A 119,873-nucleotide genomic window follows, 5' to 3' on the forward strand; every position below is an offset into this window, starting at 1 on the left:
GTGACAGTGGTCCTGAGCACACATGAAGTGAAGGCCAGGGAAAGCATTAAGATGGGAAAGTCTGTGGTCTTTTGCAAGAACCCCTGTAGCATCGCAGCTTCCTAGGAATATGGATGAAGGTCGTGAAGCACGGGGTAGAGATCACTGGAAAATAGGCTTCCTGCCGCCTGGGCAGACTTTCGGACCTTCCTCTCGTGATGCTCAGCCTAACCTTGTGCAAAACCCTCTCCCAACAAGGTGTGCAGATTGAGTTGACCACTGAAAGCCTGCATCCACTTATGCCCAGAGACTAGCCCTTCACTGGAACTTCAGCCTAAGCTGAACAACCAATTGCTCAGAAGTTATAGGAAAGGGCAAAGCTGAAAATCCATGAGTTGTACGTAAGTCCTTGGCGACAGCTGGGAATCCAAATTCCATTCTTAGTGGAGAAAAGGGGCCTGAATTGCCTTGAGCAAGAAGGGAGAGTAAGGAAGGAGGGGAAAAAGAAACAGGGGAGAGGTCAGGACTGACACTGGGGTGAGTTTTCTCTCCCTGCCCTGAGTTCACATGGTGGTCGTAAGTTCACGGTGTCAGGCAATTTCCCAAACATTTGGGGAAGTTACTCATGAAGAAGAAGCCACGTCCAGACAGTTCATTGGGAAATGTGGATAGTCAGTGCCTGGGTGGTTCTCACACTAATCTGAGATTTATTAAGGCTTGGAACGCAAGCAGCAGAGAGAGTTTTTACAATGAGAGTCATCAGCAGGCATTTCGATAGAGAAGAAAGTTTCTCTTTGGTCTGAAGGAAGTGGCAGGCCCCCGGGGGACTAGGAAGGCGGGAGCGGGGGCTCCTTTTGTGAGTGGAGTGGCAGAATCATTCCCTTCTGAGTACCCTCCCTTGCAGGGTACAAGATTCTCAATTGCAGTTGGGAGGAATTGGACTCAATGATCTGAAAGAGCTAACTTTTCCCCCCAAATATTGTGTGATGTGGCATCAGCACCTCAGCCACATTCTGATGCTGCTCGGGGGGAAGTTAAACAGGTGGATTTCACTTTATAACACTGACTTTTTCTTCCAAAGTTATACGGAAATTAAGTTGTTTTAAATCTACAAAGGTAGGGCTTCCCTGGTGGCACAGTGGTTAAGAATCTGCCTGCCAATGCAGGGGACATGGGTACAAGCCCTGGTCCGGGAAGATCCCACATGCCGTGGAGCAGCTAAGCCCATGTGCCACAACTACTGAGCCTGTGCTCTAGGGCCCGCAAGCCACAACTACTGAGCCCGCGTGCCACAACTACTGAAGCCCGCTCATCTAGAGCCTGTGCTCCGCAACAAGAGAAGCCACCACAATGAGAAGCCTGTGCACTTCAAGAAGAGTAGCCCCCCGCTCACCGCAACTAGAGAAAAGCCCGTGCGCACCAACAAAGACCCAGCAGAGCCAAAAATTAATTAATTTTAAATAATTAATTAATTTAAAAAAAATAAATCTACAAAGGTAGTGAAAGAAACCCTACTGGAAATCTTTCATAAATCTAAATATGTTTCTGAAAGGTGATTAAACACTTCTGAAATATTTTGCACGTTGCTCTGAATTTTGATTCGTCTCCTTTGCCGCTGCAACATTCAAGGTGTTGTAAATGTTGTAGTTTGATCATCTGTCACTACCTATCTTGATTTCCCAGAATGTTACATCAACCAGATTGGTGTCCCTTAGTCAACGATCCAGTAAGTCTATAGCTTCCTTGGGACTTTACAGTATATCAATACTTTACCAAATTTTTCTTTTACCAAAAAAAAAAACCAACCTAAAAAAAAAATTTTCCAAACACACTGGAAGACCAGCCGGCCCTAGATCCCAGCTCAGGCTGAAGTTCCAATAATGGGCTAGTCTCTGAGCATAAGTGGATGCTGGTTTCAGTGGTCAACTCAATCCACACACCTCATTGGGAGAGTGTTTGGTACAAGGCCAGGCTGAGCACCATGAGAGGAAGGTCTGAAAGTCTGCCCAGGTGGCAGCAGCAAGACCTGAGGAGGGATGTGGTTAACGAATTCCACAAGGACCCACAGCATAGAGAGGCCTAGAATGTGGAGGGACAGCGCCATGGAGGGGGCCCCCTTCCAGCTAGCTCTTGAGGGGAGGTAGAGGTCTGGATACTCAGAGTCAGGCAGGAAAAACCTTTCCTACAGAGGTATGAGGATAGAGGTACACTTGGGGACAGAAAATGGACTGATGTGGCAGGGTTTCTGGAAAGGTTAGATCCTGGAAACGTTTCAGAAGAAATTAAGAATTAAAGGTTTGTAAACACTTATGAGAGAACAGTAATTGTTAGGAATCACTAAGCATGGATTCACTAAGAACTAGTCATTTCCTGTTTCTTATAAGATTACTAGACTGGTAAACTAGAGGGTGTTGTCAAAGGGATCCTTGCCATTGGCTGGAAGTTTCTATGGTCCTGTGCAGGAAAGGAACAGAAGGCCCTGAGTTCTAATGTGTATCTCATTTCAACAGGCACCTGACATAGTTGGGCTCAATGAGATGCTAGTCAAGAGCATGGTTTGTATGAGAAAACATTCATTCCCAAAGGCAGCTGGTGATGGATTGATGGTAGGATGGAGGACAGACTCTGGTACTGACAGGGGCTCCATGTTTGGCCCTTTTTTCCATCTCCATCAATGTTTGCCAACAGCATAAGGAAACACACAGGCTGCATCTATCAGAATTTCAGATAATATAATACCGGAAGGGGAAAATAAATGTATTCGTTGATATATCAGAAAAAGGTCTTTGGGGACTAGAATGATGTCAAAAACAAGCAGCAGAAATACAATAGATATTAAGGGTAAAATGCTGCCTCCATCGTCAAAAAATCAACTTCTTAAGAAGCAGATGGAGAAATATGTCTCAGCAACAGTTGATGCAAGAAGAGACACAGGGCTTTTGGTTCACCGCTAGTGACCTAACGGTGCAACGCACTTGGAAGAAAAGACTGTATTTAAGAAGCATCTAGTCTCTATGTATTCTCTGATTCAACAAACCCTTATTTAGCCCCCCAATATGTGTCACTACTGTGATGGGCAGTGAACACAGGAGGACAAGACGGGTGGAGTCCCTGCCCTCATGCAGGCTGTAGTTTACTAGGGGAAAGAAGTAAACACCAAAAAAAAAAAAAAAAAAGTCGCTGAAACTTGTGACAGGGGCCCAGCAGCACACAAATGAAGGTCAGAAAGAATGTGGTGAGGGATGTGCTTACTTTTCCTGGGTGGTCAGGGCAGGCCTCTCTGGGGAAGTAGCATTGAAGCCAAGGCCATATGAAGAGGAGACAGGGAGATGGAACATTCCAGGCAGGACAGGGAATGCACTGGCCCTGACCACAGAAGGAGCTTGGTGTGTTCCCAGAATTGAAAGACCAGTGAGCCCTGTCTATATTCATGGCCACCAAGATCCATTCTCGCTTTCCTCCGTGGTGATGCATGCTGACACGCTGTATCATGTTTCCCAGCCTCCTTCGCAGTTGAGTATGGCCACGGGGCCGAGTTCTCACCAGTGAGATGCTAACAAGTGGTCTGTGTCGGGAGCTGGGCCCTTAAGAGATGGACATACCCCCTCCTCACTCTCTGTTCTTTCTTCCTCCTGGTTGCATCTGGGACTTGGTAGCCACCCAGCTTGGACCAGAACACCCCATGGAATAGTGGAGCCCCAGCTCAAGGGGCCTGGGTCCCTGAATGACTGCAGAGAGCAGGGCCACTTGCTAACCTGCATCAATCACCTCAGGCAGGTACTTGAGAGAGAAAAAACATTCTATATTCTTTAAGCCACTGAACTACTGTTGTATCTCTCACCTAACCTGACTATTACAGAAACAAAGGAGACACTAGCTCCACCAACCAGATTGCATTTAGAACATTGTGTTTCCTTCAGAGGGTCACTTTTTTTTTTTTTTAAGAGACACTGACCATTTGAAGCATGCCCAGGGGAAGGTAAGGACAACAACATTTAGGAATCCAAAAACCAAGTCAATGAAAATCTGTTAAGGACACCACAGTTGTTACGTCTGGAAAAGAGATTTCTCAGGGGTGGCATGACAGCTGTCTTCAAACATTGAGGAAGAGGAATGAAGCTGAATTGGAGTAGCTCCTATAGGAGCGATGGGTGGTTGGGATTTACCACGAGGCAAATTCTGATTCAACATAGGAGAGAAGTTTCTAATGATTAGAAATGATTTGAAAAAGGCCAGATTGTTTTCAGGATCAGAGGCTTCTCCCCGCCACTGTGTCCAAGCAGAGACTGGCTGCCCACTTGTGAGGAGACATTTACAGGGGTGATCTTGGCATCATTGCAGAGATTCTAGTGAATTCTAGGATTTTAGGTAGAAGAGGTGGCAGATAATGCAAGCTGAAGCCAGGTCATAATGGGAACTGAATGTCGGTTTGGACTGAATCCTGGAAGCAAAGGGAACCTCGAAGGTTTCTGAGCAGAGTAGAAACAGGTTTCTGAGCGGATTAGCAACATGATAAAAGCAAGGAACATGGCTTTGGCCAACACAGGAGGAAGAAATCCTGATTTTCACAGCCCTTATTGGTCATCTGATGCATGCACTCCCTGAACCAGTAGCCATTTAAGGAAAGCCAAGAGTAAAGAATACAGATTTTCATTGCTTTATTCTTGAGATAATCCAAAAAATATTTGGGGACTAGCATTTTTTTTTTTAACTTATCTTCTGAGATGAATGATCCATTTAGTCCAAGGAACTCAAACTACACCCTTGTCTCATTCAGTCTTGTCTCATATCTGAACTGCTCTGTCAGGGGCAAGACCATCAAACCTCCTCTCTCAGATAAGGAGAAGGACTCACAAAGAGGGCCAGTGAGTTGTTCAAGGTCACGGTGAGTCACGTGCACAGTGGCAGGGCAGGCTCCTTGACTGAGGTCTCCCACGCTGCCCCGAGCCCATGCTAAGGGTGCCCTCAACTAGGAATGTCTCCCACATACAGGAAAAACCAACCTAAACCAACAGTCTTTCCAGAGTTGGAAATTACCTGAGACATTTCAAGTTCAACCAATTTCATTTTGCTGGTGAGGAAACTGAGGTTTAGTGAGGTCACCTGGACAAAGGCAGAGCTATGACTTGAACCCAGTTCCCGGGATCACCTGTACTACATCTTACCATCCTGCCTACCGGTAAATTGCCCAGGAACACCCCACACACTATTACCTGGAATCAACTGGGTCATCACCATTAGCTCCACTGTCTGGAAATATAAAGGCTCATATTGGCTTTGGCCACCAAAGAGAGGAAACATTCTGCAATGCTTGAAAACTCACAGCTGAGGGGGTGCTGGGGAGCACTGTTTGAGCCTTGTACTACAAAGTCAAAAGGGAAAACATGTGTTTCACATTTGTCTTGGGATGGGAAAGGAAAACTTTTCCTTTCACTTAATCTCCATTTAAACAAACAGAGAGACTGCCCTTTTTGTAAACTCACCCAACGTCAAATATCGTTCACTAGCCTGGCATCGGCTTACTAAGCCACTACAGAGCCACTTTCCTCACGTAATCCCCTCAATTAGAAGGCACTTCAGCTTGAAGAGGGGCAAGTAAAATAATACACATTTCCTCTGATGAACTGAACAAGAGTCAGCTGAGGGAGTCAGGTTTCCAAATCTGTAACCTCTGGTTTCAGCCAGAGACCCAAGGCAATCCGGCTTTAGTCATGACTCAGGATTTGGGGAGTGAAAGCAAGCGCAGTCAAGTGATGTAAGAAAATTCCCCCCATTCCCCCATCCCCCTGGCATCCTGCTCCCTGGGGAATTCACTCTGAGTGCGTCGGGGGGAGGAGTTGCCAGGTCACTGGGTGCTGAGCTGCCTTCTCTCCCATCCCCACTGCAGTGGCCAGGTCTGCAATTGACAAAGGAAGTACTCAATTACAATTACTTTCCTGTTGGCCTGCGAGCTCAGATAATTGCTTTGCAATGTGTGTGTGTGAGAACCTCATAAAGTAAACCAAGAAACAGAAGGGCCAGGTCTGGACTAAAGGGAAGTGTCAAGCCGGGGGGGAAGGCAGGTGATGCAAGCCTGCCTTTGAAGTCATTTTGTTTGTGAAAAGTCTGCTGTGCTCTCTCTTAAGGAAACTCCTCTGGAATGAGCTTTCTGTGCATGTGGGGTTTAGGGCTATTGTTTTTGGCTCTGAGGTTCACCTCAAGCCCGGCTAGGACATGTATAAATCCCATAACAACAGTCTGACATGAAATTGCTCACCCTCTCATTGCATCAGGGGACTTTTACTCAGGCAGATTTTTGAATGCCTCATTGTTTAACAGGACAGGAAGTTTACTCTTGATGCAAATGAGGAATCTTTCTGTTTTTTTCTCCATAGCTCCTTGGAAGATTTTCACAGAGGCCTGCCTTGTCATCCCTAGTCTAGCTCCTTCCATGCAAGCAGCTGCACCCAAGTTCCTTCTCAGAGTAGGGTTTTCCCTGGAGGTGACTGGGTGATGGGCTAAGGGCCACCCAGGGTCAGGGAAGGGTTGGATCTTCTGAAAGGGGTTGGATTTTTCTCTTTTCAGTTTCTTTTGTTTGTTTCTTATACACACAGAGAGGGAAGCCCCATCACCAAACCTTATCATGCTTTTTCTCTCAAGTGACCAGCTCACATTGGGAACATGGGGCTAGGACTCTGGCATCGAAAAGAAGATGCCTCATTGAGAACCATGACCTACCCTCCACTGGAGCAAATCCCTGAGAAAGAAACTTCTAGAAAAAGCCTTTCAGGGTCCTCCATTTCATGACATAATCTGTAGGCAGACTCTTGAAAAGGCATAAGAAGAACCCTCTCAACCTTTTGCTGATGTCCCCAGCCAAGAGACTGGCCAAGAGAGGCCCTCAAAGAAAGGGTTCACAGATAACTACTTTTAGTCAAAGGAAACCAGATCACGATGATGACGTGGTAAATGACAGGGACGCCGACCCAAAGCCCTAGTTTATTTGGTTCTGTATCTCCAGAATCTTTTTTTCCTATACATCCAAAAAAAAATCAGTAATGGGAGGGAGGGAGGGAGAAAGGAAGGAAGGAAGGAAGGAAGGAAGAAAAAGAAAAAAGTCAAGCACTGTGCATAAGCCCTAGAGATTAGCCTAAGGTTACAATACCATTGCAATTGTCTTCTGCACACGGCTGAATCAGCGTGTCCCCAAGAGTCACAATGATACCTGACAACATATATGCTAGATTTTGTTTGTTTAAAATTACAGTGTTGACCAGGATTTTTACGTGTGTGTATGTGTCTATATATATGTACCACTGTGTGCGTGTGTGTTTTCATTGTACCAAGTCAAGTGCAATTAAGCAAGAAGGAGCAACCTCACTGATGGCCAAGTTCTGTCCCATGCCTGCTTTACACTGGCATCACTTGCAGATCTTTAGCCACAACACACAGGTGCCTAAATGTCTCCCCACAGAGATCCTGATTTAATCAGGTGGGGCTGGGATCTGGGGGCAGATTTTTTTTTAAGCTCCCCAGGTCATTATAATGTGCTTCCAGGGTCACCATCCACTGACCTAGGCCAGCCCCCACGCAGCCTCCCTGCACTGGCCCACAGTCAGCCACACTCCTTGCACAACTTCCCTCTTACTCAGGCACTGGCACTTCTCTCTGTGGTCCTCACTCTGGCTTTACCACAAGCTTCCGCATCTGGAATCTGGCACCCCCTGTGACCATGATGATGGCAAAAAAAGTTCTCCCCAAAATGCCCTCAAGCATAATTTAACATCCTAAATTACTCCTTCACACTCAATAAAAATGACTGTGTTTGTAGCACATCTGGTCATTCTTACATGATGAGGTGGGAAACACCAAGCTGTGTTCAGTGGCACTTGACTGCCTGGCTGCACCCTTCCTTGGCTAGTCTGCATCCCAGATCCCTCAGGAGCCAGTGCAAAGCCATCCTGTGCAAGGCACATATAACCACCCGTAGTGAACCGCCCAGGGCCTGGCACAGGGCCGATAGAGGCTCAGCAAACTTCTGATGAAACTGAGACTATTAAAGTCTACAAATTCTGGGTGCTTCCCCAACCTAATTTGGGCCTGGAAATTCAAATGACTGGATTAAGAAAAAGATGTCCTGGTAATTACAAAGCCCCCACTCTGAGAACACAGTGAATGACAGAACTAGCCAAGGAAATGCAGCAGCGATCAGCAGATATGCATATATTTTACTCTCCCTGCCCCTCCCCCTTCCAAGCTCTGCCCAGGAAAGGAACAGCCTCTTATGTCTTCACAAGGCCTTCCTCCCCATGAGTGTGTCTGTGTATCTCCAAATGTCTCTCTTCGTAAGGATGTCAGTCACTGGATTTCGGGCCCAGCCTACTCCAATACATCCTCATCTTGACTTGATTACATCTGTAAAGACACTATTTCCAAACAAGGTCACATTCACAGGTGCCAGGGGTTAGGACTTTAACATATCTTTGGCGGGAGGGGAGACACACTCCTACAACATCCAGTGTGCTGGTCTCTGACCAGGCTACATCTAGAATTTGGGGTCCAGCTCATGAGCCATATTTCAAGATGTCCACTGAAAAAATTGCTCATATCTGTGTGATATAAGTATCGGCTACGGGAACTACATTCAGCTTAGATCCAGGAGGCATTGAGAGGAGTATATATTCAGGAAACCATAATTTGAAAAGATACATGCACCCCAATGTTCATTGCAGCATTATGTACAATAGCCAGGACATGGAAGACACCTAAACAGAGGAATCTGTTTCCATCAACAGAGGAATGGATAAAGAAGATGTGGTACATATATACACAATGGAATATTACTCAGCCATAAAAAAGAATGATATGCCATTTGCAGCAACATGGATGGACCTAGAGATTGTCATACTGAGTGAGGTAAGACAGAGAAAGACAAATATCATATGATATCACTTGTATGTGGAATTTTAAAACAGGGTACAAGTGAACTTAACTACAAAACAGAAGTAGAGTTACAGATGTAGAAAACAAACTTATGGTTACCAAGGGGTAAGGGGGGGGATAAATTGGAAGACTGGCATTGACATATACACACTACTATATATAAAATAGGTAACTAATAAGAACCTGCAGTATAGCACATGGAACTCTACTCAATACTCTCTCATGGCCTATATGGGGAAAGAATCTAAAAAAGAGTGGATATACGCATATGTATAACTGATTCACCTTGCTGTACACCCGAAACTAACACAACACTGTAAATCAACTCTACCCCAATTTTTAAAAAAAAAAGTGTATTATTTGCCTTCAAAGGGAAGCATTTTTCTTTTTAAGATTTTTTTTGATGTGGACCATTTTTAAAGTCTTTATTGAATTTGTTACAATATTGCTTCTGTTTTATATTTTTTGGCCGCAAGGCATGTGGGATCTTAGCTCCCCAATCAGGAATTGAACCTGCACCCCCTGCACTGGAATGCAAAGTCTTAACCACTGGACCACTAGGGAAGTCACAAAGGGAAACACATTTTGGCTCAATATAATTTGACTCAAAGATCCAAATGATCTTTGGACGAAGGCCATCTACCGAGGGCTGTCTACCTGCAGCAGCAATGAGTTACCTCATTCCTCACGCATCTGATAAATACGTACCAAGGCCCAGTATGTGCCAGGCAGCAGGCACCTGGCCAGACGATGGAGCAGTGACAGGCTCCAGAGAGAGATACAGGCCTTGCCCTCAGGAAGCTTCCCGTCTAGTGGCCCGGAAAGGGTGCAGGCAGGCTGGGTGGGCGCACGCTTAGGATGTATGGAGGAGGTTCTCTGTTGAGAGGGTGTGGACCACTGTGTCTCCTCAGAGCCAAGGCACTCTAGTCTTTATGATTCCCAAGAGGCTAAATGTAGAGGAAATTGGAGGTGTGGGGCGGGAGCGTGAGGGCGGAATGATTTAAGAAAAAAATTTTAAAGGGTTTTAAATGAACACAGAGGGGCTTTCCCGGCGGGACACACGCAGAGACGCAAGCTCCCTCACACCGTCACACGCTCTATGCAGAAGGGGACTTTTATCTCACAAGCCCGAGGCTCCGCTCTCCCGCTTCCCATCTCAGCCTGAGCCCACCCACCCTAAGGAGCAGACACTCATAGGCCAGACCCACCGGGGCTGCTCGGGCTGGAGTCACCTCAGTGGGGAAACGGAATCCCTCTCCCCAATCTCAGCGGACAAAGCAGCCCAGGCCCTAGGTGCTTCCCCTCCTGCCGCGACACCCAGCCAGGGAAAGCAAAGGGAGAAGCTCTAAATCAAGTGTTTTTAGCAGAACCAGGCCCCGGGGGTGGAAGGGAGAGGCCGGCGCTCTCAGCGGCTGCTCCTCCTTAACGAGCCTAAACATGCTGGGCCCGCAGAGTCCGCAGGCGGCCAAGGTAAACCTTCGTCTGTGATGCCCAGGGCGGACAAGCCCAGCCCTCTAGGAAGAGAAACCCCAGCTTTGCTTGCTGCCGTTTTACCACTTGAGAAGATAAATACATTTTAAAAAAAAAGATCTGTCCTCGGTGCTGGGAAACTCCTGGTACTCAACACCAAAGAGGTCTCGCAAAACAAAAAAAACATCTGGTCGCCATCACATCGTTCCCGCCCCCAACTCCATCCTGGCCCAGCTTTCTGACGCATGCGTACACGTCCTCACGTGTGTGCGCAGACGCACTCAGGAGCACACGTCCTCATACGTGTATGCGTTCACTGTTCCACCCTTCCACACACATCCCCACACATATCTTCACACATACAGACACATGCCCTCCCACGTTTGTGCACACACCCACCCTCACATGAGGACACAATTGTGCACCCTCGTATAGAAACTTGTGTGCACGCACATCTTCACACAAGGCACACGTCCTCACACATGCACGCAATATATTTTCACACATGCATGCATCCACAAACATCCTCTGTGCACACACATTCATGCACAAACACAGACCCTCAATCCTCACGCATGTACGCCCACTTGTATGCGCACACACCCTCACACATAAGTGCATCTTCACACACAAACACACATGTGGGTACACATTTTCATACCGCAACATGTCCTCACATGCAGCACACAAAGGTTCACACGCACATGCACATCCCTGGACATAAACACACATGCATCCTTACATAAACACATGCCCTCACACCTGGCGGCACACTCACACTCACACACCCCTTTTTTTGCTGCTGCTTCCCTGCGAGTTGACTTCTCCTTGACTTGCTTACTGGGCCAGGTTTCGCTTTGAAGCTCATGGCCTGGGACCCAATTGGTAGACAGACGGCTGGTAGCAAAGGCCCAGGGCGTGGGCCATGCACAGACCATGAAGACATTTGTCTGTCATGGAAAGAGCTAGGGCTTTGGAGTTGGGCCAGTAGGGTCCTCTCAGTAGCTGAGTGGCCTTGGGCAAGTTACACAGCCTCTCTGAGTCTTAGCTTCTCATCCAGAAAAGGGGGCTAATATCACCTACTTCATGGGGTTGGGTGAAGAGGCCATGCGGAGTACGTGTTCAGGAGAGAGCTCATTCCATTTGGCTGACCTGAGTCACCAGAACTCCCCAGGCCACAGGTACATGCAGGATGGGACTAATTAAACCGTAGTACTAAAAGCGGTTCATGTTGTTGCTGGTAAAATTAGGGGCATTTTATGAGGTATCTATCTGGCTGTCCCGGCCCTCCCTTTGTGAAGTCTGCCCAGTTGGAGAAAAGCAGAGGAACGAGAAGCTGCAGAAAAGGAGATCCAAAGGATCAGAACCTGAAAGAACTCCACGGCTGCTGCCTGAAACATCTGGAAATACGCTAACGGGCATGAGGAGCAGAGCGCGGCGCCAAGCCATCTCTTGGCACGCGTACTGAGAGCTGCCCAGGGAGCCGGAGCAGACACTGTGGGACTTTTCCTCTGAGTTACTGCAGCTTCTTTCTGAAGCCGGCCTGGTGTGGTGGCTGAAACACAGAAACATGGTCTGAATTCTCTTCCCACCAACCACCACCACCACCTGGCTGTGGTTTCTTACTGTCTAAGGTGAGCAGTTCAGTGACAATGACCAAGCCCACATTTCTAGGGAAAAATTATAATATTGTGGGTGCCAGGCACCATGCCGAGTTCTACACACACATCATCTCAATCCTTAAGGAGGCTCTGGAGGTGGCTATTAACATGCCCATTTTACAGACAGGACAGCTGCTCAGAGAGGGTGACAGCCTTGCCTGAGATCACAGAGCTGGCAAGGGGACAGGGTGAGGATTTGAACCCAGAGCCATCTGTCACCTAAGCCCTGTGCTCTCCTGCCAAAGAGGAACAAGTGTTCATCTAGCTGGCTCTCCCCCGCCCTTGGGAGCCAGAACCCCCTGGAACTGAACTGCCGGAAATGGATGACCTCAGCCAGCCTCCTCGTTTCACAGACGATGGGGAAAGTGGAAAAGGCCAGGGACTGGCTCAAGGTCTCGTCCTGTGTCCCATCCTCCTTCCCGGACTTCATTCTCCCCGGCAGCCCCCGGACTGAGCTGGAGAAAAACTTTCAGAGACTTCCCTGGGGAAGACAGCTGGAAGGCAGGGCGAGCCAGGGCTGTAATAATGCGGTGATGAGGTGGTGACGATATGCCTGTGTTTCCCCCTTTTGAGAAATGCTCTGGCGTCAGATAAGTCCTGGGGGGAGGTAAGAGGAATTTGGCAGGGATCTGGTTATAAGCCATCTGGAGGCCGACGTGAGTACCAGAAAAGCCTCTGCCCAGTCAGTGTGGGCTCATCCGTGAGTGCACTCACAGCTCCCCAGAGGCTCCGTCGGGTCAGGCGAGAGTCAGAGAGAGGTGGCCCTACCCACAATCCCACGGCGGGGCAGGAACATTCCCCCCCACCTGTTTTGCAGCCTTTGTCCTGGAGGACCAAGCAAGGACCCATTAGACACTTGCCTGGTGGCCTGGAAGCATGTCTCATGTCATTGCCTCAAAAGGCGGACGGACGTCCTAGCACAAGTCACCACTGTTAATTCCTCTGTGCTGGGACTGTGCTCAGCATCTTACCCACATGCTTGCTTCATCCTCACTACCGCGCTGTGGAGTCGGAACCAATACTGCCCCCGTTTCCACTCCAGGACACTGAGACCCAGAGAGGTTTGATAAGGTTCCAAAGGTGATAAGGATGGAGCCAGAACTCAAATCCAGTAGCGGAGGTCCCGGCCCAGGCTCCCATCCACGACACCGAGCTGCACCTGTCACCACCTCCTGGCACCTCGAGGGACACCTAAGCATCACTCAAGCAGAAACGGCCTAAATCCCGGCCATCGCCCGTCCCCCCCCGCCCCACTTTCCCATCTGAACTGGGGGCCTCGTCAGAGGCAGACCCCAGGAGATTCCACCCGTCCCCTCGTGTTGGCCTTGCTCACCCACGGATGAGTCAGCTGGAACTTTTGGACACCCCGGGCTCACAGCCGTGGTACCAGGAGCAGTCAGGAGGCAGGAATGCGCGGAATGCGGCTCCTTGGGCTCCGGCCTGTCCCCACCCTGACCTGCCCCCACCCCCCAGGCTGAATCCACAGAGAGGCTTGTAAGGTGAATGACAAAGTGTTTGTCGAGGCTTTGGGACGACAGGTGCACGCGAAGATGAGGACAAAACCCGATTCTTTTCGCGGGGCTGCCGCCACAGTTTCGCGCCCCTCCCACGCAGTCCGCGTTCCAACCCGGATGCTCAGCGCCCCGGGCTCCGGCGAAGGGCAAGAAACCACTGATGAGGAAGCGAAAAGTAAAAAATGTCCCGGGTTCTCAGGAAGACGGAATGTTCAACCCCTTTGCCCAACTCTGACTCGGCTCTGCAACTCCGCCACCCTGAAACACGACTTGGATTTTGTCGCTTACCTGTTCACAGGCATTTATGCAGGCGAAACGGGCTTTCCAGCACCTTCTCTGCGCGGGGCTCTGTCGGGCACTGCGTCTAGATGGTGGATAAGGCAGCAACAGACTTTCCTTCTCGAGCTTTCCTTCTAGAGGAGAGTTCGGATAATAAACGAGTGAGCGTGTAATTACAGAATGGGATCAGGTGAGGAAGGAAGCAAACCAGGTGCAGGATGGAAATGGGCGGGGGTTACTTTAAAATGAAATCCAACCCTCAGAGCTGCATGCTGCCTAAATTTGTCACCTGCCTCTGAGGCCTTAGCTCATGTCAGCCACCCAGAGCCCTTCTCACCCTCCTGCCACTTTGCCCAGTGGATACTGGGTCACCTCCTCTCTCTGCCTGGCTGGTGAGCCCTTCGGGGGCAGGAAGCATGGTTATCTCACACACCAGAGACTCCTGGGGATCCCCTCTAACACACGTGCCCTGGAACCTTTGATTTTGATGCCCGGCACTGGGGAGACACATAAAAAATACTTCTTTAGGGAATGGGCATCCCCAGACTCCAGCTGACTGTGGAAGGCCAGGAGGACCAGGGGCTCTGAGCAAAGAAACCATATTTAGGAAACACTCCACGCCGGGAGCCAGCCTGGAGCCTCATTGGACTCAGAAAGTCCACATCACACACACGCCGGTTAGGAAAGAGGAAGGGTTGAGGGTAAAAACTGTTTGATCAGCCTCTCATCCGGAAGTTCGGGCCCACAGATGCTGCCTTGATTACCTATCGAGATGAACAAATGCCAGAAGTCACCCCAGGCCTTGCTGACGCAGGGCACTGGAGAGAGAGAAACCGCTCCGCTGATTATCTTGGCTTTATCCGCCACATCTGTTTTAGCTCAGCCTCTCTGCTTCTCATCTTTAAAGAGATGGCTGCAAAGTTAGAGACTCTCAGAGCTTGGAAAGGGCCTGAAAGACCTCACATCTCACCTCCTTATTTCGAAGATAAGAGCCATGTCACTTGAGAGACTGTGACTCACGCATGGCCACTCGTCTTGGAGGTGGGGCGGGCAGCTGGGACCATAGTTCTCACCTCCCAGGCGAGAGCTTTTCCCAGTTCTCCAAGCTGCCTCTCGGATCCCGCCAAGTCATTCCCACGCTTGCCTCAGTTAGGCCTCATTAGTAAGAGAAGCCGGCCATGGCCCTTTCTCATTCCCCTCCCACCTCCTGCCGAAAAAGGAAGGAGATTCCCTTCCACAACTGAGCGAGGATAGTTTTGCTTGTCATCTGATGCCCGGGACTACCCATGCCAGGCTCCCCTCCAGGGGTGCAGCTCCCTGCCCTCACATGGTATCATGGTATCATAAAAGAATTCACCCTCCCGCCAACCTTGAGAACAAGAGGCCATTTCTCAGCTGGGAATCAATCCACCTTGAGGGCCAAGGCATCAGAGGGACTCCGCTCGGCCCTTACCGGCTGCGTGCTCCTTGGCCGAGGCCTCCCCTGGGATGGCAGGTGCTCCCCAAAGCATCCCAACCCCATTTCCTGAGTCCTCTATCCGGCCAGTCACCTCCACCCAAGCCAAGTCCAGAATCCCTCTGGAAGGGGCTTTACATCCATTCTGGAGGGGACGAATTGTTATTCCCATGCCCAGTCTTTTTTTTTTTTTTTTTAGCCGCGCCGTGTGGCTTGTGGAATCTTAGTTCTCCAACCAGGGGTCGAAACTGGGCCCTCGGCAGTGAAAGCACAGAGTCCTAACCACTGGACCGGCAGGGAATTCCCCTTTCTTTTTAACAGATGTAGAAATCCAGGCTCAGAGAGGTTAAGTTACCTGCCCATGGTCACCCAGCTAGTGAGGGGCAGAGTCAGGATTTGAACTCGAGTCTGACTCCAAAGGCCATCTCTTTCCACAACGCCTCTCCGTGGGCCCTGAAGGAGCTGGAGGCATCTCAAGACACCGTTGCACTCGTGCTCAGAAATAGTCCCCACTGGTCTGCCTGAGTGCCTAGAATCCCCCCATTGGAGTCATCTCCTGGTGACCCCAACCGTTCTAACAGGAGAGGCCAGAGGCGGGCAGGAGGAGGGTATACAAAGGTTTGATCATGGCAGGACCAACCTGAGGCCCAGGGGCGAGGGCTTGGGAGGGCTGGGGGTTGACAGGAGGAAAGGGAAATGGCCTGGGAGAGAAAGGGCTGATTAGTGGGGCCCAGAAGCTGGCAGGACAGGGCATGAGGGCAGCACCAGTGGGGATGGGGGAGCCTCCCTCCAAACTCCACAGAGCCAGCTCCAGGACACGGACTGGTTCTGGGGTGGAAGGGCCCAGCGTGACTGGGAGGCATTAGTCAGCAGTGGAGGTTTATGAAAGGAGGGATTGTCCAGAGTCTCCTTACTCACCAGGCCAGTTGCGTTGTCCCCAGAGACCGGGAGCAGGGCCGGTATCAGAAGGGGACCGGGAACTCTGAGCTGCTCACTGCCCAGGTTGAATGGCCCTGGGCGTCGGAGGCCTGCCTGGCCTCACAGCCTGTGAGTCACAGCCGTTGACTGGCAGGCTGAGTGTCTTCATTGTCCTCTTAGCCATGGGACAGTGGGGCCAGAGCCCTGGCAGGAGGCCCGACTCCCTCCTCTTAGGATAGAGGACACCCAGGGCTGATTCACGGGGCTCCTGTGCCACGTTACCAGCCTGCTGCCCCATCCGAGGCCCCAGCAGTCATCTACCATTCCTTCGTCGGTCATTCACACGGTCATTCTTTCTGTTGCTGTCTTGGGTCAATCTTTATTTTTTCCAATTGCAAAAGTAATCTATTGAATATTATTCACCCATAAAAAGGAATAAAATTCTGACCAAGGCTACAACATGGGTGAACCTTGAGGGCACTATGCTGAGTGAATAAGCCAGCCACGAAAGGACAAATCCTGTCTGAGTCCACTTATGTGAGGTTCCCAGATAGTCAAAATCATCAGGACAGAAAGTAGAGTAGAGAGGTTGCCAGGGGCTCGGGGAGGAGGCGCGGGGAATTTGTACTTAAAGGTGCAGAGTTTAAGTTAGGGGAGGTAGAAACTTCTGGAGAGGGATGGTGGTGATGGTTGCAAAACAATACAGATGTACTAATACTGCTGAACTGTACTCTTAAAAATGATTAAAACAGGGACTTCCCTGGCGGTCCAGTGGTTAAGATTCCGTGCTTCCACGGCAGGGGGCGCAGGTTCGATCCCTGGTCGGAGAACTAAGATCCCGCATGCCGTGCAGCATGGCAAAAAAAAAAAAAAAAATTAAAACAGTAAAGTTTATATTTTGTATATTTTATCACAAAAAACAAACAAAAAATCTGTTATTCGAACAATATATAAAAGGTAATTGGTAAATGTCCTCACCCCACTCTCTGGAATATTCCAAACCTACTTATGTTCCTGTACAATCATGTATGTGTGTGTAACAAAAGTCAGCCTGTGATGGGAAAGGAACACAGTCCCCGGGTGCCAGCCACGCTCCTGGTCTCTCTCTCTCTTTGAAGGACATGCGCATCTCACTCACTAACCCCAGGTGCCAGCTCAGGGCCAGGTGGCAAGGTCATGGCAGAGGTCATGGCATTGACAATCACGACCGTCCAGCGAGAGCTTAGCCATGTCCAGCGTGGTGCTGAAGCCCTAACACGCACGAGCTCACTTCATCCTTCCACCAGTGTGGTGAGGCGGGGGATAGTTCATGCGTACCTCCAAGCCCATTTCATAAAGGAAGACTCAGAGGCTTTGAGAGTTGAGGGACGTGCCCAGATCACATCGCTAGAAAGAGGCAGAGCGGGAGGTCCTTTCCTGTTGAACCGTTAGATTGTACTGCAGATAGAGATCGGCCACGAGCAGAACGATAGGCTACTTGCTCACTTCCTAGTAATCCCTTCATTTCTGGCTTCCCAGGGGGAGGGCTCCTGTGGTCTCATTGACTGTTTGGTCCTCCTCAGGCCCTGGAACACAGTAGGTGTCCAACAAATATTTGCAGAGAGAATAGTTCTCATTCATGTCTCTGTTTGATTGTCTCCCACACCCTTGTGAGGTAGCAAATTAGGAAATATGATTGCTGCCGGTGTTAGTCATCTGGCCAGTGGGCGAGATGGTCACATGGCCGGGCTGGGCCACTGAGGTAGAGCCCCTGGGGCTTCTGGCTCCCTTCCCAGGCCTTTCCAAATTTTTTGTTGAGACCTGGGCCCCTGCTGCTACAGAACAAAGATATTAATTGGGAGCAAGACTCCTCTGAGTCATTACCAGCAGTAATAATAATAATAATTGCAGTCATACTCATTGTAATCTTTAACTCGTGTAACCCATATCGATAGCACCAATGAGGCACTAATATTATCTCAGTGCTACAATTAGGCCTAGAGAGGTTGAGCAACTTCCTCAACATCACACAGCTCAGAAGCGGCAGAGCTGGGATTCAGACTCCGTCTGGCTCCAGCCCATATGCCACACACTGCTGACATCTGAGGACCGATGAGCATCCTCAGTTGGACCCACGGCACAGCCAGGCTGAGCTTTGGTGCGAGATGGGGCTGAATTCCGCCTTCATTCATTCTGTCAGTGAGCCTTTGCCAAGCCACACTCGTGTGCTCATCTGAATGTCTGTCCCGAGGACCTGACCCAAATAGGATGGAGGCCCTCCCCACCCTAGCAGAGCCTATGACCTGGTGGGAGAGGTCAATGTCCTTATTACACAGTTAATTGTCTCATTAGAGCAAAGATGGGTACCACTGAAAGGGTATGGGCACTGCCAGCCTCTCATGGGCACAGGGCAGGGCCAGGGCCTGGGGAAGGCTGCCCTGTGGGGCTGACATGTCTGATGAAATTGGAAGGGTGGGTCAGGATTGGGTGAGTGGAGTGGGAGAGCTTTGCAAGCAAAGAGCACAGCCTGGGCAGCGGCTTGGCTCTGACTAGGACAGAAACCAATGTGGCTGGAGCTGGTGAAGGGGAAGGAAAGGGATGGGGGGATGGGGGGTGCAGGGGCCCGTGCCTGAGTCCTCCCATAGCAAAGAGGGCCCCTGTAATCGGCTCACTTTCTCTATTATCCTTAGAGAGAAGTGGGAAAGGGAACGTGAAAAGTTCCCTTTCCTCCCCAGCTGGCGGGGCTGGATGGGTCCTCCCATATGCATTTACTCCACTACCCGGGGGTTCGTACAGCTGTTTGCACTGGCCATCATGCTCACTGTCCTCTTTGACCCTCATGACCACCTGGAGGGAGGAAAGGCGAGCAGGTGTCAGGCACCCCCCGCACAGCAGAGGAAATCAAGTCAGGAAGAGGGGCTGCGCCTCTGGGACACGGTCTGAGGTCCAGGCCTTTCTCTCTCGGTGGCCTTTTCTCCTCTGTAAGATGCACTTAATAGCACCGGAGTCCCTGGGTTGCGGGGAGGGTAGGGTTAGGTGACAGGATCCGGGTAAAGAGCTGAGCAGGTAAAGGCTCAAGGTCAGTGTTCCGGAAGTGGTGGCGGCCATCATCACCATCACCATCATCAGTGCTCTTCTCCCTGAGCACCTGCTCTGCTGTGTGCCGGGCACCGTGCCAGGCGCGGGGGGGCGGGGAGGTATGTGTCCCCTGCTCCTAAGGACAATAACTCCTAATGGGGAGAGAGTTAACTAGCGGCCTGGGGAAGCCAGTGGAGTGCTAGATGGGCTCTGGGTGGGCGTGGCAGGGGAAGCCCAAAGGAGATGGATTCTGAGATGTACTTGGACCTCGGGAAGGGAGAGCAGGTTCGGACTGTGCGGACACCTCAGACGGCTAGTGGTGGGTGTCCTCGGGGCTGGAGCCGACAGAGCTGAGGCTGGAGAGTTAGGGTCACACCGGAAGGGACAGTGAGCGGGTGTGCATGGGGGACCAGGTCTAAGGACCACTGCCTGGACGATCACGGTCAACACAGCCATGACAGACACAAGTTGCGTCATTCAGTGAAGTGGTCAACCAAGTGGAGCAGATGTTTCTGACAATAGCATTTGTTTGGAATTCTTTTCTAATTATACATGTAAATTATGCATAATGTAGAAAAGAGGGGACGCGAACACACACAACGCGGGGACGGCGGGGGGGGGAATGTCCAAATCGTTTGCAGCTCACCACCCCAGATAGCCCTGGTTAGCCCATCAGGGTACCTCCTTCCAGCCTCTGCTTATTCCTCAAAGAGGCCGATGCCAACTGATGTGAGGGTGAAGCACAGGGAGGTTACGGGGCCTGGGGACAGACGTTTCTTAAAGCTGTTTAAGAAAGAGAAGATTTGGGACTTCCCTAATGGTCCAGTGGCTTTGGGGAGAAGGTGAGATTCAGACTCGCCCTTCAAGGAGGGGCAGGGTCTGGAAAGACCAGAGGAATTGCAGGCAAGGGGACAGCACTGCTAAGGCACAGGTCTGGGGAGATGGATAAAGAACGTGACTGGCACTTTCTCTCGTGCCAGCCTCTATTCTCATGCATATCACGCATTACCTCATTTGATCTTCCCAACACCCTGTGGGGCGGAGACAAGAGAAGCCTCATTTTAGGGTGAGTAAATGGAGGCACCCACACTCTGGCCAAGATATGGCCGTGTTCCTGACCCAGGGTTGGCTTGGTCTCGAGCCCAGGGAGCCACAAAGGACTGTGGGAGGGGGGACTGGTCTGTCCTCGTGGGGAAGGGGGAGGAGTGTTAGGAGCCAGGGCAGTCGAGGCCAGTGAAGGAAGGCGAGCGATGGGACCTTGGGTCTGTCCGGTCCCATGCTGCGGAGGCTTTATCGGGGTGCTGCAGGTCGTGACAATCACCACTGCCCATCTGAAGCCCAGCTTCCTGGAGCTGGGCCTACCGCCCTGGAAGAGATAAGGCAGCCCTGGTCATGTGGCTCTAACCATCGGTGGCCAAGCAGAAGCTGCTGCAGAGCTGGTGGCCGGCTCGAAGGGAAGCCCCTCCAGGGGCTTCTGACCACCTCCCCAGGGACCCTGCGGACAGGTCATATCCAGACGAGGAAAACTGCTGTAAGGAGGATACTTAAAACCCCTCCTATGTGTACTTTTGGTTCACAAAGCACTTCTACTGCCATTCTCAGCATGAAAGAGAAAGGTGGGGCCTGGGAGGCCACCTGGGGTCCAGGCCTCAGGCCACCACTGCGACCCTGCCAGGGGACATCACCTCTCTGAGCTTCAGCTTCCTCATCTGTCCAGTGAAATCAGCAACACCATTTCTCCTTTTCGTGGCTCGTGGCTCCGTGTCCGGCCAGCCTGTTGCCAACCCCCTCCTGGCCCTGCTCCCTCCCCTGCAGCCTCCCCTCCCTGCTCCCTCGAGGGCACCACCTTTGCACTGCACCAGACCCTGGGCCTTTGCCAGGCAGGGAGTTGAGTCAGACCTCAGTCCACCAACATGCTCCTGGAGTGGATGGGCCCGTGCAGCCCGGGATTCTTGTCCCAACTCCCCTCCCGGCTGGGGCTGGGTGAGAAAGAGGGGAGGGAAGAAAGAGGGGAGAAAGAGGGGAGGGGAGCCCCCAAGGGAAGGCTCCAATTTTGCCAGCGAAGGCTTTTGTGCTCTGAAATGCCAGGCCAGGGCAGTCCGCTCTGCCAACGAGGAGACTGGCCTCCAACAATAATGTTTTTCCCTGGGTTTCCAGAAGGCATCAGCTGCTTTCTAATTCAAACCATCAGGAGGAGGTTAACATGTGCTGAGTCTCAAAACGCCTGAGAAAGAAGACGGCTCCCTGCTCCCCTGCTCCCTGTGCCAGACAAGAGCAGCCTGTATGGGGCGGGGCTCAGGCAAGGGGCCCCTGGATGGGAGGCTGGGAGCGTTTCCCTGGCTCCCTTGCGTCCAGCCCAGGTCCTCAGCTGGCACCTCCCCGGGGCGCACGTGCCGCTGGTCACTCCACCCACATCCACTGGGGCCCACCGTGTGCCAGAAACTGCCAGGCTTTGGAGTGATCACTGTAGCTGTTACTGTAGTTCACACTGATCAAGCACGTGTTGTATGCCAGCACTTATGCCAAGTGCTTTCCACTCATGATCTCTAGACCACCTACTATTATTCCATTCCACAGACGAAAAGGATGAGGCTCAGCCAGGTGAAGTCCCCCAGCAGAAGTGAAGAGCTGGGCTTCCAGCCCTGGATCTGCCTCCAGGGCTCCCCTGCCAGGCCTTGCTGCCCAGCACATAAAAGATGTGTAAGACTCACCACTTCACAACTACTAGGTTGGCTAGAATTAAAAAGTCAGATAATAACAAGTGACAGCCAAGATGTGGCGAAATCTATCATCATACTCTGCTGGTGGGAATGGAAAATGGTGCAGCCACTTTGGAAAACAATCTGGTGGTTCCTCAAACAATTCAACATAGAGCTACCATAGGACCCAGCAATGCCACTCCTGGGTATCTACCCAAGAGAAATAAAAACGTATGTCCCCACAAAGACACGTATAGGAATATTCATAGCAGCACTATTCATAACAGCCAAAATGTGGAAACAATCCAAAGGGATAAACACAATGTGTTCCGTCCATACAATGGAATATTATTCACCCATACAAAGGAATAAAGTACTGATACATGTTACAACATGGATGAACCTTGAAAACATTATGCTGAGTGAAAGAATCTAGTCACAAAAGTCCACATATTGTATGATTGAATTCATATGAAATATTTAGAATAGGGAAATCCACAGAGATAGAAAAGAGGTTAGTGTTTGCTCAGGGTTGGGGGTGGGGATGAGGGGGAACATGGAAGGTGGGTGATAATAGCCAAAAGTAACAGGCTTTCTTTTTGAGGTGATTAGAATGTTCTAAAATGGACTATCTTGATGACTGCCCATTGTCTGTGAATACACTAAAAACCATTTAATGGGTGAATTGTATGGTGTGTGAATTTGATCTCAGTAAAGCTGTTTAAGAAAGAAAAGATTTGAGACTTCCCTGGTGGTCCAGTGGCTAAGACTTCACACTCCCAATGCAGGGCGCCCAGGTTCGATCCCTGGTCAAGGAACTAGAGCCCGCATGCATGCCACAAATAAGAGTTGGCATGTTGCAACTAAAGAGCCCGCATGCTGCAACTAAAGATCCCACATGCTGCAACAAAGATCCCACATGCCGCAACTGAGACCCGGTGCAGCCAAAAATAAATAATAAATAAATAAATAAATATTTTTTTAAAAAAAAAAAAGAAGAAAGAAAAGATTTAAGGTGCAGCCTTTAAGGCGCTCACAAGTGAGGGAGGGCAGAGAAGCCAAAAATTCCATTCATGACACCAGAAATCACAGGCCAGTGTGAGGATGAGCATGAGTCCTAGTGTGAAAGTAACAAGTTTTCCACCTGAGGCCATGTAGTTATAGTGCTATGGGAAGAGAGAAGGACCATCTCTCAGCCCAGGGAGCTGGGGCGAAGGGGGAGGCAATCCAGGGAGGCTTCCTAGAGTAGGTGACACTGGCTGTGTCTTAAAGAATGAGGTGGACAACAAAGTGAGGAGTAGAAAAAGATGTCACAGGTGGAGGAGGCAGAAGCATACCCAGAAAATGTCCTGAGGGTGGCAGTGGGGGAGAGGCTGAGAGAGGATTCCTGCCTGGCACAGTGGGAAAGGCAGGGGACTCCCATCTGCCCCTGCTCGCTGTGTTCCTGCAAGCAAGCCCCTGCTCCTCTCTGAGCCTGGATTCCAACAAAAACCCTCCCATCTCTGAAGTTGTGAGTCTCTGAGCCAGAGATTGAAGAGGGCAAACTGATGACAGATAGAGAGGCAGAAGTAGATGGGGTGGTTGGGTGTCAGGGCCTGGAAGCAGAGGGCCCGGGACCCTGCAGGCACGCTTCCCAGCCTGATGGGTGGCTGCCCATGGGCCACATCCCCCCACCCCTGCCCCAACCTCCCCAGGAAACACGTGGGCCTGAGGAGAAATCGAAACAGAAACGCAGGCGTCTCTTCCTGGGCAGATTCCAAGAAAGAAAAGAAAGTGGCTTCTAAGGAGAGGACCTGTGAGCTTTGAAGTGAGGAAGGAAACAGGCCCGGAGAGGAAGCGGAAGAGGAGGGGGGTATGAAAGAGGGGCAGGTGTCCTGGGTGTGGGCCCGCTCCCTGTGTTCAGGTGAACCCAGCTACAGGAAGCTTCAAAGGGGCAACAGAAGCGTGCGTGACGGCGGTGTTTCCCACGGGTGGTGCCAGGCAGCCTCCTGTCTTCTTACCCCAATGCGTTCCTCTCCCTCCCTTGGCCGCCGTGGCTCTGGCATTTGTGGTCCTGAATTTGAGCCAGAGGATCTGGGTTCAGCGTTTGGCCCTGCCATGTTTTTTTTTAATTGAGATATAGCTGATGTACAATATTATACAAGTTTCAGGTGTATAACACAGTGATTCATAATTTTTAAAGGTTATACTGCACTTATAGTTAGTATAAACTATTGGTTATATTCCCTGTATTGTACAATATACCCTTGTAGCTTATTTTATACATAATAGTTCGTACCTCTTCATTACCTACCCCTGTCTTGCCCCTCCCCTCTTTTCTCTCCCCACTGGTAACCACAAGTTCGTTCTCTATATCTGTGAGTCAGTTTTATTTTGTTATATTCACTAGTTTGTTTTATTTTTTAGATTCCTCATATAAGTGATATCATACAGTATTTATCTTTCTCTGTCTGACTTATTTCACTTAGCATAATGCCCTCCAAGTCCATCCATGTTGCAAATGGCAAATTTTCAGGGTTTTTTTATGGCTAAGTATTGATAGTATTCCATTGTATGGGTACACTACATTTTCTTTATCCGTTCATCCGTTGATGGACACTTCGGTTCCTGCCATGTCTTAACTGTGGTCTCTGCCCCCTCAGTTTGCTCCTATGTAAAATGGGATCACCACTGCCGCTCTGCCTCTGCTATCAGCGAATAGGAAGACAGTCACATACATGAAAATACCTGGCCCAGGGACTTCCCTGGTGGTCCAGTGGTTAAGACTCCACGCTCCCAATGGAGGGGACCCAAGTTCAATCCCTGGTCAGGGAACTAGATCCTGCATGCCACAACGAAGATCTCGCACGCAGCAATGAAGATCCCTCGTGCCGCAACTAAGACCTGACGCAGCCAAATAAATAAATAAATAAATATTTTTAAAAACAAAAAACAAAAAAAAACCCTGGCCCATAAGCTTAACCTCTTATACTGTTCTGTGCAGTGTCTTCACCTTTCTAACACATCTTCCTATCTGTTACCTCCTTTGAGCATCATGGCACCAAGCAAAAAAGCCAGGCTGTCTTCCTACCCATTTGACAGGAGACAAAACTGAGGCTCCGAGAAGCTGCATAACCAAGAGCGTCAAGTGGCATCTGGAGAACCCAGGGACACAAGGCTCCTCGGCCCCAGCCCTGCTGGCTCCCAAGTAGGGGTGCTGAGATCCTTGTGCTTTTCATACAGGCAGCGGACCACCCCACGTCCCAGGTCAAGCTTCCTGATCACATGGAGGGGCCTGGAACAGGGAAGATTCACAAGAATTTGAAGATTCACAGATATTTGAAAATTCACAAACATTTGAAGGTTCATAAACATTTGAAGATTCGCAGACATTGGAAGATTCACAAACATTTGAAGGTTCACAAACATTTGAAGTGTCACAAACATTAGAAGGCATCTGAAGCAGATGCTCAATTTAGGCTAGTTCCAGGGTCAGGACTAGGACAAATGCTTGCAGGTTACAGGAACGTGCAGAAGGGATTTCAAATCATGGTGAAAAGGAACATTGTGAATATGCTGAACTTATGGACGGAACAGTCTGCCTGGCAGTAATGAGCTCCCTGTCCCTGGGGTGTGCTCAAGTGCAGACCTGACAGTCAGTTGGTGGAGGTGGCTCACAGAGGGAGGGAAGTGAGCCTAGAGCCGAGCTTCTCAACCTTGGTGTGGTTGACACTCCGAGTTGAGGCCTACCCTTAGCACCTGTATGATTTTCAGCAACATCTCTGGCCTTTATCTCTAATGCAGCACAGGCTTCCCCACCCAATCTTTGTGACAATCAAAAATGTCTCCAGACATTGCCAAGTGTCCCCTGGGGCAAAATCACACCCATTTCCCCCCTTCCTTGTTGAGAAGTACTGGCTTAGATGACCTTTTAGATCCCCTGAGATCCCATGATTCTGTCATTCTAGACAAGGAATTACAAGAATCACTGTCATTTTTCGAGCCCTTGAGGCCTGCATGATTGTTAAGCGTCATACATGCGTCATCTCACCTAATGTCATCATCTGTCTCCGTCATTCTGTCTTCTCACACATTCTTCCTGCTCCTCTGCCTGACTTACTCCAATTCCTCCAGATTCAATGTCACTCTCCCTGGAGTCCCTCCCTACCCCACCCCCCCATCTCATTCACGCCCCCCTTTCTTATTATATTCCAGCTCCCAGCGCCCCCCTAAATAGCACAGCATCTGAGTTCCTCTATGTCTGTCTTCCCGCTGGGCCGCAGGCTCCTGGAGGGTCACTGGGTCTTGCTCACCTCTGGGACCCCACATGGTAGGGACTCCACACACACGCACGCGTGCTCATGCACACACACACACATACATACACACCCCGAGGGAGCGAGCTCTGAGAATTCAGCTCAGCACATCACTAAGCCAACCCTGGTCAGGGAGGCTGCCTGTGACCACCCTGCGCTACTCGCAGGACCCCTGAATCCCTCCTCGGGAAACCACCTGCTGCCCGGCCGCACCCCAAACCCCTGGTGCCCGAGCAGGTCCTTTTCCTCAAAGCTGGAAGGAGCTCAGTCTGGGATACACGAGGGAAGCCCAGTCAACTTCCGCCAGGGAGATGGGCGGGGCAGAGGGTGTTCTGACTTGGTAGGAATCTAGGCACAGGATGGTGGGAAGCCCACTGCCCTTTATGGGCTCAGGCCGGACCTCAGGACCCAGCAACCAGTGCACAATCGGCCATCCCTGCTAAGGTGCTCAGGGCTCCAGAGGTTTCCTTTGTCAAGTGAGGAAGATTTGAACCATGTTGGTGGTTTCTGATTTTACGGGTGTTTTTATTTTGTTTTTAGCAAAAGAAACCCCCCTCCTTAAAGGAAAATCTCATGTGATAGCCCAAAATGTAAAACCCTGAGCTCTGCCTTCTCAGCATGCCTCGTTCCCCACTCCCCCAAATAGCCCTGGGTCACCTCCCCGCCCACCAGGGCTCCTCGGGGCCCAGTTTGGAACCCACAGGGGTTTCTTTGAGGCCCTTCTAGCTCCTGTGGTCTGCCGTTCTATAACTGGCCCCACAGATGTTGAAATGCAACCAAACATGCCAGGGACGGGGGTTGGGGGGACGTGTGTGTGATGCACACTCAGGGTCTCGCAAGGCCCAGGGGATAGCTGTGACTGGGGTTATCCTTGAACATGCTGAGATGGAAAATTCTGGTCATTTGAGTATTGTGTTTATTTCTGTGGGTCTCTGGATAAACAGGAATTCACAGTACCCAGCAAAGATAAACGTATGGAACTCATTACCCCAGAAAGGGTTACAGGCCGAGGACATAAGCACACCCGGGCAGGCCCCACTGTGTTTGGATGACAGAGACACACAGGTCTGGTCCCAGCCTGACGGCAGCGGCCACAGCCCCAAGACAACAGCTGTAACTCTGAAATGCTGCACAAGCACTTTCTCATCCCTTTGAGGTTTGCTGTACATTCTTTTTCCTTTTTTCTTAACTGGTTAAGAAACCGAGGCTCAGAGAGGTAGAGTCACTTGGCAGCGGCTGAAGCCAGAGTTCTCAGCTCCACTGTCAAGAGCCTCCCAGGCCATCCTCTGAGTGGCCCTGAGCAAACCCAGGCTTGGTCTCCTAACCTGGATGCTGCGGGTGTTTGATGGGAGCCTGCCTTTGCGTTAGAACAAGTGGCTTGAGTGATTGCTCAGGGCTTGGGGATTGAGTTAGATGCTGATGATAGAGAAATGAATAAAGACATGGCCCCTGCTACATCAGGACAAGGGGCTAAGGGTTTACTCTGCCAGGAAGCTGGTGGGTGAGTGTTTGAAGAAGTTTTCATTGAGAGGGGATGTCTGAGCCCACTGGGAGACTGAGTAGTCAAGTGGCAGATGGAAGCAGCAGGGAATAGCATTTCCACCCGAGGGAATAGCCTATGCTAAGGTGCAGAGGCATGAGGAAGGATCTCAAAAGACTCTTCCAGCTCGAACCATCACAGGTATTGATGGGTTATTAAGGGATGATGAGGGAGGAAGGGTAGGTGTCCCAGGATCAATATCTCAGAGAAGGAATAGGGTTTCTCCTTCTCAGGCTTCAGGGACCCTGGGGCTACCCATGGAGAACATATCTGATAATAATGAGAATCTCTGGGTCAGTTCTCACAGGAGCTAGGTGAACCTTTTAGGAATTGTGTTCATTTCCTGTGGCTGCCCATAACAAATGACCACAAACTGGGTGACCTAAAACAGTAGACATTTATTCTCCCACAGTTCTGGAGCCCAGAAGTCTGAAATCAAGGTGTGGGCAGCGCCATGCTCCCTCTGAAGGCTCAGGGGGAGAATCCTTTCTTGCCTCTTCCAGGTGGCTTCTAGAAGATGGCTCTAGGCTTTCCTTAGCTTACGGCTGCATCACTCCAATCTCTGTCTCTGTCTTCACATGGCCTTCTTCCCTGTGTGTCTCAAACCTCCCTTTGCCTTTCTCGCTCCCTCTTTTTTTTTTCCTTCGGCCATGTCGTGCTGCTTGCAGGATCTCAGTTCCCCGACCAGGGACTGAACCCAGGCCACAGCAGTGAAAGCCCAGAATCCTAACCACTAGGTCACCAGGGAATTCCCTCTCTGCCTTTCTCTTATAAGGACACTTGTCATCGGATTTAGGACCTCCCTGGATAATCCAGAATAATCTCATTTAGAGATCCCTGACTTATTACATCTGCAAGAACTCTTTTCCAGATGAGGTCACAGTGACATGTGCTGGGATGTGGATGTACCTTTTGGGGGGACCACCATTCAACCTACTACAGGGATCAACCATCCTATGGCCTTGTTTTGAGGTTGGGGACACTGAGTCTCAGCCAGGAAAAGGCTCTTGCCCACGGCCAGCCAGTCAGTGACAGAGCTAGCACGGGGACCTTGGTATTGATGCCACCACTGTAAGCATAGCATAACAGGCATATTTCTTAGCACAGGCCAGACATTGTTCTATGTTATACGCCTATCAACTCAGAGTGACCACAACCTACAGAAGAGGACAGAGGCACAGAGAGGTCCAGGAACTTGCCCAAAGCCACACAGCCAGTCTGTGGTCCTGCACTCCCCACCGGAGACCCCATGAGTCTCCTGATACCTAGGAGTTGGTACACATTTGTGAGTGCCGGCCGTGGAACGGTCCTCTGTACAGCTCTGAGGACTCAGAAGGATAGAACAGGGGGCGGTCTAGCTGGGAAGATAGACACATATAAGATCACTTCTTAGAATATGGGGGAGACACCAGCTTGGGGGTGCGGGGAGAACTCTCACAGGAGAAGAGGCCTAATTAGGAGGCTTCTCAGGAGGAATGAAATGATACAGAGGAAGAAGAATGTGAAGGATGCTCTAGACATGGAGACTGGATGTACAGGGGCAGGGAAGCAGGAATAAGCATGGCATGTCCTGGGGACCACAAGTAGTTTGGTTTTGCTGGAGCGTAAAGCAGGAAGTGATGGGGAATGAGGCTCAGGGGTGGGCAGAGCACAAGGTGAGGCTTTGGACTTGCTCCTGAGGGTACTAGGGAGCCACTGAGGGTTTTAAGCAGAAGCTGCATCGGCCGATTTGTGTTTTAGAAAGATTACTCGGGCCCCAGCCTTGACTAGGACCCCCGGGGCCATACCTAGTGTGGCTGGGGGCATCTCTGCAAGGACCCCTCACAAGGGTGCCATGTGCCCTGCCCTGGAGTCTAGCTCCGGTCCCTGGCTTAGCAGGTGTGAGATGAAGCTGAGATTTGGGGCAGAAAGACCTGTGCCTTGTTGACTCCCCTCCGTCTCCCTTTTTGTTCAGGAAGCCCAGGTCGTGCCAGAAGTCTAGGGAAGTGGAAGACAAAAGGTCTGCAGACAGAATTCGTGTGGGGCAGGCAGGCGGTGGCCTCTGGGAAAGATGCCTAACAGGACATTAAAGGAAGTGGGCAGATCAGCATTTCCCAGACCGTGTCCACGGAATACAGTTATGAAAGATCTATGGACATGCTGCACTCGCCCCTCCCACCTGACTGTCCTAAAGGCTCTGAGAAGTCCCACAACGAAGACATCTTTTTGATTTTGTTTAACCCAGGGTTTCCCAAACTTTTTTGATGCAAAGTCCTTTCATTCTCTGAACACCAGTGAGCTTCCCCTGAGGGTGGAGAGCAGTGGATCCCCCGCGATCCCCAGTGGGCCATGCTGATCCCCTGCAGGGATGCGCAACACATCTCTGAGCCTCCATTTCCTCCTCACTGCCTCCTTTGAGTCAGTTGTCTTCTGTATTACAGTGACCACATGGCCTCCTTGTAAAAGGGTTCTTGTGTTTTCACGTACCCACACCCCCGGCTCTAGTAGCCGGCACAGAGCCGGGCACTGAATAATATGTGAATGAAAGCCTCAAATGAGACCTGCCTCTCCAATCGGGTTATTAGGAAATTAAATAAATGAATGCCTATGAGATGAGTTTTACGTTAGTAAATTTTATAGCCCTGCTCACCTGTAAGGAACTACTTTTTTAATATACACTATAATCCAAGGGTCTTATCCCCCCACTGACTTGCCATGTGTCTAAAATTCCACCATTAGTCACTCATCTGCCTTAGGGCTCCAAAGACCCCAATTAAAATGTAAATGTGTGACCTAGTGGTGTCTCCCTTGGGCCACCAGCACCCCTGGCACAGCATCAAGCCATAATCACTGGTAATTTGTTCATCAGATTAATCCTGCAGAAAAAACAGTCCAGAGGAAAGAATTCAGAACTGAGAGGCTCCTCTGTGGAAGAGGGACTAAAACAATGTTGCAGGGGGTTCTAGGGGCACAGGGAGCGCGGGTGGGCCTATATGTCAGGTTTGACGGCTGTCACAGTCCCCGTCAACCACCGCTCCCATCCAGACAGGGCTGGGCCGGGTTCCTTACCTCCCAGGACATCGGGGCCAGGCCCTTGGAGGAGGACAAGCCAAGGCTGGGAGGAGCCTCTGGCCCACTTTGCCCAGGGCTGCTGGTTGGCCCGGGGGTCTGAGCTGTGCCCTGCAGGAAGCCCCTGTAGCACAGCCCTCCTAGTCCCCTGGCCTGGCCACTGGGATCAGGCCAGTTTGGCCAGCTGTGGGCTTGGGACAGGACACTCCTGGGAATGGGCGCAGGAAAACAGGAAGGGAGGTAGCTGCTGGCCATGGTCAGAATTCGGGCCTTCCTTCACTACCCAACCCCCTCCCAACCCCCGCCATCCCACCAGGCGGCAGCCTTACTGGCCGGCGGCCTCTCCTCTCCAAATCAGAAGGTGAGATGAAAGGCCCCTCTCTTAGGGGTCTTACACAAAGGGGTTTAAAAAAAATGTTGCCTCTTGGCCAGAGTTGACCCGTTCCTGCCCTACGCAGCCAGGGCAGCCCTGAGGAGGTAGCAGGAGGGGCAATCGAGGCTCCGCCTCTATCACAGTCTCCACTCAAACATCACCTCCCGCAACCCAGCTCTGCCACAGCATCCTCGTAATTTCCTCACCTGCTGACACCAGCTTGGGGATGTGTAGGCTTGTTCATTTTCTCTCACCTCAGCTTGAACTGAAGCCGCGTGAAAGCAGGGACACGTGTACGGCGGCATCTGCCACATTGCATGCGTTTAATGAACATCTGTTGAGCAAATGAAGGAAGTAAGAACTGGGGCAAGAGAGGGGAAAGGACTTTGCCAAAGTCAATGAAAAGTCAGCAGAGGGCCAGGTCTAGAACCCAGGCCCCTGTCCCCTGAGGCCAAGGCTCTTTCTGATGTCTTGCAGGCTGCAGCCAGCAAGGTAATCAGAAGGGCCCACCATCCTCTGCACATACCTTTTCCACCCACTGCCCAGAAAGGGGGGCAGTTCCTCCGTGGGCTCCAGACACACACCCCCACAGCCCTGAGGCAATCATTTCCCAACTTAGCCCGGGGCTCAGCAAACTTTTTCTGTAAAGGGTCAGATACTATTTTAGGCTTTGCAGACCATTAAGGTCTCTGTTGAATACTGACTCTATTGTAGCATAAAAAGCAGACGGAGACAATGTGTCAATGAACAGGCAAGGCTGTGTGGCAATAAAGCTTTATTTACAAAAGCAGACAGCAGACCAGATTTAGCAACTAAAAATACCAGACATCCAGTTAAATTTGAATGGTAGCGTCCTGGATTTATCTGCAACCCTAAGCTGGTGGGTCGTTGTGTGCCAACCCTGGTGGAGACTCTGTGTTGGTGTGAACCTCGGAAGTGTCAGGGAAGAGCGCCATCATACAACGCCTGCCAGGTGGTGGCACTGGGCTGGGCACCTTCTGTGTACTATCTCCTTTCATCTTCCCAGCAGCCCTGTGAGGTAGGACATGGGGTCCCCATTTTACATACAAGGAAATGGGGACTCAGAGAGGGAAGTAAGGAGCCAGGTTCCCATAGCTGGTGAGGGCCGGAGCCAGGGTCCAATCCCAGGGCAGTCTGGCTGCAAGCCTGTGCTCTCCTAAACCAATCTCTATGATGCAAAAACTGAGGCTCAGAGAGGTAAAGTGAGAGGTCCAGGGCACAGTAATGGGAATGCCTGCCCAGAACCAGGATGTAGGCTTCCTGTCTCCCCATCCTCTGAGCTTTCCAACAGCTGCCCACCACGTCTGTGTGTGAACTTGCATTGTTGTTGACCTCTCGGATTACTTCCTGTGTGTGTGCACGTGTGTGTATATGCATGTGCTCACACACAAGGCCTGAAGCTGCGGATCCAGTCAGTTTCGGGGGGCTGCATCTTCTGGGAGCAGATTAGATGCTGAGAGAAGATGGGTTGACTGATGGATTCGTTTTGACCTGGGCTTAGCCTCCACACCATAGACATTTGGGCCGATGATTCTTTGCAAGGGGGGCTGTCCTGTGGTTTCCAGGATGTTTAGCAGCACCCCTGGCCTCTACCCACTTGATGCCAGTAAGGAGCACATCCACTAGTTCTATGTGGTAGCCAGCAATGTCTCCAGATGTTGTCAGATGTCCCAGGGCCGGGGGAGGTGTGAGTTGAGACAAAATCACCCGAGCTGAGATCTACCTCTTTTGACTGAGATTTGAACCTCCTCAAAGGTCTCCTGGGGGATCCTGTACTCACCCACCCTCCAGAGGCCCACGAACCTCCCCAGGCCTTTGGCAAAAACATTCTGGGCATCCTGAGCGGTATGATTGGGAAACCCTAAAAAGCAGAAGAAAGACTTTGTCTTGGCCAAGCTGTGATAAAAGCTGTGAGCACAGAATAAACTTAGTCAGTGCGGCCTGAGTTCTGGAGGCAGAGAATGATGCCTGGAGCCAGGGGTTCTGGCACCTGTCTGCGCCCCGAGCTTGTTCAAAGGCCCACCCACTCTGGGCCTGTCTTCATGGACCCACGCAGACTCTGGAGGGTGGTCAGGGGGTCTGTTTCCCCAACAGGTGTTTGGGGCCAACTCCTGAGGACCCCTTGGAGGGAATGAAGTGGAGGGAATGGGGGGCCCAGGGCTGCTGCTGGGGGAGAAGATTTGGACCAGGGACTTGGGGTGTGGGAATCCTGCCACGCGGGTCGCTGACTTCTTTGCATCAGGCTGGTCTGGTGGAGAGAATGACCTCACCTGCTTGGAAGAGCCCTTGGTGGTTGCTTGGATCTGGGGTCGGGGAGGGGTCCTGAGGGCCAGACGGAGAGGAGCTTGGGGGCTGAGAACACCTCCCCTCAGCCTGGCAGCAGCCCAGCGTGGCTGCCTGTGGTCTGGCCCTGGAGCGGGGACAGACCTCCCCCAGGGCTGGAACCCGCACAGCGGCCTCCTCCAGGGAAAGTAAGAGGGGCTGATGCTGGGGCTGACCTCACGCCCGGCTACCCCTCCTCCAGCGCTTCCCTTGGGGGTTCACTGCTGCTGGGTAGCAGGACCTCCCCGGGGGTCCCTGGGGTGAGGGGCGGTAACTAGAGGATGTGACAGGCTGGACTGAGTCGGGGGTATTGGGGTCCCCAGCCCAGGCCAGGGGTGGGAGTGGGGAAGATGAAAAGGCCCCCTTGCATCCCAATACCTCCTCTGCTGCCTCTAGGAGGTCTGAGGTTTCCCTTAGCAGGGTCATCATGGCGGGGGGCTTTCAAAAGTTCTCAAAATGAATCAAGAACAGATGGCCCTTGTGGGCAGGGTAGGCGGAGGCAGCTAGGACTTGGATATTCAGATGCTACCTAAGCCACCTACCCTATGTGCCGGGCATTATGGCATCTACTTCTCTCAAAGGCTGTAGGAGAGTCACATGACAGGGGAGGGAAAATGGGAAAATGAGGGAAGATGAGGGAAAATGGGAAATGGGAAAATGAGGCCCAGAGAGTGGAAGAAACTTGCCTGAGCTCCCCCAGCTGCAAAGGACTGAGCCAGGATGCAAACCCAGGGTGTCAGAGCCCCTATCCCTGTGCTGGGTGCTGTAGGTCAGCCCTTCTCAGACTCGAATGAACAGAATCCCCTGAGAATCACACTGAAATGCAGATTCCATTTGGGCCTCTCCAAGGCAGGGCCAAGATTCTGTACTTCTTAGCTCCCAGGGCTGTGGACACGGGCGGTCTGTACTCCACTCACTTTACATAGTGTAACCTGGTGAAGTGCCTGGCATAGGCCTTCAGTACATGGAAGCTATTATTTCTATTACCTAGTACATGCTCTGTGCATAGTAGGTGCACAAAAAACAGCAGGTATCATTATCCTTGTGAAACATGATCATATAAAGGAAAAGCTTGGCAAATTCTAGAGCCCTGTGCAAAAATACAATTGGAGCTAAAATGGACTTAGGACAGTCAAACTGAAGGAGTCAAGGAAGACTTCATGGAAGAGGTGACATTTGAGCTGGGCCTGGAAGGACCACAAAGAATTTCCCATGTAACAAAGGAGGAAGGGCATTCTAGACAAAAGGCAAGAGCCAGAGCAAACATGTGGAACGGTGAAAAGATGAGACATTTAACAGACCACCAAGCCACATGGCCAGAGGTCAGGAGGCACTGGGGAGGCCAGCCGAGAAGGTGAAGTTGGGCAGGGCCAGCAATGTGATTGCAAAATGAAAATGCAGGGCTCCTTCAAGGGGATAGACAGATGTGTTAGTGTCCTAGGGCAGCTGTAACACATTCCCACAAACTGGGTGGCTTAAAACAGCAATTTATTCTCTCACAGATCTGGAGGCTGGAAGTCCTAAATCAAGGGGTTGGCAAGTCCGAACTCCCTCGGAAGGCTCCAGGGGAGGATTCTCCCTTCCTCTTCTAGTGGCCCCAGGCATTCCTTGGCGTGTGGCTGCATCCTTGCAATTTCTGCCTCTGCCTTCATGTGACCATCTCCTCTTCTTTCCTCTGCGGGCCTCTTATAAGGACACTTGTCCTTGCATTTAGGGCTCACTTGAAAAGTCCAAGATGATCTCACCTCAAGATCCTTAATGACATCGGCAAAGATTCTTTTTTCCAAATATGGACACCATCACACAGGTTCCAGGGATTAGGACACGGATATGTCTTCTTGGGGCCACCATTCAACCCACTGTAGCGGGCGATGAAGGCTATGCCCCTCTCCAAGGTGGGGGAGCAGAGCAGGCAGAGGAGGATGCCAAGACTTCTGCCCATGGGCTGCCCGCATCTGGTCTTTGCCTGTGACACACTCTTCAAAGAACCGTCCTTCTGGGGAACTGGGAGGGTTCCAGCTGGCCTGCTGGGGTCGGAGAGGTGGGGCCTTGGTGAGCAGGGCCAGGAGAAAGCCTGCTGACAGGTAGAGCCCTTCCCGGCTTTGATTCATTGACCATCTGGGCAGGAGCTGGACTGAGCCTCTTGGAATTACAAAAATGCCTCACACATATTTTCCTCCCAGCCGGTGGTTTTGTTCTCAGCCAGCGGAGAAGGCCTGTCTGCTCCCTAAACCCCACTCAGCCTCCCATCCCCTCTCCCGTCTGCGGCTCTCTCTGCACGCCGCCCACCACTCCCCCCGGAGATACCCTCTCCTCACAGCCGTCATTGAGGCTGGACTGAGCAGGCTTGACCGCGTCCTCATAATTGAAATATTTGGTCCCTGAAGTGAGGCCACGGCAGGGCAGTGCTTCCCCCAAGTCGAAGGGACAGATTCAAGCTGCGCTCTGCTCAGGCAGGAGGGGGCACGGAAAGTGTCCTGGACGCTGAAGCCAGGGGCCCCAGGGGACCGCAGTGGCCTTGGAGTGAGGTGAGGACAGAGACTCAAGGCCCACCAACCCCCAAACCCCTGCCTGCATCACGGTGCATCCTTCCCACCCCTCTCCTCATGCACCACCCGGCATCACTCCAGCCTCACAGAATCTTCCAGGAGGGAGGAAGTCAGCTGATGTCCATTTTATAGGCATATTATACATCCATAAAAAGGTTTTTCAAAATTCTGGGGATGGGGGTGCTTCTGAGGCATATTCAGCCCCTGCTTCAACCTCAGGACTCAGAAGTCCACTCTTGGGTCGGGCCAGAGCCCCAGTCTGTAACTGCGTTGTCCTGGGCTCTTGTAGAATTCCTGTCATTGGGCTGCATCGGATGCTAAGCATTAGCTTTTGCAAAGACCGCTGCAGAAAGAGCCCCTAGGAATTCACTCACTGCAGTAGGGCCCATCACATCACCCACTACCCCCGTGGGTCTCAAGGGAGGAATCCCCTTCAGAACCCAGTCCCAGGACAGGCTGTGTTTTCCCTGAGGCTCTAGAAAGCCTCCTCCTTTTTTTGCTTAATAGATCACATTTCCCTTTTTCCTTTAGCTGCCAGGAATCTCAGAGCCAACTCTGAAGCTCAGCCATGATAATTATGTGGCCCCTCGTGATCTGAAACATTTATTTTCTTTCTCTCTGTGGTCTTAGTTTTCTCACTCTGTCTCTGTCTTCTCCGATGTTGATTCTCTTTATTTTATCAGTATTTTTATAACGTGCCTTCTGTTGCAAGATGCTTTGCATGCTGTTTAGGACAAAGAGGACTATAAATAAGGAAATAAATATATAGTGTTTCCATTACGATGTTAATTTTATTGCTGAAAATGTGGTTGTTTAGCATGATAATATAATTCTCCTTCTGCCTAGTCTGAATCTAGGGCAGAGGTGACCTGGGAAATTCTTTCTTCCACTGCTGACCCTTGAGCTGCTTGGGTCTGAAGCCTGGCTCGTAGAGTCTTGACAAGGTAAGTGGACAGATGATGAATGTAAGGATGAACAAATATAAGGAGCCTCTCTCAACAAGCTGAGTGATGGATGTCAGGAGAGTCCCTTAGCCTCCTGGGGCCTCAGTTTCCTCATCTGTAAAATGGACTAGTACTCTAGTCCCATCTCAGAATGGTTGGAAGGATCTCCCGATGGGTGAGAAAATGCTTTGTAAACTGTAAAGTGCAGGGTCATTACAGAGCCCGTGGGATTGTGCCTCTAGCGGGATAGCTGTTGACAATTGGCTTCTTGGTAAGGGGGAGGGAGTGTCTCTCCTGTCCTGTTGACCTCCCGAGAGCCAGGATGGGAGAGGGCTCAGTTGGGTACCTGGGCTGCCCCTGGCTCCTCTCTGGGCTGGACTCCTCCAGGCCCGCGACTCAGGGTACCGTCGGAGGAGCAATTCACTGAAAGTTTGTCCGCCCTGCTCCCTCTCTTCCTCGTCAGCCTAGCCCCCCAGCCTTGGACTCAGAGCTGTCAGCTCCTCCCTCCTGCACTCACTGGGGGAGAGGACCCCCTTTCTCCTGCAGAGACGGCTCTGGGGTCTGAGGCACTGGGTTCTCTTTTCTCCATCTCTACCTACTGATGGGCCGTCCATGCCAATTCACACAGCGTCTCGAGTTCCCTGCTCTCGGGTGCCTTTCGGCAGCCTCGTGAAGTAGATAGGATGGCATTCATCACCGATTCCTCTTGCAGTTTCACAGATAAGAGAGCTGAGTTCACTCTGGAGGGTCACAGGACTGCATGTGGCAGCACGGCGAGGACCCAGGCCTCAAGGGCACAGCCTTCCCAGCAGAGCGGCGGCCTCCTTTCCTCCCACCCACCGACTGTTTCACCTCCTGCGGGAGGATCACCCAATGACCAATTAACCACCCTGTGTTCTCTCTGGCCACAGCAGGGCAGAAAACAAAACACCTGCCCTCTCTTGGGGTGAGAACTCCCCACAGAGGTGAGGGAAGACCCCGAGGGCCGGGCAGCCCAGCCAGCACCCCCAGGATGACATTTAGGATCTGATATCCCTGTACTTCCCTCCTGTCTGAGCTTTGGTGTTTGCTTTGTTTTCCTCTAGTTTTCTAGCAAAGGTTTCTTTTGAAAAGCTTCAACCTTGTCTCCCACGAGAGAAGGAGAAGTGGGGGACGCTGGGAGTGTGGCCTGGAGGGGGGATTCAGCTAGCCTGCCCCCTCCCTGCCAGGAGCTTCAGGAGAAAAAGTCTGAAACAGCTGTGGGTTTGGGGGCCCCCAGAAGCCGCCGGCCTCTCCCTCCCAGGCAGCTGCCCGCCCTGCAGCCCTTGGTGACTTACACTTGGCGTCTTGGTCGACTCAGGAGGAGAGGTGGAAGGAGGGCAGAGCAGCCTTTCTTGGGCTTTAACGTGCACTCGGATCACCTGCGATCTTATTAAACGGCAGATTTCAATTCAGCAAGGATCTGCTCCCTCCCTACCCAAGACTTGCTGAATTGAAATCTGCCCTTTAATAAGAGGCAGTGATGCCACCTTCCTGATCACCCCCAGGTGAGGCCAGTGTTGCTGTGAGTCAAGGCCCTTCTTGGCAGAGAAAGCAGAGGACCTCGGCCTGAGCGCCCTGCTGACACCAGGCAGTGAGCGCTCTCTCCGCCTTGGCTCAGCACCTCCTCTGTGCCTCTTCCATCACACACACACACACACACACACACACACACACATATGTTCACTCACTGTCCCACTCGCCTTGGAGCTTCCAGAGGCATGAACTCTATCCTACGCACCTTTGGAAACCTACACACGACCTGACACTTACAAACATTCACGAAAGAGCACGTAGGTGGCTCTCAGAAAACTGCCCACATCCCTAAAGGAATCTCAGCTGGGGGAGCCCTGGACCCCAGCAAAGCACCGGGAGAGACTGGGGGCTGCTCCAGAGTCGCTGCGTCTGTGACCATCCGGTTCCAAACTCTCTTGTTCTCCAAGGAAGGGGGTCCCAGGAGGCTGGGAAGAAGGTTGCAGGGAAAGGGGGTCCCCAGATGTGACGCAGGAACAGGGACAGCAGTGTCTGCAGTGGGAGAGCTCCTCAGGCCCAGAAGAGCCCAACAGAAGCCCTGGTTTTGGCCCCAGTGTCCTGCGTGATTCCGAACAGGACCTCCTGGTGGCACCCCATGATCTGGAGCCCCACCCACCTTGTCCTGCCCGTGCCAGCGTTCTGCCCACCCCGCCCGCACCCATGCCGGCACCCTTGCCTGGTGGAAGCACCCCATCTTCCCACCCGCCCGCCCCTGGCCTGGCAGAGCCCCACCCAGCAGGGCGCCCAGGACAGAGACGGTCCCAGCCCCTCCAGCCCCGTCTCCCCACATGAATACAATCTGGAAAGCTTGCCAAGAGTAGATTCTTTATTAATTTCTCTTTTTTTCTTTTTAAAAAAGTATTCCTTCAGTATAAAAAATAAATATTTTAAATATGACATTGAATAAATAAAAATAATCTGTCAGTATGAAACATTCCCACAGGGTACATTCATCAATAGGAATTTGTCCCCCAAGGCCAAGTCCTTTCCAGTAGAAAGGAAGGAGGGAAACACGGAAGGATGCACAGAGCTAGCAGTGTGGATGGGAGTGACGCCTAGGTACTGGGTGTGGGTGTGGGACAGGCGGGGGTGTGGAGGGGGGTGGCAATCCGGAAGTAAGAACATCTGTACCATCTGAAGGGAAATTAACCTCTCACTTGGCTGTGGCCTCCAGCCCCACACGCTATGTCTTTCCTGGAGAGCCAGCGAGGCAGAGCTGGACTGCTTCTATTGGGGAGACATCTCCAAGGAGGGGACAAGGAGAGGGGGAGAAGGATGAGGGGGAGGAGAGACAAATAAATAGTGGTGCTTTCTCATTTAAAAATTTTTTAAATAAATAAGGTCCCCAATACCCCTCTTTCGATAAACTGCAAAAGGACTGTCCTAACCCCTCCTCTCCTGCCGGCCTCTCCCTCCTCCTCGGGCTGGGGCCGTGACCCAGGATGCAGGTGTGGGTCAAAACCAGATAAAGGAGGAAGTGGACAGCTTCCTGCCCTGCAAAGCTTTTTTCCACACAAAGGCTCCAAAATTCAGAGATGCTGTGCAAAGTGGGTGCCCATCTGCCAGACAGGTTCTACAAAGAGCACTGAGGACGAGGGTGAGGGGCAGAGCCGGGGCTACGCCTGGGGGAGGAGAATCGCTTGGTCCCCGAGCCTCAGAGCCTGCCCAGGTGGGCCTGGCACGGGGAGTCTGCGTCCACGGGATGATGAGACGAAGGGGGACAAGCCGGCTCCAGGCCTTCCAAGCCACGTTCACTGAAGGAGCAGAGCGACGGGGGACAGCAGGCTGAGATCCTGGACAAGGCTGAGCGTGACCCTCAGTGTCTTAACCCTCAGTTAAGACAGTGTTGGAAAACATGTAACCATTGTGGTCTCCTCCACCACCCGCCACAAAACAGTCTTGCCAACGGGACGGACAACTCCCACCTCCAGCCCCCGACCCCAGGCCTCAGGGCCTGCCTACTGCCTTGCCCACCTGCCCTCCGATGGACACGGGTAAAGTGCTCGGAGGAGGCAGAGGGGTGCAAAGTGAGTGCAAAGCACCAAAATCGTGCTGGCTGAACGGCTAGGCTCGCTGCCCGCTCAGGGTTTGAGAAGACGCCAGAACCTTGCTCTTAGCAGCTGCCCCAGCTCTGGGCCCTCCTCCCCTGCTCCCAGACTGGAGGGCGTTTCTCCACTAGCCTGGCCCCAGCACAAAGGAAAGGATCAGGTTCCCTGCCTGGGAGCCCAGACATGGGTGGGGGTGTGGGGGGAGGTGGGGCAGGAGGGACCACAGCTTCCTGGTCTGCATCCCAGGGCCTCCTCGTCCTCCTCTCCAGAGCAGGGGCCTCCTCCCTGGGCCGTCCAGCTTCCTGAGGTCCAGCCAGGTCCTCTCGCCCACTGTGGGTGTTCAGGCCACCCGAGAAGGCACTTCCCCGCTGGGTGCTGGTCAGGACTGTTCCAGGGCCCCCAGACTGCTAGTCTAGAGGCAGCTTGAGGACAAGGAAACAGCAGCAGGTGGGCCACCAGGGCTGCCTTGCCCACTGCTCCAGGGGTGCCATCTCTATGGTGAATGTTGCCTCCAACAGCACAATTCCAGGGGGCGCCGGACAACACAGTGTTGAATGGGCCCCTTGGAGCCAAGCAACATGGTGGCCCTGGGAAAAGGTCCCTTGGCCACTCCACAAACTGGCCCAGCCTGCCTCGCAGCCAGGGTCCCGATAGCCCCAGAGCCAGTTACCGTTAGGGTGGGGGTTGGAGCCGGGTCCCCCGTCCCCTCCCAGACTGACCAGTTCTCTCAGCTCCTGACCCTTCTATGAGCCTCACCCATAAGGCTTATCCCACTTGTAACATCTTCGACTTCCAGACCAGGCCCTGCTAAGGCCTGGCCCCGGCCCCTGCAGAAGGAGCCATCATATTATTTCTGCTGGAGAGGGAGCAGGGAAAGGGGAATTAACTTTGCTATTTAAAGCACCAATAAGTTAATATAAATAGGGCATCAAAATAAATAGACAATCATGCTGGGTCAGACACACAGCACCCTTGGATCTCAGGCTTCCTGAGACCCTGACCTCAACTTCTGCTGTCCCCTTGCTCCGGGGTCCAGCGATGGCCTCTGGTGCCCCTCAAGTACCTTTGTGTGACCTCACGGGGCCTCCGTGGGCCTCAGATGTCAGCTGCCACTCTGAACTACTGCATCCACCCCTCCCTTACAGACCCTTGCCCACAAGACTCTGGGTCCCCTCAGAACCCCCTCACCTGACTTTACAACCCGTCCACCTCCCCACACCCCGCCTCCAGGTCCAGCCGCCAGACCCCAGCCACCGGGACAGCAGGACAGACTGCGGGCTCAAGGAAGAAGAGCCCATCGAGACTTTCAAGGGCCTCTCTTCCTTCCCAGGCCTGAAGGTGGCCTCTCTGCCTCCCCAGGAGGCTGAAGGCCAGCGACCTCCTTCTGGAACCTTCCACCTGACAGTCCTAGGCCTGAGCTCTCCAATCACACCCAAGACAAGGCAGCATCTCAAACCAGAGTTCCCTTTCTAGCCTTCCACTCACCATACTTGTAGGGGCCAAGGATCCTTCAGGATCCCAGCCCCTCTGGGCTGCCTGAGTTCCAACCAGACCTTTCAAGGTCTACCGAAGGGGCAGCGAAGGCACTGATAGTTGTCGTTCTGCTGGGGGCCAGGCAATGCCCCCGACCCCTGCTGTCTTGCCCCATGGTCAGGGTCACTGGAGGCAACTTGTGTGGTTTGCTCACGAAGACCCTGGCTGAGGGGACGAGAAGGGGCCGAAATCCAGCCTGACACCGGGTGCCTGGCTGCAGTATCCCAGAAGAAGGGGCACCTTCTTCTAGTTGGCGCCATGTATAGGTTCTCCCTCTGGGAGTTTTGGCTCTGCTTGGCTTCATCACAGCCCACCCTGGAGGGGAATAGACTGGCCAGGAACCCCTCGGGGTCTGCGAGCAGCCCCCACTTGGCTTGGGCACTGCTCTGGGCCCCAGCCACAGTTTGAGAGCCACCTAAGTCTAAGATCTCAGGTCACTGTGCGCTATGAGACCTCCCGTCTAGAAGGCCTGGGCCACCACAGCGATGACCTGCTTATACTTCCCCAGGAGCTGACAGCCGAGCTTCTTCTTCTGGAAGACGTCCTTGCCTGAGGTGTCTGGGCCGTAGGCCACGTCCACGTGGGCCACGTGGTACTTGCTGCACAGGCGGCAGAGCACGTTGCTGAGGAGGCCCCGCATGACATCTGCCGTGGCGTTCAGCTTGCTGTGCAGGCTGTGGGCGCTGGGATTGAGGACCTTCTGGTCCCGCGTGATGTTGCCCAGGGAGGCGCCCAGGTACGCGATGATGCGGTACAGCTCCACCAGCCGGGCCCTCTCCGTGCCATTGGGGTGGAAGGGCGGGAAGTCGGTCACATTGGGGCTGCACAGCTTGTCCAGGTTGTTGGGGAATGGCTCCCCCTGGGCCGTGTACTGAGGAGCAGAGGGGCGGAGGGGAGGTGACATGGGAGTCAGGGATGGGTGTTCCAGCCCTGCCACCAAGCCTCTGGGTCAGCTCTTGGGCTTCAGTCCCCACACCCCAAACACAGTGGCATGAGGACCCAATCACTTGCCCTGTAGGCATCTCGGGACTGTCCTGAGAGCCTGAAGTAATTGTGGGTGTGGATTCCCTTGGTAAAGCATCCAGGCCTATACCATGCAAGGAATTATCCTCCTCATCACAATCATCAGGACCACATGGGGACAGAAAGGAAAACCCCGAGTCTCACCTCCAACGTGTGCACCACACACACTTGCCCTTTCACCCACTGCACTCACCCTCTTCCTGGGCGGCTCTGCACCCCCGTCAACCACAACCCGCCGTCTCTCCCAACAGCACCCTGCCGTCCACCTCACCGCCTCCTTCTCTGTCTCTCATCGGCCTCTCCCTCCAAGGCTAGAAGTGCCAGGTACCCCCTTCTCCAGGCAGCTCTGCCCCTATCTAACTGGGCACCCTAGGCAAGTGGCGGAGCCTGGGCCAGGGGGTGGGGAGGAAGCTGAGGGAGTCTGGGTGTGGTGGGACCAGTCCCCCTCCCTTCCCTTCCCTGACCAGCCCCGCCAGCCCAGGTCCCTGCAGCAAAGCCCAGCCCCTCCCTCCCTCCTTCCTTGGTTCCCTGGGGGGAGACTTACATAGAGAATAAAGAGGGCTTTGGCACTGCTGTTGAGCTGAGCCAGCTGGTTCTTGATCTGGTTCATGAGGTTGCTGTGACATGGGTGGCGTGTGGCACAGGTGGCGTTGACAGGGGTGATGGGAAGGGGGCTCCCCGCTCCGTGTTTCCAGTGCAGAACCAGCAGCAGGGGCACAACTCCTGGGAACAGGCAGGAGGGAGCCATGAGCAGGGAGGTGGGGGGGTGGGCAAGAGGTCTCATGGTAGAGGATGCGCCTCATCTCCCTCAGGGACACCAGTGTCTCCTCTCAGCCTCCAGCTCTCTCTTCACCCAGCATGGCTGTTTCTTACTTTCACGATGTCACCAAATCTGCTTCTCTGTCCCCCTCCCTCCAGAGCTCTAACCCTCTGTCTCTGCTTCACTCCCATCGATCACTCCCTGCTGTCTCCTGACAGGAGCAAGGCGCAGGACGTGAGCTGTTTCTACCAGTTGGAAACTGGGTGCAGGGTGACACCATCCTGGCCTCTGGCTGGAGGGTACCACGCCCCAGCCCCAGCAGGTCTCAAGGAAAAGAGCAGCCCCTACCTCCCCACCTCCCAGGATGGTCCAGATTCCTAAGTGTTATTTCACACTTCAATCTCCCAGAGTGGGCTTCTTAGGGGACCATGGTTGGGGGGGGGGTTCTGCTGACCCTCATCTCCCAAACCTGTCACATGATTTTGGCTCACTGGGCCCTTTGTCCCCTAATTCTGTGGTTATCCTTCTCCAAATGTGGCCACTACCCTATCTAGGACCCTCAACTCCACCCCAATTCTGCAGTTCTGCCCGTCCCCCACTCCATTCCCAAGTCATTCTTCAAAACTTCCTATCCCACTCTGTACTCCTCCTGGCCTCCATGCCCTCCCACTCCTGTCTACTGGTCCTTGCTCCAGGTTGTGGGTTAGGACAAGGAGAATCCTGGGGTCCCTCAGTCCCCCAGAGCCTTCGGGAGGGCAAAGGAATGGTGCAACCAGGAAAGAAAAAAGGGAAAATGTCGCACGCAGCCAGGTGGGCGGGGGAGGAAGGAAAGTGAAAGGTGACAGGAGAGCTGAGAGCTGTCCGGGCCTGTCCAGGATCGCCCCTCCCCGCCCAGGGCGCCTACTTTCCGCCTCCCCCCACCCCCCTTGCTTTCCAGGTGACCCAAGCATCAAGGGCTGGGGTCGGTGGACCTGTGAGGCTGGAGAACCGATGAGGTTGGGGGAAAGGGTGGCGCGCAGGAGCCGGTTCCCCTCCTGGGACAGTGGCAGCCTCAAGTTCACTTCTGGGTCCCCTGTGCCTCCCAGCATCCCCCGGCAGTGCTGAGGCCCCCGATGGCTGGGGGGCCCCCACACCCCAGGCTCACCTAGCACAGACCACAGCTTTCCAGACACTAGCAGATGGAGGCGGCACCTGCTCCCGTCCCGGGCCGGAGTTTGCAAGCTGCTCAGAGGCCGGCGCCCCTCCCAGGGAGCAGCCCGGGACGCGGTTGGAAAAGAGAAAGCGGAAAGACAGAAAGAAAGAAAGAAAAAGAAAGAGGGAGGGTGAGTCCCGGAGAAAGCTGAGCTGGAAGAGCAGCAGGAGAGCCGGCGGAGCGAGGAGGAGGAGGAGGAGGAGGAGGAGGAGGAGGAGGAGGAGGAGGAAGGCTGCGGCGCACCCTCCCTTGCCCGCCAACCTGCGGGCCCCAGGGCGGGCTGGGCGCGCGGTGCCGGGACCATGTGCCTGCTCTCGCTCCCGGCCGCCACCCAGCGCCTCCGGCGGCCCGGCGGGCTGCGCGGGCGCCCCAAGTGTCCGTGTGTCTGCGGCGAGTGGGTGTCCCGCTCACGATCGCCAAGTGCCCCAAGTTGCCGCTGCGCCCGTGGCGGGGCGCGGAAGCCGGCGCGGGGCGGGTGGATTTACCTGCCGCCAAGACCTTCATTATGGGCTGGACTCCAGAGGGCCTTGGAGGAGACCTTAGATGCCTGCAGTTTTCAGAGGTTCATGCTCAAATGGGGAATTTGCCCGATTTATATACTGGAGCCTGTGTTGTAAGACAGAGAGAGAAACAGCTATATTTAGCAGGGATCCCCGTCCAGGAAGTTGTTTGAGGTGCATCATAGGAAATTATGAATGGAAGAAAGTGAGAGTGAAGGGGGGGCAGTGAGGGGGGAGGGTGGCGAGAGCAGACTTTTTCCCTCTTCTAAGAATTTGATTGATAAAATTATAATGAACTCTTCAACAAAACACCCTGCGGTTTTCCTGCGTGGCTTGCCCTGGGAGTTGTTTGAAGATGGGGAGGGGGAGGAGGGTCCCCGAGTCATCGGTGTCCCTGGGCAGTGGGTACCCCAGACAGCCCTGACTCACCTGGGTTTGGGGAGGTGGCTTGAAACTAGGCAAGCAGACGGAGGCTGCCACCTGTGGCCCCCTGTTCAGGGGGTTTGGGGGTCAGTGGGGAGGAGGCAGGCTGGGGCTTGGCTGACAAGGAGGCTCCAGGAAGAGGGCCTGGGGCCCTGGTGTGGACTTTAGACGGTAAAAAAGCGAAACTGAACGTGGGCGCTGGAAGCCACCGCAGAGGTGGCCTCCTCCAACCTGCCCGCTGCCACTATGCAAAGTGGGGCTCCCGTGGGGACAGGTTGTCCAGGGTCCCACAAGGCCAGGCCTCCTGACTGCCATCAACAAGCCTGCATTGATGACCACAGGTACCTGTGGGGCTGAGGAGGGGGCTGGGAAGATGGGAGGTGACGGGTTGCTGTGACTCCCTTCTCTGGGGAGAGCCTGGGGAGGAGATTCTGGGAAGATGTGATGTTTCTGGCGTTTACCTAAAACTCTTTGCACCCTTCAGGGGAGAGTGGTCCAGCATTTCCATTTTGAAAGGACATTTGGAGCAGAGACTTAAGGAGGCTGAGCCAGTTGGAGCCAGGTTTGCTCCTCAGGACGCAGAGGGATGGCTGAGGAGAACAGAAAATGTCTTGGAGGGCCCTTGGGGCTCAGCATCAGAGAATGATTATGGCCCCCAAAAGGTGCTTCTGGAGTCTCTTAGGCAGGGTCACAAATACTGGTGTCTATCGTGGCCAGGTAGATTCATAAATGAGTAAGGAGGGGCAGGAAGGAATGGTGAGGACTAGGGCAAAATGAGCACAGCAACTCCTCCCTGGCAAAAAGCATTCAAAACAAAACAAAAGAGGTGGGGGAGTGCTGGTCAGACACATCTGGGGCTATGTGGTCCCACAAGTTGCCAAGGGCGCCCCCGCTGCAGCCCTCCCACCTGACCCCAACCAGAGAACGAGGCAGGAGAGTTGCTTCTCCAAGGCCAGGGAGCCCTGCAGCCTTTCCCTGGCCCCTGATTCCCTCTGCCCACCCCCTCAGCCCTCCTCCATGCCCCCAGCTCCTGCCTCTTGCCACATCCCGGAGGACCTGCCCAGCATTCGTTCATTCCTCCGTGCCAGGACGAGCCCTCCTGCTGCCGCCGTGCCCCCTCCCCCCCACGCATGCCCTGCCCTCTCCAGGCTGCTTCCTCCCGGCTCTCCCAGCTTGGGCTCTCCCAGCTTGGCCTCGGCTGTGGGGCGATAAAACTGCCCATCCCAGCGGGCGCTTCCCAGCAGGGAGGAGGCTGGTAGAGCCCACACTGGCTTTCCTTCCTCCTCCCGGCCGCTCCACACCTTGTGTCTTCCTTGGGGGCCATGGAAGGCCCCAGCTGGCACTCGCCCCTCTCATGCACCTGCTCTGGGGTCTGTGTATGCCCCTAGGAGGTCCAGCCACCCCAGCCTGTCTCAGGCAGCCCCACACCTCAGGACATCCCAGCTCACCTCCCTCCCATAATCCCCCAGGCCCAATCTCTCCTGCAGGAGGGCCTGAGCACGTGGGGAGCGTGAACTCTGGATCAGCCTCCAAATCCCACCCCCACATCTCCCGGACCCCTGTCATCTGCCTCATCCTGACTCTTCTGATGTGGACCCCAAATCCATTTGACCAGGGCCCCACAGAGGCCCCATCTATGGATCCCCTGTTCCCCCGCCCAAGTGTCTCACTGGGTGCCCTGATTCTCCTGGAGGCCGCCTCCTCGTCCCACTGCCCTCCTGCCACGGTTCCTCCCCTGCATCACTCCCAGTGGACTTGCCGGGCCTTGCACTGTCTTCTGGCTGCCCAGACCCCTCCTCAGCCCTAGAAAACGCCCCCAAACGCCATGTAATCTCAGCCCCACCCCACAGGAAACAGGAAGTGGGGCGGAGTCTAGAAGATACTTCACCCTCGCCCTGACTGGCCCCCTCCCCTGCCTCAGTTTCCCCTCTCACGGTACCTGACTTGGTCTGTGCTCCCCAAGTGTTCTGGGCCCCTCGGCACCCCAGGCCCAGCCTCCCTCTCCTGTCCATGTCCAGCCACCACCTGCACCGGGCCTCTCGGGGGCAGGCCGGGCAGGGTCTCGGAGCTGCGGACCCGTGAGCCGCCTGCAACGTGGCCTCGGTCCCCGGGAATCGGCTGCCCAGGCGGCGCTCCAGGCCAGCTTTGGTCTCCTGGAGTTTGTTTTCTTCCTTCCCTCTCTACGCTGCTATGTGTGTGTGTGTGTTTTCCCCAGCTTCCTCACGGAAGGCATCCTCCCTTCTTGGCTGCCTGCTCCCAGGGTCGTGACCCCAGGCCCCACCCTGGAGTGGCAGCCCCAGCCCGGCCCCTTCCAGCTGTGACTTCATCCCCAGCCTGTCCTGCTTCTGCACACTGGGCCTGCTGGGGATTTGACTGGCCTCAGGGTGAGGGGGACAGCTGGGGCCCACATAGGGCACCCTTAGTCTGGGGGGGGCGGCCAGGCCGGGGCTGGGGGTGCTCCTCCAGGCGGCTGTACCATCCACCTGCTCATCTCCAGGAAGCGAGTCCAGGGCCGGCCTGGGGCCTCCCCAGGGCCCCTGAGGGCTCTTTCTCTCCCACTCACTTTGGCGCATGTGGCCATTCAGCCCCTCCTTTCCTTCTGATTCTCACTCACCATCCACAAGTCTCTCTTAGAATGTCAGGTGGGGAAGCTGAGGCTCAGAGAGGTGAAGACACTTGCCCAGGGCAGCACAGAGAGTTAACAAGAGAATGAGGCCTGGAGCCCTGGCCTCTGGCTTGAAGGCCACAGCTAATGCCAGCAGCACCTCATGCTGCGATGGGAGCAAGGGGTGGTGAGCTGCATTCAGGCCGCTTCTTCCGGGAAGCCTCCCCTTCCTCCCACAGCCCAGGTTAGCTGAGTCTGCCCAGTCCTGCCCACTCTCCTTTCAAGTGGGAACAAGTCTCATTCCTCCCTCTTTGAGGGCTTGGTTGGGGTCTGATCCTCATTTGTACTCTTGACAGCACCTGGCTCAGGGTTACATCAGAGCAGATGCTAAGTATTTTCTAAAAGCATTTTAGTTTCCAAAAGCTGTCTGTGCCAAGTCTCTCATGGCGAGAGGAGTAAAGTCTGCTGGTTGGAAGCATGGACTTCAGCCTCAGTCAGAGCCGGGTTAGAGGTTTGGGTCTGCCAGTTATGAGCTGGGTGACTTTGAGGAAGTGACCACATCCTGGCCTCAGTTTTCTCATCTATAAAATGGGAATAATGACACCTGTGCTGTGGGTTTGCTGTGAGGGCTCAGGCTCAGCGCAGTTCTGGGAGCCCAGCCAACCCTCTGCTCGTCAGCATTGATCCTCCTCACCGTGGAGGAGTAGGGGTTCTTGTCCCCATTTTACAGATGAGGAAAGTTGGGCATAATCCAGGGCTAAAGGGGGAAAGCTGGGCAGGAGAGGGGCCTGTTCATTCTCTCCTGATGGATAATGGAAACAAAACACCCTCAAGCCTCCAGCTTCTGGGGTGCCCCAGGAAGATCAGATGGGTTGCTGGGGGGGCTGGCACGGCGGTGGGCTCTCTCTCCCTATGTCCTATCCTGGCCCGTGACCAACCGCACCCCAGGCTTGAGCTGAAGACAGTGGCTGACCCAGCCTCACCGCCCCCAGGAGCTGATTCACCCCCAAGGCCCATCTGAGAAGGAAGGAGACATAGTTCAGCTCAGAGGGGCTTGAATCACCAGCCGCCCCCTGCGGAGCCCTGGGGGGAGTTGTGGAGGTGGGGGACAGCCCCTGCCTGCCTGTCTGTCTCTTTCCTGGGCCCCGGGGCACTCAGGGGAGAGGGTAACATGGCAGTGGCCATTGGCAGGGGGTGGCAGGGAGGTACCCTCACAGCCAGGCATCCTGTGTGGGCAGCCAGGAGCAGTTACTCACCAGGTAAGCAGCTCTCTGGGCATCGGGGAATTCCCCAAGGCTAGTGACCCAGAAACTGAGTGCTCTGGGCAACCCCCATTGCCCAGGCCGGCCCCCCTCCTCCCTCCCCATCCCTCTTCCCTGTCCCCATCTAAGATCTCAGTTCTCTGAAAACTCAACCAGCAGCTGCTCTCAGACATCAGCTCAGGCCCCGCTCCTCGCCTTGACGCTCCCACCTGGGAAATGAGCACAGCGGAGTCAGATGGGCCCAGGTGAGGAAGTTGGGGGCCAGAGGGAGTGGCCCACGACCAGAGTTGGTGAGGGACAGCCAGAGGAGACAGGAGAAGCTCAGGAATTCCTGGCACAGCCCTGGCAGTTGGGTATCCTGTCCAAAAAGGCAAAAACACCTCATTATTCAGCACTTGAGAAAGGAGGATGTAACTACACCTGCAGGGCTGCCCACCTTCACCATCTATATGCTCTCATGTACTTTCCTGTGACCGCTGGCTCGGCTTTGCAAGTCACCTTTGGTCCCTTTGGGGCTAGGGTGGTAGTACCCATGAGTAAGGGTGTGCCTTACAGCCAGGCAAACATGGGTTTGATTCCTGCCCACACCTGTGACCTGGGGCAACTGGCTTCCTCTCTCTGAGCCCACTGAGAGTGGGGATGCGGTAGCGCCGGGCTCATGGGGCTGTCATGAAGATGTTAAGTGGGAAACACACAGTGCCTGCCACGTGGCAGCCATTCTAACCAGAGGTTGGGGTGGCCACAGGAGGGGCTCAAACCCCAGCCTGAATCAGGGGCTTGGGTTGGGCCTGGGTCCAGGGGTCCATGCTCCACCCGTGATCTGAGAGTTAGGACAAGGAGGGCTCCTGGGTCCTCTCAGTAGACAGAGTGTGGCGTGGGTCCTGGGGGAACAGGCAACCTCTCAGAGCCTCTGCAGGGGAATAAGCAATTCTTCCCACCTTGGGAATAAGCAACACTTCCCTTCCAGCTGTCTTTGAGGCTCTTGAGGTCCAGCTTTGGGCCTATAGTCTGCCCTTCTCACCCTCACCCCATCAAATCTCTGGCAGGGACCAGCTACACACCCTCAGGGCCAAGTGGGAGCCAGAAGCCAGTCTGGCCTCCTGCCAACTGTCCCCGGCATCACCCCGACATTTCCTGACTGGTTCTGCGTCAGGAATCACACCCCTGGAGGTGAATCAGAGTGACTGCATATTTTTTCTTCAATTCTGATAGAAATTGCAAGGGAAGCAGCAGCCTACAGGGTTCCGATCATCAGTGGGGTCAGAGGCCTGCCTCCGAGGTCCATGCCAAGTTGCATGGGGCCTGATTCCACTGCAGGCTCTGTCCTCAACGTCTCCATCTTTAGAATGGGTGTCTCTCCTCCCTGATGGTTCAGGCATCAGCCCTTAATGGATCTGGCATTTTAGCCTCTGCAAGCACTTTGACCTCCCCCAGGCTCTCTCTGAATCTTGAACTAGCTTGAGACCATCGCAGGCAGAGGTAAAGAGCGATATTTTCACACTGTAAGTCTCTGCCTCTTAGTGGATCATGGATTAAATTTAGAGGGTTGCCGCCAGCACTTTTAAAAGAAAATAGAATCGCAAAATCACCCAGCATTGCCCAGAGCGAGGGCAAGCGCCGCTCGGCGGAATTTTGTTTCCGTCGTCTGGATGTGTCAGCGTGTGCATCACCCTCTGGTTGCAAGGTGCAATGTGTTTCTAACTGTGGGTCTCAGTCAGAAACGTTTGTAAGCCACTGGTATCAGTGATGAAAACCAGGCCCTGAGGGGCTGAGGAGTGACTTGCCCGAGGTCACTCGGCAGCTGGCAGCGTGGGGCTCCTGACTGTTCCTCGGCTGCCATCCCTTGCAGCCCAGGAGTGGCAGGAGGTGCTGCGGGCAGGGTGGGGCTGGGCAGGTGCTCACGGTCGGGGGTGGAGGCCTGGCATCACCCGATGCCAGGACAAAGGCCCTCCCACGGCCTGGCCTCTCACCATCCACTCCCTTCCGCAGCCTCAGATCCCCGGGCTCCCCACCCCGCCCGGCCCTGCCCGGGTGGGGCCCGGAATAGTCACAGGCCTTCCTCACTCTGCCACCGAGCTCTTCATCCTCACTCGGGCAGCGGGAGGGGGACGCGGCTGCAGTCCCCGCTCCAGGGTAGCCCGTGGCCCAGAGGCCCAGCCCATTTCTGGGAGTGCCCGCCGGGCTCCCCTTGGGTCTGTCTCTCCGCCGAGTGGGCATTTGCATGTGTGTGCGTGTGTGGTGAGGCCGTTTGTGTGGCTGTGTGTCTGTGTTGGGCTGTGTCTGGCCGTGTGTGCGTGTATGTGTGCGTGTGTGTGTGTGGCTGGGAGGGAGTCGGGGTGGACACACCTCTGGCTGACTTTGTGAGCCCCCTGTGTGATTGTGTGAGTGTGTGTGTGACCGTGTGCCTGGATCCTGTACCAGTGGATGTGAGTCTGTGCGTGCCAGGGGTCTCTGGACACGTGTGGGGAGGCGTGACCCTGTGTGTGTGTGTGTGTGTGTGTGTGTGCGCGCGCGCACCCCCGAGTGTGTCTCCAACAATCCCTGCTCCTCACCCTCCAGCCCCCGCCCCTGGGAACTCTGTGGCAGCCTCACGTCACGGGGGCCACCAGCAGCTGGTTTCCTCCCCACCCCGCCCCAGCGCCGCCCCCCTGCCCTGGCCACCCTGACTCTTGGCTCAGGGACTAAGCTGATGTCAGAGCTGAGCTGACAGCTTCCTTCTCCCACTGGATTTTCCAAAAGAGAGAGACCACAGCCCGGCTCCTATTAAATAATCTCGGGGTTGGTGGGGGGAGGGGGGAGGATGTTTCACTCAGTGATTTCCTGAACTCGGAGGCAATAAACAGAACAGGAAGCAGCCCCGCGGACGCACTCAGCCTGAAACCGGCTGGCCCTGAGGTGGGGACTGGCGTCCCCTCCCCCAGACAAGCTCACTGGGGCCACCCTGACCCGACCCCAGAGCTGATGTCAGGGAAGCAGCCAGGCCCTCTCCCCAAACCGTCCTTCAGCGCCAGCACGGACTGAGGAAACCGTTCTGAGGATGGTGGGTGGGAGGTGATGTGAGCCTCAGGCCTGATGATAAGATGGAAAGAGTAGAGTAGCCCAGTCCCAATGGGCAGGGAGGATAGAGGGGTTGAGGCCCGGCTGAGGTTGGACCGTCCTCCTCCTGGGAAGAGAAGAAAAGATGAGCTCCCTGAAGTCAGGGAGGGACAGGACCAGGTAGGGGAGGAGCTGGGGGGAGCCGAGAGGAGAGGGCCAGGCTGCCCACTCTGTCCTCCAGGTAACCTGGGTATGACACCCGTCCCCACTACCCTGCACCCTTGAGCCACTCCAGCCCTGCTTCCCATGCTTTCTGTGGCACGTAGCTGGCCCATCACTGACCCCAAAGGCCTTATGAGCTTCTCTCCTGCCTGCATCCCCCAAAGCAAGCAAAGCACTCACGAGAGTCCCCTGTTATCTCCGGTCCTAACACCCATCCCCACGGGAGACACTTTAATCCTGGTTTTACAGACATGGAAACTGAGGCTCAGAAAGTTGAACGATTTGCCTAAGGTCACACAGGGTGCGATGGAGCGAGCTCTCCAGCCCACGACCCCACAGCCTCCCTCAAACTGGAGCCAGGAGGCCAAGTGTGGTCCAGGGCTCACTGGCAGCAGGGGGCCAGGGGGGTCCCCAGGATGAGTCAACCCCAGGATCCCCTCCTTCTGCCTGGGCCGGCCGCTCAGCTGCTTATCAGCTGCAGGACTCCATGACACAATCCCGCTCTGATCTCCTGCCCAGCCTGGCCTCCTCCACCCCTGCCCCACCCCTGGACCCCGTTTCCGCTTCCTCCCTTTCTGGGTGGGACCACGCCCGCCCCAGGATCACAGTGGACTGTCTAGAGAGCTGGAGTCCCGCAAGCCCCTCAGTGGCTGTGGTCTCCCCAGAGTCCACTCTGGTCAGCAGGCTGGCAGCAGGAGACCCTCACATAGAGGGAGGACAGTGGCCTGTAGTTCCTGACCCTTAGGCTCCCCTCCAAGAGCCCACCTACCTCCTAAAGTGGTGTTAGCCTGGGAAACTTAAAGACCACCCTGGCCTCTGCCACCTCCATGTCCCCACTTGCAAAGGGAAAAGGTCAGAAATAATGAGGGGGGTGTCAGGGGTGTGGGGCTGGTGGTCTCTTCAATCAGCCAGGCCTCAAGGGCAGTCCTAGCTCTGCCACTCACGGCCTCAGACATGTGACCTCATTGCTCAGACCCCAGTTCCAAGAGTATAAAATGCGACACAATGTTGTCAACCTGAGAGGTTAGCATCACCCTCTGGGAAACCCTGCAGCACAGAAGACATGCCTGAGTGACTGATAGTATTATTATCTTAGCTGTTAAAACTTCACAGGTGGGGCCCAGAGAGGGGAAGTGACTTTTCCAAGGCCACAGATTAATGGCACATCCCCAACAACATGTGGGCTGCGTGCCTCCCTCAGGTTCCCAGACAAGGAGTCAAGAATCCCAGGTTTTAGTCCTGATTAGCAGTGGGGATTCCAGAAAGAACCTTTTAGGAGTCTCGGTTTTCCCGTCTGTAAAACCAGCCTAGAGAAGGCCATCCATCTCCAAGGAGCCAGAAAGGCTCTTTGAGGTGTAAACTACGGGATGGGGTTGTAGAGGATAGAGAAAGCCTCCCAGGCACCCTGGAGCGCTGGACGCAGCGGGGGTGAGGGCCAGGTCCGGGGCTCGCGGCTCAGCGCTCGCCAGCACTCAGCCACTGAGCTTAGCCCCAAGCCGCGGGCTGCAGCGCCCCCCACTGACCAGTGGGCAGCAGGCACCGTGGCAGGGGCACCTCCAGCCCTGGGTCCACCTGACTGGGTCAGTGCCTCCCTTAGGGCTGGGCAGGGCAGGATTTGGGGATTGAGGAAGTTGGGGTAGATGCCTGGGGCTCGGAATGGAGGGTAGGCCGAGGCCGTCAGCCAGGGCAGGGAAGGAGGCCAGCAGAGGGGTCCTGGAGGGGCCTCTGCCCTGCTGAGCACCTGGCGGCGGGGTGGGGGTGGGGGTGGGGGGGTGTGCATTGAGGACTGGCCACAAGGAGGAGCCAGAGACCTCATGCAGCGGGCCTGGGGTGGGGGCTGCGTGCCTCCATCCAGTGGGAGCTCTGGGAGGAGGGGCGGGGGTGGGGGGGGTAGGAGGGAGAGGAGGGGGAGGAGGGGGACTTCTGTCCCTTCCCACCCCCCTCAAGCCCCAGGACCACCTAATCCCCACCCAGGACAGGTTCTGGGGACAATGTCCCTGCCCTCCCAGGAGCCTCTCCCCAGTCCTGGGGAACTGCTGATGGCAAGATTGGGGTCCAACCCCTTCTCAGGTTATTTATGCCAAGGTGCCGCCTGCCCCTCTGCCCCCCGGTGCCAAACTCTGTGAAGACTTTACTTACATTTCTCCTTTCTCCCTGCATGGTCCCACGAGCTGGTGCCCCCACAGTTAAGCCCATCTTACAGAGTAAGCAAAGCACAGAGAGGTCGAGTCCTCTCTGGGTCAAGGCCAAAAGCGTAGGGGTCATGACCTTGACCGACCACACACCCCAGAGCCTCCCTTGAGAGACTTCACTTTAGCAAAGACTCACTCTCTTTTCCCGAAAGCAGAGGCAGGCGGGGGCCACCCTGTGACCCACCACAGCCCCTTCTGGGGGGACAGGGACCCTCTACCTGCCAGGTCTCCATCCCAGGGAAAGCTAGGCTGCCACGAACTCAGAACCCTCCACTGCTCTGGGGAAAAGGGAACTTGAGGGCCCCTTGGGAATCCAGGAATCAAGACCCCCAGGGGTGACCCCTTCGGGATGACAAAGCCAGGACTCCGGCCTCCCCATCCAGTACTCTCTCCTCTGCCCTCTAAACCTGCCATGATCTTTAACCCCTCAGGTGTCCACATGACACTTTCACATCTGGTCTGAACTCTACCTCCACAGGCTCAGAGAGATGTGCAGGGCACATCTTACCATGCCCATTACGCGGTCGGGGAGACTGAGGCCTGGAGAGCCGGGTGGGCCATCAGGTGCCCCCGACACATGAGGGAAAAGGTGATGTTTGCCTGTGCTGAGGATAAATTCGGGGAAGCCTACCGTGGTCTGTGCCGCACCGGACCCTCCAGCGTCTGGCGGGGTGCTTGCTGGGTCTTCAGTGGGGCACCATCGACGTTGGGCCAGGCTCCTCTGCTTCTCTCTCCTGCTGAATCTTCTCTGGAGACAGCTCCTCACCCCGCCCCCGACTTGACTTCCCGTCCAGGGCCGAGTAGCCCCGAGGCTCCCCCCACTTCCACCCCACCCCCTGGCTGAAGGGTTGGGGGCAACAGGGGCCGGGAAGCCCAGGTCCCTGGCCAGACTGCACCTGACACAGGTGGGGCAGGGTCTTCAGGCTGGTTGAGGGGAGAAGCAGGGCCAGGGGTGGGGAGGGGTCGTCCTTGGGCCCGGCGGCCCCTGCCCTGTGCTGCGTGGCGAGGCCGCCGGGGCCTGACTCACGGCTGACTTGGCCGCGCCCAGCCCGCCAGGGTGATCCAGGCCGGCATAAGGCGATGACTGGGCAGCCCTCCACATGACCGGCCGGGGTCGGCCTTAGGTGTTTTGACTCAGACCTGCCACAGGCCGTGTGCACCAGGGCCATGTCCCCTTGTCCCCATCCCTGGAAGAGTCACAGGGCTGCAGCCAACCCCCGGACACGGTGCCCCTCAAGCGACCACTCCTTGCCCTGGCACCCACCTCAGAACCCGGGAGCCACCTGGCCCATCTGGTCCGCCCTCCTCCACGGGCTCTGGGGCCCCACCTGCCCAACCCCCTCCCTCAGAGACCTTCGCCCCTCCCCGAGTCAGTGGAGCCCAGCCCTCGGGGACGCCCCAGGAAGCAGGGAGCGGGGTTGGCTGAGCCCAGGGCCTCCCCACTCTGACCGTGGACTGTGACCCTTTCCTCAGCATGGAAAAGGGGTTCTGTGGGCACTCCGGGTCCCAGGCCTGGCGTGGGTGGTGGCGGTGAGAAGGGGGGACAGGAACAAAGACAGAAGAGCTGTGAAGAAAGAAACCAACAAGGAAAAGGGAAAATGAGGGAGAGAAAATAAAGAGGACGTGGCTCGGGCACCTGTTCTGTGACAGCTTATGACGGCAGCGCCAACAGACCCTGCGTTGCATTGTTTCCCAGAAAATCTCTGCTCTGGCCTGGGAGGTGTCCAATTACCTGAGTCTGTTGTGCAGACAGGGAAGCCGAGGCTCAGCCCGGAGGTTACACGGGCCACGGGGCTGGGGTTTGAAGTCATTTTGCTGAACTCCCAAGTACTTTCCTGTCCCTTGAGAGAGAGAGCGTTCAAATCACATCAGAACTGGCGGGCAGCGAAGGCGCTGAGGCTATGGAGGCCAGAGGCCCAGATCTGCCGTTTGCAAGCCGGGAGTTTGTTCTTTAGACAGACTATAAGTGCTGGCACCCCATCCTTGCCTTTTTTCCTGCAGTTTCCCTGGAGGGCCCCCCCGTCCCAGGAAACTTTCCATCCGTGTGTGTCATGTTCAGGGTTGACTAAGGGGCTGTGACTGTCACCCTGAAAAACTTGAGAAAGAAAAGAAAACCCAGCTTGTGGTCGATTCCAGCAGCAGGGTTGCCCGAGGACTCCTTATCTCCCTGACCCTGTACCAGCTCGCCCATGGCCTGCGGCTGCTTTGTCCCTTCACATGAGCCACTTGGGGGAGCATATGCTATTTGCAGCCTCACAGGGCATCGCCACTCTGGGAAAAGCATGCCTTGTGGGGGATCAGCTTCACACTGTGGCACAAAAGCATTATTAGAACCCCTCCCCCGCTACCCCTCATGCCGGATGGTCATGGGAACCCTGATCTCACAGCAGTTGTCGCTGTAGTAGGTGGGGGGGGTGACGATCCAAGAGGGCTCGTTCTGACTCCAGGTGCAGACACCAGAAACAACCCCTGCAAGCTGCCCTGCCCAAAGCCCCAGGGAAGCCCCGCCAGCCACTCAATGGGGAGTTAAGGAGGAGGGGCCTGGGAGGGCGGGAGGAGGGGGAGGGGGAAATGCAGGCACTGGGAGGTCAGGATGCCTGGATGTGTTGGGGGCCAGCTGAGCATGTAGCAAATGCAGAGATGAGCTGGCAAGGTTGGGTGGGCCTGAGAGCAGGGCCCTGGCTGGCTGTGCTGAGGAGTTTGGAATCGATGCCTCGGGCAGCAGGATGGGAGGGAGTCATCGAAGTTTTGTGAGCAGAAGACCTGACAGTGAGATGTGTCCAGGGAGTCAGGACCTGGTTGGCGGTGGGAAGAGAAGGAGGCACGTGCCAGGGATAGGGTGTTGGAGAAATCACAGGATCAATGGGGAGAGAAGAGGTTGAGGCTAAGGGAGGTTGAGGGAGGTGCGCTGGGGTTCTGGAACTTCAGTGGGGGCGATTAGGAAGCAGAAAGGTGTGGGCTTGGGCCTGAGTTCAGCCTTGAGGCACCCACAGGGCACCCAGCAGATGCTCTGGCAGCTGGGTCTGTGGATCTGGGCCCAGGCTGGAGATGGCACCTGCAGCTGTGGTCTCATCAGAAGACAGCGTGGAATTGACAAGTCCTCACTGATAGGACCCCCAAGAACCCCACCCCAGAGTCTGGGGCTCCCTGATCTGCTTCCTGCTGGGGGGGGTGCAGCTCCAGTTCAAAGCAGCCCCAGACACCTCTCCCGGGGCTTAGCCACCTCTCTAGAGGCTGGCAGGGGGCCCAGGCAGGGGTGAAGAACAACTACCCTGGGCTTCCCAGCTCTTCCTCCACAGACCAACTTCTATCCTCTCCGTGGGCAACCACATGCTGCCTTAGTGCCAACTCCCCTTCTGCTCCGGGAACCTGAGGGTGCCTGGCTTTCGGTGTCTGCCACCTCCCACCCAGAGATTCCCAGCAGCCCAGCCCGAGGAAAGTCCCCCACCCCCATGCTGGGGGTGCAGCAGAAAAGAGCAGAGGCCAGCCCCTGCCCTTGGCCACACGTGGGTAGCGCCTGTCTAGGCCAGGCTCCCTGCCCTGCTCCTCACTGAGCTCCTGCTGGGTGCCAGGTACTGTGCTGAGAGCAGAGCAAGGCGGATGTGGTTGGTCTCCATCCTTGGAGACTCCAGGCTAGCGGGGGAGGCAGACGGCAAAGCAAACCAAGAGAGGCCCCCCACGCGACAGTTTTGAGGAAAAAAATAACCAAGTTGTTAGACCCAGAACACGGATGGGGGTAAGAATAGCCGAGGATGCACTAACCAAAAACCAGAGCACAGCATTGCAGACAGAGAGAAGAGCACAGGCAGAGACCTTGTGGTGGGAGGGTACCCTGGGCATATTGGGATCCCCAAAGTGGCTGGTGTGGCAGGAGCCCGAGAGCAAGAGAGAGCCCATTGGGGGGCAGTAGAGACCCTTACTAAGTGCTTGGTAAACAGCCTGGAATATATTGGGCGCTTGTTGGTTGGGAGTAAGAGACCTGGAGTTCTAGCCCCAGCACTGCACTAACTCGCTCCGTGACATTGAGCAAGATGCTTCCCCTCTCTGGGCCTTTTTGATAAATCAGCAATGCTCTCACTCACTATATCCTCATCCTTGAATGCTCGGAGCCTTTGCCCTAGCTCTTCCTGCCACCTACAGGCTCCACCCCTTCTCCTGTGCGTCATTCAGTCCTCAGAGTAGACATCACCTCTTCCAGGCACCACACTGACAACCCACGTCACCTGACTCTCACTCTCTATTACATCACCGCTTTCTTTTGCCAAGCTCAAGCTCACACTGCAACCTCAGATGCTCCTGTTGGTTCTTTTGCTTGTCTGTTGTCTGTCTGCCCCCACACTTGGGAGCTCCGTGCCCCCGGGGACTCGTGAAATTGTCAGCAGAGTTACAGAGGCTGAAAGGTGACAGGAGGATGCTCCTGCCCTGGCATCTAACGGGCCTGAATTTAAAATGTGCCCGCCCCCAGTAAATTTGCTCTGAGGACTGAAACTCTCTGAGCCTCGGTCTTCTCATCTGCAAAGTGGGTTATATCTATTGCGGGGAGTCCCACACAGGGCTCTCTTCCACCCCATGTTAAGTCCTGTTCCCACCAGAAATGGGACTGATCCAGGTCACGTTCATCGGCTTCTGTGAGCCCTTCCTTTGTAGCCGCTGCCTCAGCATGTCATCAGCCTATAGATGACCCTTCCGAGGCGGGGCCCTGAGCATCCGGAGAGAGCCAGGTGGAATCCCTATCCACCCCGGGGCCCTTCAGGAAGCAGTTTCAAGCACCTACCAGGTTACAGGCCACATGTGAGGCAGGATCTATTATTATCTTGTCTGTGTCACACAACACACATCAGCACACATACCCCCAGCCAGACACCCACAAGGGCCCAGAGCAACCCATACACTCCATCCTTCCTCCCTCCCCTCTGGCTCCCAAACCCCAACACCCCTGGTCCCCAGCTTCTCAAGAGAGACCCATTCAGAAACAACAAACACCTTGTCTGCGTTTGAGATGCCCCACAGTCAGAGCCCCCAGCTGCCCCCAGCTGACTGGGGTGTGCGACTTCCCTTCCTGGATAGAGCAAGGACCCCCCAGCCCAGGCCCCAGGTGGTGGATGCTTGTGGCCTTACCACATAGGGACCCCCCCGCCAAGAGGCTCCCCCAAATCCTGTCCCACAAGGCAGCAGAGAGACACAGGGGCTTTAGAAACCAGGCAAGTTTTAAATATATGTTGGCACAATATTAACATTAAATACACATTATAAATAAGCCTTATAAATAGGAAACAGATAAAAACTGATTTAAAAAATCTATAAATTAGTCATGTCCCTCCAAGGAATTGGCCCAGCAGCTTCTGGGACCCCCTCCAGGAGGGCAATGGTTTCAGCATAAGAAAATACCACGATGTACCACCAGGGGGAGCAGCTAGCACCCAAGACCCAAGACCAGGCGCTTCCAGGTGCTAGCTAGGAGGTCTCTTCCAGAGAACTCAGTCTGTGCCCAGTGGCCATCTGTACTGCGTATCCCCATGTATGGAGAGAATTTGATATCCACCCTATGTCACAGAGTCCCAGCAACTGACAGGCAGAGAGGGCTGTACATGGCCCCCAAGCCCTTCGAATCACAAAGAGAAAACTGAGGTACAGAGAGGTAAAGTGGCCTTGCTGAGGCCACACAGCAAGTTAGGGACCAACCTTGGACCCCCCCAAATCAGTGCTCTTTCTAGTGCACTCTGCCCCATCACAGCTGCCTAAAGTGAGGTCATCCAGACATCCAGGGGTCTGGCCCGAGACGTGATGAGGCATAGGAGGCCAGCTCAGGCCCTGACCTCCCCGCCTTGGAACCAGGCCACTAGGGAAAGGAGGAAGTATGGGGGCAACGGCCCTGCAAGTCATGAGAGGGACAGTCCGGCAGGCCTCCGGGCAGCAGAGCAGGGGGTGGCAGCCAGTCTGGCCATGAGTCATCCTGTGTCATCAGACCCCTGAATCAATGGAAAGTTGGCCCCGTGTGGACCTGACCTGGCCACCCCACCAGACTGAGGAACTCAGGGCTGGGGGGCTCAACAGCCTGACCCTATGTCCCTAGCCCCGCCCAGAGGAGGTAGAGGGGCTGCACGGCTCCCACCCCTTAAAGTGCACTTCTGAGAGGCGGGGAACAGAGGGGAGCAGGATGGCAGGCCCTGGGGCTGCGCCATCCTGCAGAGTACCTGCTGACGTTTCACCCTAAGGCTACCGGGGAAGCTGTCCCCTCGGCATGAGTCTCCTGTCCCTCCGGAAGGGCCACGTCCTGCGGGCCCCCCCTCTGCAGGGCCTGGCGAGGGCTGTGTCTCCAGGGGCCCGGCAGGGGCTGTGTCTCCGGCTCCGGCTCCGGCTCCGGCTCCGGCTCCGGCTCCGGCTCTCCCCCCACTCCTGGAGGACCTGCCCCACAGAGTGCATGAAGCGGTGATAGCCATGCAGGAACCTGCAGCTCTTCAACTTGTGCTGGAAGGCGTCTGAGGGCGGTGTGGGCGGCGGCGTGGGCCCGGGGCCTGGCTGAGTGGGCTCAGGTGTCTCTGCCTCTGAGGAGCTGCGCAGCAGCTGGGACATGCAATGGATGTTACTCCTGAACCCGCGGATGTTCAGTCCCACCAACTGCTGGGCTTCAGGGAGGTCCTGATACAAAGCAGTCAGTCTGTGCAGGACGAGGCCCAGCGTGGCATTGAGGGTCTGCAGGAAGCCCTGTCTGCTGAGCCCCCGCAGGGCGTCCTCGCTGGGGAAAGCCCCGGGGCGCTCCCTGCAGTGCTCCTTCAGTCCTGGCGTGTCCAGGCCTTGGATACGGATCTGTGGGGAAAAGACAATGCAGGGGTGAGAGCTGGAGCTCCCACCACACACACACACACACACACACACACACACATGAACTTGCTCTGCTCAGCCTTGAACTGCTGGACCTCATGTACCCCCCCTTCCAATCCTCCCATTGTACAGATCCAGAAACTGAGGCCAAAGAGGGGCGAGGACTCCTGGATCACTGCAGGTGAGGTTAGAGGTATGCCAGGGAGCTGGAGGGGTGACCACACAGGTGGTGATTGTGGCATGAGGTGTGTCATTGGGGAGGTGACGGGAGGTGACATGAGCTCAGGAGGGTGGGACTGTTCACTGCTACATCCCGGTGCCTAGAACAAGGCCCGTGGTAGGTGTGCAGTGAGCACATGGGGCAAATGGACGAATGAGGCAATGGAGTTGGGGTTCACACTCCAGGCCCACTAAGCTGGGGGAGCTGCACTGCCTACTTGGTATCTCAGGGTTAGGCCTGGGATGTTCGCCGTGGCCCAGGAATAACGCGGAGGCTCGTTTTCCCCCCAGCCTCAGATTGAGTAGGGCTTGGGCCTGTCCTCTCTGGGACTCACTGCTGCCCTAACCCCACAGTTCTCTGAGATGCCCCCAGGGGCCGGTCACTCACATAGGGGTCCAGGAGCGTGCTGGTGTCCTGCATAAGGTCTGCCTGACGCCGGAGCTGCAGGAGGAGTTCATGGTACTTGCCCAAGCACTTGCTTGTGGCCGTCATGCTCAGGAACAGGAGTCCGAGGATCACACCTGGGGCAGAGAGGGGACATGTCACCTGCCTTAGTGAGGAAGCCACAGGTGGGTGCCTTTCAGAGAGGAGGTCACTCAAGCGGGCCTCAGAGGGCACAGCCCATCATCCCCAGCTTTTTGCCATTGGGGGCGGGGCTGGGCACGGTGCATGCACGGGGCTACCTGCTGGGACCTCCACCACCTTCCCAGCGAGTCACTGCCCAACACCCAAAACAGTGGTTGCAATTCACCAAGTAAGACTTTGAGAAGAGGTGGTAGGGCCTGGCTAGAGTCAAGCCTGCCAAACTCAGGAGCTGACCTGGGGTGGCCCAGGTGGGGCTGCTCCCTGCAAGTCCTCTGGGCTAAGGGGTGACCACTGCTGCAGGCCCTGAACCTGCTGTAACAGACCCCACCCCCCCACGCAGGTGCGCTCTGGAGGATTTTGCAGCCCAGGAGCAGCTAGACACCTTGATCTATGTCTGCAGAACCAGGAGAGGCTGCCTTTCCACCCAAAGTTTCCATCTGGAAAGGATACGTGAGACCATCTCGTCCATGCCCCCATTTGACTGACAGGAAAACCAAGGCTCCAAAGGAGAAGGGCTTGCTCGGGTCACCCAAGGCCAGCCCGTGACCCCATCTCTCAGGCCTCCCTCCTCTCTCCGTAAGTGGCCACTTTTGTCAGGCCCACCAGAGATGCTGTGAGCCAGAACATTCTGGGGGGCGGGTATAATTACCACTCCCCTGCCTCCCCCCACCCACCCACAAGGCCCTGGCAGCCATGTGGTCGGAAGGGCCTGTGGCGCAATGGCCCGGAAGGCAGTGACACCACCTTCCCTTCCTAAGAACTGTGGCCCCTTGGGGAAGATGCTGCTGGGGAGGCCAAGGGGCCAGGCGCCTAGGCACAATGACTACCAGGCAGCCCTCGCCGGCCCCCAGGTACCTGCTGCTGGGCTCGGGCAGGGGGGCTGGTGTGGGCACAGCGCACGTGGGACTAGGGTGCCTGCATGGGTGTGCGTCTAGATCTGTACGAGGCTCGAGGAAACAGCTGGCCACACACAACCGTTGTGTCCCATCCAGGGCAGGGGCCCCGGGCTGCATGTGGGGGTTCCCAGATTGGTGAGATTGAGGGTTCCAGATGACGTCACGTGACTCTGTGTGCATGTCATCCTGTGGGTGTGGCTATGTGCGCTGTGTGATTGTGTGGGCTCCAGGGCCCCCAGGCCCAGCTGACAGTGTCCATTCATCCCAGAGCCTCCAAATCGGGGCAAGAAGGAGGCTCCACAGCCCTTCCAGACATCACACCATGATGCTGCTCAGCTTCTGCGGCTTCCTCCTTTGCCCCAGCACATCTCCCACCTCCCACCTGCTTCCCTGGCTTCTCCCGCAGTGATCCCCTTCCTTCACTCCCTTGCTCCCAGAGTTGACTCTACATCACCCTCCCCGTGGAAGCCCCCTGGTAATATCCTTCTCTACCCTGTGAAGATGCTCTGTTCTCAGTGGATCCCTCTCTTTGCCTGACCCCCTGGCTCTCTCCCCTTCTCAGCATCCTCTGCCCGGCGCCTGGCCTCCCCTATTCCTGGAGGACAGAGGGTGCCCCTGCTCCCCGCTGGCACCCATGAGCACAGCAAGCAGGTGCTGGTGGGGAGGAAGGAAGTACTTACTGAGCAGTGTCCTCCGCATACACTGTGCCCGCATGCTGGGTGACCGAGCTCTGGCCTGCGCCTGCCGGGGGTGACACCTCCAGGCTTGGAGCCCTGCGGGCTGGCAGCCACTTTATGCCCGCCGGGAGGATTGGCCAACACCTCGTGAGGTGGGTGGGGAGGGGGAGGGGGGAGGGCAGGCCTTCTGGGAACATGACCCCAAAAACCAAAGTTTCCACAGGCGGCCAATGGGCGCTGGGTGCGGTGGCATGCCTGCTCCTCCTCCTGTTTTCTTCGAATTCGTTCTTCGAGGTCAGCCCCACGCCCAAGGATGATGCAAACCGCAGCCTCAGCCTTCCTGGGGTGAGCAGGGAGCAAGGGGGTCCATGCTCGCTGCAGGGGGCTGTGCCCGGGGTGGAGGGGAGAGTCCACCAGCTGGGCTCCTGGAGGGCGCACAGCCCAGTCCCAGCCCAGGAGCCATCGGCCTCACAGGCCTCTGTGGTTTGGGGCTGAAGGGAGCGAGACATCTTCCTTCTTGAGTGCCCTTCCCGCCCTCCTGCCCGGGCTGTTGGGACATCTGTGAGCGGAAACCACCGGGCTCTGGGCACAGAGCCAGACCCAGGCTGGCAGCCCCGAGATTGTGGTTCTGGCCCCAGGACCTGCATCCTCCAGTGGGGCTCTCAGCCATCTCCTTTCCCCCACCAGGCACCCCTCACATAACCAGCCTTCCCCATCCCAGGCCCATTGCCCACAGCCAGGCTCTTTTTCTATAGACAGGGCCCTCTAGGGAGAACCAGGCACTTGAGGCAAGAGAAACAGGAGATTAGGGTTCAAGCCCACTGACATGCTGTGTGATCCAAGGCAAGTCGCTTAACCTCTCTGGGCCTCAGAGCCCCACCCACCCACCGTAAAATGAGGATTCGAAAAGTATTTCCCAGCCACCTCACAGGGCTGCTGCAGTCATGGACATACAAGGCAAACGCCCTTTGAAGGCAAAAGGAAAGATGAAAGTCTGATTCTAAGTACTAGCTGTTGGGAGGTGGGGTGGGGGGCCGGAGGAGATGGGGAGTTGCTGCGGCGACCGTTGGGGACCAGGTTTCACTTTCTCTGAAAGATAGTGATCTTGAGTCAGTCCTCTGCTTCTCACAGATGAATGAAGGGGCCAGAGACAGCACCTCCCGAGCCAACCTGCTGCTTCAGCGCAGGATAAACTGAGGCCTAGGAGAGGGCAGATGAGGGGGTGGAGGGGCTGGCCCCGGCCTGCATGCCATGCCCGGCAGCCCCAGCACATCCAGCAGACCTGGACGAGGGTCCTTGGCCTGCACCCTGAGGAGCTCGGTGGGGAGGAGGATGTCAAAGGCTGAGGAGCCAGGGTGGGGCCCCTGAGGGCTGCCAGGGAGGCCTGAGCTGCTCAGGCCCTGTGGAGCCTGGACTAGGAAAGCCAAGGTGGCCAGAAGGAGGAGGGCCAGGCACGCTCCCACCCATCACCACCCCGGCACCCATCATCACCACCAAGGCCGTTCCCACCAGCCCTCCCCTCTGCAGACACACCCACATCGCTCATTTATGCAGTCAACAAACTTTCACTTGGCCGCGCGCTTTGCCAGGTGTTGAGGATCTAGCAGTGGGCAAAACCAGAGGCACCCCACCGCCAGGAGGCTTCTCCTCACCCCCACCCACTCCCTGGTGCCCAGCATGGTCCTCATCACACCGTTGCCACCCCTGAGGGCGGATTCTGCCACCCCTGAGGGTGGAATCCGCCACCCCAGTTCCGGATTCTCCTCCCAAGAACGTCACTTCCGCTCGATTTCTCATCTCGGTGCCCACCTCCAAGAGGCGGCTTCCTGGGGCCCCGGCCAGTCCGGGATCCTGCTTCATTTCACATCCCTGATCTCATCTTGCTACAGCCCTGGGAGGGAGAGCGGCCGGCAGGGATGCCTCAGCTCTCTTTAACGAGGAAACGGAAGCTCGGAGAAGCTCAGGGCCGGGCTCCAGGCAGGAGAGCCAGGTCTGGCTGGAGAGCTTCGTGCCCCTCTCAGGGGCTCCTTGCTGACCGACCTCCACAGTCGTGGGACAGCCCGGTGCTTTCACCCCTCGGTCCAGAAGCCATAAGATCTCCTCGGTTTAAAGAGGCCTCCAAGACCCAGAGACGTTGAGGTCGCCCCTCCTTCAGTTGCCCTTTGTAGAAATCTTTAAGAGGAGGGGGGCATTCAAACTAGGACTGTCACATCTGAAAGACCTCGCTCTGAGCACGAGGCTTTAAACTTATATATTAGTTTGCTTGGGCTGCCATAACCAAATGCCACAGACTGGGGGGCTTAAATGACAGAAAGGTATTTTCTCACAGTCCTGGAGCTAGAAGTCTGAGATCAAGGTGCCGGCGGGGTTGGTTTCATCCTAAGGCCTCTCTCCTTGGCTTGTAGACAGCCGCCTTTTCATGGTCTCTTCCCATGGTCACCCCTCTGTGTATGTCTGTCCTGATCTCTCCTTATAATGACACCAGTCATGTTGGAGTGGGGCCCACCCAATAGCCTCATTTGACCTCGATTACCTCTTTCAAGGCTCTATCTCCAAAGACAGTCACATTCTGTGGTGCTGGGGGTTGTGACCTCAACACACGAATTTGAGGGACACAATTCAGCCCCTAAAAGCTTGCAAGAAGAGGGCATGGTTGGAGGGCAGCAGGGAGCGGGGACACTGGCAGGGGGAACCCGGAGCTGGGTGGGACACTGGCAGGGGGAACCCGGAGCCGTGATGTGCAGGAGGGCGGGGAGTGCCCCCAAGGTGAGGAGGCCCCGCTCCCCATCCGAGCAAAGCGTGAGGGGAAGATGCGTCAGCGTTTCTGGTGAGGTCAGCGCCCGGTGACGTCCCTCTCGCCAGCAGGAAGGGCTTGCAACACGGCCCTGCCGGTATAAATAGGTTCCCCGACCACAGGGTCCGGGCTGTCCCCTCTTCCCAGGCCACGTCAGGCAGGTCCGCGTGATTCGGAGGGGAAGAGAGGCCCGGCTTGGTTCCTCAGAGCTGCTGCTTCCTTGCCTTTCCGGCCCACCCTCCGGCTGGGGAGCCCTCCATCTTTAAACGCAAGGACAGGATTCGGCATGGCCTGAGGGGCAGGCCAACACTGGAGCAGGGGGTCACTGGGCTGGATGCAGAGGCCAGCGGGGTGGGGGGCAGAGATCAACCCAGTTCTGGTCTCCATCTGCTTGTGGGCCCAGTGTTCCTGGCCCAGTCACACCCCCTTTCTGAGGCTCAGTTTCCCCTCTGTAGACTGAAGTGCCACAACTTAGTACTAAAGAGACAAAACAACCCAGGTTTTAAATGGGCAAGTGATTTGAACAGACATTTCTCCAAACCAGACACAAATGGCCAAGAAGTACCTGAAAAGATGATCAATATCATTAGGAATCCGGAAAATGCACATCAAAACTATGAGATGCCACTTCACCCCCACCAGGGCAGCTATAATCAGAGACAGACAATAAGAAGTGTTGGAGAGAACGTGGAGGAGTCGGATCCCTTGTGCACTGCTGGTGAGAATGGAAAAGGGTGCAGCCACTTTGGAAAAAATATGTCTCTTCCTCAAATGGTGAACATAGAAATGTCATACAACAAACAATTCCACTCCTGAGTATACACCCAAGAGAACTGAAATCATATGATCACACAAGAACTTGTGCACAATTGTTCACAGCGGCATTTATTCACAAAAGCCTGAATGTAGAAGCAACCCAACTGCCCATCAACAGAAAATGGATTTTAAAATGTGGTCTATCCATACAATAGAACATTATTCAGCCACAGAAAGGAATGAGGTACTGATGCATGCTATAATGTGGATGAACTTCAAAATCATCATGCTCAGTGAAAGAAGTTAGTCACAAAAGGCCACATAGAGACTCCCTGGCAGTCCAGTGGTTAAGACTCCACGCTTCTACTGCAAGGGGTGTGGGTTTGATCCCTGGTCAGTGAACTAAGATCCCATATGCCACACGGCGCGGCCAAAAAAAAAAATTGACGAAAGGCCACATAACATTCTGTTTATAGGCAATGTCCGGAATAGGTGACTCCATAGAGACAGAGAGTAGATTAGTGGTTGCCAGGGAGTGGGGGATCTGGGGAACAGGGGTAGTAGCTTATGCGTACGGGGTTTCTTTTGGGGGGATGAAAATGTTTTTGAACTAGATGACTGCACAGTCTTGTAAATATACTGAAAACCACTGAATTATACACTTTAATGCATTTGATGGTATGTGAATTGTATCTCAATTTTGAAAATGCAGGAGCAAATGCTGCCTTACTGGATGGTCAGTGTAATTCAGTGAAGAGTGCACGCCAGTGCCCGGCCCATAGCAAGTATCCGATGACCACTTATCCCTCCTGCCACTGGGGCAGATGAAGGTGCGCATTTGCTTATGTCACAGGGTGACTTTGAGGGCGGTTGGGAAACACGTGTTACATAAACACCGGGTGAGCAAGGATCTTCCAGGGCCCCCACGAGGTCACTGAGGTCACTGTCAGCTGGGGGGTCATTTGACTCAAGACCTGCCACAGTTCTTCTGGGACCTGGTATGTCCATGGGGATGAGACTCCATGCCCTCCCCTGCACCCAGTGGCTCCGCCCAGTTGGGTAACTGACTGGTCCTCCTTCCAGGGGCCTGAACACCTATTCAGGGAAGGGCAGAGGTGGGGGGGGAACTGGCTACTGTGCAGGAGCCTCACGCCAGCCATCGGCCCCCAGACCAGGCCCTGCCATGGCGAACCCCTAGGCCGAGAGGAAGGCAGGTGGGGGCTGATTCGTCTACTCTGAGGTGGGATAACCAGGAGCTGAGGGTGCAGACGGCCCCCACCCCCAGGCCACCCTCTCTGAGCCCAGGGGCCCCTCTGTAAGATTTGGGGACAGGCGAGATGACCACAAAGAACCCACAACCCTATAACGCCCCAGGGGTCCCATGGCAGCTCTAAACACTGAGATGGCTCTGTAAAGAAAAGAAAACCTAATCATTAAACTGGATCAGGAAGTCCAATGGAGTTCTGACTTTTCTCATAATGACAACATACGACGCCTATTTTGAAACATATTCTTTTTTGTTTTTAAATAAATTTATTTTTGGCTGTGTTGGGTCTTTGTTGCTGTGCACGGGCTTTCTCTAGTTGCAGCGAGCGGGGGCTACTCTTCGTTGCGGTGCACAGGCTTCTCATTGCGGTGGCTTCTCTTGTTGCAGAGCACAGGATCTAGGCGTGAGGGCTTCAGTAGTTGTGGCACGTAGGTTCAGTAGTTGTGGCTCGCAGGCTCTAGATCTCAGGCTCAGTAGTTGTGGCATGGGCTTAGTTGCTCCACGGCATGTGGGATCTTCCCCGGGCCAGGGATCAAACCCATGTCCCCTGCATTGGCAGGCAGATTCTTAACCACTGCACCACCACGGAAGTCCCGAAACATCACATTCTTGCCAAAAATGTCTTGATGTCACAGGAACGTGCTGTCTGCCCAGTGGTGACATTCGAGACCATTTCTGCAGCTCTTCTGGGTGCCGGGCCCAGTTCTGGCCCTTTCACATGGGCCAGATCTCTGAATCCTCAAAACCTCCTAATGAGGCAGAAATCATGGTCTCCGCCCAGTACGTGGGGAAACTGAGGCCTGAGAGGTGGGGAACTTGGCGGAAGGTCACACAGCTGGGAGGGAGCAAAGGCTCAACAGAAACAAAAACCAGCGGCTCCCAGAGCCGGGAGAGGGGAGGTTGGCTCTCATGGGGGTGGCTGCCTGGGGAGGACTTGGCGACGGAGGTCAGTATTTCTGCAGGTTTGCAAAGACAACGTTGGTTTCATTGGCGGAAAGGCAGAAAAGAAATGCTACAAATTCCACGTTGAGAGAACTGCATGAGCTGATGGGCAAATAGGACCTCACTGGACCAGTTTAGAGAACAGCTGGTGTGGCTGGAAGTCGAACAGGGAGGGAGGAAAGCAAGGAGGGAGGGGAAAACCAAGCCACCACAAAACCACTTTGCTGCCATTGCAGCCCCTCCGGAGGGGCTTGTACAACACAGCTTGGTCCCATCCTCTTGCTCAAAACACTGCCTGGCTTCCTGTTGCCATTCAGATAAGGCCAAAGTCATCACCTCAGTCCCCCAGGCCCTGCCCACCTCCCCAGCCTCACCCAACAGCTCTCTAGCCCACCACTTTCTCTGACCTTCCTCAGCCCCACAGAGGAGCTGAGCTCTCACCCCAGGGCCTTTGCACATGCTGTACCCACTGCCTGAACACTCCACCTACTGAACTGCCATCAGACAACAAGTTTCAGTCCAAGCTTCACCTCTTCCAGTGACCTTCCTTTACCCCAGTCTGGTTCCTGCTCCCTGACCCCACCCCAGAGTACCACGTACCCGTCTCCGTAGCATTTTTCAGAATTGTAAACTCTTACAACTGTGGAGTTGTCTCCCCAGCCAGACTGTAAATTCCAAGAGGGTGCCTGTCTCCAGAGCACAGCACAGGCCCCAGAACGTAGTAGGTGCCCAATAAATCATTAGTGACCGGATGGATGCATGGCCATCTGCAGAAGCCCCAGGCTTCAGGGCCCCAGTGCAGCCCCATCCCATATCCAGTACACCTGCAGCCAGGCCTCTGAAATTGCAAGCCCACCTCGCTGCCAGGTGGGAACAGGCCCTCTTGGAGCCTTTCTCATGCCCTCTCCCCAAGGATATCAGAATCATATCACTCACAATACACCAAAGCATGTGATCTCTTTTTTCAGGAAGGCTCGACTTTAAAGACACTCACTTTTTCTTTTATGATGATTTTTCTAAAGCGAATTCAAAACCTATTCTTTAGCCACTGCAGATTTCAACACTTTCCTGGAGAAACAAACTGAAAAAGAAAAAGCCAAGGCATTTCTCCTGCTTCCTTTAAAGAATTCATTTCAGAACAAATTCTACATAAGCGGCACCTGACAGTCTCGTAGAAAGGGGCCGGTCTTCACTGGAGGAGACAATCCTACAGTCCCTCATTCAACCTGTATTTAATAAGTAACAGTGGCGGGGGGGGGGGGCACCAGGCCAGGTGCCAGGGATAAATCAGCAAGAAAGACAAGGCTAACCTACAGGAGGGTGAAGTTACCGTGAAGGATGAATAAACACACAGGCCGATATCCAGCACATGGAGGGGCTTGGAAGACCCATTTGCCAGGCTGCCCCTTTCTTGCCCCAGGAGGGGTCCAACCCAGCCTGGTCTTCGTGGTACCCCGGGGTTTAGCAATGCACCTGCGTCCTGAGCAGGTCCAATCAGAATCCTTCCCAGGAATAACGGCAGACCCAGGAGACACGCCTCCCTCACGTGGCTGGGGTTCCTGCGCTGGGACGTCACGAGGCGGGGGTGGGGTCCTGCCGAGTGGGCAAGAGGGTGGCTGGTGCAGCCAGGAAGGCCAAGGGATTTCCCTGAGTCCCTGGTCCCTGCAGAAAGCCAGGGCCAACCACATGGCAGGTCCCAACTACACAGGACGTGATGAGAGTCCCGTTTCTGCTAGTTGAGCCGGTTTCCCGGCACTTGCCATGGGGAGTCCTTAGTCCTCACAAGCATGAGGTTGGGGGCAGGAGGGGTGGAGGGCACGGAGGGAGGAAGTAGGATGGGCTGCGCCTGCTCTGGGTGCCAGCTGCAGACAAAGCTCAGAAGCTTTGATCAACAGAGAATGCAGCTGGAAGAAGATGGGGGAACAAGCCAGGGTCCTCATGGGGCTGTCTACAAATTGGGACACAGAGGCAGGACTCACTTGCAGGGATGCCGATTACTGGTCTGGAGGAAATGACCTGGGACAGGTGCTGGGAAGACTTGCTTTCTTCCTCTTCTTGTTCTTGGGGACACGCTAAGGAAACTCTGAGCATTTATCTTGATATGAAAAAACAAACCTCCTGCAGCTCCAAGGGGAGAAAAGGCCATCAAAGCTTGCTCTGTCCAAGGGCCAGCTGGTGGCCATTCAATGGGTGATGGGGTGTGACCAGCTGGCGCCAGGTCACCCTGTCCACAGACAAGTGTGTAAGGAAGAGAAGGGGGACAGTGTGTGGCATTAAACACAACTGCGGGGCATCCCCACAGTCAAGAAGGCAGAGTTTAACAGGCAAAATGTGGGAACCCAAATGTCCATCAACAGATAATGGATAAAAAAAGTGGTTATGTCCATACAATGGGATATGATTCAGCCATAAAAAGAATGAAGTACTGACACACACTCCCACCCAGATGCACTTCAAAGAACATCATGCTGAGTGAGAAGGCTGGACACCAAAAGTCACATATTAGATGATTCCATTTACAGGAAATGTCCAGAATACTGAAATCCATAAAGACAGATTGGTGACTGCCAGGGGTTGGGGGAGGGGAGTGGGAAGTGACAGCTAAGGGGTATAAGGTTTCCTCTTGGGGTGATGAAAATGTGTTGGGAACTAGAAAGAGGTGATGGTTGCATAACACTGTGAATGTACTAAATGCCACTGAGGTAGCTATTCACTTTTTTTTTTTTTGGCCGTGCTGCGCAATCATGCCCCAACCAGGAATCGAACCCTGTGCTCCCTGCAGTGGGAGCGCAGAGTTTTAACCACTGGATTGCCAGGGAAGTCCCACTATTCACTTTTAAATGGTCAACTTTATATTATGTGAATTTCACTTCAATTAAATAAAAATTTAAGGCAGAGTTAAGAACACGACTCCAGGAAAACCAAGAGGCTGGGAAGCAGGAAGTCGACTCCAAAGGGGCTGGAGAGTCAGAGGGTCTCCCACAGCCCCTCCTGTGTTATTGCCCAGTGAGCACCTGTGCATGGGCTTTTTTTTTTTTTTAAATAAATGTATTTATTCATTTATTTTTGGTTGGGTCTTCGTTGCTGCACACGGGCTCTCTCTAGTTGCAGCCGGGGGGGCTACTCTTCGTTGTGGTGCGTGGGCTTCTCGTTGCAGTGGCTTCTCTTGTTGCAGAGCATGGGCTCTAGGCACACGGGCTTCAGTAGTTGCGGCACATGGGCTCAGTAGTTATGGCTCACGGGCTCTAGAGCACAGGCTCAGTAGTTGTGGTACACGGGCTTAGTTGCTCCACAGCATGTGGGATCTTCCCGGACCAGGGCTCGAACGTGTGTCCCCTGCACTGGCAGGAGGATTCTTAACCACTGCGCCACCAGGGAAGTCCCTGTGCATGGGCTCTTGTCAACTTAGAAAAGGCACACCTAAATTTAAAAGGCCAGGGTATGCCAGCTCAGGACAGGGCCTGGAAGCTGCCTGGAGTGGAGGCTCCTGGTGTGAGGAGAGAGCAAGCATAGGTGAGACACTGGAGGGGGAGGGGGGCCAGGGGTGGGGTGGGGGTGGGGGTGCTGGTCTCAAAGGCAGAGCAGGGGGGCTGCGGAAGGCTGGAGACAGGGGAGGGAGGGAGCACACTAGTGCTGGGGAAAATATGCTTCTGCAGCCAGAGGAGAGGGAGACCCAAGCAGGGAGACCAGCGGGAGGTCTGGGGTGGCCACACAGGCAAGGACAACCGTGGGCTGACTCAGCTGGGAAATGGGGGGTGCTGGGCTGCAGAGGGCACTGGGGCTGGGTCACTGCAGAGAGCTCAGGCTGAGGGGCATATGCACAGGGGGACAGAAAGCAGGGCTAGGCTCCCTTTGGGCTGTAGACAGAAGAGGGACAGAGAAGTGGGCAGAGAGGGAAGAGGGAGACGGGAGAGGCTGGGGGGAAGGCGGCCAGGGGCGGAGGGCAGTGGTGAAGAGGTAGGGCTTGGGGGGCTGGGCAGCACAGCCCACCACTCCCCAGGGGACGGCAGGGAGCTGGGCCTTCTGCTATCAGGGAGAGGGAGAGCAGGGGGCCCTGAGGGAAGTGGGTCCCCAGAAGGAAAGTGGACAAGAGGGTGTACACGGGCACAGGTGTGAATGTGAAAACAAAAGATGCAGACGTGTGCACGCACACGTGGACATAGAAAAACTGCCCCAGCCACAGACAAAAACAGACACACAGAAATACATGCCACAAATGCTCACACACAGGCATAGATGCACACACCAGCCACACATACACAGGACACATGCAGACACGGAGCCAGGCACACAGCTGATGTTTATAAGAAATTGGATGCATGCACAGCCACAGACATCCAGACCTCCGACATGGAGCCATAAGTACAAGGACACATGGACACTGAGACACACGGACACTGAGACACACGTGTAGACAGACACACATACACACACTTTCTGGCCAAAACAGACTTGCCTGTAGATGCCCATGAAGGCCTGCACACTGTGAATGCACACACCAGTGCAGCACACCCATCCATGTGGCACCGTGACCAACCCCCTGGGAAGGGAGCTCTGGGCACCCCCATTTAAGATACCCCTGGCTCGGGAACCCCAGCACCTGGGCCTGCCTGGGAAAGTGAGACACAAACCCCGCCTGCTGCCCAACGGGCTCACCCAGCCCAGCCCAGGGTCAGGGAGGAGGCAGGGCTATGCCTCACGTGCCCGCCGACACACCCATTGCCACGCACCCATTGCCACCAGCGGTAGACACTCAGTCACCAACGCAGACAGCTGGGATTGAGAGGGATCTTGCAAAATCCTCCCGGTCCCTCAGGGTTCAGCTAAAATATCCCTTCCCCCAGGGAACCTCCCCAGGCCCCTAGGGGGCCCTATTGATCTTCTTTGTGAATAATGGTTCTGCCATGCCCAGCTGTGCGACCTTGGTTAAGTCACTTCACCCCTCTGTGAAGTGCTTCGTTTCCCCTCTGTAAAAGGGGGATAATGAGAGCGTGTGTTGAATACATGAATTAATGGAACACACCGCTCCCCTCTCCCACATACGGATGGGGAAGCAGCTTCCCTGGGCTCACAGTCAGTCAGCTGCAGACAGCTGCCCCTCCTTCCTCCTGCTTGGACCAGTCCCACCCGGTGGGACCAGGTAGAACATGGAGAGGGCGTGGCCTTATTCTCCCCTCTACGCAGGAAAATAACCCCGCTCTGGAGCAACTTGGTGAGCGTGGGACCTCACGGCCCTACCCAGCTGGGGTGGGGGTGAAAACCTTAAACCCTGAATTTCTGCTCAAATGCCTTCAAGGAGGGCTGAAGAGGTCACTTCTTCTGTATGAGCATGGAGATCAGAAAGGGTAGAAATGAGCCTGGGACTCTTCACGCCTGAGGTTTGCTCATCTCCCGTCCCCACCCACCCAACAGCCCCCCACCCTGCAGATGCCGGACGTGGGGCTGAGGGGCTGAGGGACTGCGGGCAGGGCCCTCCCCGGGCATGGGCTGCATCTTTCTGAGAACAAGCGCTTAGGCTCCGTGGTCCTCAGCCTCATGCTCAGGAGTGGCCGCGCTGAGGCAGACAGGTGGACTGGGGCTCCAGGTGAGCCAGCAAGCGCCCCCAACCTCAGTTATAAATGACCCAACCCGAGGCCTGGGCTGACCAGACCGACTTCCTTTTCCCTAGAATTCTCTGGAGCCTGGGTGGACAAGGAAGTGGTTCTGCGAGTCCCCCTCCCCTGGCCCAGGACAGCTCAAGACCTACCTGTCAGACAGCACCCAGCGCATCAGCTGTGCGAGAAGGCCAGGGTCATATCCCCTTCCCAGAGAAGCTGTGTTCTCCAGGCACTTCCCAAGCCCTGTGCCCCAAGCCCTGTGCCCCAACCCCAGGGAGGTCTCAGTCTCCTGCACTCCCTGAGCAGGTCTCCCCATCTGTAACCTGCCAAGAAGGCCGAGAGCCGGCCCAGTGACCCCCAAGGACCCTAATGCCCTGGGAGCTAACAATTCCACACACAATTGCATGCGTGTGGTGGAGACGCAGGTGGACATGCTGGCCTGTAGGCCTGGGCCTGAGTTGTACCAGCCCACCGGGGCAGGCCTGTGGCCTCGCACCCAGCCCAATCCCACGGGCAGCCGCAAGATCTAACCATTGCCAGGTTAGGACCCAGTGTGGGGGACCAGGTGAGACCTCACACACTTGGAAAACTGGGATGACAGAAACACCCAAATCAGGCAGTGACTCACAAACTGACAGACAGATGGACAGACCCCCAGAGCTGGACGTGCGGCCAGGAGCTCTCTAGCTACAGGTCAGGCAGCCCCAAGAATTCTGGTTCTAAAATCCCCATCTCAGCCCAGGACATCCCTCGAGCCAAGGCCCAGGGCGGCCCCTCCAGGGAGAGAAGCAGGACCCTCCCCAACCCAAAGACAAACTACAAACAAACACCCCCTTCCCAGGGTCCAAGGGTATAGGATCCTGAGGGAGTTGCCTCCTAGGTCTCAATGCACTCGGGGAAACGGAGGCCAAGGGGAAGGGGCTGGCCCAGGGCGCCCGACCGCCACTCACCGGGCTGGGCTGCGCTCCCTGCTCCTCTGATCTTCAGCCCCCAGGTTCCCAGGGGCAGGGTGGGCGCACTGCCAGAGGTCTGGACCCGTTCTGGCTTTTCTGGGGAGCCACCACGACCTCTGAGTACGCTGAAGTCACACCCTTCTTCCCTTCCTGAGCGCGGGCGGGTCTGGGCTGAGGGTACCCGATAACCTCCCCAGCACATCTGTGGGGCCCCATCGGGCCACAGCGGAATCCCAACTCACAGAGCAGGGAGGTGGCCCCTCTGTGACAGGAAACCCCGGCCCAGATGTGCAGAGCCTCTGGCCCCAGCGTGCAGCCATCGAGGGGAGAGGGGGCTCCAGGTGGCCTCCAGGCCCCTGTCCTGTCCCCCCAGCCAGGGGAAGCCCAGTGTACAGACTCCCAGGTGCACACTCTGACTGGCCCCCTCCCACCCCTGCTCCAGGAGAGCCCTGGTTGCAAGAACTGACTGCTCCCGTGAGGGACAGAAAGAACTCAGGCGTGGTCCAAAAGAAAGCAGGCAGCAGCCTGAAGGAGAGGTGCTTTAGGGCTCCCCTCCTTGAGGGGATTCTGCAACAGGCCAGCCACACCCAAGGTCCAGGGAGGCTGGGGGACCCCCAGGCAGGAGGGTCTGGGAGTCTCTTCCCTGTTCTGAACCTTCTGGGCTGTTCAGAAGCAGCAAGTAATGAAGAGAAAGCCTGGACCTCAGAGCCAGGCAGCCCTGGACAGGAATCACGTGACCCTGGCTAAGTCACTCCACCTCCCAGCGCATAGGTCCTTTGTCTGGAGAACAGCAATAGCTCATCTACGCTCTTGAGGTGAGAACTGAGGGAGGTGAGGCCCGGAGCCGGCAGAGCGGGGAGAGTCCAGGACCTCAGGCAGAGGGGCCCTGGGGAGCTGTGGGGCAGGCATGGCCAAGGCCTGGACAACCCCAAGGACCACAGCCTGGCCTGCTCACTACAAGCTCTTTATTAACAAGTTGATTAAAAAAGAAGAGAGATAGAGATGTAAAAATACTTTTTTTGGAGGCCCCAGGAAGGGAAGGCACTGTCAGAATTCACTTGGCCAGGAAAGGCAACAGAGCCAGAGGCAGAAGGGAGATCAGGCCTTCTGGGGAGCAGCCGGCCCACCCAGGGCGCTGAGGGGGGAAGGCTCTGGCCTCAGGCAGGGAATGTGCAAATGCCGAGGCCCCGCAGGGAGTGATGGGTTGAGGGGCTTCCTGGAGGAAGCCCTGAGCACCGTGTTCCCCTGCGATGGGCAGACACGCGTGTCCACGTGAGAGCCAGTGTCTGCACGCAGCTTACATACACAGAGCGGAAGGAGGAGTCCCCCAACAGGAACATCCCAGAGCTTGAGTAAAAAGCTTTGAGAAGTCTCTGGAAGCTTGAGGACAAGGGGAGAGCCTGGAGGCTGCTGTTCCCCTCAGGGCCTCAGGAGCCCAGACCCTCCTGCCGATGCTGGAGGACCTTGATGACACTGCCAATGCCATCCTCAGGAACCTGCAGGCAGGTGGACAGAGGGAGGGGTCAGGGCTGCCCAACTTCCTGTGCCAGCTGGGGCCACCTCCTGCCACCCCACCCCCTCAGCGTCCCTCCAGGGGCCCTGGCCCCAGCCAGCAGCGCTCACCAGGGCATGGTCGAAGTTGAAGGTACTGATGTAGTAGGCGGAGATGTCGGCCGCAGCCAGGGGACCTGCGATCTGGGCCACAATCCCACACTCATCTGAGGGTTGAGGAGAGGTCCATGTGGATCGCCCTGATCCCCACCCCCACCACCAGCCCTTCCCAAGCCCCCGACACATGAGGTGCAGCCCTCACCAAAGCCCAGGGGCTGTCCGCCGATGCGCACCATCCTCCACAGCTCCCCTGAGGAGCTGGTCAGCAGCAGGTCACTGGGGAACCTGGGGAGGCAGGTGGGCAGTGGGCAGGGCACCCCTGTCCCCTCCTTGCCCCACTATGAGCTCCCTGGGCAGGTCAGCCTGGTGACCTCGGAGTCTGCCGTTCTACCCCCTCCCTCCCTGGGGCTGACTTAGGGCCTGTGGCCCACCTAGGGTCAGGGGTCACATACTTTTTCTGCGTTTCAGCATCCATGACAATGGAGATGTAGCCCTCAATGAGGGAGAAAGCAAAGAAGGTGATGGAGCTGGATCCAGGACCACCGGAGGCTGCCTCCTTAGGGGGACTGGGGAGGGAGAGTAGGCTCAGGTGCTCTGTCCACTCCACCTCCCTGTTGGTCTCCACACCTGGGAAGGGACTGGCACAACTGGCCCTGGGCAGACCCTCCTGTCCCTGGGCCACTTTCTCCCCTTCCAAGCACCCTGACCTCCTGCTGGTGTAGGTGGGGATGGGGGAAGATGATGAACCCTGCTTGTGCCAAAGACACAGAACCCAGGGCCGGAGGGCCTGCCAGGGCACAGCTCAGGGGTGGCTCTGCCCACACCAGAGGGGAGGGCTCCAGCTGCGGCATCAGGACCTTGCCTGAACCTCAGTGCACGATACATGTGCATCGCAGGCTGCCAGGAACCCCAGATACAGAACAGGGCACAGAATCCGCAGAACCAAGGGATGGGCGGAAGGTGGTGGGAAAGAGCACGGGGAACAAGATATGAGGACAAAGAGACAAACGCAAACAAGGCCCACCTGTGTGAATAGAAGAGGACATCAATGAGGGTGGTGGCGATGGCTGGCAGCGTCTCAGGGTCCAGCGTGAGGACACAGAAACGGTTCTCTGGGCTCTGGATGGGATGGACCGTGGGGCTGGGCCCTGCTCCGGAGGGACAAGGTGGTGACAGGTGAAAGGGCGACTGTGGGCTGCGACGCCCCCTGGTGGCCAGCCAGAGAGGAGGCCTGGGCTGGGTGCCGGGTCACGGTCTACATGCAGGTACCTGCCTGAGTTTTCCTGGCCCCATCTCCCTATCTTATGAGGGGGTCAGTGTCAGCTGGTCTCCCTAAGCCCACAGACCCACCTGCTCAAGGGAAGGGGCCCAGTGGGAAGAGGAGCCCCTGCCCAGGCCTGGGTGTCAGAGGGCGGCCCTCACCATGCTGGGCACGGGGAAAGCCGTTGCTGGAATCATCCCTGGCAACGGGCACAGGCTCCCCGCCCACCTCTCGATAAATGTCGAACTCCTGGGCCAGCGTGTGGATCACCACGGACAGGTCCTGCTCTCGCACCTGGGCCACAGGAGATGGCACAACACATGGGTCCCCAGGCACCCATGCCCACCCTGCCCCGCACCAGCACCTGCAGGAAACTCACCAGGATGAAGTCTGTCTGGTAGGTGGACAGCATCAGCACCGACACGTGGTGCTCGGCCAGCGGTGCAATTACTGAGCGGGCGATCTTGGTGACCCCAGCAGCCTGCACTGCTGCGCCACTGTGGGATGACACGTTCAGCACCAGCCACGTGGCCTCAGCCACTTGCAGGAACTCAGATGGGGGCAGCTCTGTGGGGCAGGGGGCACATGCCCAGTCAGGGCCTACAGGGCTGGACCCTGCCCTCAGTTTCCCTGTCTGAGCCTTGGAGAGTTCTACCAAGGTCAGGTCAGGTCTGGAGACTGGAGCTGTCTTCCTCCCCCAAGTTCTGCTCCTGAGACCTGCATGTCTGCAAGGACTGAGAGGTGCTTCAGGTGTTGGCCTGTCAGGGATTGTAACTTCCCAGTTAAGATCGGAGTTCCAAATCCAGACAGAGCTGGGTTCCAATCCCAGCCTCACCATTTACTTTTTGCTGACCTGGGGCAAATGATTTAACTTCTCTGAGCCTTAGTTTCCTCCTCTGTAGAATGGGATGACATTGTCCTGTGGGATCACAGATGCCTTATACCACATGGCACCACCAGGGGGAGCCAGCAGACCACGTTGGCTGGGGGACGCCCTTCCCTCTGAGCAGACCCAGACTTTTCTGCTGCACAAATAGGGAAACTAAGGCCTGAAGTGGTGCTATGCGGGATGGACCAAGCCCCAGTTGGCTGGCCTGAGGCTCCAGGCCTGTCAGGATGGGTCAAGCTGGCAGGAGTAAAAGGCAGATGTCAGCTCCAGGGACCAGGGAGGGACCAGGCTGGCGTCCAGTCCAGAGCAGGGGCCACAACCAGGCGGGCTGCTAATCGCCCAAGCACAGCTAGGAGGCCGGCCAGGATCCTGCCCTGGGCTGGCTGCCTGCATTCCTTCCCCAACCCTCAGACTCCTGGAGTCGCCAGACCAGTCCAGGAGGGGGTGACCCACACCAGGGAGAGAAGTCCAAGGAGAAACAGTCCAAAGGCAGATGGGGGTGGTGGTGAAACAGCCACAGAAACCCGATTCTTGCTCCAGAACTGTAACTGAGGCCCTGTTGCTGGCCTGCGGCTGCTAAGTGTCCTCCACACACAGCCCCATTATAAAGCCCTCGTGGGACCCTATAAGATCAGAACCGTAACTATACCCACTTTACATAAGCGGAAACAAACAGCTCAGAGAGGGGAAGTGACTTGCTCAAGGGCACACAGCCAGTGAATAGTGGAAATGGATTCGAACCCAGATCCATCCTCCTTCAAGGCCCCAGCTCTTGCGACCTTGGATCCTAACATTCGGTGAGAATCTGGCAAAGAACGCAGTTTCCTTCCCCTACTCCCCCTCCCCAGCCCAGCCCCCACCTTTGAAGCCCTCCTCGTCCACCATGAGCGTGTAATCCTCGGGGGTCTCCGTCAGGCTGAAGAACTTGCACCTGGTTGGGGGGCGGGGGCATCTTCAGCCTGGGTGGGGCGGAGGGGGCGGGTAGACCCCCGCCGGGCACCTCCCTGCCCCCTCAAGCCTCAGTTTTCTCCCCAGGACAGTGGGGTGTGTGCCCCATCTCCGGAACTGCGGACTCCTTTCCGCCTCCCCGACCTCTGCAGGAGCCCCCTGCCCCTCCATTCCGGGAAGGAGGAAAGGCTCACCCGCGGCGACAGTCCCGGAGCGTCGGACCTTGGGCCCCCAAGACCAGCCCCTCTGACCCGATGGGAGGCATCTGTAAAAAGCTCCCCGCGGTCGCCAGGAAGGAATGCCCCCACCTGACACCACTAGGAGTTAAGCATTGACCATCCCAGGCTGTTTGCGCCTTAACCGGCCCTGGGAGGGGGCCTCACGGGGCCGGATAGGCGGCGGTCCCAGGGAGCGTAGGCCCAGGCCGGATGGCGGCCGGGGGCGGGGGGAGGGAGGGTGGCAGAGAGGGCTCTCCCCGCCTGCTGTCGCTGGCCCCGCGGCGGTCCTAATCTCCCGACCCCGTCCCAAAGCGACAGTGGAGCCCACCCCCATATGTGCCCCGAACCCGGGCTCGCACCGGCTTCGGCGGGGCAGGAAGAGCAGCTTGATGAGCGGGTGGGTGTAGAGCCAGAGACCGGGGCGGGCGAGGCTCAGCACCCGCACCCGGTGCTCTAGGATGTGCAGCTCCATCGCTGCCCGCACGGAGCCGACCCTGCCGCCAACCTGGCCCAGGCCGTGCTGGGGGCGGGTCGGTGGGGGCGGTGCCGGGGGGCTTAAAGGAGCCGGTGGGCGGCCGAGTCCACGCCGCCACCTACGCCAGCTCCCTGACGGCCACGCCGTGCGGGACGGGCGGCCAATCCAGGGTGGCCACGCCTCCTTCTAACGCCGGAGCCACACTCCTCTCCTTCCAGCCCGCCGAACTCCGCCCCTGCTGCCTCCTCCCCCTCGTCAGTGGCTCGGGAATCACCCTCTGACCCCACCCGCGTCGAGTCCTCTAGGCCCAGCCCGTGCCTCGCCCCCTCTCCGGGCTCCGCCCTTTCCGTTGGACGCCCGCTGCGGTGGGGTCCGGAGCCAGCGGATGCTTGGGGTCATTTCTGTCCTTGGGCCCGCATCTTATGATTAATTTCACTGAGCCTTGGAGGGCCACAAGACGAACCGGGGCTGGGCTGGGACAGAACGCTGCCCCCAAATCCGTGGAACACGGAGGGGTGGGGTCCACTGTGCAGCCCAGGCGACCCTGTGGTTCTCAGCCAACAGTGTCCTGGCGTCTTTCCCCCTCCTTCCTCTCATGGCTCAGCATGGTGCAGGGCCACCAGTGCTGGCTGGGGTGGCGGAGACAAAAGACCCCCAGCAAGGGCTGTCCAGGACTGGTGTTGATACGTACCCCTCCGTGCTTTGTGAACCCTGTCAGTGGACTGACAAGGTGAAACCTAACCTGGACTTGGTGGCCCCCACATCTGTTCCTCTCACCCAACTTTCAGAAAAGGGAGGGCTCCAGCCACCTCTGAGCAGCATGCTGTGGGGTAGGGAGCTGAGGGTGGCCAGGCCTAACACTTGCCCAAAACTCAAACTTTGGGGGAACAGGGCTATGCATCTGGGGCTCACTGGGTACTCAGCTCTCAGCAGAGACTTAAGCCTGCAGTCATTAGCAGAACTTACGTGGCCTGAGCACATCTAAACTTGCTTCATGCCCAAGCAGGCCCCCCCAGCACTGGCAGACACCCCAGATCTGAGGCTTGATAGTGCCAACTTGGGCTCATTTCAACATTAGGGCTGGCCTCCTCAGGTCTACGAAAACCCCAGTGCTGAGCAGGCACCAGCACACCTAGGCTGGCTCCTAGCAGGATGGAACACGCTCCAGGGGCCCTTGTCTGGCCTGAGCGTCTGCAGGCCTCAGATGCGAGGCTTTGAACCAAACAGGTTAAAGCAGGCCTCAGGTCTGATTGGGATCCAGCAGGCCTGAGCAGGCCTCCTGCCTGCTCGGGGGCCTCTACTGTAGGCGAATGAAAGTGGGGCAGCACCTTTCCCGCTGGACTCTCCGGCATGGTGGATCCCAGTGGAACACTGAAGCCACCACATCCTGGCCAGTCCCCTGGAGGGCCAGGGGGAGGGGAGTGTCCTCTGAACCCCTCATCTCGTTGATGGCAGGTGCAGATGGGGTAGGGAGCCACAGGGGTGAGGGGTAGGAGGTAGGATGTGGATCGCTTGCTCTGACAGGTTCATGCGACCCTTGACCTCCTCAGGCCTCAGTATCCCCAGCTGTACCAGAACAAGATGTTCCAGGCTGAGGCCCTGCAATGCCTAAAAGCTCCCAGGGAGGCTCTACTCCTCTCTCTCCCCCCTCCCCCATGGCCTGGCCCAGCTTGGTGGCCTGCCAGGAACAGCCACTATTGTTTGACTGGAAAAGCTGCTTCCTCAGCAGAAGGGGGGCCTCTCCCAGGGACACCCTGTCCTCGCCCTTCTGGTCATCAGTTGTGACCACAGTGCCTGCATGGGTCCTCGATGGCAGAGTCCGGTCACCCTAGTCAGGAGAGGTAGTGAGGGGCTCTGGGTACAAATCTGGATCAGCTTCATCTTTCCCACTCAGCTCCTCTGTTTCCTCATCTGTAAAATGGGGATAATAATAAAGCCTACCTGATCAAACACGTGACACAACCAGTGCAGCCAGGCATATTATAAGTGCTCAGTAAATGGCAGGCGACCTTTTATCACAGATCCAGATTTCGCCCCGCACCCCTCTAACTTTGATGGAGGCCTGGGCTGAGCATGTGAGGGCATTCATGATCACCCACCCTTGGCACCAGCACCTGACCAGAATGAGCACTCAGTACCTTACTGGGGCCCGAAGTGGCATCCAGGCCAGCCCTTGGAGGAGGAAGACCCTGAAAGGACCTCCTTAAGGAGCCCCTCCCCTTCTGTGATGGGTAGGCATCAAAGCCTGGGAGCAGGCCCTGCTTTGCCCCAGCACTGGTGACCCTCCCTCATCCATGGCAGATGGTGGCCATGGGGCAGAGGGGATGGAGTAAGGGGATACAGGGGCCAGGAATAAGGGCTGGCCCTAGACCTGGCATCTCCTCTGGCAAAGGTACTTCTCAGAGAGGTTCTAGTGCTGGGCTGTGACCAGGATGGGGGGCTCTGGAGGGTGTGCAGAAGAGATGCTGAGCACCAGGGTTGGCACCCCCTTCCCAGTCCCTAGCTGCACAGCAGCTCTCTATACAAGCGTTGTTTTATTTCTGTACAAAACCATGTTTCTATTTTACACAAAGAGCACCCCACCCTTTTCCCCTCCCTTTCCCCTCACGTCAGTGCCCTAGCCCTGGGGAGCATCCCCTCAGGAGGCGGGTGCTGAGTGAGGCCCCACCCATCGGCCCTCACTTCTGCCTGCCCCAGCTGGGCCGGCCCGAGCTCCACTCTGGAGAAAATAAATAAGGAGGCTCAGGCAGAATCTGTGCTGGGCCAGCTAGACTCTCTGCCGCCCAGGGGCCAGGCAGCCAGGCCCTCAGAGAGTGGGCAAGCCCTGGAGTGTCAGTCCGTGAACCGTGTAGGTGTGTGGAGACCCCAGCCCAGGGGCCTGAGCTGCCAGGGTTACAAGTAGGTGTCCTCACTCTCCTGGGACGTCAGGCTCTCCTGGGAGCAGTGGTAGGCTGAGTCCTGGGGAGCTGAGTCTTGGGGGTCCTGGTAGACCGGGTCCTTTGGGTGCACATCCCGTGGGGGACATGCGTCTCCCGCAGCAGCTGCCACCTTGGCTTGACTTGGGGTCGGGGGCTTGTCCCACTGCCCACTCGCCTTCGCCTGCTTCCGTTGCTCCTTCTGGACCTGCTTGGGCGGCTTGTACTTGCCTTTGGAACCAGGGAGGGGGGCATCTGGGGGCAGGCGGATGGACGGTGAAGGTTGCAGGGTGGGCCACGGGCCTGGCTCTGCCTCCAGGATGGCCTTGGCACCGTGCAGCCTGGGTGGAGAGTGGCACTGCAACTCACCCCGGGTATCCTGCCAGCGCCGCAGCTGGATGAGGTGCTCACGCTCTATCTGACGCTCTGTCACTGGCAACTCTACCACCTGTGGGGGCAATGACAGGCGGGTGGGCACCAGGAAGAACCTTCCCTTTCTGCGTCCCAGCCTGGGCCCCTGCTCTCCCTCAGCTCCCCAAGCCCTGGTCACTAAAGGCTGACCACGGGAAGGGTGGCGGGTCTGGACCCTGTGGTGGTCACAAGTCCCAGAAGTGAGTGCCAGGTGAGCCAGGCACTTGAGACCCATTGCCTTAGAGGAGAAAGCTCATGAGTCCACTTGCCTAAATATGTGTCACCTCATTACAGCCCCAGAGAGACAAAAATCCACAAAAGAAAGAAAAAAAGGCTGGGACTTTGGTGGTGGTCAGTGGTTAAAACTTTGCCTTCCAGTGCAGGGGGTCCCTGGTCGGGACCGCTTCCCTGGTCGGGAAGCTAGATCCCACATGCCTCGGGGCCAAAAAACCAAAATATAAAACAGAAGCAATATTGTAACAAATTCAATAAAGACTTTAAAAATGGTCCACAAAAATAAGAAAAGAAAGCCAAGGCCATGGTTGTAGGGCCAGGGAGGATGCGGGTGGTGGGTTGCACCTACTTTTATTCCCTAGAACCTAGGCCTGTTCCCCCTCTTCTTGTTCAGACAGAAGAATGGGGCCTGTCCACACTGCTCTGGGCTGCTGAGCACAAGGCCTCAGGGGTAGAGGGCTACCAGGCCCCCCGCCAAAGGGCCCTCAAGTCTCCCCCTCCCTCCCGGTGGCGAGGGGAAGGTGTGGGCTGTACCTCCTGGACCAGGAAGGCCTCCTGCATGATCTTGGGGCTGAGGCTCCGCAACTGCTCGATGGTCTCATACTGGCCTTGGCAGGCTTTGAGCTTCTCAGGGGAGCCCAGTGCGTGCTTCAGCAGCACCAACCCCACCCGGAAGATGATCTTGACTCCTGCATGGGGGAAGCGGGCAATGAGTGCAAGGGGTCCTTTAGAGAGTTTCTCTGGAAACAGAGGCCTCCTGTGGGCTGGGCTGGGGGCAAGGGTGCTCCCCTGAGCCCAGCCCAGTACCTTCGCAGAAAAACATGTCCCAGACACGCAGCACGGAGCTCCAGGGCAAGGTGCGCGAGAAGGCACACATGAACCACTCTGTCATGTAGAGCAGCGGGTCGATCTTCTGCTGGCTGAGGTGCTTGTGGGCCACGGGAGACACCTTCTGTAGCAGCGAGAAGAGGATCTCCCCATCCAGCTGGATGGCCTCCTGGGGGGACAGTGAAGCCACAGGGCCATAACCATGGGCCCACAGCAGCCAGGGCGGGAACTACGCCCGGCCCCAGCTCCAGGCAGGCATCCATTCGTTCTTCAGGCGGCTAATGTTGCAGGGTGTCAAGCTCATGCTGGGTGCTGGGATACAACAATGAGCCAACCAGACACAGCTAAGTCCCCCTCATGGGGCATGTCGTGCAGAGGGCCAGACAGACATGAATTACAGAAGCAATGAGACCAGAGGGAGGGAAGAGGGAGGGGGCTGAGTGACCAGAACATGGCAGGAACAGGAACACTGGGGGAGCGTGTGCCGGAGGTGCCACCTGTCAGAGTCAAGGACAGCTCCGGAGGGCTGAAAGCTGAGGGAAAAGTAGAGTTAGAAGTGGAAGGAAAGGGGCAGAGGTTTAAGCCTATGACAAGGCCGAGGCAGGGAGGAACTCGGTGCACTGGAGGAACAGCGATCCTGCCCAACAGCCTTGCGGCTGGAGGCAGCAACGGAGGGAGTGTGGGACTGATGAGGCTGGAGCCTGGGAGCCCTGACCCTGGCAGGCCTTGGGACTTCAGCCTGAAAGCAACAGAAGGCTGGGAAGGACTTAAGCGGGGACAGGAATGGCTTAGAGAGTTAAGGCCTAGACAAAGGGCATCCAGGCTGGGGCGGGTCTGAGGCCAGGGCCCAGGCCCAGCAAGTACTCACCAGTTTCTCACTGTAGTAGCCGGGCAGGTACTTCTCACAGATCTGCACCAGGCACCAGAAGGCTTGCTGTGGGCAAAAGAGACGTGAGGCCTTGCTGCTGGCTGTTCCCTGCCCGCCAGCCGCTTGCCCGCCCGAGGCCTGGTGGTACCTCAGCAGGCATGTGCATGAGCAGGACGGCGGCGATGGGCGCCTGGGCCTGGCAGTAGCCCTCCTCAGGTCGGTACAGTGTGTAGGCCTTCAGCACACGGAATAGGTCCTGCTGGCTGTGGAGAGGCCAAGCGGGGCAGGAATGACAGGTGTGACTCTGCCACCCACTACCCTCACCTGTGCCCCACCAGATCGGACCTGTCTCAGAATTGCACTTCCCTGGAGAGGGATGTGACCTGATTGTGGTCACCAAGGGGTCAGTCTCCCACTGTAGCACATCGACTCTCACCTCCCCCATTTGACAGGTGAAGGCAGTGGCTCAAAAAGAAAGCAGGGGTCAGGGCCAGGGCAAGATGCCAGATACAGGGTAAGGATGTGTCTGGGTTGGAAGTGTGGGCCCCTCACTCAGCAGCTGTGGCCTCTGAGTCAGACCAGCTTTGTTCCAGATGTCTGTCTTGGTCCCAGGGCCTGGCTTGCCATATCTCTCCTCTCCTACATACCCTCTGCCCACCCAACTCTCTCTATCCTTCTTTCTCCCCACCAAAACCTGTTTCCAGAAGAAGCCAAGGCCAGGCAAGCCCTAGCACTCTGGGGAGTAAATGATGAAGTTGCCCCAGACGTAAGAGGAGAAACTAAGAGGACCCATCAGACTCAAACCAAAGAGGGGAAACTAACAGTGTAGTTTGGGGCCCCCAACTCCTGGGACCCCAAGATACCCTCAAACTCATTTTACCTCCTCTCTCCCCCTGAGGGAAAGGGCGAAGAGCCACCTCCAGCCCACAAGGCCCAGCCTGCTCACCCATGGCCCCCCCGGGACACAAACATCTCGTGGAAAGGGAACTGCCGGTGCAGGTCACGCTCAATCACATCCAGCCACTTGGGGTCCCCGGGGGACATGTCCAGCTCCTGGAAGCAAGGTCAAGAGCATCTCTTAGGAGTTAGGGATGGCTAGGAGGATACAACTGTCCCAGGTTTTGGAGGAGCACCCACCACCAGGGAAAATGTCCACCCGATCCCATCAGAGACTGGGTCTTCCCAAGGACAGGTCAGAAAGCTTGGGCAGGGGCAGAGACAAGCAGAGCAGAGTCCTGGAAACCCTGACAGGTGATCCAGGCTCCAGGAAGACCAGTGTGGGTAAGAGTGTCCATCATAGCTGTGGCTTGAAATAACCTCTAGGCACTTCATTCAGGACTCAGACACCTTATGTTACACCCTTAAGATGGAAGGCGACTATCAAAGCAATGGCTACCACCTGGAAGCACCACTCTGAGCACAGTTTAAGACGGCACCCGTGGGCCTCACTGACTGTCCTCCTCAACCCCCAAAAGGCAGGTCCTATCATTACACTGTTCACAGATGAGGAAACTGAGGATCAAAGAAAAGCTACTTGCCCAATGCCTCGTGGTTAGAAAAACGGTGTTGCTGGGCCTGGAAGCCAGGTTGACTCAGAGCTGTCAATCCCAACTCCTCTGCTGCCCATCTCCCTGTACAAGTGGTGCCACATATTCAGGAAGGTGTGTGTGTGTGTGCCCTGCTGCACTGAACACTGTAATGACACCTGTCAAACCATTAGCCTTGGAGCTATCTCTGGGTGCTGGGGTTTCAACAAACTTTTACTCTTTTCTTTGAACTTCCGTGAGCATTTTAGCATGAGTTCCATTTATAAAAACAAAGCTACTACACACAAAACAGTCACTACTTGGTCATTTGAAATGTTCTATATCTTGACTTGCTTGTTGGTTACATGGGTATTTATTATTTGTCCAAACTCTGAACTGCATGGTCAAGATCTGTGCATTTTACTTTACGTAAGTTCATACCTCAACTTTAACCAAAGAAAGAAAAAAATCAACAGGAAGGAAACCTAGAGGGCTGAGCAGAGAAGCAGACAAAGTACTCATAGCCTGCCATGCTGGGAAGTGTCAGGAGAGGCCCCCAGGAGGAAGGCTGGGTCCTCAGCAAACACATGGATGGGTGTAGACCCAGGTACCTGCCCAGCAGGTGACTTCATATAAGTCCCTTTTGCCTTTTGTGCCCCCTCAGTGGGGGTGTCCCAGCACTGAAATATGGACCCTCGGGTGCCAGGTAACTTGACATGAGAGAATAAGTACTGAGAGAAAAAGCTGACGCAGTGCTGGAGGCTGGAGGGTGGAGGGAGGGGCCAGGCGCTTCCACGGAGGGCCCTGGAGCAGGCACATGGCTGAAGAGGTGGACGTGCAACCTGTAGAGCCCCACACACCCTCAAGATGGGGGCCTGTGTGTGTCCTATGCACCCTGCAGGTCAGCCCCAGGGCTGGATACTGTCTGAGTACAATGCAGGTTTGCTTTTGTCGGAGGGAGAGGAGGGTCCCACAAGTTCTCCTGAAGGTTCCAGTGAGGTGGGGACCTGGGAACCCAAAAGGTCAGTTGCTAGGATATGCTCACCGGCTACCTCACCAGACCAAGGCACTCGGCCACACAGGGGTGGGTGAGAAAGGAAAAGGTGTAGCTGAAGGGCCTGCAGGGAGAAAGGGTACGGGGAATCAAAGGCAGGTGTGGGCCACTGGGGATGATGCAGGTACCGCAGCCCCCAGGGAGCCTGCAGGCGCTGGCGCCATCGTGAAGTGAAGCCAGAGAAGAAAACCAAGTAAGAAAAAGGCTGGAAGGTCCTGCTCTGCCTAAGGAAGGAGGAAGAAGTAGCAAATGCTGAGAAGAAGGAGCCACCAGGGGCTGAGGAACCTTCCCTGACAGCTGAGGTTGGGGTCAGCTGCCTGGGTCTGTGGGGGAGCACAGGAGCAGGATATGCTGCCACCACCAGCCCCATCACTGCACCCTTGCCTCTGGGCTCTTGTGCCCACAGCAGCCAGAGGGAGCTTCTCATCCCCGTCCACTTCCTCTACCTCACCCACAGGCAAAGTCCTTCCAGGTGTGTTCACAAACCACTGTTCTGGCCCCCAGGACTGCTTTGGGGACCCACCACTCAGCTTCAGAGCATCTTGAAGGCCTTTCTTGGCAAATCTACCTCCTCCCACAAGCAACCTTCAAGACCCCACAGAGGTGGTCAATTCCTCTCTGGACGTACCACTCCCCAGACATGTAAAGCACAGAGAACTGCGTGCTCCGCTGCTCACACAGGATGCGTTCATGTCTGCTAACTGTGGAACCAGGAGGCTGACTGGGCCACCCAAGTCTTGGCTCTCATGCCTGTGCTCTGGCAGCCAAAGGTAAGCTATGGGCTTGGGTTGAGACTCCCACCCCTGAACCTCCCACTCTGCCCAGAATGCAGCCCCCTGAAATGGAAGAGATGGAAGACTCTGGAGTCCAGAGGCCACCTGAGTGGGGCACAATATTGGTGCTCTGTGGGACAGTCCAATCGCCCTGATTCAGGTCTGACCCCGGCCAGACACTCCACCAACCCCTGATCCCCCGAGGCCAAGTGCTGCCAGCAAACAGCTTTCACCTCCTCCAGGTCAACGGCAGAAACTCTAGGCTGCCCTGCCTACTCTTCTCAAGGAACAGGTTTGGCGGCACAGGAGTGTTCACTGAAGCATGAAGCATGAAGCATGTCAACAAAGAGCTGGTGGCTGGCAGCTCTGTCTCATTGCCTGTTACCAGCTCCAAGAGCCTGGGAGATACCCTGATGCCTGGGGCCAAGTCTGGCAGGTGAGCCAGGGCAACCCCGGGGAAGCCAACTGACTCCCCTAGTTCCCTAGAGGAGCAGGCTAGAGGAGCTGCCCAGCCCACGTGGGCCCCAAGAAGCCCCATGAATGGCGGTGGTATTCTTCACACTGGCAATCATGGAGCCAGGGGGCAGCAGGAGGGGAAGGCATGGCTTCAGAGGGTAACCTCTCTGACCCTGACTGGCTTCTAAACTATAAGGATACTGGTTTGGCTCTGCCATCCCTAGTGCAGACAAGCCCATAAGCAACACAGGTGAACCATGTCTAGCTGGCTTGGACAAGGCAGCAGAAAGAGTAGAGGACGGGAGGCCAAGAGGTGTTAGGGTTCTGTGGCCCTGCTGGGCAGGCCCCCAAAGGCCCAGAGCACAGGGCCCAAGGCAGTCTGGGAGGTGGCCCACTGAGTCCAAGAGAGCAAACCTGGGCGGTTGTCAAGAGGAAGAGCTGGAAGTGGGGAGCTTCAAATCTGTCCATCCCACTGAGGCCTTCTCAGGGCTGGAACCTCAGATGAGCAGTACCCCCAGGAGTCAGAGACTGACCAGGCCTGGCAGTCAGGCTCTTGACAAGTGATCTCATCAATCACTCATACTGCTGAGGTCCAGGTGAGCACACAGAGGATCACTGCCACGCAAAGGAAGTCAAGAGACGAGGAAGGGAGGACAGGGTGAAGGAAGGGCAACTCACGTCAAACTTTCCAGGGTTCTGCTGCAGCTTCACCTTGCCTCCAGACAGGTATTGCCAAGCACGGCCCCGCAAAGAAGGTGGGATGCCCTTCTGGCACCGCAGACGGATCTGAAAGTCAAAACGAGGGCTGTGCCTATGCATCCCACTGGGCTGCTCCCCCAGAGGCTGTGTGCTAGCCCACCCCTCCTGCTGGTGCTTGTCAGGCCTTCAGTGAGCATGTCAGCAAGAGCCGAAAAGGGGAGAAAAGAGGACTTCTCCCCTGTTGCTACAATATTGCAATCAGATATGCTGCCACCAGGTGATGGCAGAGTCCCCGTGTTCCCTGGTCCAGTGATAACACAGGTATTCTTTTTATTTTTTGACCACGCTGTGCGGCTTGTGGGATCTTAGTTTCCCGACTACCAGGGATTGAACCCGGGCCCTCAGCAGTGAGAGTATGGAGTTCTAACCACTGGACCGCCAGGGAAGTCCTCAACACAGGTATTCTTGAAGTCTACCACAGGATTATGAATCCCCATCACTATTTACTGAATCAAAATGGAACCATACAAGTTAGAGGATCCCCATGGGATGTCACCAGGAAGGGATCTGCACAATGTGGAACACAGCTCAGCCACAGGGTGAGTAGCTCACGAGATGACCCAGAATGTGCCCAGACACATGGCCTGGGCACTTTCATGGGAGTGTTTGTTTAAGCAGCTATGTGGCAGGACACATCCGGCCTAGAGAAAAGACCTCAGCAGAATTCAGAAGGAAGATGGGAGCTGATCAAAATGGCTCCCTCTTTGTTTGGTCAAGAATCCCCTCTCTTCTGCTCTCCCTGACCCTAAGCTCCCAGGATTACCAGACCGCGGCTGAGGCAGCTGGCCTGGGTACAAGTCCTGATTCCAACCCTTGCTAAATAAAATGGCACAGGCTTTCCCCACTACTCACAGCACTGACCTTACTTAGCCAATCACTTCTCATCAACAGTAAGATCAAAATGATAACAACTAGGATTCTATTAGAAGTGGGGTGGTGGCAGGGGGGACATGCCTAGCCTGACACAGTCTGAATTCAATAAATGATGGCTTCATCTCCACCCCTCCAATCCCAGAAGGATGCCTGACACAGAAGCCCTGGGCCTCAGGCTCTCACCTAACTAACTTCCCCTCACCTGGAAACCCCCTCAAAGAGTCCCAATGGAAGCTCTCAGAGGAGGGAGCACAGAAGGCCCGGGCTTCCTGATGACCAGCACAAACAAGGCAAAACTTTCCAAGGGTCAGAGAGAGTCAAGAACCAGGAAGGAGACAGGCAGACAGGCTGAGGGCAGTAGGGGAAGAGCAGAGTGGCTGGTCATAGGAGCCAAGTTGAGCTTCTGGGACTGCCTGCCAAGTGGGGAGAGGAAGGGAGCAGAAGGAAACTGCCCCAGACTCCACGAACAGTTTCCTGCTGCTGTGGGACAAGGGTCTCCTGAAGGAAGCCGCTTGGTCTGGGCAGGCTTTGGCAAAGGGAGGCCCAGAGCCACAGGCCCTTTAGGCTCCCCTAGGGCCAAGCTCAGCTGGAGCCAGCCCCCACATATCACAGCCCTATCATACTTGGCCTGCCCCAGGGGAGCCCAGGAATACCTTCAGTCCACTAAGTTCTCAAAGAGGCCGCACCCTCACCCAGGCCCAAGGCTGGGGAGGTGGGGATGGAGAGCCAGGAATACAGCCAGCCTTTCCCACTCTGGCCTCTGGAATCCTCCTCAGCACAGGGGTGTTGGCGATCATAATCTCCTCCTTAGGGAGGAGGCAAAGGTGGGGATCAGCAATGATAAAGCTAGAGACAGTGCTCAGCAAACAGAAAGCACAAGGGATTATCATTATCTGAGGTAAGGCCTTAGGAAAGGAGAGATGTGAAGCAACACCCAGCCTGCTGAACTCCAGGAGGGCAGGGCCAAACTTTGAGCAGAGCCCTACAGGGGAAGACAGAATTCCAGCTAGAGCCTGCCTCCCTGCAGGGCCTGGTCCCAGTCCTGGGGACTCAGGATAAGTGCAGTGGGTCTGGATCCACTTCCTGTTGCAGGTGTTGTCCTTCCTGTGCCACAACTTCCTGACCATGGGGAAAGCCTAAGCCTGCGCAGCAAGGCAGTAAGAGCTCCCAGGGCCAGCACTGCAGGAGAGAAGCAGAGGGCTAGGGCCTCTGGGGAGGGGAGGGTGCAGCCTCCTGCAGTGGCCCCTGCTGGGCAGGAGTAGCCTTGGCCTCTAACCACAGTGCCAGGGAAGCAAAGGGGAAGAGGAAGTGATGCTGGCTGCTCTGCTGAGAGGAGCTCCCCAAGGCTCCCCTCTGGAATCCCCATCTGCGAGGGAGGCTGGGGTGAGAATTCCACAGCCATCTCCCTGCCAGCCAGTAGTCACCACAGCAGACAGTGGAGAGGGAGCTGAAGCTCAGCATAAAAGCCCGAGAACTGAGGAAGCAGGAAAACTGACCCCAGAGTCAGGCAGGAAGCAGCTGAAGAACAGCTGCTCTAAAAAAAATTTTTTTTTAAAGTGAAAGTTTTTCTATATTAGCAAAAAATGAATGCCCCAAAGCCCACATAGAACAGCAAGGAAGAGCCCTGGCCTGGGTGCACCTTTCCTCCCATGGGCTCAGGGCTTTACAGTAGAAGCCTTGCAACAGGATTGTTATTCCCACTTGACCAGGGAAACTGAGGCTGAGAGGGTGAAGTGACTCACCCAAAGTCACACAGCTAGCCACAGGCACGAAGAGAGGGAGGCTGTGGGGCTGGGCCCAAGCCGTTATGTGACCTTCGGTCCTGGGCTTTCTGCGAAGCCCTGCAGCCAGCTGTGCCAGCCTGGAGACCAGCATGTCAGCAGACAACAGCAGGCCAGCGGGGTCACTGTGCACTGGGTACTTGTGCAGAGAGACCCAGCTGTGGGACTGTGGACAGGCCTCCGCTAGGCCAGGGAGTAAGTAGACCCTGTTGAGGTAGACAAGAGTATCGACACGTACATGTGGTGGGCAAGGATGTTCCTACTGGGTGATAGAGCTAGTGCCTAAATATAGCCCACTAGAAAAGGACCACAGGTTATTTTCATTTTTATAAGACCATTAAACTGTGAGGTTACTTTTCTTTCTTTTTGCTTTGTCCAAGGGGTTAAGAGGGAACTCATCAAATTAATCTAGAGGGTAAAGAAGGCCCCTTATTGTGGTGGTGAAGAGTGCAGGCACTAAAGTTAGACTGCCCGGGTTCAAACCTTGATTCTGTAACCATCCATAAAGTGCGGATACTACCACCACCAATCTCACTGGGGTGTTGTAAGGATTATCCAAGTCAAGTGCCCAGCACACTGCAAGTGTATAACATACATTGGCTATTATTAGTGCTATAAAGTCCTCCCTGATAAGTGGTGAGCAGCAGTAAGGACTTCCCCCAGGAGAGCTGAAGAAAGCTGCCTGAAGGGCTTTTGGCTAAGAGCGGCTTTAAAGTTTGACTCCAGGACAAAGTTCTGTGAGTGTCTGAAGTCATCTAGGAGGACCAAGTGAAACCTGGGACCTGCCCTCCAGCCAGCTTCTGTCCCCATTTCCAAGCTGGCAGGTGGGGACACCTAAGGCAGCTGGCGGTTGGAGAAGCTCCTGCTCCTCCAAATTGATGCAACTCTTCCCTCTTTACTTCCTCCCCGAGCTGTGACTCCCAGCCTGAGGCCCAAGGCCAGGACCCTCACCTTTTTGTGCTTCTTGGCCATCCACTTGTCCCAGTTGTTGAGCATGTCCAGCCATTTGGACTCCCTCTGCCTCAGCACCTCCAGGGGGACTTCCTCTAGCCTGTGGAGCAGAGGGCAGGGCCTGTCAGAGGTGCCAAGAGAAGCAAAGGCCCTGGCTAAGGCCCCAGCCACCAGCCTGGTCGGTCTCCATTCCTCCCCCTGCCCTCCATCCCTGCAGTTCCTTTTGGAGCTGCTAACTCATGGACACCCTAACACAGATGCGAGGGAATGCAGCCCCCTCCCTGGAAGGCATAGGCTGGAGAGATACTAGGTTCAAGTGCTCAGTCCCCCAATGCATCAAGGGGCCAGGAGTCACCGTGCCTCTCTGGGGCAGAGGCCTGAATGCCTGCACCTGTGCACCACAGCAAAGCATTCCCATGCTGGGTCTGTCCCGATAAATAAGCCTCTTTGCAGGGCCAGCATGCAAGGTTCAGAGCTGGATGAAAAAACTAGTCAAACAAGTACAGAAATAACATGCTCACCTCTGCACTCTACAAAACTAGTTACTCATAGTTTCCCCAATTATGCCCTGGCCCTTTCCCACCTCTCAACCTTTGCTCATGCCAGTCCCTTTGCTGGAATGCTCTCTGAGTTGTCTCTACCTATCAAAATCCTAAATATACTTCAAAGCCCCACCAAATGCCACTTGTGTTTGTACATCTACTAACTGTGCAGTTGTCACAGCTACACAGGCATTGTTCTAGGGCCAGGGTACCTGACCCTAGAAGCACTCCTAGAAGAACTCCTGTGACAAAAACAAACTCCCAGCCCTCCTACTGGCCTCTGAATGCCCGCTAGAGCTGGTGGGGAAAACAGCTCAGCATGAAGACCCACGCCAGGCAGCACCAAAGCAGCTGAGGTAGGCTGAGGCGAAATCCCTGGCTTAGAGGGCGCTTCAAGTGAGTGAGCTTCTTCCAAGGAGTGAGACCCTGGAAATTCCTGAGTTCACGTAACTAAGGGGCAAAGAGAAGAAGGAGACTAATGTTTGTAGGCTGCTTCCTTATTTAGCCTACAGAGCAATATTGGTAAGAAAACAACACCGAAAAAATATATATATGTGCACTTCTCTACACACACATACACACTCTCTTAAAATTATTTTTAAAGTAGTGGATTATGGATCTTTTAAATTACTTTTTTGTGCCTTTTTTTTTTTTCAGTTAAAAAAGTACTGACATTATTGAGAGGCAAGATACCAAGGGAGGGTATATTGCTTAGAGTCAAACAGCAAATCAGTGGAAGAACCCAGACTCAAATCAAAGTCAGATCCTAGTCAAGTGCCTGCACTCAGTGCTGCCTGACCTCCCAGGAAGGAGCTGCCTGACCTCCCAGGAAGGAGTTGAGGCACTCAGGCAGCTGGGAGGAGGCTCGCAGGAACAGGACATGGTGGGGCTAGAGTTTGGCCCAGGCCTTGATTCTCTGATTCTATTTCTCCCGGAAGGAAATGCACTGCTCTAACTTTTACTGGTTGGAAGAGCAGAGGGAGGGGCCCTGGCAGAGCAAAGGTCCCCAGACACAAAAGGGCAGGTCCTCTTCTTAAGTGTTCTTTATCTGGAGAACTGCACAGCCCTGAGAGCAGCCTTGGAGCTGAACAGCCAACGAGAGACAAGAGCCTTGGGCAAACTTGGCCCCTTCTACACAGGGACACAGGCTACCACCCTCTGGAACTGCTGACTCTCTCACCACCTACAGACAGAACCAGGGCACAAGGATACTCTCCTTCCTATCCCTCCCCATAGGAGAAAACCTGAGACCATACCTTTAGATCAGGTAAATTACAAAGGAATGTAAATTATTCATATCTCCAGGCAGCCCCCAAAACACCCAGGGAGCGGAAACCAAAGGCCCAGCATCACAGGCAAGGTCCCCTCCCATCACCTACAAAGTACTCACTTATACAAGTCAGGGGATGAGCCTTCTAGCTGACTAAACAAAAGCGGTACCCACACTGAGTTAACAGGAAGTGCTGGCAGTTATGGATGTGGATAATATCTGATCCAATCCCTCCCTAGAGCAGATGAGAAAATGGAGGCTCATAAGAGGGCAAGGCTTTCGCCTGAGATTACCAGTTTCCAGAGAATTCCCATCTGATTAAATATACACCCATTTGATACCTCAACCCTCCAGTCTGTCTTTATTGATAAGATCTGACAGCAGGGCCCTAGAGATACCCATTCTCCCAACTACAAATACACAGGAGAACACGTTCAAGTTCGGTGTTCTTTTAAATGATTCCAGATAACAGCTTTGGCAGTTTCAAAGCCCCAACATCAAACCTCAAACCGGAATTTCAAATGGGTACAAAACAACCAACCATATTTCCTGGATTCTAAGACACTATTGATTTTAAACTACACCACTGATTTGGTAAGATCTGCTCAGAAACAAACAAAAAACCCACCACTGCTTTAAATGTACATGTCAATTGAAAGATCCATTTTGATTTTTAAAATCTTAAATTGGGAAAAATCTGAGGAAATATGGTCATTTGAGTGCCTTCTCCAACAGCAGAGGAGTTTAACCCACCTGGAGAGGGTGGGAAGGAAGACACTAGAGGTCTGGAGGTCTGGTTGAACGGAGCACTCAGCACTTTACATGCTCTCTAACTACAGGTAAACTTCTCTTTACATACAGGATGTGTGCCTGAAAAGCTGCAGGCTACCCATTTTTTAAAAAATCAGAAGGTTCACATACCCTTCAGTCTGGTCAGTCAGGATCTCAGAAGGCATCTGATCAGACTGCTGTCTGATATAGGAATCCCTTCTACGATAGTCCCTTGCCCTCTCTGAGGCTATTTCCCTATACGATTGGATGGCCTGCATCGTGAATTGACCCTCAAAAGATGCCCAGAAAGGAGCCGTGAGATGGAGTTGGGGTCTGGGTATCCCTGCAAATGGCATAAAGGTGTAGAGGCCCTGAGGTGGCTTCCTCCTAACAGTGGGGGGAGAGCATGAGCCAGTATCCAGTGACAGGGAAGCTGACTAAATGGCAGTTTAAGGAACCAAATGGCCCATGGGGGATGCTTCAGGTCTGAGAGTTTCACTCACCCTTTCAGAAAACCCCTCTGACCTTAAGGTGACCTGACGGAGTCTCTGCAACCAAAAGAGCCTAATGAGAACAGTCTCTAGTGGCCCAGCCTCTGCTGGAACTCCTCCAGGGATGGGGCCTCATTATCTCTAGGTAAAGCCACCCTTACTGTTGAAGTTTTTACAGTTAAAACTTAATTCCCCCAAATTTTCCTGGTATCTTCTATCTATAATCTCAATACCCCCTTCTAAGGCTGCACAATTCTCAGCCAGATCAGCCCCACACCAGGCACACATGTACTTATCCCTTGTCACCCACCCATCCCTACCTGGAATGCCCTTTCCTCTCCCCTCTCCAAGTCACAGCAACACTTTCAGGGCCCAATATAATAATAAAAATGACAACTTCAACAATAACAGCAGCAATAGTAGTTACCACCTGTACATCATTTACTACTTACCAACATCTTCCAAAACACTTATATATATCCATTTTCCAGAAGTAGAATCCAAGACTTAGTAAAGTTCAGTGCCTTGCTCAAGGCCATGTAGCTGCATTCAAACGCAGGCCTGCCTCACTCTACAGCCCATGCTCCTGTGTACTATACTCCTCTGCCTGCAAAGATCAAGCCCTTAGCCTCCACGCAGCCTCCATGCCTGCCCAGATCTTACTGGCTGTCCTCCAACCTGAAGACCTTCATCCTGACCTAGAACACCATTTCTCAAAGGTTTTAAACTGAAACTCCCAGTAAGAAATACATTTTAGACTGAGACTACACACACACACACACACACACACACACACACATATAACCAAAATACATTTTATGAAACAATTTACTATTATATGTACTAATGTACCAGATATTTTCAGTTCAATTTTTATATTATTCTATTATTTTTTTTAATTAATTTATTTTTTTAAATTTATTTTATTTTTGGCTGCGTTGGGTCTTCGTTGCTACACGCGGCCTTTCTCTATTTGCAGCAAGCGGGGGCTACTCTTCGCTGCGGTGCGCGGGTTTCTCATTGCTGTGGCTTCTCTTGTTGTGGAGCACGGGCTCTAGGCACACGGGCTTCAGTAGTTGTGGCACATGGGCTCAGTAGTTGTGGCTCATGGGCTCTAGAGCGCAGGCTCAGTAGTTGTGGTACACGGGCTCAGTTGCTCCGCGGCATGTGGGATCTTCCCGGACCAGGGCTTGAACCCGTGTCCCTCGCATTGGCAGATGGATTCTTAACCACAGCACCACCAGTGAAGCCCTATATCCTATTCTATTTCTTTTTTCTTCTTCTTCTTTTAATGCTGGTCACAATCCCTAAAACCGATTTCAGCACTAAATCACTAATGAATCAAGACATGGTCTGAAATGAGCATTTCATTACAACTTGGTCATATTGCTCAGCACTGTCCCTCCCTAACTGGACTGGGTCTTGAACTTCTGTAACTCCCACCATGTACCTCACAGGTGTTCAACAGATGCCTGCCTGGTTTTCTCCATGATATTATTTTCATCTGTATTGCCTTCAGGGCTACAAGCCACTGTTGCCTACAGCAATTTTATTTGTGCCCCTAATAGCCCAGTGAGATCCTCATAGATTAATTACTATTTCCATTAGACCCATGAGAAACTTGACCCAGTCAGAGAGACTGTATGACTTGGGCAAAGTCCAAAGCTATTAAGTGGCAAAACCAGGGCTTTCCTTTGCCATAGTGACTCATGTGTTGCTTCTCACTCCCCTGGGAAGGCTGTGAGGAAATCAGGCCGTTCTCCAGGTGCCACTGTGGAGCTCTATCTCTGGCCCCGAAACCCCTGGAGACAGTCTAAACCCTCCTCTAGCGTTCTGACTGTCTCAGTGAGCGGCTTGCCCCTACGTAGCAATGCTCAGTGAGGCCAATATGCTGGATGGGCAAAGCTCGCAAGCACACCCTCGGCCACCACCTCCTAAGGGAGAGAGGCACAGAGGAGAGAGAAGTGGGCAGCCAGAGAGTGACTAAGCCCAGATTCTGTCGGGCTCTCAGGCTGAGCTAGGCTTAGCCGTGCTGTGCCATGCCATGGCCCAAGGCAGCAGTGACACTCCATCGACACCAGGCTCTGCAGGCTCCCTAGCCTTCTCCCCAGACCCAGAAGCTAAAGACTTCCAAGAGCTCAGAGGGAGAAGACCAGTTCCCAAGGCTACTCAAGACCTGGGCTCTCTCCGCCTTGTCCTTCCAGCCATGTATCAATACTTTCCACCCAAGCACACCTCAGCCCCTCCGGTTGGCAGACTCAGCCAGGTGTGGTGCCTGTGCCCATGACCCCTTTATCGAAAGGTGTCAGATAAACTTTGGTCCCAAGGAACCAGTGTAACCGCCTCCTCCAAGCCTCACTCTCTAAACCAGCCCAAGCAGAAGGCCCAAGGTCACAGACCTCAGGATTGATCCTCCTCATCTCAACCATCGGGCGGAGTGTGGGAGAGAGTAAAAAAAGTGGGGACCTTGAAGCCAACCAACCTAGGTTTCCATTCCAGATCCTCCAACTGGGAGACAGACCTCTAAGTCTCAACTTCATCTTCAAGTGGGACCATACACATACCTCATACTTTATAAGGCCTAAATGAAGAATAGATGTGTATAAGGACCAAGCCTCGTGGGTGGTCAGCTAATGGTAGCTTTAGGTGACTGGTATTTGCAGCTTACCTAGCACTTTCACATCCCTTTTCTCATCTGACTGGTCCATACACACACGCAGCAGGGCACAATTATCCCCATTTTACCCATGAAGCAATTGAGGTCCCAAGCGATTAAGTCATTTACTCAATGACACATAGACTGTAACTCTTGGCTTCTGACCCAGCTCTGCCACTTTGTGACTACTCCACTCTCTGAGCTTCTGGTTCCCCACCTATAACATGGGGGCAATATCACCCCTTCAGAGGGCAGCAGTAAAGACCACATGAGAGGGTAAGAGCTGATACATTTCCAGCACTCGCTCTGTACTAGCTCTGCCAAGCACTACATAGGCACACAAGTCCCCAAGGAAGTAGTTTTTATTATCTCTACTTAATAGACAAGAAAACTAAAGCTTAGCACAGCTGAATAATCTGTCCAAGGTTACACAGCCTGGAAGTAGAGGCTGCCAACTGAGTACTAAACTATCCAATAAATATAAAGTGACCCACATGTAACAGGGCCTCAATACCTGTTACATTCCCTTCTTTTTCCTTTATCACCCAGTAAAGTAGAGAACCACTACCCGCTGTGCTAAGACGGCAAGAATGAGCAAGATGAAAGTGCAGAAAATTGGGAAATGGATGTGCAATCACAGATCCAGGGACAACAAAGATGGGGGAGCTCCCCTCTCCCACCCAGAGCTGGAAAAAGAAGTGAGAATAAACAAGAGGCTGACCTACTTTGCACACTCAGTAACAACCTCTGGAGTTCATTAACCTAAGAGGTGGTAATGACTAAAGTATAAATAGCTTTTATGCCAGCTCCATAATAACCAATGGCAGGAAACTGGAATCAAGAGAGGGTGGGTTGGTGGTGTGCAAATGGCTGATGGTCAGGGCTGGGAGGCCTGTGAGGTTACCTAAGGAGTCCACCCACTCCCCAAACAGCCAGGGAAGCCTGGAGACCAAAGGGTAAGTGATCTGCCCAAGGCGACGCTGTGAGTCAGGGTAGAAAAGGAAGATGGTCTGCAGCAGCCTGGTGCTCCCTCCTGCGGCCTGGCAACCCCTGACCTGGAGGTAGGGCAGTGTCCAGGCTGCCTGTCTGGGTGAGACAGAGAGTCTGGTTTGCTTCACTCTCCCCCACTCCTGGTACAAGCTAGTTCCGGGCCTGCCTTCCTTTCCCATAAGGAATTCCCTGGCTTTGCTCCTTCCAGCCCTGGGTCAGTGCACAATGGTAAACAGTTTCTCTCCACCCTTCTCTGGCCTCAGTGCCATGGGCCTCTGCCCAACTCTCCACTCTGCACAGCCCCACCCTCCCCCCCACCCCATGTCAGAGGCAAGAAATGGTTCCTTTAAGCACCAGCCTTGCTGGCTCCAAAAAGCAAGGAATCCCCCTCCCCAACCCCCACTCAGCTAGGGAAAGGCACAGACCTTAGCAAAAACTCCCAGGGGAGCTCTCCCTGACAAATGCAGAGAGGTATGGAGACTATTCTCAACAGAAGACATCCGTTCCCCAACCCCCCACCCCTATGGGGCAGAGTACCACTTGAAATTCCCCACGGGCAACTGGGTCCTCAGGTCACAATCTCACTGTGGGCACCTGGGGGCCCCCATGACTCAATTACAGCCCCCCTCACCCATCCTTACAAAACTGCTAAATTTTATTGATAGAGCTTATCAAATCAGTCTTGATTCACTGCTTATCTCTGCCAAGACTCCTTCAAGGCTCCCTACTGCCCTCCTTGTTCAACAGAAACCTCAGGCCCTGGCTCCTAGGCCTTCCTATTCCCTCTACACATCCTTCTTTTTTCCCAGCCCTATTTCTAGATGGCCGTCTCTCTGAGCTGCCCTCCCTCCCCCTCCCCCAACTCTAATTCAGTCCCACTCATCTTCTGAGGCCTCCTTCAGAATACCGTCTCATCTCTACAAAGCCTTTCCTAACCACTCCAGGAGCAGAACACAATCAGCACCTCATTACATTCCATACACATCTCTCTAGAGCCTGTGTTCCAGGCCCTGAATCTACAAAGTTGAATAAAATGTAGTCCCTGCCTTTAGGGAGGTCCATCTGGCAGAGGAGACAGACGGGTGAGTAAATAACTAGCACACACAGAGGTGCTATCACAGAAAAACTAGAAGGGTAGAAGGTGCTAGGAGACTGCAAGAAGCCCTCAGGGTGGGGGTGGGGGGAGTTAGGGAAAGCTTTAAAGGGGAGCTGACTTTTGAGATGGTCCTTGAAGGATGACAGGAAGTGGCCAGGGTAAGAAAGGGGAAAGAGCACATCAGGCAAAAGACCCAGTATGGGAAAGCACAAGTGAATGGAAAAGGGCCTGGCTTGTTTGGGGAATGTGAGCAGTCCAGTGGAGCGAGTCTGGCTTCTCCGCTCGACTGTCCACTCCACTGAGGCAGCATTCCATGAGAAGGTGCACTCCTGGGGGACAGAGGCTCTGCCAATCACACTCTCCACAGTGTGTCCTGGCCCTAGAACAGAGCCTAGTACCTAAGCTGGTGCTCAATAAATGTGTGTTGACAGATTCATTTGCTTTGTGACCTCAGGCACTCTGAGTTTCAGTTTTCTCCCCACTGAGATGGGAATACTATCCTCTACCTTGAGATCAGATGGGAAAAGCACAAGCACAGAAAGTGCTTCATAAAGGGCACTCCCTCTCTGGCCTGATACCAGCTCTGGATCTTCTTTGAAGCCCAGCACAGGGCTGAGTTCAGATGTGCTTGATGATGGCCTTTTACAACATTATAATTCTATATTCAATTAACATAATTGAATGTTTGTTATAACACTTACCAGGTACTTGCTATGGACCAGACATGGTGCTCAACACTTAAATTATTTCATTTAATCCTGACAACAAGCACATGAAATAGATCCTCTAATTATCACCTCCTCTGGCTTCTGCAGATGAAGAAACTCAGGTTTTCAGCAAGCCAGTAACTATCCAATGTCCAGGGTGAGCAGAGGACAGCTCTGGGAGGTATACCTGGGCCCTGCTCTTCTGCTCTGTCACTCAACTCTGGCACTGACTGCTATCCACTAGGCTGGGTGAGCACAAGCTTTGCTCCCAGGGAGCTTGGAACTTAGTGACCTCAGAGCCATATACTGTGTGATGCTTGGCAAGTCACTTTACCACTCTAGGATTTGGTGTCTACCTCTGTAAAATGGAGATTATGATGATAATAACTATATCTCACAGAGTTAAATGAGGTGGTATTGGTGAAAGCATGGTCCACCATGCAGGCTCTTCTGTGAAATGGCATTACCATGTGATTATGCTGCGAGGTTGGAAGGGGTCACTCAGAGGCAGGACAGGAAGCCAAGGATGAAAGTCTACAAGGAACACAGGAGGGTGGTGGTAATTATGAAGCAAACTCTTACTCCTTCCCCAAGTGACTGCCACTACCCAAGAGGGCAGAGGCCCCAGGCAGCCCTACACTTGCATGCTTTGAATTGAATCTTTCAGGAGACCCAATTTTGTTCTCACTTCTGCTTTATCTTCACAGACCAAGGAGAAGATCAGGCCCTCGCATCAGAGTCTTCAGAGTCACCTGAGGGCTCTGTTCCAAATGACTCAATGAGGAACTGATTGGGGGATTCCCAACCTGCCCTGGCAGGACAGAAAGCTCCAGACCACAAGCAGAGTGGGATTGGCTCCCGCTTTACCCCCAAGGTCCAAGGGTGGGTAGGCAGAGCACATGAGGAAGTCTGGATCTTCACACCCACACTGCCTTGTTCTCTCACCATTATGCCAAAGGCCTGAAGTAAACCTTAGAGGATAATTCACACTCGAATTATAAGAGCCACCATGTACCACTGAACTCTTACTTTGTGGCATACACTGTGCTGGGTGCTTTACCAACATTTCCTTCCTTAATACTCATAACCATAACTGGCATGGGGCCAGTTCCCTCTCCCAATGCCACCACCTGGCCCATTTACAGACTCAGAGAGGTCACATGGCTAGAAAGTGACAGAGCCAGGGCTTGAAGTCAGGTCTGCTGGTGTCTTGAACCCAGGATCTCCCAGGTCCAAATTTAGTTTCTCCTTTTTTGTAAAACCAAGACAGAGAGGAAAGGGAAATATACAGCATCCTCCAAAAGAGGCTGGCTAAGAAAGATGGCTTCTGGACACACAGAAGAGGAGGAACAAGAGTTTTCCATACTATGTTCCTGGGCCCCTTACTACCCAGCTGCTCCTGCCTTATCTTGGGGTATATGTGAGGGGCTGTGTGTGGAGACCTGGGACAGGAAGTGTGCCATCCATTATAACAACTCAACAACAAAAACAACTCGAGAAGCCTACTAGGAAAAGTGTAGACACTTGGGGCTGGACTGAAAGTCCTAAGGCTGGGACAGGAAGAGGGAGGACAGGCCACACAGTGGCAACAAGCTTTGGTAAGATGGAAAATTGGGAAGAAGGAACCCTGGCTTCTAGGCACAATTCCATTACTTGTTCAGCTTAGGTTTCCTTGTCTGTAAACAGGGCAAAATAAAACTTACCCTACTGACTTCCCATTGCTCCTGTAAGGATTACTGCAAGGCAATGAGAAAGAAAGCACTTCGCAGAACAAAGAGGTAGACAAATCAAAGCATTCTTTGATTTGACTGCACTCCCAAAGACATGAGGGCCACTGGTCTGACAAAGGGAGGTCCTCTCATAAGAGGAACAGAGCATGCTGGAAGCATTGGCCTTTTGGGCTGTGCCCTGACGACCCCTTGCACTTGTGTGGTACCTGATAAAAAACTTCTCAAAGCCCCTTTCATATACTCCAAGGTCAGTCTCAGAATGTTAGAAGCAGAAGACCTCTTCAACATCACCCATTAAAACTATCTTAGTTTACATGCAGGGGAAACTGAGGTTTAGAAAGATTAAGCAACTTTCTCAAGGTCGCAGAGCTAGTTAGGGGCCCAGGGAAGCCCAGGACTCAGGTCTCCTGATCCCTGTTCAGCAGTGTTTGTTTACACATGCTCCTAATCCAGTTATCTCATTTGATCCTCACAATCCTTTTGTACACAGACCACACCTTTATCTACTGTTGAATGTCTGACTTCCCTGCTAGGCTCTAGGTCTTGGGACTGTAGGACCAAGTCCCCAGAGCCTAGCACATGGCTGCACACGTAGTATGTGCTGGATGAAAAGCAGGGAGCATTAGCCCCATGGTCAGGTGAGAGGACGTGCTTAAGTCACACACCACCAGGGGCAGTGGTGGAGCCGGCACTGGCACCTTGACCCCTGGGTTCAGAACCCTTTCCCATATTAGCCTAAATCCACATATCCAGCCAGAATCATCTCTGAGAAATGGCTGGTGGTGCCCCGAAGGGCTGAGGGGTTCACTTTCTCATAGGCACTGGACTTGCTTCCACCTCCCAGCTGAGGCACCAGCTCCAGGAACAGAATAAAGGTGAGATGAAGTAGCCCTCAGCTGCCATCTACCTCCCCTTGATCAGCTTAGGCTGTGCCTAAAAGCCCCAAACCTACCCTCCCCAGCTACATACCGCCCTAAGGTAGGCTTTCCATGCCCTCAGGCCTTACTCCTCTCTCCTTGGAGAGGAGTCTAGCCCTTCTTGCAGCCTTCCTTGCCATCCAATATGTTTACTGGGCAGAGACCTCAAAGCTCAGTTCCACTCACCCCACCCCCTCCCAACCAGGCCAAACCCACTCTTACTGGAGAGAGACAAAGAAACCCTTGATGTGCCCTGAGCGTGCCAGCCATGCCAGGCACCTTGGGGAGCCCAGGGCTGTGACAAAGCAGAGTCAGCAGCAGTCCACTGTCCGCTTCAAAAGAAGGCCACAGATGGCCTTCCTTCCCTGTGGTCAGGAGGCCCCGGAATGGCTAGGGCCACTTCAGCTTGGCCAAAGCCTTCCCAGTTCCCCTCAGGCTACACAGCCAATCAGGCACCAAGCCCTACTTGCTGACTTCTTCATCCTTATAGCTCCAGGACTCTTCCAGGCCTCTCTACAGCCCTTTCGGGCTGTCCCAACCTCTCCCAACCGCTCTCACTGCCTGTGGCCCAGCTCCTCTTTATGCCATCTTCCATGCCAGCACCAGACTGACCTTGATGAAACACAGGAGGCCTCAGTCTGACATTCAAGGCTAGTCACAGTCTGCCCAACCTACTTTGCTACCCTCCCCTTGCTTCACGTCATCCTCCCGCCTCCCATTCTTCTTGTCACCTCTTGGCACACCACATTTCTCAAACAGCTGGCTTCTGGGGGAACTCTGCACACGGGTCCCCCTCCCATACAACAGAATGGCCTTCCTTGCTCCTTCTCAGGCCTGGATCAAATGCCACTTCTTTTCTCTGGGCTCCTATGGCTGGAGCTTGCTGCTTCTTCTTCCTATATATTCCCAGAGCAACCACATGCCTCCATTACAGGCTTTATTGCTCAACATTGTAATGATTTGGTTGTGCTTCTATTTTCCAACCAGTCTGTGAATGCTTTGAGGACAAAAAGACACAGATGTCTTGATCAACTCTGTATCCTTAGTCCCTGTCACAGAGGCTGGTAGAGTAGGGGCTCAATAAATGTTTGATAAATAAACTCACTGCTAAGATGGATAAACTGGTGATAGTAAAGCCTTGGCTTTCTCTCCCAGGCTCCTGAGTCTGCTGCCTACTTCCCTACATGAAGAGCAGAGAAGAGGTAAGCTGTGCCTCTGAGGAACTGGACAGAGCATGGAATAGAGTAGGGTGGGGTGGGATAGAGAAGGGAAAGAGAACGATTAGAAAAGGAAAGCCTAAGTTGGCAGCTTCCCTAAAATCCTGGAAAGGGGGCTTCTAAGCAGGTCAAGCATCAGGAGAGTTGGTTTGCCAGTAGAGCAGCCAGGAGTTTTCTCCCTGCCAGGGTCTCCCTCCCTGGGCCCAGGATGGCAGCAGATTTGCCAGGGGCAGACAAAGCAGCTAAAGGAGGCCTCTTCCCCGTCAGGTGTGCTGCCAGCAGGATAAAGAGAGTGATCAGCTAGGACACTGACAATGGGTGGATGACGACTGGGTTCTGCTCTGGTGGGCAATGCATCCTGGCCTGAGGTTCAACTGGCTTGGAGTGAGGGAGAGAATGGGCAGGTCCACGTAGCTGTGGTAGCAGTGGGCTGAGAGTCAGAAGATCTGGGATCCCTCCCAAATCTGGCTCCACTGTTAACTAACTGCAAGGCTTCTCCAAGCCTCAGATTTCTTACCTGTACGGGATGCATAATCCCTGCCTTACCTACAAAGAAACACTTCTTCCAAAAAGCACACACTAGATATCAAAGTCAGATGGTCATTACGCAGTATTTTGGGGTCAAGAGCAGTGTAGACTCTGGCCTATGGGAGGGCTAGAACAGGCCTGATCTGGCCAGGCTTCCAGGGCCTCCCCAAGGATCTTCACTGGGTCTTTCTCTGGCCTGGCTGGCCATGGACTTCGACTGTACTGAGAGACCTGCCTTGCCTTCCACACTGGGATGGGGAGGTAGCCAGGTTCCTGCTAACTGCTGCTCTGGGTGTGGGGGCCTCAGGGACTGGTGAGCACCTGGCGCCCCGCCGGCTTCCACCTTAGCAAGGTTGTCACTGGATTCAGTGTCGAGAAACAGGTTCTAGCCCCAGTTCTTCCATTTACCAGCTGGCAAGCCTTGGGCGCTTTCTTCTTAGAACTTCAGTGTACTCATCTACAAAATGGGATAACCACCCCTCTCAGGGGAACGTAAGGGTTCACCATGGGTTAGGGTTCACTCCTGCCCACAGTGGATGGACCTCACTGACGCTCATCATCACAGCCAGAGATGGAAAGTAGGAAATGAAAAGACAGGACCGCTAGCTACTCCAGTCTCTATGAGGAGGTAGAACATTCATTGAGCATTCATTGACAACACCTATGGTGTTGTCAGGCTCTTTTCAAACATCAGTTCATTTAAACCTTACAACAACCCTGCAAAGTCAGTATTATCATAACCATTTCACAGTGAGTAACTGAGGCTCATAAAAGTGAAGCAATATGTCCAAGGTCACACAAACAGCCAGACTTCAGAGCTTAGGTGAGGAGGGAGCACAGAGCACCTTTTTTTCCCACCGCGGTGTAAACAGATTGCAAGGCTGAACCAGAGCCAGGCCTCACTGGCCCCCTGAAGGTCCTGTTTCAGACCCAGATGCTGGGAGGACAAAACATCAAGCAGGTCCCACCGCTTTATCTCTTTCCCACAGCTTAGGATTTCCTAGCAGGCGGACACCCAGGCACCTTCCCAGGGCAGCAGCTAGTGTGCTGGCCCCCTCCTTCACCAAGTCAAGTCTTGTCTGAGGGCCTAGAACACCCACAGGGCTACCAAACCGGATTTTCCTTTGAAACTGGAGGAAGAGAAGGAGGAGAGAAAATGAAGGATCTGTGGCCCAGAGTCATAGACCGGGGCTCCACATGTGCAACTGTCTCTTTCCAGATGGGCTACCCAGGGACCACTCCACTGCCAGCTCCACGCTCTCCTGGAAACTGTAATAGCTCAAGAAAAGAGGATGTTCTGAACTTACAAACTGGAGAAGGTGGTGGAAAAGCAGGGAGGCAGGCCCTGGCCTGTCAGGAGGGCCCTGGCCCAACAATAACTGGCACAGACCAAACTATCAGGATGTCAATTAAGCCAGTTCTAAGATTTCCAAAGTCATAGGGCTGCCATAGTTGGCTATGAGTAGTGGAGGGCCCAGGGGACAGGGGAACTAAATCAGCAAAAGACAATATTGCTGTTCCAGATGTTTCTCCCTGGGCCCAGTTCAGATCCCTCTATCCCCTAACAGGAAGCCAACACCCACGGGACCCCAGAGAGCATAGCTCCTCACCTTATCTGGCCTGAAGCACTGAGCAGACTGAAGCTGGGTGGGAAACTCCAGCTTCAGGAGGCCAGTCCTGGCAATCACATAGGAAAAGGAAAGGGAGGTCAGGGATCCACCCTTCTCAGGCCATCTTGCTCAGGCCAGAGACCTGGTATCCAACTGATATCCTTCTTTCCCCTCCTGACCAAGTCCTCTTTGCTGCAAAAGGGACCCCCCACCCCCCCACAAACAGGTCTGCTCTTCCTACCCCGAAGTGATAGGAATGGTAACATCACTCCTCCCACCCTTCCCTGCTGAGGATACTTCTTTCTCCTCCTCTGGTCCTTCCTGGGCTTCAACAACCAGCTCAGTTGCCAGCCAAGCCAAAAGAACTAATGCTGCCAGCATACCTGTCTGTGCCCATGCCACCACAGGGTCCTTCACTGGCTGGCTGCTTTCTTGCCTCTCCCCACTCACTGGCTACTGCTCAAGGGCAGGCAGGGACCATCGTGGGCCCAGCAAAGGTTCCCTGTAGAGTAGCCTCAACAGACAGACAAGGTGGGACTTCCCTGGTAGTGCAGTGGTTAAGAATCCGCCTGCCAATGCAGGGGACACGGGTTCGAGCCCTGGTCCAGGAAGATCCCACATGCCGCGGAGCAACTAAGCCCGCGAGCCACAATTACTGAGCCTGCACTCTAGAGCCCGCGAGCCACAACTACTGAGCCTGCATGCTGCAACTACTGAAGACTGCATGCCCTAGAGCCCATGCTCCACAAGAGAAGCTACTGCAATGAGAAGCCCGCGCATCACAACAAAGAGTAGCCCCACCCGGCTCACCATAACTAGAGAGAGCCCACAGGCAGCAGCAACGAAGACCAAACACAGCCAAAAAAAGAAAAAAGAAAAAAAAAAAGATGGACAAGGTGAAGTAGAAAAGGCCTAGGGCTGGAAATCAAGAGTTCTGGGTTTAATTCCTGGTTTTGCTCCTAATTGACTGAAGAGGTGAGGTTAATCACTTCTCTTAGGCCTCAGTTTACCTATCCATATGAGAATGGCCATCTCTAAGCTCACTTTCAGCTTCCTGATTTGAAATGTGTGCCGGTAAATGTCACTCAATAAATAAATATTAATTGAGCATTTACTTCTCTGCAGGCCTGAGGAAAAAGTGAATAAGCCTGGTCCCAGGGAATTCCCTGGCGGTCCAGTAGTTAGGACTCCACACTTTCACTGCTGAGGGCCTGGGTTCAATCCCTGGTCAGGAAACTAAGATCCAACAAGCCGCAGCTCCCCCGCAAAAAAAAAAAAAGCCTGGTTCCAGTCCTGAAGCTCATCAGTCTAATGAAGTGGTAATGACAACACAGCCTTATCCTTGCTGGGCCATCCCTGTTAGCCTCCCACACTGCTGAGGGAGTCAAAAGTGCTGACCTGAGCCAGGGAAGGTGAGGGCAGACAGGTTCTTCTAGGAACCTTCTATTCTACCTGTCCAGCACTCGATTTACTGCTGGGGCCATATGCCATATTAATGGGTGGTAAAGGCAGTGGAAACGGTCCTGACTGGGGAGTCAGAAACCCTGGGTTCAAGTCCTGGTTCTGATACTAATGTGCTGTGTGATGTTTCTTTTTTTAATTTATTCATTTTTGGCTGCGTTGGGTCCTCGTTGCTGTGCGTGGGCTTTCTCTAGTTGTGGCGAGCGGGGGCTACTCTTCATTTTGGTGCGCAGGCTTCTCGTTGTGGTGGCTTCTCTTGTTGCGTGCGGAGCACGGGCTCTAGGTGCACAAGCTTCAGTAGTTGTGGCACGTGGGCTCAGTAGTTGTGACTCGCGGGCCTAGAGCACAGGTTCAGTAGTTGTGGCGCATGGGCTTAGTTGCTCTGCGGCATGTGGGATCTTCCTGGACCAGGGCTCAAACCTGTGTCCTCTGCATTGGCAGGCGAATTCTTAACCACTTGCACCACCGGGGAAGCCCTGTGCTATGTGATCTTAAGCAAGTTATTCTCTTCTCTGGACCTCAGTTTCCTCATCTGTATAATAAGTTAGGGTTAAGCTGGTCAAACTTGTAAGATCCCTTCCAGCGTTAACAGTCTATGATTTTATGATCTACTCATGCCAGGTACCTAGCAATCACCTGAGTGGGGTAGCTTCTGATCTGCTTTCTTCCCCCATCCCCCTAACCCCTGGCAACTGCCAAAACTGATAGTCTTGAGACAACCTTTGGCCCAGGATGGCTGAAACAGACCTTTAATCTGGAGCCAGAGTCCCTGCCATCTCCACTGCAGCCATCAGTGCTAATGTTTCACTTCTCTGGGATAGCACATGGTCTCCTAGCCCTCAACCACGAGACTGGGTTCAGGGCAGTCACCCTGAAACTTCCCATAACTTCCTCTTTTACGGCCTTGAGCAGGGACTTACTTTTGGCTTTTTTTGAACAACAATATAAACTATACAGGGAACATCCAAGCTTTCAGACACCAGAGATTTTAGGTTGACCAACAGGGTCAAGAAAGTGAGGCAGGCAGAGAGGAAGGGATGTGGAATCCCACCTCAGTCCCAGCGCTACAGACACCAATTATGCAGACGGTGTCATTGGTTTGCGGTTGGAGGGTGGGAAAGACAGATGTCTGGCTGCTTGGCTGGGGACTACAGCCAAAGGGAGGTGCTTCCACTGGGGCCTCTCTGTCCACAAATACCAGAGGTACGCCCTCATTTTCTCATCAATTTTCAGACCCTTAGAAGGAAAGGAAAGGAAACAACATTTTCCTGGGCCACTACTTGAGCCAGGCATTATGCTAGGCACCTTCGAATACTTCATCTTATTTAATCCCCATAGTATCTTGGAAGTAGGTATTACTGTTTCCCTTTACAGTGACGAAGCAGGCTCAGAGATTCAGGAACTTGCCCAAGGTCACAAAGCCAGCAAGATTTCTTCCTAAATCTGGCCTTTTTCCACTATATCACACTGCTCTGTACCCTGATACCTGGTTAACTGCCTGATAAGCATGGAGTAGGAATTCTTATCTCCCAGAATTCACCAGCAAATCTGAGCTGTTCCTTCCAAGCACCCACAAATGCAACTGGGAACTCCTTTCCCACTTTTCTAGACCTCATGCCTCCCAGGACCCTGATCCCTGGTGTCTGCTCTTCAATTCAAAAATATACCCTAAGTACCCTTTGGGTTCTCACAAGCTAATCCCTGGGGAACTGTGACAAAGCTGCAAGTCAGGGTGAAGGATCAGAATAAGGGGTGCTCTCTGAGTCCTGGACTGGACTAGCCTTAGTTTGCTATGAGCAAGTGGGAAGAGGCTGGAGGAGAGAGATCCAGTGGGTAAAAGAGAACTCTCCTTAGGGGAGGGGCCTGCATTTCTCTCCAACTCTCCAAAGGAGAAGGAGGCCTGGTGAATGTGAGGCTTTGGGACTGCGGAAAATCCCAGAAGGGACCTTTATGGGGTGTGGGGTGGGGATCTTACAGATGGTTAAGGCTCTTCCATAAGTCATAAGAGAGCCTGATAGGACAGCTGGGATGGGAATGGGGTCTAGAGTCCATCTTTCCTAAGGGCATCACCAGCCCATACATACGATCTCTGTGAGGACTGGACTCAGGGAGTTCTGTGGGGGCAGAACGTGGCTGCTCAGCTTACTCCGCTTGGAGGGAAGGTGCTGCTCCACTGCCTCACATTGCTCTGCCTGCCAGCTGGGTGCCTGGGTGTGGGAGATCTGGGTGTGCTATGAGCAGGGACCCTGCTGTCTCCTTGCCTGCCCCACAGTCTGCATTTGGAGAGGAGGTGCATGTTTCCACAGCATACACAGAGACAGCTGACAGTCTGTCCTAGAGGTGAGGTACCATCATCCTGTGGGTACTGGGAAGGGGCAGTGCCTGCCCACCTGCTGCTGGTGACAGGGAGAAACCTGCCTCTGAGGGGGGAGAGGGGGGCACTCTCTGACCCTTCCATGAGGGGAAGGGACTGTCTGTCCCAAGCTGACCAATGTCAATTCATCCAGAGGTCCGTGTGTCTTGAGGTGAGGGTCAGTCTGTCCCGGAGTGCGGTGGGGGCAGAGCAGCCCGTCCCTCTGAAGTCTGCCTAAGGTGTCCCCCTGAAGTGGGGGTAGTGGGGTGCTGAGACAAGGGCGTCTGTGGGTCTTGTGGGAGGCTGGGTATGGAGAATAGCAGCCTGCTGGGGGAGGGGCGGCCACTTGTGAGCCTGTCAGGGGCTGGCTGACTCAGCCAGCCCTAAGGCGAGGGTGGCAGTGCTGGGGTTGGGACAGGTATCTGTCGACCAGCCCGCACTGGTGAGGAGAGCCCTGTCGGCCCTTCCTAGGGGTGGGTCAGTCCGGCTGGGGGGGAGGTGGGGGTGGGGCAAGGGAGACAAGGGGTCGGTTGTTCCTGGTTGGAAGGGAGACGTGTCTGTCCTTTCTGAGAGCGGTTCTGTCCGCGTCGAGGACCCCCCGCGGGTCCCGCCCCCGGCCGCCGGCCCCCCGGCTCCGAGCCCCGGAGATACTCACGCGCCCTCGGCGCCCTGCGAGCCCACGATGAAGCCGAACTTGTCGATGCGGCGCTCGGCAAAGCCGTTGGCCTCTGAATCGGAGCCCAAAGAGCTGAGTTCGTCGGCGGCTGCGGCGTCGGGGCCCGGGGCCAAGCTCTCCCGGGTCCCCGACAGGCTCCCCCCGGCTGCAGGCGCGCGCGGCCCGTTCTCTCCGTGGCTCTTCGCCATCCCGGCCGCGCCCGCCGCCTCAGCCTCAGCGGCCACCTCAGCCACCTCAGCCGCCCGACCTCCGCCGACGCCACCGACGCCCTGCCCATGAGCCGCGCCCATTGGTCGCCACAAAGCCGGGGGCGGGGCCCTAGGCCTTCCCTGGCACCTCCTCCCCCCCATGCCCAATGGGCGCCGCAGACCCCGGGACCCGCCCACCTCCCCCAGGCTGGCGCCAACAGGCCCGACGTGAGGGGGCGGGGCAGCCGTCACCCGAAGCCCTCCCCCCTGGGCTGCCAATCACTAGAACACCTGAAAAAGCTTCTCGGGCCTTTCCGGGTTAGCCCGGGCCTGGTCCGACACCTGCCGCACCGCCCAGGCCGAGACCGAGGGCTCCCTCTGGGAATTCCGCCTCTGCCTCCTGAACCCCCACACTCCTCGCGAGACCCTAGGGACGTGGGTGGGGATTGTCCTCCCATTCATTTATGAGGAGCTCTGAGGAGACGCGGGATGGGTCCGGGGACACGCCCAGGGACACTCGGCGGCTTAAAGACCTAGGCTGAGCTATAAGTTCAGCAGCCCCTTCCTTCCCCCTGCTCACTGTTTCTGGGGCTTTAGAGAGGCCTAATTAGTAAGATAATGACCAACGACTATTGAGCTACTCGCTGCCCCGAGTTCTACCTACTTTCTCTTCTAATTTTTATTTTTCCAACAGCTTTATTAAGATATAATTAACATAACATAAAAATCGCCCGTTTAAAGTGTATAATTGTTTTAAGCATATTTATAGTTGTGCAACCATCCCCATTATCTAGTTTTAGAACATCTTCATCACCCCAAAAAGAAATTCCTATCTTTACCAGTCACTCGCCATCCTTCCTCCCCCAGTCCCTGGCAACCACTAAAATTTCTGTCTCCATAGTTTTGCTTTTTCTGGACATTTCATATTAATGGAGTCATACAGTATTTGGCCTTTGTGTCTGGCTTCTTTCACCTCGCATGTTTTCAAAGTTCATCCATGTTGTAGCATGTATCAGTACCTCCATTCCTTTTTGGGGCCAAAAACCATTCCATTGTATGGACATATCACAGTTCATCTATTAATCTGTAGATGGACATTTGGGCTGTTTCCACCTTGTGGTGATTGTAAATAGTGCTGCTATAAACATTTGGGTAGAAGCTTTCGTGTGGACATTTATTTTAATTTCTCTTAGGTAAATAGCTAGGAGTGGGAATTGCTGGGTCTTTAACCTTTTCAGGAACTGGCAAGCTGTTTTCCAAATTGGTCACACCAACTCTTATAATCTTTTAGCAAGGAGGTAGATACTACTTTTAGTCCCACTTTACAATTAAACTGAGGTGCAGGGAAGTGATGTCAGCTGCCTGAAGTCCCAGAACTAGTTTGTGGCAGAGCCAGGATTTGAACCTAGCTCTTACCAACATTTTCTACTGGGAAGCATAGGCCAATTGTATCTAGACTTAGCTCCCAGCAGCCTACTTGTGACCCCATGGATTATCAACTCATGGAGTCATGATGATAGCTCCTCACTTAGGTCCAGCACTTTTTGGCTCTTAAGTCACAACCATGTTGTCATCTGACACTCCCCTGTAGACCTATCAGGAGACAGGCCCAGAGAGGGGAAGGGACTAGAAGAGCCAGGCCTGAGCTGCAGAGCCTGGGACAGGTTGCTAAGGGGCCCAAAGCAGCCCTAAGAGGGGAGGTCTTAAGCCCTGAGTGATCTCACCAGCCGTTTCCTTAATGCCATGTGGCCCAGACATTCTTAAAGACTTCACTGTGCAGTCTTGACATTCCATAGGCTTCTGTTTTCCATAAACAGGGCAACAGCAGACACATGCTATTTTGGTCTTAAACTCTCAGTCTGGGAGGACGTGTTCCACCTCTCTAGTAGTTCCAGAGTGGTGGGCTCTTAGTCCCAGCTCCCAGGAAGGACAGAGTAGGCCTCGCAACAGGGTGTGGGCCTATCCCAGGGAAGGGAGAAAGAGGAGTCAGACGCACATGGATCAGATGTGAAGCACCAAGCCTGACAAAGTACCCACAACCCTTTGACTATAATTCTGGTTCTAGGCTCATATCCCAAACACGTTCAGCTCTGTGAGGCACATGTACAGTGATGTTCACTCCAGGGGTATCTGGGGTGGGGTTGGAGGAGCAGGCCAGAAGCATCCAGGGAGACTGGCTAGATATTGACCTCAAGTTAAGGCCTTGATGCTCCAGCTTCTGATTTTCTTACATAAGACCACCCAGGGGAATTCCCTGGTGGTCCAGTGGTTACAACTCAGCACTTTAGGATTCTGCAAGCCACATGGGGGGTGTGGCCAAAAAAACCCCCACCACCCAGGATTCAAATCTCTGCTGTCACTGTGTGACCTTGAGCAAATCACTTCTGAGCCCATTTCCTTATTTGCAAAATGGAAATGATGAAAAAATATCTCCTTGGAGTTGTTGTTCTGAGACTTTTAGTGTGATGGTACATGGTAAACATCTGGCACATGGAGATTCCCAGTAAATGGTAGCCAGAAGTCGTGGCATTTGTAGTTTGCCAAGCACTAGCAAATTCGTTATTGTCTTGAGTGTCTCCCACCACAGCCTGTGGCTGCAGCAGGGGAATTTTCCAAATTTAACTAACGGCACATTGCTTGGGAGACTTCGCTTCATGGCTCTGCCCCTCAATAACTGGATGTTCTTATGCAAAATTGTTTAGCTTCTCAGACCCTTTCCTCTTCTGAAAAACAGGAATGTCAGTAATTACTTGAAGAGTCAAGCTTCCAGCACACAGTAGATACGTAATAAATGTTAGCTCTTTACACTTCAAAATCCAGAGCTCTTTAACTTATTTGATGTTACCCTAGTAACCCCTGGGGGAAGGGGTGGGCAGAGGTGGGGGCAGAAGGAAATGAGGAAGCCTCTGTGCAGGGATCTGGGAGAAGGATGTATGAGAAGCAGGGCAGCAAGTGCAAAGCCCTTGAAAGGGAAGCAGGCTCAGAAGATGGTGTAGTTAGACTGGAGAAAGAAAGCAGAAATGAATGAATGAATGAATGGTCCAAAGGAATGCCCTACAGAATCACATGGTTCACTGGAGTATAAAATAAGAGGCCTTTGGCAATGCTGTGAAACGTCCTGGTAGACTGGCTGTTGTAAATGTTCTTTTGAGGATGAGATGCTTGGCCAGGGCTACAGCAACGTGTTGAAAAACTCGAGGCTCGGGGCTTCCCTAGTGGCGCAGTGGTTGAGAGTCCGCCTGCCGATGTAGGGGACACGGGTTCGTGCCCCGGTCTGGGGAGATCCCACATGCCGCGGAGCAGCTGGGCCCGTGAGCCATGGCCGCTGAGCCTGCGCATCCAGAGCCTGTGCTCTGCAATGGGAGAGGCCACAACAGTGAGAGGCCCGCGAACCGCAAAAAAAAAAACAAACAAACTCGAGTCTCATCCTACTGGGGTCATTCCTAGAAGTTTTGCCTCAGGCCCTAACACGAGTCCCTGCACAGTCCCCTCTCCTGGATCCTGGAATGTGCTTAGGAAATCTGTCAGTGTGCAGTGCCAGGAGCAGACAGATGTCCAGATATCAGCCTTTAGCCATAATGAGGGCAGAGCTGAGGTTCAGAAGGTACGTACCTGGTGCCCAGGAACCTATGAAAAGTAGGCAAACTATAAAGCTTCTTTATCCCTACACTGAAGATAACAGTTAAGAATCTTTTGGTAAGTGGCAGAGAACACAACTCAAATGGGTTTAACCCAAAACTGCACTTAGTGGGTCCCAGAGCTTAAACACATTCACAGGTGCATAAGCTTCAGGAGCAGTTTGATCCAGAGACTGTCACCAAGGATATTAGCCTTGTTTTCCCTTTTTCTTTTCCTGTGGTTGCTTTATCCTCAAGCTACAGCCCCTCATGGCAGCAGCTCCAGGTTCACATGCTTCCTCCATACATACATACAATGGATGACTCTTCTGGTAGCTTCTGCTCCATGGTGGGGAGGCTGCATTCCTTCACTCCATACGAGGACACATGCCTATCCCTAATCTAATCATCCCCACAGCTCAGGGCTAGGGAACACAGACTTGCTTAACTGAACTTAGCTTAAGGCAACAGTAGTACCTTCTTGTAATATGATAAAGAACAGGAGTGTAACTTGTCCTACTTCGAGATTGTATGACTCAGGGTACCTAGAATTACTTACATGTATTTTTAAAATAAAACAATTACATATAGTTAAGATCAAATCCCCAAATCAGTTAAAAATCTGAACTTTAAGAACTTACATTTCACTTTTATTTCTAAAAAGTAACTTTTAAGAATCTTAAATACTAACTCATGTACTTTTTATTATTTTTAAATATATTTATTTATTTTTGGCTGCATCAGGTCTTCATTGCTGAACACGGGCTTTCTCTAGTTGCAGTGAGCGGGGGCTACTCTTCGTTGTGGTGAGTGAGCTTCTCATTGCGGAGTACAGGCTCTAGGCGTACGGGCTTCAGTAGTTGTGGCACGTGGGCTCAGTAGTTGTGGCTCATGCGCTCTAGAACGCAGGCTCACTAGTTGTGGTGCACGGGCTTAGCTGTTCCGCGGCACGTGGGATCTTCGCAGACCAGGGCTCAAACCCATGTCCCCTGCACTGGCAGGCAGATTCTTAACCACTGCGCCACTAGGGAAGCCCCTCATACATTTTTAAACATGAGCTATATTGTACTTTTTTACCTTTTTGATTTTTGCATCATAAGGATAAATGAAATATTATCTGTAAAGATTGCTATAATTACAGTATATCACATATTTCAAGTATCCTAATATAACTTTTGTACACATTCTCTTAATACAATATGTAATTTTAAAACGTGAAATGGGTCTAATCATTAGTAGCCTCCTCTGGGCTACATGGTAATAAGTGCTCATTTCAAGCAGCTGGTGGAACTGAAAGCGAAATTTCTTAATGTCTACTC

The 119,873-nt window shown here is 54.4% G+C and overlaps 4 protein-coding genes across 8 annotated transcripts; all 4 read right to left on the bottom strand.

The window, feature by feature from the left end:
- Positions 1-42,639: 42,639 nt before the first annotated feature.
- LIF (LIF interleukin 6 family cytokine) lies at positions 42,640-45,658 on the bottom strand. Its single transcript, XM_060029446.1, has 3 exons — positions 45,640-45,658; positions 43,747-43,925; positions 42,640-43,050 (listed from the first exon to the last, which is right to left on the bottom strand). The coding sequence occupies exons 1-3, from the start codon at positions 45,656-45,658 to the stop codon at positions 42,640-42,642; spliced, it is 609 nt and encodes a 202-aa protein (XP_059885429.1).
- A 15,878-nt stretch (positions 45,659-61,536) lies between these two features.
- On the bottom strand, positions 61,537-64,631 carry OSM (oncostatin M). Its single transcript, XM_060029447.1, has 3 exons — positions 64,598-64,631; positions 62,824-62,957; positions 61,537-62,201 (listed from the first exon to the last, which is right to left on the bottom strand). The coding sequence occupies exons 1-3, from the start codon at positions 64,629-64,631 to the stop codon at positions 61,611-61,613; spliced, it is 759 nt and encodes a 252-aa protein (XP_059885430.1). The 3' UTR covers positions 61,537-61,610.
- Positions 64,632-77,857: 13,226 nt separating this feature from the next.
- On the bottom strand, positions 77,858-82,428 carry CASTOR1 (cytosolic arginine sensor for mTORC1 subunit 1). Of its 4 annotated transcripts, XM_060028326.1 has the most exons (10): positions 82,190-82,428; positions 81,807-81,920; positions 81,525-81,595; positions 80,155-80,342; positions 79,937-80,069; positions 79,539-79,662; positions 78,967-79,080; positions 78,717-78,799; positions 78,527-78,621; positions 77,858-78,399 (listed from the first exon to the last, which is right to left on the bottom strand). In XM_060028326.1, the coding sequence occupies exons 1-10, from the start codon at positions 82,300-82,302 to the stop codon at positions 78,331-78,333; spliced, it is 1,104 nt and encodes a 367-aa protein (XP_059884309.1). In that variant the 5' UTR covers positions 82,303-82,428; the 3' UTR covers positions 77,858-78,330. The 4 variants fall into 4 exon arrangements, with proteins under 4 accessions (XP_059884309.1, XP_059884311.1, XP_059884312.1 ...); XM_060028328.1 differs by lacking the exon at positions 81,807-81,920; XM_060028329.1 differs by lacking the exons at positions 78,717-78,799; positions 79,937-80,069.
- A 2,385-nt stretch (positions 82,429-84,813) lies between these two features.
- On the bottom strand, positions 84,814-115,000 carry TBC1D10A (TBC1 domain family member 10A). Of its 2 annotated transcripts, XM_060028325.1 has the most exons (10): positions 114,729-115,000; positions 95,735-95,834; positions 92,049-92,156; positions 88,508-88,614; positions 87,710-87,824; positions 87,562-87,627; positions 86,673-86,862; positions 86,400-86,554; positions 85,590-85,668; positions 84,814-85,475 (listed from the first exon to the last, which is right to left on the bottom strand). In XM_060028325.1, the coding sequence occupies exons 1-10, from the start codon at positions 114,935-114,937 to the stop codon at positions 85,198-85,200; spliced, it is 1,407 nt and encodes a 468-aa protein (XP_059884308.1). In that variant the 5' UTR covers positions 114,938-115,000; the 3' UTR covers positions 84,814-85,197. The 2 variants fall into 2 exon arrangements, with proteins under 2 accessions (XP_059884308.1, XP_059884307.1); XM_060028324.1 differs by having other exon boundaries at positions 84,815-85,668.
- Between the last annotated feature and the right edge of the window lie 4,873 nt (positions 115,001-119,873).

Source organism: Delphinus delphis, chromosome 13 (genome assembly GCF_949987515.2).
Source record: "Delphinus delphis chromosome 13, mDelDel1.2, whole genome shotgun sequence".
Lineage (NCBI taxonomy): Eukaryota > Metazoa > Chordata > Mammalia > Artiodactyla > Delphinidae > Delphinus > Delphinus delphis.

What these genes read in the sequence shown, in the direction of transcription:
- LIF (XM_060029446.1), bottom strand. An exon ending in AAGCCCTCTTTATTCTCTAT is followed by an intron (nt 43,051 to 43,746) that starts GTAAGTCTCCCC and finishes TCTGCTCCTCAG; the next exon opens with TACACGGCCCAGGGGGAGCC.
- OSM (XM_060029447.1), bottom strand. Translation starts at nt 64,631, where the DNA reads ATGCGGGCACAGTGTATGCGGAGGACACTGCTCA. An exon ending in TATGCGGAGGACACTGCTCA is followed by an intron (nt 62,958 to 64,597) that starts GTAAGTACTTCC and finishes TCTCTGCCCCAG; the next exon opens with GTGTGATCCTCGGACTCCTG. An exon ending in GCACGCTCCTGGACCCCTAT is followed by an intron (nt 62,202 to 62,823) that starts GTGAGTGACCGG and finishes TTTTCCCCACAG; the next exon opens with ATCCGTATCCAAGGCCTGGA.
- CASTOR1 (XM_060028326.1), bottom strand. Translation starts at nt 82,302, where the DNA reads ATGGAGCTGCACATCCTAGAGCACCGGGTGCGGGTGCTGAGCCTCGCC. An exon ending in GTCCTCTTCTATTCACACAG is followed by an intron (nt 79,081 to 79,538) that starts GTGGGCCTTGTT and finishes CTCCCTCCCCAG; the next exon opens with TCCCCCTAAGGAGGCAGCCT. An exon ending in TCAACTTCGACCATGCCCTG is followed by an intron (nt 78,400 to 78,526) that starts GTGAGCGCTGCT and finishes ACCTGCCTGCAG; the next exon opens with GTTCCTGAGGATGGCATTGG.
- TBC1D10A (XM_060028324.1), bottom strand. Translation starts at nt 114,937, where the DNA reads ATGGCGAAGAGCCACGGAGAGAACGGGCCGCGCGCGCCTGCAGCCGGG. An exon ending in TGGCCAAGAAGCACAAAAAG is followed by an intron (nt 92,157 to 95,734) that starts GTGAGGGTCCTG and finishes TTTGACTTTCAG; the next exon opens with ATCCGTCTGCGGTGCCAGAA. An exon ending in AGAACCCTGGAAAGTTTGAC is followed by an intron (nt 88,615 to 92,048) that starts GTGAGTTGCCCT and finishes CCTTGCTTCCAG; the next exon opens with GAGCTGGACATGTCCCCCGG.